The 144,179-nt window shown below is 38.9% G+C and overlaps 6 protein-coding genes across 19 annotated transcripts in view; 5 read left to right on the forward strand and 1 right to left on the reverse strand.

The window, feature by feature from the left end:
- The first annotated feature begins 7,130 nt into the window (after nt 1–7,130).
- LOC146458756 (mitochondrial basic amino acids transporter-like) lies at nt 7,131–16,603 on the forward strand. Its single transcript, XM_085090360.1, has 4 exons — nt 7,131–7,385; nt 7,517–7,560; nt 7,682–7,759; nt 12,208–16,603. Exons 1-4 carry the CDS (start codon nt 7,352–7,354, stop codon nt 12,907–12,909), a joined length of 858 nt encoding a protein of 285 aa, XP_084946486.1. The 5' UTR covers nt 7,131–7,351; the 3' UTR covers nt 12,910–16,603.
- A 5,442-nt stretch (nt 16,604–22,045) lies between these two features.
- LOC146458757 (uncharacterized) lies at nt 22,046–29,540 on the forward strand. Of its 3 annotated transcripts, none has more exons than XM_085090350.1 (6): nt 22,046–22,528; nt 22,664–22,799; nt 26,218–26,278; nt 26,793–26,885; nt 27,286–27,351; nt 29,061–29,540. In XM_085090350.1, exons 1-6 carry the CDS (start codon nt 22,090–22,092, stop codon nt 29,235–29,237), a joined length of 972 nt encoding a protein of 323 aa, XP_084946476.1. In that variant the 5' UTR covers nt 22,046–22,089; the 3' UTR covers nt 29,238–29,540. The 3 variants fall into 3 exon arrangements, with proteins under 3 accessions (XP_084946476.1, XP_084946478.1, XP_084946477.1); XM_085090352.1 differs by having other exon boundaries at nt 22,046–22,345; XM_085090351.1 differs by having other exon boundaries at nt 22,047–22,450.
- A 7,528-nt stretch (nt 29,541–37,068) lies between these two features.
- On the forward strand, nt 37,069–53,488 carry LOC146458758 (mitochondrial import inner membrane translocase subunit TIM50-like). Of its 3 annotated transcripts, none has more exons than XR_014858132.1 (11): nt 37,069–37,332; nt 39,518–39,543; nt 40,540–40,561; nt 40,667–40,725; nt 41,401–41,520; nt 42,631–42,738; nt 43,469–43,567; nt 44,639–44,795; nt 46,061–46,275; nt 50,865–53,257; nt 53,380–53,488. XR_014858132.1 is itself a non-coding variant. In XM_085090326.1 (10 exons), exons 1-10 carry the CDS (start codon nt 37,083–37,085, stop codon nt 50,883–50,885), a joined length of 1,077 nt encoding a protein of 358 aa, XP_084946452.1. In that variant the 5' UTR covers nt 37,069–37,082; the 3' UTR covers nt 50,886–53,488. The 3 variants fall into 3 exon arrangements, 1 of the variants encoding a protein (XP_084946452.1); XR_014858133.1 differs by having other exon boundaries at nt 50,865–53,071; nt 53,124–53,488; XM_085090326.1 differs by having other exon boundaries at nt 50,865–53,488.
- A 2,731-nt stretch (nt 53,489–56,219) lies between these two features.
- Nucleotides 56,220–106,427, forward strand: LOC146458759 (delta-like protein 4). 9 transcript variants are annotated; one of them, XM_085090316.1, is made up of 14 exons: nt 56,220–56,374; nt 83,906–84,121; nt 85,861–86,130; nt 88,679–88,715; nt 92,863–93,132; nt 97,075–97,138; nt 97,406–97,536; nt 98,991–99,110; nt 99,498–99,547; nt 100,160–100,472; nt 100,909–100,938; nt 101,755–102,094; nt 102,736–102,885; nt 103,817–106,427. In XM_085090316.1, exons 2-13 carry the CDS (start codon nt 84,011–84,013, stop codon nt 102,863–102,865), a joined length of 1,866 nt encoding a protein of 621 aa, XP_084946442.1. In that variant the 5' UTR covers nt 56,220–56,374; nt 83,906–84,010; the 3' UTR covers nt 102,866–102,885; nt 103,817–106,427. The 9 variants fall into 9 exon arrangements, with proteins under 9 accessions (XP_084946442.1, XP_084946444.1, XP_084946447.1 ...); XM_085090318.1 differs by lacking the exon at nt 56,220–56,374 and adding an exon at nt 62,425–62,573; XM_085090321.1 differs by lacking the exon at nt 56,220–56,374 and adding an exon at nt 65,189–65,305.
- Nucleotides 106,428–117,538: 11,111 nt separating this feature from the next.
- LOC146458760 (calcium-independent protein kinase C-like) lies at nt 117,539–142,067 on the forward strand. Its single transcript, XM_085090313.1, has 16 exons — nt 117,539–118,043; nt 118,145–118,205; nt 118,528–118,681; nt 127,557–127,591; nt 128,197–128,297; nt 130,131–130,281; nt 130,814–130,953; nt 131,515–131,694; nt 132,710–132,883; nt 133,191–133,282; nt 133,694–133,756; nt 134,756–134,894; nt 135,930–136,010; nt 136,307–136,414; nt 136,770–136,910; nt 139,223–142,067. Exons 1-16 carry the CDS (start codon nt 117,702–117,704, stop codon nt 139,379–139,381), a joined length of 2,121 nt encoding a protein of 706 aa, XP_084946439.1. The 5' UTR covers nt 117,539–117,701; the 3' UTR covers nt 139,382–142,067.
- A 1,016-nt stretch (nt 142,068–143,083) lies between these two features.
- Nucleotides 143,084–144,179, reverse strand: part of LOC146458761 (serine/threonine-protein phosphatase 2A 56 kDa regulatory subunit gamma isoform-like) — a 31,308-nt gene continuing 30,212 nt past the window's right edge. For both annotated transcript variants that reach the window (XM_085090323.1, XM_085090324.1), the window contains exon 17: nt 143,084–144,179. This exon is cut by the window's right edge and continues 1,395 nt beyond it. The gene's annotated coding sequence lies outside the window, so the exon portion shown is untranslated.

Below are 144,179 nucleotides of genomic sequence, written 5' to 3' on the forward strand. Positions count from 1 at the left end.
AATCACGTTTATATTGTGGCTCAAATTTCACTTTTATTCACTTTTATTTTTATTTTCCTTCCTTTTTGTGTATGGTAATTTATGGTTATGGGGATAAACTAAAGGAAAATTTTACTTAACCAAACAAAAATTTCAACCACAACATCTACATTAACGGCAATAACATAGCTACTTCAGGTCTGTTGTTAGACCTCATTGGAATAACAATCACTCACTGAAACCCACATCAGTTGTTTTGTAGAGACAGAGTTTGTAGCCTGTCTTTGAAATAAAAAGAACAGATAGTCAAGTATAGTGTTTGTTCGTAGAATTTTCTCTTAACTTAAGGTCGCAATGAAATGTCCGAAAGATAGTAGCTTTGGAGTGGAAATGTGGGCCGGTAAGTGGGGACATTTTCCCCTATCCTATCACATAAAAGGTGCAAAATCTTGAGACATTTCTTGTGAAATTAGACATCAGCATTACCAGTATTCATTTGCTTCTCGAGAGGCTCTCATCCAGTGACAAAGGTAAACCGCGCAATTAAATATTTACTTACGTTTCTACTCGAAAATCGAGTCGTAGACTCATCGGATTCTCTTAAATTACCATGGCACTCTTCACCTGCTCTGGTTTTTCTTCCTAAACCGGCAGATGAGCATTACTCCACAAGTACAGCTCTTGGCCGAGACCAAGAAATCTCACGTACACCCTTCTGATCTCGCGATAAACGTTTGTGTTTGTCTCCTTTCTTCCTTTCTTGTACAAACTTTAATTCCTCGGCACAAAAAAACTACGGTACAGAGATTTCTCGACAAAGATACTTTGAAAATTTTACGCTTATGTTTTCAGGCTGGTCGTAAAATTTTGAAAACTCCGCCATCATGCAGATCATCGGCCGCCATTTTGATTGGGATTGTTGTTGCTGTCCAGGCTCCGCGCGCAAGCTGAGCTACTAAGTCACGTGGTTGAATTTCAACCAATCAGACATTTTTCGCCAGTGAAACTAGCTGGCTATTCTCTCAGTAAAGCGTGCGCGTTTCAGAAATTAATCAGAGGATTATAAAATAAATAAATCAATTTCTTGGCTAAAAGATTTTCCTCAAAATTTCATCTGACGTGGTTTATTTTTCGGACAATCATTCAGCCTCAGGAATTATCATCCGGTAAACCGCAGCAAACCGGTCGTCTAGCCTTTCTCTTAGTCGTTTAAAGGGGACTTACCTGAAGGGGTTTATTTACTAAATACATACCCTTCGCGAAGCAAGCGTTTTCTTGTTTGTTTTTTTTTGTTGTTTTTTTTTTTTTTGTGCGTTTTTCGCTGTTTGACTGTGGGGAAACTGGGGCGAGAGCGAAAAAAAAAAGGGTTTTTTTCCCCTCTCGTCCCAATTTCCGCACGGTCAAACAGCGAAAATGCACAAAACCCCACAGACACGCTTGCATGCTACACATGATACTAATTACATGACATAACCGTACTCGTTTTGGGGGGCGTTACTTACGAATAGTACTAAAAGTGGAGTTGGGGAACTGGACACGACAAGTTTGTTCGAAGAGGACCCACCTTGTCTGATGTAGGGGGGGGGGACCACCTATCTTAGGTGGTCAGTATGGACATTACGGTTTAAATTTAATTGGCTTTGAAATTGAATTGATATAATTTGCATCGCACAAGTCACATGTTAATTCGTAGACAACACTCTGTTGGTTAACAATAGGAGGCTTCAATTCCGTATGTCTCAAGTCGTCAATGATCTTTTTGCTAGTAAAAATTGGCTGCAAGTTTGTTTGAAGTTTGTTCGAAGAGGACCCACCTTGTCTGATGTAGAGTGGGGGTACCACAAATCTTATGAACATTACGGATTAAATTTTATTTAGGGATTTAAAATTGAATTGATATAATTTGCATCGCACAAATCACATGTAAATTCGTACACAACACTCTGTTGATTAACAATGGGCTTCAATTCCGTAGATCTCAAGTCGTCAATGATCTTTTTGCTAGTAAGAATTGGCTGCAAATTGAATTGACACAGAAATATTCAGCTATTAAGAGTTAGCATTGCTAGATAAGCAACAAAAGTGACGTTTGAATATCATTGTCATTTTTTACTGCTGAATAGAGGGGTGGCTATACAATAGAGTGTGTGCACGGCGGCCATGTTGGAGGACTAAAACAATAGAAGATGTTTGCATAAAAATAGAATATATTTCCCAAAGGAAAATCATTGTATTGTTTTGGTCCTCCAACATGGCCGTCGTGCACACACTCTATAAAGACACCATCCTTTGAGGTTAAGGAAGGGGGTTGCAGGCACAGACCACCATCTATTTAGTTTTCTGCGCCCTGTTCGAGTATAGTAGTTTTGACCACTTCCCTTGGATAATAAAATGGGTTTCCTTGACAATTGACCTTTTCATTATCAAAAGGAAATATAGATTCGTTATCAAATCAAATGAATGCTGGTACGTGATGTGAATATTAAAAAAATTAATTGTCTGAAATAATTTAAAACAATAAAAGAATCCCAGAGACCGCCCTTAACTAAGTCCCGTTATGAAAAAAATTAATCGCTGAAAGAGACAATTTCGTCGTCAACGAGCTCACCTGAATTATTTCTTAAACTAAAAACCTTAGACGCATTAATGTGCCTATGAACAAAGCCGAGATTTTATGAAACTTTCAGTACCGAAGAGGTCCGTAAACTTGAAAAGAAATACGTGTTATTGAACAGCATGAGGTCCGTATTGGGAAAATATTGGTCGAGTTCTTTTTTTAGGCCTTCCCATTGTCATGATTGTTGCTTTCAAGTCCGCATCAAACTTGTTTATGCTCTTCCTCTGAATACTAAAATTCGTCGCCCTCGTAGTAAAACTCCGACATGACGGTTTGAACAATTCCTATTCCATAAGCTTAATTTAAAACAATTTTGAATTTTCTTTTTTTTTAATTTTTGGGTTTTTTTGTACGTTTGCGCAAGCGTCCCTCCGAGCGGTCCTTATGGGAAAATTCGGACCGCGCAGGAAGCAGAATGCTCCTTTGAATGCAGACCAGTTCAGCAATATAATAAAGAGCAACTCCAACACGGACCGAATAAGCCGAATAGTGATACAAGCGGTCACCTTCTATTAAGCGGTCCGGAAAATAACTGACCTCTTCTATAAAGCGGTCGCGGTCACCCTTAACTAAGGGCGCGTTTTTTTATTCACAATTCTGGAATGAGAACGGACAGAATGTAAAATGCGCAGTTTTTCTATTCCGCATTCCTATTCCGGAATGGACAGAATGCCATTCCCCCTAATTCTGCTCCCAGGAACAGAATGAACAGAATGTTGCGAATGAAAATCAAGTTGGCGGGCGGCGAGATGAGCGCTGCGGATTCAAGTACGTCTCTACTGGATAAGAAAAACCAGTTACACCTTTAGACAAAATGAAACATTGCTTCTAATTTTATTGTACCAAAAGTACGAGGAAAATTGCTGCGATAACGGCTGCAATGGCAGCCTCTTCGTCGGCCGCCATATTTGTTACGCAATGTTTACTCGGCCAGGACCGACGGAGGTTTTTTTATGCAGACAATACGAATTATTCCTAGCATTCCGTACCAACCATTCTTATTCCAGAATTGTGGATATAAAAACGCACCCTAAGTCCCAACGAGCTGTTTGTATTGTCTTGACCGGCCTCTTTTAAACGGTCGCTTTGTAAAACGAATACCACTCAACGCCGATATAGTAACGAATAACCTGCCAGGTAAATGTATTTCTAACGACCTTCAATACTGACTATAGTATTTATACTGTGTGCTCTTCAGTTTGTCATACCAATTTATCGTTGCACTGTTTCTTACCGAGTAAGTGATTATGTGAACGTTCTCAAGCTTGTGCATAAACTCTCATTAAGTTACCAAATATGAGATGAAACATTTGGCGTTTTTTATTGTGTTTGATGTGTGTTCTGTGCAGTCAACCTGTTCAATCTGCGGCACTTAGCAACCCCTCGAGTGTGACCGCTTAATGCAGGTTCGACTGTAATTTTAATATTAGTTTTCATATACCATCCTCAGAAAATGGTCCTGCCTTCCTACAACACAACTGCATTTCTTTTCGGTTGGTCTGTTCGATATATTTCAAAAGAACCTTTTTAAAATATCTTAATGACAGTTTTCCCTATCCTTTTCAACGTCTTAGCGCTGTGATCTTGCCAAATTTAGCCGTTTTTGGATTAACAATAACACCCCCACGCATGATTCCGTACCTAATCATGCAGACAAGAAGCGCATGAAATCTTATTGCAAAGACCTGAATGTAATAATCCTGAATAGACCCTTCTCCAAAATGGCGGCAACAGATTTGAATGAGTTAAAATTGAACTGAATGAAAAACTGATACCAGCACTGGAAAGAACACCTTTTTACTTTAGTAACCTTGCAAAGTTTCACCATATTAGCTGTTTTCTCAGCTGATATTACACCTGATATGCTGAAACTTTGCAGGGTTACTTTAAGTAAAAGTGCTCTTTCTGGTATGTTTTTAATTTTACCTTATTTGAATTTTCGGCCGCCATTTTGGAGAAGGGTCTATTATTTCCATTGCATTCTCAGGTCATAATTATCGAAATCTTGCCCCCCATATCAGATTTATAAAGGCTCAAAAAATCGCAACCATACATACTTCGAAAATGTCGATCTCACTGACACCAACTGATTGATTGCTTTTTTTTTAGATCGTAATTAACTTAAAAGGAATCTAATCAATGAGGGTTTCTTTAGTCTTCCTCGAAAAATTATTTTAAGTAGCACTTTCCAGTGTGTACTTAAAATTATGGGAAACGAAACATTCATTCATTCATTCATTCATTCGTTCGTTCATTTGTTCATTCATTCATTCATTCATTCATTCATTCATTCGTTCGTTCGTTCGTTCGTTCGTTCGTTCGTTCATTCATTTGTTAGTCCCTTCGTTCCTTCCTTCATTCATTCATTCGTTCGTTCATTTCTTCATTCGTTCGTCCATTCGTTCGTTCGTTCATTCATTCAATAGAAAAGTGTGATTTGGTCGGAAAGATCACTCAGATTGTTCGTTCACGTGTCTCAAGAAAAGACTCTTTGCTTGCACGTTTTTGTTTCTCACCAATGATGTCTGAAAGTTTTTTTTTTTTTCTTTTGGTTCGTTTTTGGGTTATCAGTTAATTTAGCCTTTCGGAAAATTACCTGAAAGGGATACAATTTCCTGTCACGAAACCGACCACACGAGCATATAATAACGGCTAACTGGAGCCTTGCCGGTTGTACATTCTTGAAACTGAAAACTTACTCAAGTTTAGAAACGTCACGTTCTCAAGCAGTTTAAGGCCTGGGTTTGAAGGGTGTTCAGAAATTATGAATGATCCCCTATATCTTCGGTTTGTCTGCCTAGAACAGGATGAAATTTTCCCTGAATATTAAACTCGATGTTTTCTTTCGCCTTAACGTATAATTTTGATCACGTGACACATCACGTGACCAAAAAATGAGAATTTCGTAAATCGGCGATATGGCGGCGAATTTTCTTTATAAAGATAACTGAATTAGTGTTTCCGAAGCAGATTTTAAATATTTAACTTTCTACGTTTGGAATGACTGTCCTTAAGTTTTTAAATTGGAGAAATTAACAATCAAAGGTTGAATTGTGGACTAAAAAATGACCTTTGCCCTGATAATTTTTTTCTGGAGAACAATGGACGATCATTCCAAACGTGAAGCAATGGAGATATTTAATCTTTATTAGAAACGCGTTTTTGTTTGATGTTTTCTCTTAAAACCGTCGCCTACCTGTCAAATCTTTGCTTTTTTCACAAAAATGATCACGTGACATGTCACGTGATCTATAGCACTACTTATTATGCTTAGAAATTTTCAGAATGATGAGATCTTTTTATCTTCCAAATTTCAGTTCAGTGCCATTGAATTTGTTAAAGTTGTCTAGAATAAACCATTTTTCCTCTTAAAAGCCCTTGACCCAGGCCTTAAACTACTTGAGTTGACTTTCATAAGTTGTGCTTGAATTGTTGATCCGGTGGGGTTAAGATGGAGGTCACATCACTTAGGTTTTCTAAAAATAAATTAAAGTAAAGTAAAAAAGTAAAAAGGCTTTATCAACAATAAAACTGTAGTCACAGCACACGTGTGACTTTACAAATGTTCATTATGATATTACAAAGCTTAAAACAGCGGAATCAGATAAATTGAAACAGGCATCTAATAATACAATTTTACTTTCGACAACTTGCATTTGTTTGGAAATATAGTCTGGTGACGTGACTACGAGTTTGCAAATTAACAACAAAGAAACCTACCCTATTTGTTCGAATAATAGCCACCCCTCGATTTAATAATTGCCCCCCTTCCGGAAGAAATATTTTAAATATTCACCTGCCTCGAACAATCGCCCCCTTTTCAGTGCGAAAAAAAAAATCGCCCTTGGCTATTGTCTGAAAAAATATGGTAATTAAGAAACACACGCGATTTTAAAACCATTCGGCACGCAAGTTGTAGTTTTGTAGTTTTCCTCTCCTTTTAAAGATCTTCAACTTTTTATCAGTATTTATACAATGAACATGAACAGCGTTAAACTCCCGTTTTGATTGGTGAAGCAGAGTTTGTGATTGGAGAAAACATAAGCACGAATAACGTCATTGAGCAAAACGTGGACAATTGACGTGTGTGGCGTGACTGATGTTCTTTTACCACGTTTTGAAGAAGTCCTAAAATAGCCGGAATGACTGCCCAACAAAGTTTTAGAAAGTGTTTTGACGAGATACCGGATAGTCGATTACAAAACTGTCATGCTTAACATTTTGCGAGTCAGAAATTCCTTCTGGAATAAAGATTAGTTTCGAAAATATTGTTCATAAAATTCTTTCGGATTATACTCTAGTTTAGAGGATTGCGTGTATGCAGTGGTCTAGAAAATTGCGTGAAACTTTTTGTTTTGGCTGAGTAAACGTGATGCTCGCTGAAATGTCTTGGATTTACTAAATTGAACAAATTGATTTCGTTTTGCCGCGCACGGCAAAATGGAATAATTGTCGCGCGCGCGCACGCAAGGTTGCTTCAACTTGTGCGCATACGCTCGCTTCTGATTGGCTCTCAATTCACGTGGCGGTGAGTGCCCGTGTCGTAAAGCCGCCTGTTTTCTGTTTCTTTTGTATATTTGCTATTGCGACGAAGATGACGGGGGACGTCTGTTGTGTGGCGAGGATGCGTGGAGTTTTAAGACATCTACTTTGTGATACAACACGGACATTTGCTTGCAGTGCCGGAAGGCGAACACCGTTAGTTCTTCATAAGGCGTTTCGCTAAAGTGGCGTTTCCGTTCGGTTCGTTTCTTCATGGCGCTTGACTTTATAGCGGGATGCCTTGGAGGTTTGATCATAAATATAAGTCTTATAGCAAAAATGAAACGTTCTCGGATGGTTCACCGCAGGAGATTTTAAATAATTTGTACCAAAACCATAATGGGGTGAAGTTTAAAGTGTCCTTTCTCTTTTATCTAGGATTGAGTGGAATTGTAGTCGGGCATCCCTTCGACACCGTGAAGGTAAGGAGTCTGATTGTTACCTAATAGCGAGCAACGTTTTGCATTGGATATATTTGTGACGTGTCGCGTCTAGTAATATTCTAATAACTGGTCATCATTTCTTTCTTTTGTAATATGTTAGGTTCGCCTTCAGACGCAAGTAACAAGGCGATACTCGGGGACAGCAAATTGTTTTGCCCAAATAATAAAGCAAGAAACGGTAAGGCGACTTGGTCACGTACAAGCTTCTTATTTTGTCGAACTATAATCATATGAAAATTCCAGGGAGGGCCGGATTGGGCTAAGCTTGAACGTAAATATTTGTGAACATACTTCTTTCGGTGGTACGAGTTCTAGGTGTAGTCTAGTCTTTTGGTCAATGAAATGGACACTCAAGTTACCGTTTTGTTGTGTTTAAAGTATTTCAAATAGAATGTTATGTTTTGAACAATAAGACTTAAGCTTACATTCAACTCTAAAGTCCGTAACAAAATTCACAGATGTTAAATTTAAATATAACTTAGATACACTGGAAAAGTTGGTTTGTATGACTCTTATCGATCGCATCTAAAGGCCACACAGTTTCTGCTTGATTAGTAAAATATTTGGCCAGTAATATTTATTCGTAAAAACGCTCGTTTGTGAATTTTTGATTGGAAATTTCTACGAGGTATTGTTGCGTGGATTAATTAAGTCATTTACTTATTCGCATTAATTTAGCAAGGCGGGCGGATAAAATATGATATTTCGAGAACAGCAGATATCACGTTATCTTACAGACATGAGAGCGGTTTTAGAATGTCTGGCACCTCTTGTCTCGCCGCTAAGACAATTCTTATTCAGTGATTGGAAAATAAGTGGCTGGGTATTTCACATTCTAACCTGGCTATGACTTGTTTCTTTCATGATTTCTTTCGTTTCTGCTTGAGCGACCAAGCAGGCATTTGTATGTCACATGCTATCGTGGGCGTGCAGGAGGTGTGTTCATTCAATAATTAACCTTGAGCCAGTTTTCATGAACACAAGAAGCTGTAACGGAATGACTTGTACGTTGTAGTTAGGTTCTAGCAAAAGGCGAGAAGCAGTTACATGATGGCAATAAGTGGTATGATATCTTAGTGTATATTGTTGGTTGAAAACGTAGGCTTATTTGATAACTGTATAGACTTTGGAAAGTTTGCTATCATGGCTCAAAAGCGTACACACACCTATCTGGAATTTCCAGTGCTGTGTGAGAATATTATCTGACTTCCCCAGTCCTAAGACCATACTACTTCATCTTGTTTGGAAAAGGTTTCCTGAAAGTAGAAGATTGTGGCTTTTTGATTTTTTAAATATGCAAATATTGCATTTCTTTTCTTTGGATTGCATAACCCTCTCACATTTAGTGAAACTATATTTAATTTAATCTAAATCTAAATTGATTGCTGTATAATTTCCCATATGGGATATGAAGATACAGGAATATGGTAAACGGTGTTAGACATAATGACTAGAGTTTAAAATCTCATTGATGTCCAGCCGAGATAGTCTGTATTGGAAGCCATATTATTGGGGTATATCTAAGACAGCTTTTCTAATTGAACAATCGTGTATTGCATAACAGCTCTATGGTATGCCAAACAAAGACAATATAAATGAGGGGGAAAATACACAAAATAAAGTGTGGGGAAAAAAATCAAAAAAAAAAAAAGATGCAAAGCATACATATGAGTAAATTTAGAACTAATAAGACAACAAGTAACTTGCCTCCCAAGTTTTGGGATATATACAATCAAACAGAATCATGTCTGGGAAATGTAAAACCAGGAAAAAAAAGGATATTTTAGCGAGAGATTTAAATTTTGATAACAATATGATGAGAAAAAACAACAGGAAAAAGATAAATTAATACAACTTTTTTAGCTATATGTTTACAGTTTTTCCAAGTCCTCAATCATTTTGATTCTAATTTTGTTGTTGCTGTCAGTGCTTGTGTTGATAAATATCAGAGTTGCCATCCATTGTCCATACTCGCCAGCCTTTAGTGGAACGCCTCTTATTGCAAACTTTCTTGAATAAAGCCGCCCTCTAGGCGGTCAGATTTCATTAATGAAAATCTTCATAGCACCCATACTTTGTACATTCAAATTATGAAGCTTTAGATGACTTCTGTACATTTCATCTTTACTGCAGTAGTACGGACGATAGTTGGCCTCTGTTTTTCCTCATCTTTATTCAGACAATGGATGATGTCAATGTTTGCTGATAAAAGTTCAACATCCAAGCATTCTGCTAGGTCAAGAACAACTTTTAATTAACATAGTCTTTATCCTTTCTCTTGGGAATGCCATGATTTCTAGATTAACTTTTCTTGTATATTGCTCCAGCTCATCATGTTGTAGAGCTTAATTCTTGTAGCTTGTTTTCCACCATAGCTAAATTTCTGCTATGCAAGGTATAGGCATCAAACGCACTCCTGTGCTTTGTGATAATTTCTCAAACCAAGCTGGATGTCCCTGGAAAAATATAAATAATATTGTTAATGTGCTGCTGGAACAAAAATTTTTCGTCGAGGTTTTTGGGCTTGAAGGCAATATTTAGGCAATATTTAATTTTAATATTTATTTATTTATAATTCAGACCATATCTGGCAATTGTATACCCTTAAAAAGGCTGCCCAAAAGTACGTTCAATGCATCCCCCATTACTCAAACAGCAACTACTTGAGCCAATAAATTTTGTACAGCGGCTTCCCTCTCATGACATCATTTGATCATCGGTAGCATCGCACAGCAAGAAAAAGCAGTCAAAGTGCTCAAGTTCTTCCCCTACTTTTACCAAATGTGGCTCTGATTCCAGTTCTAATACGAGTGGTAGTTTTGAAGACAGTGGGGATGATTCTCAGTGAAGTGAAGGGATAACATGACAGCACATTTTACTCGGCCCAAGTTACTCTCCGTGTGGTTTGCAGACATTTTTTAATTGAGTAATGGCGGCAAACCGAATGTGAAAATTATGCTTGAAATAATCAAGCTTCCCGTTGGAATTACAACTTTTAAGTTGCATGGGTAGTACTTTCCTCCTATATTTTCAAATGCTGAAGATAAAAGGAAAGGTAAAATTTTGATCACAGTCACTAGATAACAATTAATTACTGTTAGTATCTGTTTTAGTTTTTTTCTTTGATATTGTATCATGGCCCTTTTAATATATCCAGTTTAATGTCTTTTTATTTAATATAAATTATTTATTTTGTTTACAGCGTACGTGTAATTCTTTTCAAGTAATAACATTCACCAATCATCTCTGAGTTTATAATACTCAGACAGTTGAATAAAGTTCACAGATGTCAATGTTCACTGCATATTTGTCTAGTTTTCCTGCTCATGTTATAACAGGTTTTTCTCAAACGCTTACAAGTCTAATTTGCCAGGTCAGACTTAATTGTAGTACCAGCAGCTGGCAATTTGCTACCTGCAGAAAATGATTTCCCACTTAGTGCACATTTAAATTTCCCCAAGAGCCCGTCAGACTAATCTATTTATTTATTTATTTATTTATTTATTTACTTATTAATTTATTTATCTATTTATTTATTTATTTAGCTTCGCCTCTAAGAACTAAAATACAGATACAGGTCTATATGCATGAAGACATTTAAAAAAAAAAGTCTAGAGCTCTCTTGCTACTACTAAAAAACATTTTGCAAGGACTGAACTTTGAATATCATGCAATGCAATCTGTCCCCCCCCCCCCCACCCCCCCTTCCTGTCAAATTCACCCATATAAGGGGTGGCATGTAGTAAATTTGAGACTTCTACAAAAATTAATGATAAATGAGTGGTGTTTTACTCTGTGAGCATGCAATGCTAGACCGGAATTTTCAAATAAGAAGGATGTATTTGTTATTCAGTTAATGACACAGGCATACTTTGAACAAAAAAATCCAAGTGCTCCTATCAGGAGTCGAACCTAAGACCTTCCGATTATACTAGTTTGGATGCTCAATCACTGAGCTACAGGAGACTCGTGGGAGCTAAGGCCATTAAACTACATGTAGGTTCATGGGACAATCATCCTGCATACTGCTAGGATTGGAATGTCAATGTGTGGCAAATGCACAATGGAATAAATGTGATGGAATATTTTAAGCCTGGTGAATAAATGAAAATGATCAATGTATTATTCAGTAAGTGACACAGGCATACTCGAAAAGAAAAATCTGTCAAGTGCTCAGATTCTTTTTTTTTTTTTTCCAAGTATGACTGTGTCACTTACTGAATTATACATCATTCTAATTTATTCACCAGGCTTAAAATATTCCATCACATTTATTCCAATTTTCAAATAGTTTCAAAATTCTAACCTGAGAGACATCACATTGTGTAGATTGCACAATCTTCTGATAGCTTCATGAAAAGCGATTTCAGGTTCATGAAAACTAGTCTCCAAGACAGTTTTCGGAAAAAAATATAGACCCCAAGACACAGTTAACCATTCAATAAATGAAATGACAAGACTTGTGAATTTTGACTTATCTTTTGCAAGCCCTGTAAAAATTTTTTCAAAAAACCATTAATTTTGGCACTCCTCATGAAACAAGAGACAGTATGAATTTTTTTTAATTTTGCCCTATTCTGCTCTGTTTATCTCTTACCTTATTGATTTATTTTCTTGTCACAACAGGTACTTGGCCTATACAAAGGCATGTTGTCCCCCATGGCTGGAGTAGGGCTTATAAATGCTATTATTTTTGGCGTCCAAGGTAATGTTCTACGCATCCTGGAGCCGGGGCTGTCAAGCCAGTGTATTGCCGGAGGTATTGCTGGTGCAGTTCAGTCTGTTGTCTGTTGCCCCATGGAATTAGCAAAAACCCGCGTACAAGTTCAAAACTCAACAGCCAAGACTCTTAAGAAGGGGTACCATGGCTCATTTGATTGCCTGCAGAAAATCTACAAGCAAAGTGGAATTAAAGGTTGCTACAAGGGCATGGGATTGACACTTATTAGAGAAACTCCCAGCTTTGCAATTTACTTTGGGACATTTGAATTATACTGTTCTGCACTCACACCAGAAGGGAGTAGCATGGATTGTATAGGTCCTCTGGGATTGCTTTTGGCTGGAGGGATGAGTGGTATCTCTTCTTGGGTTTTTACATATCCAATTGACGTTGTAAAATCAAGATTCCAGGCAGATGGAGATGGTAAATATCATAGCGTTGTGGATTGTATTAGAAAGACCTACAGCAACGGTGGTTTGCGTGCTTTCTCACAAGGACTTACAGCGACAGTTCTAAGAGCATTTCCAACCAATGCAGCTACTTTTGCAACTGTTATGACAATTCTAAGGCTTGCCAGAAACCACGAAAAACAGCTTGAATTGGCTTAGTATTATACAAGACTTCAAACTGTATTCAGAAATAAATTTGGAGGTCTTTGCCATGAAAATGTTTGGGGCTTACCAAGTGATCTTTGCTAATATAGAATCTTGCACCACTCTCATTCGATCCAGACAAAAAGATTGCGGATACTTTTTTAAAATTATTATAATTATTTGCTTGTACATATTATAGTCAATCACATAATAATTTTACTTATGCATTAAGCTCCACTCTTGAAATAAGTTGACAGTAAATTGTTGGAAATGCAGTCTAATGGTAAAAGTGGAAAAATATTTCATTATCAGACAAATACTGTATTCGCTCATTTGCCAACTTGTGTTTTTAACTTTTCTGTGTACCACCATTTGGGGTTTCATGACATCATGTGTTGCCCAGTTGTGTCTCACATAAGAACTTCAGGAGCCAGATTCACAACTTTAGCCAGCCAGCTCCTAAGTTAAAGGGCCCTAGTCAGCCACACCTTGATTTTTGTTTATATGCGAGAGTTTGGCTATTCTATTTTATTCGGAGCATGTCGAAATGAACGAAATCACTGTGAAACTACTAAAGATAATGAAACATACTTTCAGGAACACAACTTACACTTCGGCAATAAGATTTCGCTTCACCATGCAATATCAATAATTTCAATGGCATCGAAAATGGCGAAGGCTGACTAGGGTCCTTTAAGGTCTATTTTAAGTATTTTTTCTCAACAATAGTCAGTTGTTAGTCCAACAATAGACTTTTGTCACAAAACAATGCTTTGGATACATATGAACTTAGCAGGGCTTCACGAAACTGGCGCCAGCTTTCTGAAAATAGTGACAACTGACTGACGTCATAAAATCCAAAATTGCAGAGTGTGGGAACTTAAATGCGAAAATAGGCGATAATCATTTCCAATTTTTTAGTTCACTAAATGTAATTTTGTTTTGAAGTTTTTCAACCAAACCTTAGAATTTAGACATTAGAGAGATTTAGTTTCGCGTTCATGGCTAACGCCAAACGGGAAATGTCAAGCCACTGTTTGTTCTAAAATGCATAAACTTGTGTTTCTCGTACTCACTTTTCTCTTTTTCGTGTTTGCTCGATAGCTGTCGGCGACTGGGTGGAGATAAGCTTAAACCAAAAAAGCTTCATTGTTTTCAACAAAGAGAAAATTTCAGCCTGGCATTTGCTGTTTGCAGCAAACACAAATCTCTCTATTATTTTGAACAATTTAATATCATTTTGTTGCAATAGTGGAGCTTCCCTTTAAGGGCAATGCCATAGTCTGGCCAATGCATTCACTTTTTATTTATGTTTGTATGTACTGTACATGCCTGGCAGTTAAATTAATGATGTTTTCATGAATTGAGTTTCATCATAATGAAAAGAGGAACAACATTTATGAGATAAAGGTAAATGCTAATTTTGTTTGCATGTACGCACTCAAAAGAGTAAAATATATAGATAATTCAATCTATGATCAATAATTCAATAATACGACAGGATCAAGGAACAATTTTTTCTGTAACATATAGGTAATTATCATTTTCCATAAAATTACAGTCAATTCCCGTTACGCGTGACCGGTATATTTGAAATTTGAATGGAGTTTCGAAATTTACATGTCAGTTTTGAACATTGCCAACAAGATTTCAGAGTTTCCATAGAAATTTCCCTTGATTACTGATGGTATTAAGCTATGAATTTTCCTTTACATTACTGCATAATTAAGGTATTTCAAGACAAGAATAACAGTGTTTCCAAAGTATTTTGAATCTTTCTTTTCTGTTGATGCGTCTTTTTCGGAAAGATTTCCAAAACAATGTTCAACATTCCATTCACATGTTGGACATTACGAAGAGAAATTCGAATGTTCATTTCATTCTCGGAAATACTGGTCAGGCGTGACCTGAATTGACTGTAATACAGTACTCAGATATGCTGTTGGCAGTTTTTTATGCCATGGGTACTAAAACGTGATAAGGTATTTATAGCATCAGGTACAAAGCATTGAACACTGTAAATAGTATTTTTGCAAGGATGCTTAAAGTAATGGAAAGTAGTCTCGCGACAAAACAGGTATTTAAATACTCCACAACTTAGGTGGTTTAATTTATAGCTTATTGTGCCTTTCAGTGACTAGCATCCCTCACTGATGCCTTTTTGGCTCGTCACGTTGGGGAGGAAAGATTGCGTGATGAGCCAAAAGAGCATCTGTAAGGGAGGCTAGTCGGTGACATGCAAACTGGAAAATTCAGGACCTAGCCAATGCTTATGTTTTTTACTTCTGTCAATCACCATAGTGGACATCTTAGAATACAATGAAGTTCAGGTTGGTGGGATCCACAGGTCGCATCTTTTGCATACTGTTAGAAGGGTTCAGTACTTTGACAGTTCTGTATTTTCCAGTCTCATTGAGCAAACTTAAATTACTGGCATGTTTCTGAAAGGTTTAGAAGAATAAAGTAGCAAATTACAGTCTTACTACCATTCCATGTGCAATCTTCACGGCCTCTCTCTTCCTCTCCCCTTTTCCTCTCGACCTCGACCAAATTTGAATTTCATTTTCTTTTCAGAGGCTGCATTTATTGATGGGGAATATGCACTTGTAGTATAGATTCTTTAGCTTAGCGCCACTGAGAATGGTTTTGTCAGAAATTGCCTGAAGGGCAATGGGATGGTCTTGGGGGATCGCACTTGGAACTTACTGATGCCTAGCATAAACAAAAAACAGCAATGGTAAATTAAAGGCATCTAAGGTTAAAAAGTATTTTTATTTATGCAATCACCAGGTAAGGTATCTATTCATATTTTGCAAGATGTTTACTTTTATTAATTTGCATAATATTGGATATTAATGATATTTTTGGTAAATATTATCTAGTCATTTAAGTAGCAAGTTTCCAGTCAATGCAGAAAGGAGTTAGATGTTAGATATTTAAGGCACCGAAAAGTTGCCATGTCAGTTTGATGGTAGAATTGATGAATTGAAGTGAGTAGGTGAAATTTGTGAAAATTGTCTTCCATAGGAGATGCTCTGATGTAGAAGGCGATTATGTAGAAGCTATAAGATGCATAATTTTCTAAGTAGTTTTTAAATATGGTAACTCACTATTTGGGAGCAATGCTCAAAAAAGCTTCTTAAAGGTGCTACATCATGGAGATTTCTATGTTGTGTGGAAAGTAAACTAAGAATCTAATTTTCTTTGTTCATGTATTGCTCCTAGAATGATATATCAAGTGCTTTTCTCAAATAATCTTTAATTGAAAATTTTATCCAAAATACAAGACAAAATTAATCTAAGACCTACTAGAGAAATCTGGGGCCGATTTAATTTATCTTTTACTCTCTGTTCTGTTTATTGTGTTCTCGCTTGTGTTCACACGTAAAATCAAGGGCTCAGCTTGTAAATTACAAGTGCAAATGTTTTGTTAAAGTGGCCTCTCAGGTCCATTATTTCTGGGTTTCCTTTGCATTTTAAAATAACACCAAAAAACAGGGCATGTAGTCCCAGATATGCAAGTTTTTAAAAATCACAATAATTATTAAACGGAACGAATTTGGTCTCTGTGACCGAGCATTCTTTTCACACAAATATACAAAGGAATTGTATTATAGGAATGACTATTTTAAACTTTTTGGAGAAGGGTTTTGTATGGTGGGATAAATGGAAATGGCGTTCATTAATAAAAACGTGTATTCATGAATAATTTAGTGTGTTGGACATTGCTTTAGGTGAGGCCTATCAGGATGGACCGATACCAGTGTTTCAAATCGATACGATATGGGTGCAATATTTACCGATATTCGGCATCTTTTTCGATATTGCGACGTCACCGTCCACGATTTGTATTGTGACAGATTGTGACATAAAACAGTAGCTCAAGACAGTTGGACTACAGGTACTTCTTTTCTCGTGTCGCGACAGAGGCTGTTCATGCGAAATCCTTTTTTTACTTTCAAACAGTCGTACTAATCTGACTAATATTACCGACTAGCAACATTGAACACCCATCGCCTGCTATTTGCCAATTATCGCGATTAAAGATTTAAGTATCAATAGTTTTTTTCAGGGAAACCAGTGATTCGACAAGATCGGTGGTATCGAATATTTAGCTTGGATATCGGCCAAACATTAATTCCAAAATACCATTATTTAACAAATAGATTCCATGTTTCCAGTAGATTCCAGTAATAGATCACAGATGACGTCAAAATGTGGCAAGAACAAAAAAGTGGCACACGAGGCACAGCCGAGCGTGTCACTGATTTTCTTACCATATTTTGACGTCTTTTGTGATCCATTACTTAACAGACGCCTGGCAACATGGAATCTATTTGTTTTATCAGGAGCCGTCATAAGCTCCTGGACCCGTTTTATATAATAAAGAAGCAGAAGTTGTTAATGATGACGTTATCTATGCGTCTGTTATCCAATAGATCATAAGTAAGAACCAATCAAAATGCGTGTATAATTCAGCTTATTAATCGAAGCTCTGAGCTTATAGTTCTAGCCAATCAGGGCAGACGAGACTAACGCAATGAACCAATCAGAAGTCGAAGCAAGTGCGTGTAACCGACGTAACAGAAAGCGCGGGAAAACGCGTGCGAGCACGTTTTGGTTTTGCTTTTCATTGGTTGAGAAAGTGGTGCGAGTTTTGTTAACCAATCAAAGACTTTTTGAAGGGCTGAGGAATTTATTTTGTGTTTCAGGTTGGCTGGGTTTGACAATAAAAACAGCTTGAAAATGTTGAAAGAACTACTTAAACAGCAAAAGGCCCTGCTGTAAGTAGATAAGGAAGTAGTGAAACTGAAGTAAGAAAACTTAACACCACAGTCCTTGGAGTTGTCCTTTTGACTTTCATTTCTATTTTTACCACATAAGGGATTAGGTGTGTGTGTGTGTGTTTGGGGGGTGTCTCATTTATTTTTTGTATGAATGAGGGTTCATATTTAGTTTTTCGTCTGGGGTTGGGGGGTAAAGCCCTATTTTTCACCACCTCTTTCCCATTTCTCAACCCCCACCCCCCACCCCCACCTCTCCTGCTAATTATTGCACAGTCCATTATTGTTCACCACTAAATTTTCTTCTGCACATAATAATAATAATAATAATAATAATAATAATAATAATATTTAAAGCAGGAGACTTTCTCGCCGAATTGATATGCAGAAAGGTGTCCTGAAAAAAAATGAAAAAAAGAAGAAGCTGAGACACTGACATTTCAGTTTACAGCTTACCAATTGCTTGAAATGAAAAAAATCGGATGAACAATGTACAGGAAAAATGCAATGAAACCAACCTTTTCCTTGATGAACTGGAAGAATAAATGGGAGGTTTTTCGCGGACGAGTACTCTGTCCGGGAACTTTCGCCGGATGGACACTAGCGCGCGGCGCAGCTACGGATAGTGTCTTTCCATCATGCCACGCGATCAGTTTAAACAGAAGCCTGGTTCCTGCTGTGTACATACTGGAAAGTCAGGCTACTTAAAATTGCTTTAAACCATTCAGACTTGGAGGAAATTTAGCGGTGACCTACAGGAAAGAATAGAAGTTGTTGCAATTATTGTGTACGGAAGTTATACATATTTTTTATTTTTTATTTTTTTATAATTTTTTTTTGTTAATTTGGAGTTTTAATTGTTTCTGAAGGCTCCCTGGAAGATTGAATGAAGGTACTTACCTGTAAGATCATCGTTATCAGCCTCGGACACACGATGCAAAGTTGCGCATTCACACTTGACACTTAAGCTTAAGTGCTGTGCCCTGGTGCTGGAACGGAACGGCGAGACGTTCAGACTACAGCTGCCACCCAATTTCAAGATATGTTCATATTCGGTAACTAATAATAGGGTCTTGTTGGGTCTTTAACCTACTTTAAATGTCGGATAAGTGAGGAGAACAAGATTTTTTTTGACAAGAGATTAGGGGCTCCTGAAAACTGCGTAACAAGATTGGCCCCTGCTTGCCAGCGCTTTGCCCACTTTTTTGGCACCGATATGAAGGCCCCATTAACACTTCAGTGGTAAACTGGAACGGTGTTTGGCTGCGGACACAAAGTTGCACGCAATTTTTTGTCGGTGCCCTTGTGAAAAATTCGAGCAGAGTACCCGGACATCACTTTCAAGGGTGGCTCCCTGATGCCGGGCACGGGGCGGGGCCGATTGTGTGAACACGAATTTTCGTGCTTAAATTTTATTATGCCTATCACTTGCCAGGATTAAAAGTGGCATGTCATCTATTTTAACAGTTGCCTTGACAAGTTAAACAGTAGATTTTCATAAATATAGATATCTAAAAACGATGATTCAAAATGCTAAAATGGCCATTAGGCTGGTGAAAAGAAAATGTTTGTTAATGAGTGTACCGTATTTGGTGAAGGATGGGCGGATGAAAAAGAATTAATTTGAAAACGTTGGGTCGACTTTTCCAGTTTCTCTTTTTTTTTTATTGGAATTGGTAAAAATTGATTGTGGTTTGTGCTTCTTCCTGATCGTCCCGTTGGTGGGCCTATGGTTTGAAATTTGCTAATAAGAAGTGTACTGGTGTACTAAGATACACAACAGGTCTTATCACGGTTTTCGACGCCATTTTGACGAGTAGGCAAAAAGGCTTGAAATAACAGTGTTTGTATGGAAATCCGATGTCAAATAATTCTCATCACTTCTGAAAAATTCATGAATTGGAAACTTTTGGCACTAGGAAAAGGAGTTTAAGAAAAAAATTGGAGGGATGTAGCTGTGCCAGAAAGCGTCCAGTCGTGTTTTGAACTTTCCATACATTTGTCTGTAAAGCGAAACAGCCGTGACTGCTATTAAAAATAGTTCGCGGGAAAAAAATACAGGGAAATGTATGGAAAGTTCAAAACACGACTGAACGCTTTCTGGCACAGCTACATCCCTCCAATTTTTTTCTTAAACTCCTTTTCCTAGTGCCAAAAGTTTCCAATTCATGAATTTTTCAGAAGCGATGTTTTATGAAAATTATTTGACATCGGATTTCCATACAAACACTGTTATTTCAAGCCTTTTTGCCTACTCGTCAAAATGGCGTCGAAAACCGTGATAAGGCCTATTGAAAATTTTTTTAACCAAAAACATGAAAAACCTCACGGCATTATGGCCTTTTAATACTAAAGAAGAGAAACAGTTACAAGAAAAGAAACAGTTCGGTTTTCTTCTTGATGTCTACAAAAAGAAAATGCATCTGGACAAAGTTCCATTTAACAGGTACGCTCGGGCAGTGTGACCTGGCAACGTGGAAACTATTCCGGCGCTCTTGGCTATATGTCTAGCCACAAGCAAGAATTAAGGTCTCGTTATATCACATTTAATATTGCTAATGAGACATTAAAATCAAAATACGAACACGACAGTTCGATGCAATCGACACGGGAGACAGCAGACGGTAACTTATGTTGTGATTTAACGTAAAAATTCGTCACATTTACAAATTAAATCAGTTACACAAATTATCTACTCAGTGCCTGTCCTAAGATCGAATCATGTTTCAAGTGATCTCTTACCGGAGTTTAAAAACAACACTGAGAAAATTTCAAACCATGGCATTAACTCAAAAAGTGGTCGCGGCCAGTTACGAAGGGTTTCAACTGTACTGAATTGACTGGGAATTTTCAGTATTTTGGAAAAGTGGTCGCTTACGAAAGGTGGCTGCAATGTTTTATGTTCATCACAGTGGCGGTGAAAAGTATTTTCTATTTATAATTATTCAGTGAGAAAATGTTTGTTTTTTTTTTTTTTACAAATTTACGAGAAATAAAGTGTATGTTGGGGATGGCTAATCAACCTCTTTCCACGTCTTCACCCTTGTAAATTCTTCATGGTCAGTGAATAGTTTACGTCGCCACAATTATTTCACACTCAGTACCCTCTTGTTAACCAGGCCTAGGGGCACTTTCAATTAAGCTTAAATTTTCGGTTGCAAACTTCTGGAATCTTTCTGTGTCAAATGGAAAGGCTTTTTCATTCATTTTAAACCTGCAATCTTATTGGTAGATCAAAACCGAACGTGATGACGCAAGAAGGCAACAAAATGAAAAGGGAAATTTTGTTCAAATGGAACGATAATTTCTCTTCCGACCGGTTGAAAAGCAAAGAGCCGAGTACCTTCGAAGGTCGTCGGTTTGTTCCGGCAAATTTTCGTTTGATCCGCGAGTCCATTTTGCATTACAACCGGTTGAAACGACAATTTTGGCTAAATGAAAAGCGCCCCGAGAGCCATAGCCTTAGACCTCGATTCCAATGTGGATTACTTGAATGAACTCAGTCGGAATTTGTAACAGAAAATCCAGAGTTGCTTTTTTATCTTTTAACTTTAAGCACGTCCTATCAGGCTAGTCTCCCTCGCAGCCGTTCTGTGTCTCATCACGCAACGCTCCTCCCCCACAAAATGAGCGTTGCGTGACGAGACACAGAACGGCTGCGAGGAAGACTAGTCCTATGCTAAAAAGTGCAAATAATTCCTACATATCCGTCTTGGAATATCTTTTATTAAAGATGTAAAAAGGCTATTTTGAGAAAAATGCCCTTAAAGTTCTTGATTAAGAGAATGATGTTCCATCGTTGTAAAAGCCGGATCAAGACACAAATATATGCTATGTTCGTTGCCACGGTAACGAGATACGTCTCGTATAGCTCTAGTTTTGCAAACGTTCGTTCGCATCTCAATCTCATCTCTCACGAAAATACACGTGATAGTGGCAGGCCCGCACCCAATAGTTTACCTTATCAATTCTGATGAGAATAAAACAGTATTTGAAGGCAATTTCGGCTCTCAGCTGCTCTAAATCGCAGCACAACAAAACACAACAGAAAATTTTATGAAAGTTTAGTTATCTGAAAATTTGATCAGGAGGGATTTGCTGAAGCAAAGGCATATAAAAAACCAGGAAATAAATCTTTCCTGGTTTTTTATCTGAAAATTGTTCTACAATTTGTATCTACGAATGTTAATTTATCGAAATATTTGCTTTGCGTTCCCGCCGCTTTGCAAGACTTTTTGAAGCTTCAATAACTTCTGATTGAATCTGATTGGCTATCGCACCTCCCTGTACTGACCGCTGATTGGTTTGGTAATTTCATGAACCACGTGGTCTGTTCGGCTTCGAAGTGAGGTTGATATTTCATTTCAGTTGACAGTGAGCACCCCCCGCGAAGGTAGCTTCGAGCGCCAACATGGCCGACCTAACTACTGGTGTGGCAGAAGTGGAAGTTGAGGTGGAAACCATGGTTGAACCTCAACAGGAGGTTCAAATTGAGACACAGCCTATGATAGCCCTTCAGCCTCTGACCGAGCCCGAGAATGAAGAAATCGTAGTTCAAACGACAGAGGAAGTTATCGAGGAGTCAAAGCACGCCATCGTCGAAGAAGTGTCTATTTCTACGACGCCTTCAGGAAAACAGAGAAAAAGCAGGGGAACCAGGACTAAAGGTCTGGGCAGATCGGGAAAGGGTCATGTTAACTCTACTACATCGAGTGCGTCAAACGCCTCGAACAGTGAGAGAGGGGGTGGTAATGAAGAAACTGAACGCTCAGGTACGCGCAAATGGGAACAAAAGCAAGTACAAATAAAGACTCTTGAAGGCGAATTCGCCGTCACAATGTGGGCGTCGGGTACGTTTCTGTAAATGGGCGCCCTTTCTTTTCAGATTTAGTTGGTTTTAAGATTTTAGCTCTGCTGCAAGGCTCAGGAAACTTATGTTTTTCGTTTGTGTTTCTTCCTCTGTACGTGCTATGGTGACGCTGTAGAGGAGAAAAAAGCCCAACAGGAAGAGTTGAATCAGTCTCCCGACTTCACGGAGTACATGACTGGGAAAAAGATACCTCCCGGTGGCCTCCCAGGAATTGATTTAAGCGATCCGAAACAGTTAGCGGAGTTTGCAAGGTAAGCTGACTTTTCGACCAGTTTGGCAGCCATATTGAAATCCCATGACAAACAGCAGCCTTTGTTCATAACCAAAATGGCGGACTTCATCATGGCCGCCGCTCTTTCGCTGCAAAGTGGAAATGTCGAATTTTTCGTATCACCCCACTTGTGAGATTTTTATTAAAGAGTAAATCGGTAAAGGGCACTGTCTAGGTTTTTTTACCTGTATTAATTTATTTCTTTTCGGCTTGTAGCATTTGGAAACAGAATTTCACTGTTTTTCGACAAACAAAAGGTTTGTCTTCCGCCATGAAATTACCGTTGAGCGGTTGTTGTTTGTAGAGAGTATGGATTTTCATTACAGATTTTTTTTCATCAAGCTATGGTTGTTTATTGACATGCAGTTGCAATCCCTTCATTTTGCTATTTGTACATTTTCCAAGGAAGTAAAAAAATCTTGACTTTCATAAGCTTACCAATTTCTTGAACGTGCAGCAAAGGTTAATAATTGTTGAGGCAAATTATAATCACGGCCCGTTTGAAGCAGGATTGATTTTAAGTTAACCAGATGAGCAGCAGATGTTTTCATTGTTGTACATCTTTTTTAACATAGCAGTACTTTACATTTTATACCAGTTGTCTGTAATGAGCTTGTCTTCTTTTGGTTTGGATATATTATTGTAGCTTTTTACCTCAGCTCCAAATTAGTACGAGTTGCATAGTCAGTCGCTGACACCCCAACAGCACTTACATTTGAAGCGGCCCATTATCCTATCTAGAAATGTAATTGGGTTTGTAAATTTTAGGCACGAATAATCTCTGGTCTTACACCTGTTTACGTCATTGCATACTGTTTCACAAGATTTAATAATGAATTATTGTAATTTGAATGTTGTTCTGGGAGAAAAGCATCACTATCAAGTTCTTATAAATCAAGTTTTGTAAGGAATCCTCTCATTTTAAAAGCAGGAAATGATGATATCAGTTGACTTACACAATGTTGTGTTTCAATAAGGATGCAAGTGATGTTACTTTTCTGTTGTTGAATGACCAGTCTAGGCAGAAGCTTGCTTTTTAACCATTTTGGAAGAGATTTGCATCAGGTGCACCAAAAACTTAAGTGTAAATTGACGTCTCAAATTTCATTTTAAGTTTTTACCTATTAAAGGGACACTGTCAGACTGTGTGTTTATGTTGATTTGCCATTGGGTTGTAACACGATCCAACAGCACCCAGACAGTATAGGTACTGACAGTCAGTGATTTGCCAACCTTTCAACATAAGTAATCTTCCCTCACATAATATATCCACATCGTTTGAAAGCTTTAAGAGAATGTAGATTCATTTCTGCATAATGATTCAGTGGACAAAGGATGTTTAATAGGCCAAAAATTATGCCGTGTTCCACTCCCCATTGGGAAAAATTGTAAAGAGGTCAAATGAGGAGAAAAGCCTCATTTACCATATAGATGTTCTCAGAAACGGCGAAGCAACGTCAATTGTAAGCCACAAATTCCTGCAAATTATCTGCAAATGACGATTTGGAGGTCACGAGCCATCAAATTGACTAAACATTTTGCCCTATTCCACTCAGTTACCACTGGTTGAAGTGAGATTCTCAAGTGTACCAATTATGATATAATTACAATGGTAACCTTTGAGTTGTTGTCAAATTTGTTTCCCTGAACTGGTTTTTAACCACAGTGAATCCCTTGAAGACTGGGAAGAATTGTAAAAAGGTCAAATGTGGAGCAAAGCCTCATTTACTGCATATACATTCTCAGAAACAGTGCAAGCAACGTCCATTGTCAGCCACAAATTCCTGCAAATTATCTGCTAAGAAGTGTTATACCTCAAAGCATGACTGGACATACACTTTCGTTCCTAAATATTGAGTTATGACATCTTTCCCAGCCTCGTCTTAGCTCAATCTCTTCTCTAAACCACCTTTTTCTGGCCTAGTTTCTCTAATTTCTGCTGGAGATAAGGGATCTAATATAAACATTTAACCTTCCAAGTACATCTCAGTGTAGTTTCTTGGCTCAGATCTATCAAGCAAGAACAAAAGTCATATCCATAGTAATTTTTTTCTCTAAAGAGTTTTGATCCTTGTCATTTTCTCTTCTCTTCTTCTCAATAGTTAATTAAATTAATCATAGATGGCAAAATGTAAAACCATGCATTTCCCAACATTTTGAAATCATTTGTCAACTAGATGTTTGGGTTCCCTATGATGTTTTCACAAGTAAGGAGATTGGGATGATAGGCCTAAGGAATTTGTATGTCACATTTTAATCACATCAACTATAGTTCAGATAAGAATTGAATCTTGCCGTCTCTGATTCAAACACCTCTTAACAAAGTATATTACTTGTTTGTGTAGTAATGGAGCTGGTTTTTACCAGTTTTTCAAAGGCTAATTTCCTGACGTGTCCAGTTAATAAAGCCAGTGTTCAATTCTATTTGCTCAAGTATTTTTAGATCAATTTTATTTTATTTCTTTAGCAAGAATAATTTGTTTTGATGATTACAGTTATCTGCACTTGGTTTATTTAATTACTTAATTGCAAGGCAGCTTTGTTCCTTTGTTAATTTTTGTACAATGGAAAAAACCTTTTTTGTTGCATCCTGGATCCTTTGCTTACTTGGAATTACGGAAAAGAAAATTAGTAATTCTGTCCTCTTTTGCTGTTCTGATAACTAGTTTAGTGTCTATATGGATACACAGACTTATTTCAATATTTATGTTGCATGGGGTTTCATTAAGGTTTAAAGCAGAAGGCAAAAACTGCAGAGTAGGGGGCTAAAAACAGTTCAATTCTTTGCTAGAATGCTATCAATTTCAGACAAAGGAGGTGGCAAATGTAGGTGAATTGGCTTCATGTACAGCAAATTTTGCCAGGGACCAGCTCTTATCAAAATCTCTGCTTTGCCTTGAGTAAGTTTTGTCAAAACAGTTTAATGAAATATTGAAACAAATTGAACCAAAATGTTTCAAAAGCATAAATTATTCTCTCTTGTTACTTGTTTGATTGTTACACTGAAGAGCGACTCATATTTGTGGCAGTTTCGTAGATGAGTGGTGGTTAAAAATGAATGCATTATAAGTCCATCCTCATTAAGAACCTATCTCCAGAGGTGCATTTTTTCAACATTTTACTTGAAGTGAAGTAAACCATCCTTGAAATTGGTAAAATCAACGGCATTTACTACCAAGACCAGTTTTGTGTCAATTTATACAGATCGATAATAAAAAGCAATGACAATAATTTTGATGTATCTGTTATGGAATTGTCTCATTAAGTGATTGAAAGGTGCAATTGTTGTCATCAGATCAGTTACTAGCCTTTGAACACTACTGTTCTCATTAGTATGGATGTGGGAGTAGTTGTTATTGTAGTTAAGGGAATTAATAAAAATTTCTGATCTCTTACAGGATGAGACCGAAGAAAATGAAGGAAGAAGAAGGAGCCAGAACGATAGCCTGTCCACACAAAGTGAGTTCATCAGTGATCTGTATGGAGAGCAATAATTTCAATAGTGACAATTATTGTCACGTGTTGCTTGTCAAAAACAGAAATGTTTTTAATAGTCTTGCCTGCTAAATCAAGATATTTTGACAAGGCTTCCTTAGTTTCATACTCCAAACTGAATAGATATGTGAACAAGTATTGTTTTGTTTTCATGAGTAGATTTCATGGTCCTTGTCAAGTGCCTTCAACCAGCTAAAAAAATAGCTACTTCAGAATTTTTGAGAGCCACCTACTTTGGAATTTCAGTGAAAAGGCTTTTAAAAACACTCGTTTGCTAAACCACCTACTTCAAGATACTGGCCTTCTACTCTGAAATGTAATGTGAACCCTGAGTTTTTGTCACATCGCAGTTCTTTTCCGTTCACCAAAGTATTCCAGAAAATGTTGATTGGAAGTGGCATGTGCGGAAAGCAATCTGTCCGATCACCTAGAATACTGTGAAGCAGCAAGGTTACTGGATAGTTTTGTTCTTTCACAGGGTTGTACAAAGATGTTTCGAGATAATTCTGCGATGCGAAAGCACTTACACACCCATGGACCTCGAGTGCACGTCTGTGCTGAATGTGGCAAGGTAAACATCTCATTTGTGAATAATTATTACCTTTTAGTTATCAGTGTTCATGTACGACTGATACATGCTGGGGTGATGTACTAATATATGTATTATTTGATTATGTGTAAATATTGTTTTTTCAGGTTTTTACAGTGCAACAAACTCAACCGGGGCCACCCAACATTGATCAGCCAAACATAGCTCACATTTACAACAAAGGACTCTGGCTTTGGTAATTTGTAAACCAATCAAAAACGAGAGCATTTCTTTAAATTTCAAAGCGTTGTTTTTTTCGTTGGCCCCTGTTGAGTTCGTTGCACTGTAGTAACCTTATCTAAATGTCTCTGACAAGCTGTTTTATCTCTAGTAACAATAAAAAGGAAAATTACTTTTACTATCTCATGTTTTAATCTTTTAGGCTTTTGTTGAGAGCTCAAAATTAAAGAGACATCAACTTGTTCATACGGGAGAAAAACCATTCCAGGTAAACTCTTTGTTTATTTGTGTATCATTGTACTAGAAGGGTTTTCCCTCAAATTTTCTCCGCTCTCTTACCGTAATTCAACCACCAATAATGTTTTGACTCCTGGTATTTCAAGTTGTTTAGTTTCAACTGTACTACAATTGGAGGGTTTGGGTGGGGCAAGACCAATGTAAGCGCCATATTTATCTGAAATTCAAAATTGCTCTAAATAAGCCCTTTTTTGGCACAGACTGGTTATCTTGTAAGATGTCAAGTGAGAAACCAATGCTCGAATGATTTCTTTTGTTTTCTTAACCAAGTCAAGTGAAGCATTGGTTGTGGCCAAAAGAAATCAGTCAAGAGTCGGTATCTCGTTTGCTTGTGTTTTCAAGGAAAGTAATAGGCTATCTGTTGTTTGTAAAGCATTTTGTCAAAAATTGAAGACGCAACTAAGTTTTAACTATTCTCTTTACCGAAAAAGGACTTGTTTTTTTAGCACTTACATCAGTCTTATCCAAAACCCTTCAGTTGAAGGGCTTGGTACATGTCTCACCTATAGTGCATTTTAGATTGTTTTATTGTTGTTTTAGCTCAGTTTCACTGGATTTTTTGCTTGTGGTCTTAATAATAATAATAATAATAATAATAATAATAATAATAATAATAATAATAATAATAATAATAATAATATTTAAAGACGGTGCCTACTATTGTTACTGCGCATACGTTCTGCGCATCTCGAGATACTCGGGTTTCCTATGGGTGGTGCCTGCTGATACAGGAATATTTTTGCACGGTTTTAAACTGTGCCGAGAAAGCAGAAATTAGCAAACGCTTTTGGTATCTCGAAAGAAAATTGGGGGTAACCATGCATTTTTCAGAGATAATTAAGCTTCAATTTAGGAAAAAATCCCATACATTGCTTCATATTTTGGCGCTTTTTAGAGATATTATTGCTTAATTATATCTGAAAAATGCGTGGCTACCCCCAATTTTCATTTTAGATTCCAATAGGCCTTCCTAAGATCTGCTTTTCCCGCATAGTCATAAACCGCACAAAAATACTTCGATATTAGTAGGCACCGTCCTTAATGAGGGGGTCCAACTTGCCAAGGCAGTTTTCAGTGGAGCCCTCCAAACCTACCTAAATACATGACGTAACAAAATACAAAATAAATAAAAGCAAAATATGTTCCTAATAGTCAGTTATTAAGTAAAAGGTCTTTCTAAAAAGTTTTCAGTTTTGCTTTAAAAACAGATAAAACCTCAGCTTCCTTTAGGTCAATCGGAAGGCTGTCCAGTCTTTCGCAGTTTTGAAGATAAAAGTTTGTTTACCCCAGTTAGTTTGAGGAAGAGGCAAACAAAGATTGTTGGAGCATCTTGTGTTATGGGAATGAACAGCATCATTTCTTCAATTCCTTCAGGAAATTTTGCCCTAATGTTTTTTCCATTGCTTTATGCTTCGTTTGTAATAAAAATCTATAATATTATTACGGGCAAGATTTCCATTTCCATTTTTATTTTTATCACCAAACAAAGTGCAAATCAGCTGATAAAACATTGGAGCAACGTTTCTTGAAGGAACTAAAGGCCACATGCAAAAACTCTAGTGAATCTGAGCTATAACAACAAGTGAACCAAAATGCACTGTAGGTCAGTTATACACTAAGCATTTCAATAATTCATTGTAACTTGAGTGCTAACCCCATACTTTTATGAATTCTCAACAGTGTACATTCGAAGGCTGTGGTAAGAGATTTTCGCTGGACTTTAACCTTCGCACCCATGTTCGTATTCATACTGGTGACCGGCCTTACGTCTGCCCGTTTGATTCCTGTAATAAAAGGTTTGCTCAGTCGACGAATCTCAAGTCGCATATCCTGACGCATGCAAAGGGAGGGAAGTAAAATTCCACTACCTGGACATTTACAAAATATTTGTACAGATTTTCAAGGACAACGACTTTTAGAGTCATTTTGGAATTCCAGATGACTGCTAGAATTTATAGATACAGCCTTGTACATTTTACGCCCATATCCCTTCGACGAGATGCTCCTCAGTTGTCTTACGCAATCCACAAAGGCAAAATGCCTCTCCTTCGCTCTGGTTTCCATTGCTAGAGGTCTCATTCTCTGGAGATTGGAAGATTGGAGCAAGAAGGACAGTCACCTCAAGGAATGGTTCTTAAAAGAGAATGTTTCAAAGTTAAGGTATTCCTGGAGGCTAATTTGCTCAATTTTGACACCAATTAAAAGCATTGTTTCTGAGCCAGTATTTAAGATACAGACATCATTTTAATACCACTAATTCATCAATTCATATAGATTCCAAAAAAATATTTTTTAAAAAGAAATATTTAATGGAATGTCTGGAATTTTAAGAATTTAAAGGTGCTGTCATTCACAAAAAATTTTCTGAAATCAATCAAATGCAAACGGGAATTTATAATTTTCATTTAAAATTTGGGACACGATTAAAATGCACAAAAACACATCTTTTCACCGCAGTGCGCATTGTAGTTTTGTTTTGAACTGTTTTAAGAGCGAAATTTCACAAAGTTTACCTTCATGGAAAGTAAGGTCCACTCACTCGCGTTCTAAGGCACTCTCTGTTGCGCACTGCGGTGTAAAGTTTCCTTTTCTCATGCAGTTTAAAACTGCCAAGTTTCAAACATCTACGCCATATCGTCTTGAAGAAAACATAATAAATATTCCCTAATCTCACACATCGTAAGCCTTTTCTGTGCGTAAATCGGCCATCAATTGCCCAAAATTGCTCACGTTCGATGAATTTCGGTTTATTTCAATGGCGGCCATGATTTCAGTATCCACAATTATTATTTCCAGCGGTAAAACGCAAAATAAGGCCCCCAAATATGGCTGAAAGGCCCATACATAGCATCTATTTTTCCCGCGAAACCAATCAGCGTTTAGCTTATCACCTTCACCTAGCAACGACACCTCGGTCGTCTCCTCTCAGCGTGTGTTGACACGTTCGATTTTTGATGCGATGCTTGGAAAACAATCAAATTTACGGTTCATAGAGAAATATATTACAGATTTTTTTTATTGTAAAGAGAGGTTTATTTATCGCAAAAAGAGATTTATTTATGGCAGTGAGCAATCCGAAAGGCTGGTCGAAAAGCCTTCACGATGCCCAAAGCTCTGGAAGTGGTTCGAGAACGCGTTTAGAACAATTTGAATCATTACTTCGTCGTCGGCATTTCTCTCCTGTTCTCTCCTGGCTTCAAGATTCAAGAGACTGTCTTCTCCTAATGTTTGTAGAACGAATCTAGCGCGCGATAGATCTAGCGATCGGCGAAACCGCATAATTTTATCGTCGCTTTTCGTGCATGACATGAGGGGAAGAAGTACGACAGCTCGCAGTCTAGATAATCGTTCCTTGGATTTCGCGCGACCCTTATATGTTCGGCGCTCCAGCAAACCTGAAGGGGAAATATTGGAATAGCGTGTGCTGTTAGGTAGTTGACTATAAGAGGTGAAAAGAGGAAATAGCGTTTATTCGTAAAATAATCGCGCTAAGACGTGAATTGCGGTATTACTACAAACAATATTAATGATGCAACAGACCAAAAAAAGTAATGCTGAGAAGTTCAAATTACAGGTTTTGCGGAAATTTCGCGTCAAGAGCATCCGAGTTGATCGCAAAAGATGATGTCTTTAGTGAAGAAAATAACTTTATTTCATCCATATAGAACTGACAGAACTCCAGAACAGTCTCATCTTTCACGTAAAAGAGAGCACTATTAACAGATCTGTCAACATCATGCTCTTTGGGGAATTGTACAACGAAGAAGACGCAAGGATTTTCGCAGTAGGCAGTCCGTGTTTTCCCCGCGAAAGACCCCGTAGAAACGAAACTTCTCTTGCTTATTACTCGCGAACGCTTCAGTCCTAATCTCTGAAACTTGGTGGATGGGTCTCATTTTAAGTAATCTCGCATATTTTAAAAAAAGGTGATGATCCGAAAGATTCGATTTAGCCTCCAGGAATACCTTAAAGTGTTATATTTTAACCCCATCAGCCCATTTTAGCAGGGCTTTAATTTAACCTAACCGGGTCGTTACACTCCTGTGTCATTTTAAACAATCCAACATCAATTCCTGTGGCAGGGAATGTGTTTAGACTTTGTTGTGTGAACCCTATAATATCAGTCAACCTGATATCAACGTACACATTCTCCTCACTGTTGACCATACATTTTCTTATGGTGACAATTGGGAGAATTTTTTTAAAAATCAAGATGAGATATGTCATCTTCAGTGATCACTTCCTTTATCCTCATGAGCTGTACTCTTGAGTAGAGATGTTGTAAGGAGAAACGAGATGCTGGTCACAAGGGGAACTTAACTTAAATGCGACTAACAGCTAGCAGGTCATGTAGCCTACTCTGTACTGAATTATGGGATATGATGTAAAGGATACCAAAGAAGGATTTAAGCATATCAGAAATAACAAAACGACAAAGTTTGAAGCCTATGATGTTAATGAGCTGGTTTCAGGGATAGTTGGAGTGTTTTCAAATTGTAAAGTATTTGTATGAAAATAGTTTCTGGAGAGAAGACCTTGCCATCCAGCAACTTTTTCCCTACAAATCCTCAAAAAAAATTCAAATGTTTAAACCTGCAAGGAAACCCAATTTTAAATGTCAGGGCCCTCAAACTTGGTCATTTTGCCAATTTGGTCATGCTCTTTTCATTTCTTGCATTCTTTTATGTTACTGCTCATAATATGAAACCTTTTAGTGAAATGAAGTGAGTAACCCCAGCTGAAAAGTCCGTTGTTGACAACACATTGCCAGTAATACACTTAAGCCTGAATAGTTAAACAAGGTTGACAAATCTGTGACCTCTCAAAATGCTATAGGGCATGGTTACCTTTGAGTTGATTTTCTTTTGCTTGGAATGGCACAATTTTCTTCTTTTTTTTTATGTAGACTCTTTGTCAAGATCTTACTTGTGCAGTCTTTTTGCATTATTGGCAAAAAAATAATTTGGAAGAACATTATTTTGACCAACACTGATGCAATTCCAAGTAAAAGGTTAACATAAAAATGTGCCATTTTGTCAATTTCCTCTCCTCTCACCATGCTGTGTAGTTATACAACAACACAGGGAAGCTGCAGATTTTAACCATAGCAATAAATTACTTTATCAAGCGGTTAAAATGAAAGAAACTTTCATTGAAAGGTTGCTTTGCAGGAATGTTGTCTAACCTAGTTTGACTCAACTTTGGGCTTAAACATATTCAATTTCCGTTAATGGCAGCATTTTGAGGATGTAAAAAAATGTTATCTATGTTGTCTAGTGTTTATCCAAACTCAAGCAATGTACTGACCAGGAGTTAATATAATATTTGAAACTTGAGATGGCCAGATTTGTTATCTATGAAAATCAGTGCAGCATGAAAATTCTGTTGGGCCCAATTGAAGCATTAAATATGCCATAATATACCACAAGTGCTTCCTGAAATTATGAGAGTAAGTTACCCTCTCCCCCGCATTAAGATCTCAAGTTTGATTTCAACCCCATGTGCAACTTGTTCTGAATACACTGGCATTTTTGATGAAGCAAGGCCATGCAACTGGAACCTGAAAAAATTAGCTTTATTCTGGCACTGTTAACTTTAGTTCTCTCACAGACATAGTGGTAGGGATCAAATATTTCTGAGTCATGCGCAGTGGTTGAACTGGTGATCAAATTGTTGCAGGACTCGAATACCAGTGCTGTCACTAGGAATGGTCTACAGGTCGTTTATTTGACTACATGCAACTACCAGAATTCATTTTAGTTTCCCTTTCAAATTCAATAATAATTATTATTTTTTTAGTCCCAGAGGGGAATGAATAACGATAACCTAATTGAAATAAGAAAAGAAAAAACTCAGAGATTTTGGCTGTTGAAGTCAAATGATGCCAACTATTGCAACCAGCAAATACAGTGTAAATGTGGGAATAGTGACACAAAGGCAGTAGGTTGGGAGATATGAAAGGCTGCTTTCCTTGTGAAACTGTTTGTTTTTTTGTTTGTTTGTTTGTTTGTTTGTTTGTTTTTTTACAGCTTAGAGAGCCCTGCTCTTTGCTGGTTACTACATGTTTTGTCTTGCCGCCACTACATGTTGTATGGTCTACATCATTCCGTAAGCTTCAGGTATACTTAACAATAAATATTCAGCTACTGACACCTAAGGCTGGCAAACGTGGGCACCACATGACCAGCTTAGGTTTTACTTATTACATCTGAAACAAACTGCATAGGGTAGGCTGAATTTGGGGCTGTTTAAGTTAAGTGGCCACTGATTTGGAGTAGCCTGTGTACATTTTTTGTGACCCATCTGGAGTCAGTTATCTTGGAAACCACCCTTAAGTTGTCATGTCTTGGGCATTTGAAATAAGTGTGCTGTGATACAGGGGTTTCATTAAGGGCCAGACACCAGGCAGATTGACCATCTGTGAACACAACTTTGTGTGGCTACCTTGAACAATCTCAATTGATTTTTTCCAGAAAAATAATAACATCCAAGTCAACTAACTTGCCTGGGTGCATAAATCTCTCAACTGTCTGTTCAAAAAATCTTAAGGAAATCCCTGGTGTTCAGTCCCAAGGCTCATCTAGAATTTTCCCGGACTCTGCAGATTTGCCCTTGGGTGATTTGCAAGAATTTAAGGCCAGTTGTAAATAGCAAAGTCAGGTGTCATGGCAAGAAAGTTCTATCACCACACTTTCAGTCCTGAGGCTCATCTTAAATTTGCCGCCATGATGGTAAACCTCACTGTACACTGAATATTTATTCAGGCAAGTTGGGAGAATGTAAGGTCAATGCTCTCGGTTTTTCATGAATTTGTGTTGAGAGCACCTTGCTGATTACTTGGGTAGTGTTGCATAGCTGCAGTTAAAGTGGTCTGATCTTGACCAAGTTCTTATTTAAATAAGATCCTGTACATCAGTTGATGAATGATAGTGTAGGTACAAGTATTTTACTTTTAATTCAATGGAAGATTTGTTATTCCTTGAGTGGTTTAAATGGCTGGGTGATGCTACTGAGGGCAGTGGTCTGAAGTGTGCGCTGTTGTCTAACCCAACTGTTGTTAAATCAGATTGTTTCAGATGTTGCAGCTTTGCTTATTAAACAGGGTGTGTCCCAGTGCAACATTCAGTTGGTTAACATACCTCAACTTCTATTGAATAACAAAATTAAATGTTGCACAACATTGAATTGTGTTTTATAGATTTTAATAATGCCCTCGCTAGCATTACCTGCCCAATTCACGCCCTACCTGAGTCTCGTTTACATCTCTGTAAGCAATAAATTATTCTTACATGTAAATTGGTAGATGTGTTGTTATGCTATTCTTGTCTTTTGAAGGAAGCAATATACAAATGAGTATGTATGCCCTCAGTTCCAAACAAAACCTGTGGTTAACAATGTCATCGGGTGTATAAACTAGAGACATTTCAGAAGGTTGTGATTGAAGGAGGTTTGTGTCGTGACGTGAAAACCCTTTAACCCCTAAAATCAAAGAACAAATTCTCCTAGCTCGTTCCCATACCCTTCTTATAAAAGTACTCGAGAGAAGTTATTAAAATGTCAAGAAAATTTACCTTGGGTGACCATATCCTTAATTCTCATGACCTCAGGGGTTGAATAAACATTGACATCTTAGCCAACTTGTTTGGAAAAATGCAAGGTATACAGATGTCACTGTACAGTTCCTACTTTGTCCATCTTTTGGAGTTGTTTAAAGATGTCGAAGATGAAAACATGCATCTTAGGTGATCATTCTTGTGACCAATATGTTCGATCAGCTGGAAGCAAAACTGAGCTCTAGGAATTTTCAATGGCCAAAAATATATTGAGACAGACAAATTAGGTCTATTTCTCAACAAATATGTCAAACCTTGATTTTAAGGGCCTTAGAATTCATTCTAGGCTTTGTGAAGCTGCATATGCTTTGGAAATGTACAGGAAAATTGTATACTAAGTTTTGTAATATTAGACCATCAAACAAAATATTAAGCATAATAAATTCACTTCATTCCATATATATTTTCAGTCTCTGGAGTCATTGAGGAGTAATAGCCCATTTTACAGTTGTGTGCTTAGTGACCTGGCCTTGAATTGGAAGCGAGGCTGGGGGTGACCTTGTTTTGATACAAACCTCATTGCTTTTCATATGTAAATGAAAACTAGTTAGCATAAGAACAGCGTAATTTACATGTGAAAAGCAGTGGTTTTTGTATCAAAACAAGGTCACCCCCAGCCTCGCTTCCAATCCAAGGCCAGGTCACTAAGCACACAACTGTAAAATGGCCTATTTTGGCCTCAGTTAAAGTTGTGCTTAGTGACCTGGCCTTTAAATAGAAGCGAGGCTGGAGTTGTCTAAATAGATCATTTCCGTGTTGCTTTGAACCTCATTATGACAGTGAGGCTAAGTGCAAAGTTTTTGTTATGAAAATTAGTTTTCATTCATATGCAAACAAAACTAATTTTTGCACTAAGCCTCGCTTTCATAGTGATGTTCACAGAACCTCAGAAATGGCCTTTTTTTTATACAAACCTCTCAGCTTTTCATATATATGAAAATTATGTTCTCAATGCTAACTACATGCAGCCATGAAAACCAGTGAGGTAGTATCAAAACAAGTCAGCTCCCCTTAAAGGCCAGGTTACTAAGTGGTAAGGCACTTTATTTGGGCCAATACTTCAATACCACCAGTCCTCTTTAGGGCCAGAGTTACAATGAAATAAATAACGGCTCTTAAAAGTTCAAATTTGAACGTAAACCGTAAATGGTTTATGTTTTCGTTAAAGTAAATAAATTGCCCTTCGCCGTTGGTTTATTTACACGTAAAGTGACCTCTGACACGTGCATTTCTACTACAAGAGATGCGGCAACGGAACGTATTCAGAGACAGTTTATTTGTGCATCGTGTGGTCCCCTGCATACAAGAGTTTTGTAAAATGAACTATTTATATCCTGTGTGGTTGGGGTCTGTACAGCCCCCGAAATGATCCCCAACCACGAACTAATTCCCAATGAACCCCAGTTTTTTTTTTTTTTGTTTTTTTTTTTTTTTTTCGCGCTGACCCCGAAGTGATCCCCAAGTAATTTTGGAAATTATGGGGTTTAAACAGGGGATCTCGAGGATTGTCCAAAAATAGACACAAATGACAAAATTTACAGGTATTTCTAAATTTACGGTAGACTGGGGGATACAGTGGAGCGGACCAAGGAGGACGTGCCAAAGTGTCCGTATTTAATATCTGAGTGTCCGTAAAAAGCCTCCAGACTTAGGGACTGTTCATTATATATTTATCGGACGGTGGGATGAGTGAGATACTAAAAAAAAATTAATTTTAGGATCCCAATAGTATGTTAAATTTTCCTGTATTCAAGAAATGGCAATATCAAATGAAAACATTGACAATAAATCATCCTTCTTGATTTCACCAAACGATATTGGGTAACATACACCGTATGTATAGTTTGCTTCTTTGTTTGAGGCACTGTCAGACTTAAAAATTTCAAGGCCTCCCTCAATAACTCAGCAAGTCCCAGCACTTTCTAACCCATATCCTCCCCTCCGATAAATTAAATAACGAACGGTCCCTTGCCCAAGATATTTGCCTTCCCTCACCAGTCCTCCCTCCAACGTTTCACGGACTAGATTGAGGCAACCTGGTAACTACTACTTGTTTCTCCGCTGACCGCCTGACATCTCAACTTGCATCATGGCGGTCCCGAGTCGGTGGCTCAGTTCTAGAATATGTAGCAGAAGCTGTTTAAATTCAACAGTGGTACAATTATCTTCCCTTTCGTGTACAGGAAGAATGCTTCGATCGGCAAATAGAGTGCCTTTACGATGTCCGCGTGCGTATTATTACGTGAAACCGAAAGAGAAGAAGGGTCCAAGCATGAAAGGCTGGGTTATGTTTGGAGCTGGTTGCGTAGGGGTGGCCACGGGTGCTGTAATTTACCTGGGTAAGAGATCTGTGATACACTGTTTGAATACCTGAAGGGGTTTTCTTTTTAATCCTGAGCTATCCATAATAAGGTAACTGCAGACAGGAGCCCAGTTGACACGGAGTCTCTATCTCTCATACTCATGCATCAGTCAATTCAAGCAGTGCCCATCCCCCCCCCCCCCCCCACCACGGGCATTAGTGGGGCATTTTTCAAACTGTCTATCCCTGGGGTCGGGCATTAGCCTATCCCGGAGCATTTGACGGCCTTGCATTTTAACGTCATAGCACCATCGATTCCTTTTAATGATACTAGCAAAGACATATCCTTCTGATTATCTTCATCTAAGGAGGGCATTAATGAGATGGTAGATCCACTGAACTAATGGCCACTGGAACGGTAATGAGAAATAAGACTGATTTGAGACTTAGTTTCACCTGAATTAACGTTCATTCCAATAAAGGTTTAAGCCTCCCACGCATTCGTTTATAGGGGACTCGTATTACCTCCTCCCTACAAACGCCTGCTCAACCAAGCGCCACATTCCTTTCAGCCACCAAGCCAATCATAGTGAACCTTCTAAAATCTGGAAGGTTGATCTTGACCTTAGCACGCCTCTCACGGGAATAGTGAAAAACATCACTGCGGAGACTGAACTTGACCAAGCTTACATGAGCTTTGAGCACCATGTGCTGTACATTCAAAATTTCTCATTTAAATTCCTATCAACTTACTGCAATCAAAGAATTCATGAGGGGAAATAGCAACATTTTCATCAATTTACTGACTGGTTACACAAAGTTGCTTATTTATCAAGCTTTTCCTTTAATCTTGTTGACCTTGTCAGTAAATAGGAAACCAAAATGTTACCCTATATGTCGGTAAACTTTGAAGACTTTGTAGTTGAAAGTCACTTTGTTGTTGCAATTTGTTGGGGGACATGTGCCGCATTTTCCACAAGGACCACAAGTTGATCAGATCTTTGTTGTTTAACTTTCGTTTTAATGGTCTTTAATGGACTGATAAATACTGCTTGATACCTTCTACATTTTTCTTTGCTTTCTCAAATCGAGTTAGTCTCTTGTAGCACTTCGTACAAACAAACAAATCTGCTCCAGAATTTCCGCACCCTTACATCCTCACCGACTGTCAACTCGATCAGGCAAGGAAGATCGATTACACTTTCCCGAAGATTTTGACTCTCCCAGCAGATAACAGTGTCAAAACGTCGCACAAGAAGCGCTGGTATGCACATTCGATATTTGTTTCAAAATAGCTTTTCCACCATGACCAGCCATTCCAGACGTGAAAAAAAAAAGGCACATTCCAACTTATCTCCCGCATCTCTCAAGACTGTACAAAGCTTACAGGGAATGGAAGAGGCCTTTCTAACCAGCAATTTGATTTGACATCATTAGACAATGCCTCGATGGTAATTGGCTAGGGTGCTTGGGGAGTAAAACAATGGGAAAGGAATGTGGTGCTTGGGTGAGCAGGCATTTGTGGGGAGGAGGTATTATGAGTCCCCTAAAATCGATTATGTTGGAGGCTAAATAAGGGTAAGACCAGAAACAAAGAAATCAATTTATTTTTGTTAGGTACCATGGGGCATTTTGAACAGCTCATTTGTCACATTTGTATGTTTGTTTTCAGAAAATCCTCATGCCCAGGGAGTCGGGGGGGGGGGGGGGGGACACTGATGGAATTAACTAATGCGAAAGCCTTGGAGTCAACCCATTTTCAAGTATATTTATTTTCAGAAATTATAGGTGTCAGTGGACCTTTGGAAAACCCCGCTTACTCAAACTATATTTTTGTTTCCCTTTAGAGTTTGAGTTAGTCGGGCTCTACTGTATTAGTGAAAACATGGTAGATGATAGGAGTTGCAAAAAGAAGCCTTAAAAGTCAGACTTGAATAGGATTTGAAGGAAAGATTTCTCCGCAGCCCCATATAGTAATTATACATACACTGCCGTCATACTAATGCTCTTCCAAAAAACGGCAAGCATGAATAGAGTTTGAGTTGCAAAATGTATACATAACTGAAGTATGGGTCTGTGCGGAAATCTTGCCTGATTTGAACCCATGACCCAATGAATCAAATTAACTAAATTGATTTTGACTTTGTTGGGGTATACAGTTGATCCAATCTGAGAAAGTCTGTGTAAATGACATTGGCCAACTTATCATGTTTTTTTTTTAGGTTGGCCAGAGCATGGTTCAGATAATGTAAGTACAGTTCACTCTCTATATTTACACTACAGTAGAATTCAGAAACTTGAGTCCTTACATACTCATAGTCGGTAGTCAGAATAAACACTGTTTCCCTTGAATTTTACTCTACTTATTGCAATTTGGGGATGGGATGTTAGCTCTACTATGACTACATGTACACACAAATCCTTCTAATTTTGTCTCAGTTCCAAACGTTTGGAATTGCAATAAGATGCTGATTTTTGGCAAGTAGGCATTTTTCTTCATGCTTTTTTCGAATATACTAACAAATCCCATAATTTAAAAAATTCAAATATTTTTGACGTCACACTTTAGGACTCGATTACTCAACTCCAACAACTCAAACTTTTTGATTACCCAAACATATATATGATTCTCTTGAGCACAATTTCATAGAGTCAAACTTGCTTTCTCAAATTCCGTGTATATATAAGTCATATTTTAATGGTTTGAAATGGTCCAAAATGCCTACTGAACTTGTTTGTACTCAAATTGAAGGGATGCGTGAGAGCATAGCTGTTGTCAAATTTTAGGTTGATTTTTCCTTTTTTTTTTTTGGCCTTCAACTTAAACGAACAACATTGCTCTGCGGGTTTTTTTTTGCTTCAAAGTGTTTGTTTTGAAATTCCTGCTTTTTCTTTGCTCTTATTTTTCTGACTTGATATTTTTACCTTGTTGCATTGCATTGTATCCAGAAAAAACCCATACCCACCCCATGGAAGGTTATCAGAAATTCGTAGGAGGAGGGGGGTCTTAAAAGTCAAAATTTTAGAAGCAAATTACAAAGCTAAACTGGAATTTCCTGGGGGGACGGGGGTGCAAAACAAAAATCCTTCCATGGGGGAGTATGGATATTTTCTAGAACTGCTCAATGTACTGTATTGTATTGTGCTGCGTTGTGTTGCGTTGTATTACATTGTATTGTTAACAGTGAGGGGCACCTCACAAGATAACTTAGAAATGAAACATATTTTGTTTTTCTTTTGGCAGTCAAAAGACCCATACAAAAATGGTAAGTTGATCTTTTTTCAACAGCCTGTAAAGTATTTTCATTTGCAAAATAAAAAGAAAATGAAAGAAACCTTGTAGTGAAAAACTTTATCCCCTTTATCTGCAGATCCAGTGCCTATGCAGTTTATTTATAGAACAAGAGACAAGACGTGGGATTTTTATGAGGTATCAACAGTACATGTGAATATGTTATGTATGTAATCCAAGAGTAGCTGGTGAAATTCCAAATTTGACAAAGATTTCTATTTGCTTCTTCAATTTAAAATGGTGAAGGAGTGTACTGTTAATCAGTCATGTTCTAAAGGATGTCATCCAGAGGTACAAATATTGGGGAGCTGCTAACAATGGACTAGGCAACTTTATTTTCAACTTATTTAGAATTTGGAACTCTGTTTAACAATGAAATATTAACTTTCTAAACACAGCTGGGATCACTTAGGTTGCAATTTGTATATAGACTATTTACAGTCACCTATTTTCCTTTGTGATTGTTAAGATTGTATGCTTTGATCAAACGGCCACCTTCCTTCGTTGTAATGGTGAGCACAACTTGGGGAGAACACCAAAACTACCAAGGGGGCCAAGAGTGGGGGAAGAAAGGCAGCTACCCTTCCTTCCCACACTAAACAATCTGAGGAGCGGCTCCCTCAGTAGTTTTGCCGCTCTTCCCAGCTTGTGCTCCCATTGCAAACTAAGATGGCAGCAGTTCGACCAAAGCATACAATGATCTCCATAGTCACACAGGAAAACAGTCTAATTAGAAAAGTTCCTTTCTAATATAAAAGCAAGATTTGTTTTTAAATGCTATAATTTTCCTGAACCCATCTCGTTTCATGGCAGATGTTTGCAGAGCCATCAAGCAAAATGCTGTTACCTGAACCTCTTCAGGAACCATATTACCAGCCACCTTACACACTGGTGCTGGAATTAAAAGATGTCTTAGTACATCCAGAATATGATGTAAGTAGTAATATATCAAACATAAGGAAAAGTGTTTCATACGATTTCTTAGCGAGGCATACTCCTGTAGTTCAAATTGGAACCAAAAGTAAAGGTCTTCCTACAATACAGCCTTTTGTCGCTAAATTTGGTTAAGAGTCAACTCAATAATGGGGGTGCTCAAATGTTGTCTGAAATGTTCAATTTGTGTTGTTTTGGATTTATAGTGTTTCAAGTACTTGTTTAATTAATTACCTTTGCTTTTCCCATAAGCCCAGTACCAGTTGATAGATAGTTTCAGCACATAGAGAATGAAAGATAATCCAGGTATGTTCATTGTGTCAAAAATATTTAGACAGCAAATAAGAAAAACTGAGTTGGAAAAAGTCACATTTTGGTACAAACTATACCATCATCAGACTAAAAATATGCATGCAAGGTAGATCTTGTCTACCTTGTTGACCCTGAACGCACGGACACCTTTGAACGAGCTCCTAGGGCTCTTTGTGCTTCATGGGTAAATTAATTACATTTACATTTTTTTTTTACCTTTGTATGCATATTTTTAGTCTGATGATGGTATAGCTTTTACCAAAATGTAACTCTTTTCCAACTTAGTTTTTGTTATTAATTTTATTGTTTAAATATTTTGACACAACAAACATACTTGGATTATCTTTCATTTTCCCTTAAGCTACCGATGGAAATGACTATGATTTGAAATACAAAGCTCTCAAAAAGTATTAGCTAAAACCTGTCAAAAATGGGGCCCAGTTTACGCCAAAAATGCACCAGATACAACCATAAATTTTATTTGAAGCCATTATTTTTAAGCCTTTTCTGCCTGCTACTCTTTTTATCCTGCCTACTGCTACAAAACATTTTGACAGGGCTGCTTCATGTTCTTTATTCTGATGTGTTGGGGAAAAATGGATGCCAACAGTGAGTGCACATGAAGTTTCATGTGCCAGACACCAAGCAAATGGATATTTCTGCACCAAACAGCCCCAAAGTTTAGGAAGGGGAGGGGGGGGGGATTTGTACTGCACCCCTTTGCTTGGCTGACAAGACACTCTGAGTATAAAAGAACAAAGACTGGAATTGTCATAATTTTTATGATTTGCGTTGTAGCGTAAAAGTGGCTGGCGGTTCAGGAAGAGGCCTGGAGTGGATGCTTTCCTCAACCAGCTTGGTCCCCCGTTGTTTGAGGTTGTGATCTACACACACGAAGCTGGATTTGTAAGTGTTGTGTTACAAAGTAAATGATCAATTTATTTATTTATTTTTTTGTCCAGGAGTCTTGGTTGCTTGCATAGTATCATTCTGCAGGCGACCATAGTCCTTAGAAGACTGTTATTAATAAGGGAACTGGTCATAACAAGTTTGTTCAAAGAGGATCCACCTTGTCTAGGTTAGGGGGGTTATTGAAGACACCACCTATCTCATGAACAGTACCGACAAAATTTAACTGACTTCAAAATTTGAGTTCACACAGAAATGTTCGGCTAGCAAGAGTCAGCATTGCTAGATAAACAAGAAAACTGAGGTTTCAATCTCATTGTCATATTTTACTGCTGGACAGTGGGGTGGCTATGCAATAAAGGCACCATCTTTTGAGGTTGAGGATGGGGGTTGCAGGCAGAGACCACCATCTCTTTTGTGGTTTGGACATCCCTAACTAAGAATAATGATTTAGACACCAGGAAAGTCTTACATACAAAGCAGCAAGTGTGTATTTAAAAGTGAACAATGGTGTACTCTACAAACTGAAACACATGTCCGAAATGGGAGCAGTGGAGCAGGTCTTTCCGGTTACTAGCCTGTGATGATCATTTCAGTTTGAGCTCCTGATTTGAGCTGCTATGGTGTTAGTTACTCAATTCCTTTTTTCTTTCTCACTGAGATTTTCTTTTTGTTGTTATCTTTTTTATTTTGTTAATGTTATTATTATTGACTTGCTCTAACACAGAGTGCTTCACCAGTCGTGGATGGATTAGATCCTAATGGAATGATCATGTACCGACTGTTTAGAGATGCTACACGTTACACTGATGGAGTACATGTGAAGGTCAGGCGAATAGACTTAGTCAATAGAAAGAAAATTTGTTCAAGTAAACCGTTGGATGCTTGAAAAACCTTGGACTGCCCTCGATAGCACAATGACAGAATATGGTTTGCTCGGAATTAGAGGAATTATGTTCATTTGGGAAGGTTGTCGATTTTTTGGAAGAGGTGGAATTGCATTCTTTTCATAACTGATATTCTGTTATTACTGAGCTGGGTTTAGATTAGCCAGAATTTTCCCAAAATAATGCACCCTTAGTCCCGGTTTGTAAAGAATTTTTCTTTTCTAATGGCGCGCCGTTCTAAAATAGAAACTAATATCTTACACGACCCCACAAGCTCTGAGCTTTAAACCCCATCGTGTTTAAATAAAGGATATGTTGTTGTTGTTGTTGTTAACCAATCGTCAAACCAGAGCATGCAGCAGGTGCGAAGCGCGGGAAAATCATGGAAAAGTCATGGCGCGTTTTCTGTTTGCTTCTGATTGGTTAAAAATTGTAATTTGCTCTGATTGGCTTAGCGTCTCATCACAGTGTTTTGTGTTAACCAATCACAGAGAATCACGGAGCCTCAGCAAAGAGGAAATCAAAGCAAATCTTATGAACGTGTTTCCATAATCGATCGCACTATGCGACCGCCTATTAGGCAAACTCGCAATCTGATTGGTTACGCAACGGCGATCTAAGTTTCGATACAAATGATGGACCGCGGAATTAACTCTGCAGCGTGTGTTGTAGCGCTGAGTAAGCCGATTAATTTCCCACTGGGTGTTAAGGCTAACGCTCAGTGAGAAATTCATGGGTTTACATACAGTGTAGCACTACAACATACACTGCAGAGTCAATTCTTCGATCCATCATTTGTTTCATTAGTGCTAGCGGAACAAAATTCTAAGTTTCGGTAAGCAGCCTGGGAGTGCGTGCAAGGAAAATTGCCAAACTCTCTTGGTAGAAATTGACCAGTTTGACCGAATTTCCTTGTTGAATAGATTAGTCTGGAACTTCTACTTCGGTTTCTATATTGAAACATGGAAGTGTTTTTAAATCATTCTTTGTTTTTAACTTTATCTTGGTAGGATTTGTCTGCATTAAACCGTGATCTGTCCAAAGTTATCATGGTCGACTGCGAGGAAAAAGCCCCGAGCGAAAACATAAGAAACGCTATCATACTTAAAAAGTGGGAAGGCGAACCGAGCGACCGGACGCTGTTTGATCTTATTCCTTTCCTTCAAAGTGAGTATTCTTAAAAACATATTTAAACTTCTTAGCTGGTAGACTGCGAGCCTACACGCGAGCGTAAATGTAGAAATTATGCAGTTACGATCCAACGTTTCTGTCAACTCGCAATTCGTCTTCGCGGGAAACTGAAGAGCGGGACAAAGCAATAGTATTACCCAATTTTATTTTGCAATAAAATGTCTTATCCACTTGTTCAAAAAAAGTTAGGAAGTTAGACATTGAGAATGATGTATTATTCAGTAAGTGACACAGGCATACTCGCAAAAAAAAATCCGAATGTTCCTATCAGGAGTCGAACCTAAGACCTTCCATTTACTGAATGATACATCATTCTCATTTAATCTTGTTATTTCCAATAAAGTTTTGCATTAAAAAAAAATATCATTCTCATTTATTCACCAGGTTTAAAATATTCCATCACATTTATTCCAGTTAGACATTATTTCTATCAATTTACTCTTCGATTTGCTGTGAGAGTGAACGTTCCCTTTAAAGTCTCAGGTGTGCAGTGAGTCATTGGTGTTTTCGGCCAAGAAGTGTTTCTGTTCGAGACAAATTGCGAGAAGTCCCTTGTTTTCTTAGCGGTAGTAAAGCGAGTGAAACACGCGAGCGAGCGCAAAAATGGACGCGTGTCCTCGCGAGAGGACATTTTCGCATGCTCCGGGCTAGTTTCCCGTAGGAGCAATAGGGAGCTTTATCATGCAACGACGATAGCGACGGCAACGAGAACGTCAAAAAAGCAATAGCTAGCTTAATAACCAAAACAAGAACTATTCACCTATGTTACACGTTTTGATACATTTCTTTGCCGTTACTGCACGACTAGGACGTGAAATTTCCTGATGGGACGTTTTTGAGGAAGACGTAAACACCCGACGACAAATTTTTCTTTCTCTTTCTAAACTTGGGTGCGGTCTCCAAGAATTCAACTCCAGGGCTGAGTTGCTCGAAACATGGTTAGCGCTAACCATTGGTTAAGAGGTATTAAAACTTATACGTTGTCATGGTATTTAACCTGGGTTAGCGCTAACCATGCTTCGAGCAACTGGGCCCAGGAAATTTAGCTATATTTGACATTTAAAGCGAGAATTCATTTTAATAGTGATGTTGTCGCTGCCGTCGCTGTCGCCTTTGCTAAAACTCCCTAAAGACTACTCTTAGGATAGTTCGAGACAGCGAAAGTTTGAAGACAACGATTGTTCATGATAACAGGAGTCTGCTGTAACCAACTTTCCACGCGTCTTTCTCTTTCTTCACAGCTATTGCTACTTCAAACGTAGAAGACATTCGCACAGTGTTAGACTTTTATCGAAAAGAGGACGATATGCTGGAGGCGTTCAAGCGAAACCAGGCGCGACTACGAGAAGCCGAGGAGGCCAGACTGGCTCAGTTTAATCAAAAACACGGTGGAACTTCCTCTTGGTCGGGAATGTTTGGGAGAGGGTTCAGTTTTGGACGGCCAAGCAACAAAAGCGTGAGTTGAAAGAAAATATAACTTTTATTGAGATTCTCTTCTCCTCTTCCTCCTCCTGCTTCCAGGTGAAGATTCCCGTGATTCTCTTAGGTGTCGTGTGGTCCGGAAGCCAACCTCGTTCCCAGGGTCTCTCGCTCTGGGGGACGAGAAGAGGAGAGACCCTGGGAACGAGGTTGTGCGGGCGCTACGAATAAAACGGTGAAATCTCTGGCGGCACCACAGCCGGCCTTGAATTGACCGCGGTCAAACGTCAATATAAGAAACGTCAGTTAAAGATAAGTTTTTACTTTGAGAGGCTCAAAGTTGACAATATTTCGTGAGTTTGTGAGTTCACGATGATCGATGTACTACAAAAATTTCAGGAATCATTCATTCGGTGAATGAGTTTTCCAGCTGTCGCATATTCAAACAGAAAACAAAGTCTCAGCACCGACCAGTCTCCGCATAAAAGACTTGGTAAATCGTAAAATGATTTGGTAAACTCACATTCACAAAATAGTTATCATCTTTGAGCTCTGAAAGAAAAACTTTCTCTTTATCAGACATTTCTTAGTTGTTTTTTTTTTTTTCTTAGTTTCACTGCGGTTAAAACCCTTAAAGACTTCCAGCTTGGTGCCAATACCCCAAAGGCCAGGAGGCCATTCTAACACGAATGAATAGTTCTCGAAAAGAATGACATTTGGTGGTAATTTGTGTTCAATGCATTATCACACACAGCATAAATTCACAAGTGAAACAAAAACAACAACAGCAACAATTTATTTACAAATTCAGATGATATAAGGGGTTTGTCCCACGAATAGCCACAAAGCTGGTCGAGGCGGACAAGACGAGCACGAGAACATAACGGAAATAATTACATTAAATTACAAACATGCTGGAAAACGGAAAAACTTAACTTTACATAATAACGCAGATTTAGATAGGGCTATGCATCAAAATTAAAGTAAATTATTTGTAATTTTTATTATCATTAATATTACTATAGAAAAGAGATGAAGAGGGAAAAGGAGAATGAGATTATACTAGTAAAAGTGAAGGACATGGGTGATCAGATTTTCATTTGGTCAATTATCATTTCCACTTCACTGTAGGAGTCTACAGTTCCAAGTATATCAAATAACTTTCCTTTAAGGGATTCTTTAAAAAAAAATTTTTTTTTGCACTTTTTTTAGAGTTGCAGGTATCCCGTTCCAAATTTTGACCCTAACACGCGAGAAAGCATTTCGTATGGCATTAATGCGAGATTCCTTTGTTTAAAAATAGTATAGAAACCGGTGTTATTGGCAGGCATTTTGACTTGACTTATTTTTTCCAAACTATTTGCACCGTCACTTACAAACTTGTTTTTCCTGTACTCGCACGCCCCAAGTAAAGTGCCCATTGTTGTGACTTTTCTTTCAGACGAGACCGGCTCTCTTTATTTTGTTTAAGCAGTTGCCAAGCAACAGTGGTCGAAACTATGCCCGTCGCATTCATCAATAACGATCACATCCGTTGAAATGTTGTTCAATATAAACCAATTACGTTTAAATACTTAGCAGATTCTACTTTTAATTGTCAATTTCTCGCATGGGTTAGTGAAGGATGACAACAATTTAGGGTTTACTATCGATATCAATTGTTGGTATCTTTGGTTTTCCGTTCACAGGGAAAAAAAACCCTCAAATATGCACCTGCTTAAGCCTCTCTAGAATTGTATTGTCTTAAGTGCGTGAAGCGGCGATGATATTAATTTTGCTGTGATTAAAGTGGCCCCACTTCAAGTAGTGCTTCCCAGACGGCAAACCGTCGGTATTTGTGACATAACTGTCGGTATTTATAAAGGCCATTTGAGGTTCGATGGAGCTAAGAAAAATGATGCTAAGACATGTTTTTTAGTGTAGGAACACAATTTTGTTTGAATCGATGGAAATCATAAAAGTGACCTTTGACCAGGCACCTTAATTTTCGATCGGAAGCGATTGCAATAGGGGGAGAAAGGAATCCTTTATTTTCCTATTTTGGGCAACGAAAAACGGCGCCAGGTCTCAGGCTTCTATGAAATAATATATTTACAGTGGTCAAAAAATAATATTAAATTGTTTAATATTGTAGAAAACTGGAATGCTCTGCGAACGTCAAACTTTATATTTTAAACTGAGGAAAGGGAAGGAACCCTTTCTTTAGGAAGAACAAGAGGCTTTGAACTAAGTAGAAAAAAAAACAGAGAAAATGTGAAAGTAACTGCTTACGATGGTAGAAAACGGGAAAATGCTAGAAATAAACGATGAAAGGAGTAAAATGGTTAAGATATTGAGGAAGATTGAGATCGATGACGAACGATCAACTGTTTTCAATTTGGGAAAGGGAACGAAACCGAGGCCTCTTGTAGGAAAAAGAAAATGTGAAAATAATGGCTTACGATGGTAGAAAAACGCTAGAGAGATGAACATAAACTATAAAAGAACAAGGATGGTTAGCACAAGATAAATTAGTTGAGATCAATTGCGAACAACGAACTTTCTATGCTTTCAATTTGGGAAAGGAAAGCACACCCTCCTTTTGGAAAAACGAAAACGTCACGGTGGAAATAATGATAAAGTCATCTTTATTTAGGCAGGTCGGCCTTTTCAGCACTAGGCTGATAATGGCTTACGATGGTTAAAAGAAATCAAGGTCGTGATAATGAACCTCTAAAGAGCAAGAAAGATGAGACAAACTAAAAAGAAAAAAGAAAGGTTTCGAAAGGCTTTTAGTTAAGGAAAATCAGCTAAAGAAGACCTCGTTTGGAAAAACTTGAAGAAGATCTTAAAGTAATAGCATATACTGCTGTTGAAAAACGCTACGAAATGAAAGTACAGCATGATAAGTTTTTGCATCAAGTGGAAACTCGGACAAAAATCCGAGCTGCAGTTGGAATTTGAACCCACTGAAACAGAGGAATCAGTCGCGCGCGCGAAGCGAGGGGAGCGCGGAGGAGATTGATTCCCTCGCTTCACGCGCGCGTCCGATGCACAGTTCAAAAGTTTCTTCAGATCGCTGGGAACAGTGCTTGTTGTAAGATAATGTTTTACAGACGTAGAAAAATAATGACAAAGATGACAATAATGAAAAATAACACGAGGACGGCTGGCTGAAGGATGGCCGGGTAACCGTAAAATTAGAATCGAGCCTTGGACTCTTGGCTCCTGGTCCGTCCTACTTTTGAGGCCTAAGGAATTCAAAATTCCTGATACATCCTTAAATGTTACTGATTTTTCAATTAATATAGCCATTATTAATATTTTATTACGCACTACTGGCGACAGGCGCTACTCAGAACTAAAATAATTATAAAATATTTATAATTTCGGGACCGCGAAAACAGGCATTCTTGAATGACTCAGTTATTTTGAAGATGTGCCGATGCAGTAACATTCAATGACCTACCCTCCACTCAGCTTGTAATAAAAGGCCTTGATAAGAACTATATGGTCTAGGAAACTAGATCTTCACGTCAAAAACCGAACGATTTCTTAGCAAAAGCACCAGGCCTTTTCCCTGACTACAAACAGTTAGTTTGTTGAAATTCCTTCCCTACAACACCGGCGAATATAAATAAGTTGTTTTAAATCTCGTTTGAGGACTCGCCAGCTTAAAAAAGGACCGTCTTAACCACTTTGCGATTAATCTTTTTTTTTTTTAATATAAACGGTCTTTGCAATTTGTCGCTTATCCTTTGGTCATAGCAGAAAACTGAAGTTAGTTGAAAGACGCTTACGGATTTCTTTTGTCTTAGTAAAATTAATGAGTGCTTACGGGGTGATGAACGTTGCTAAGTGGAGTTTTATTGAGTAATTAATATTTTAGCTCTTAAAGTACAAGATTTCCTTTGTTGCTATGTTTAAATTAAAACGAGTTACCACAAACTGGTTCTAATCGTCGCATTTCCCACGCAGCCAAGAATAAACTAATTACAAGCGAATATACGACTGCATTACTTACATTTTTAGCTGACATGTTGTATCGGAAATAAAACCTTGAGTCCTCGGAAAAGGAATTCGCCATTTTATTGTATCGGTGAAAACATCCTTGAAGCGAATATTATAATTGGGATCATTACAGTCGAAAAAGAAATGTTTACGTTCTTACGTTAATAAGTAAGTGCTTCAACTTGCCACCGACAGGAACTAACCACTCTTTAGAGCCCGATTGTGCCCGTACTCTTGTCGACGAAGATCAAAGAAGCGCGCGACAGAGTACTGAGTGGACATGAATGGAAATACAGCCACTTATTTGACTCTTTTGTCGACTTGCGACCGCACCGTGCGACACAGCCAGTCGCACAAATCGACTTATGAAGTAGCTTGCGAAATACAATGAAAATAAAACTTTGGTTCAGGTATTGAAAATTTCGTAATCGGTTATCGCTGAAATTGCTCGGTAGATGGTTCCATTTTAGTTTTTGACAGTTCTATTGGTTTCTTAGGCAGTTTGTTGTTACCCTCAATAAAGGGATTATTTCCGTAACGTCGGGGCATTTTAACCAAAAAGCACCTTTTTGTATAACATGTTATATGTAAGATGGCTCCATCGGCTTATCGCACGATTTTTCGTTTTTGTTGCAGGTAAATCCAGAAAATAAGTGAGGGGTCTCTTACCACAAACAACTAAACTCGCAGGAACGAAAGCGACGGCGACCTTGGCGTTGTCCAAAAAAAGATTAAAAGATTCAGTGCAGAATAGAAGGAATATTGCTTGCTTCCTCGGCTCGGCAAAAGAGAACGAGTAACAAAGGAGAACATAGTGAACGCAGAGTTTGGAATTGCTTAATCTCGGAGTCTGTGATACAGTATCTTGTGAAATCCACTGTCATTCTCGAACTGCTGTCTTGAGTTTTAAAGACGGTGCCTCCTTTGCTATTGTGCATGCGTTCTGTGCATCTCGGGATGGTCTGAGAAACACGGATTTCTTAAGGACAGACCGTGCTTAGTAACACAAAGGTATTTTGTGCTCGGTTTATGACTACACGGGAAAAGAAGATCTGGGCAAGTGGTATTGGAATCCAAAAAGAAAATTAAGAGAAACTACGCATTTTTCAAAAATAGTTAAACTTCAAGTTAAAAAAAAAATCTATATGTTGTTATGTATTTTAAAGCTATTAAGAATTATTGTTGCTTTTAAAAGTATCTCTGGAGAATTTGTGGTTACCCCTAATTTTCTTTTAGGATTCAAATAGCCCTTGCTAAGATCTACTTTTCCCACAAAGTCATAAACTGCAGAAAAATACCTCTGTATTAGTAGGCACCGTTCTTAATTTTAAGAACAAAATGTACTCACTGTACAGGGGTGGGGGTTTCACAGCCTAACCATAGGCTGCTTAGGAGGCAGAGAGAGGCAAGAGTTAATATTTCCGATGGTAGACCTTTAGGCAGTAGCAGATGAATTAGGTATAAGATGCTCAACCCGTTTCTTCCTGTCATCAATCGTTGAGTGAGATAACAACGTAGATGTTCCAATAGACCCGTACTGTTAAATAACTGTCCAGCATTTATTAAGCACAAAAAAGGTATTTTGTGATAAGCCCCCCTGTCTTCACAGCCCCTTCTAAAAGGGATTCAAAATAAATAAGTCAAACTAACTCGCCCTCATCTCCAATCCTCTCAAACACCAGCTAGGTGAATTCAATTCTTCACGGTTCATACCGCCCCCTTTAGCTGGATTGTGCTCCGCTGTTTCCTAGCGTTGTCCTTCTTCGGTTTAAACAGTGAAACGTTTGACATTTGCTCTACAACGATTTTTGTTATAAACACCTCCAATTGTTGTTCAAGTAAACTTTATAATCGCCCGGTATTTCAAAACGCCTTCTGCCCCCTCCAAAAAAATTAGTCAATAAACAGCTTGAGCGTTAATTATAGGTCATTCACGTTATGTCTCGAACAATTGAGGCCTACAATACCTTTGTCAACTCAGATTAATTCTGGTCCATTCTGGTCTGGGTTCTGTTCGGTCTTTTAAGCTTTCAAGTGGAAATTGAGCAATCAAGTGAAATGAGAGATGCACTTTGAGTTTGCCCGGTAACAGAGGTAACACCCACAGATATTTCTTTTTGTTCGCTCCCCTGAACTTTTTCACAGATTTTCCCCATTGAAGCACTAAAGAAAAAACGAATTTCCCAAGTTAAACCCTTTAAGCCCTAACAGTGATCAGCATCAAATTTCTCCTTGCAATATCAATGCTTATTCAACCTCTTAGGTCATGAGAATTAAGGATATGATCACCCAAGGTGAATGTTCTTGATTTATAAGTAAAGTATGCGGACAAGATAGGAGAATTTGTTCTTTGATATAAGGGGTTGAAGGGTTAAATCATGCAAGGAAAAGATAATCGTGCCCTTGCCGCTCTAATAGTTTTCGAAGATATTGTTGTCGAAGTATGAGTATGCCGTTGACAGACGACAATAGAAATTTTCTTCGCCTCGTGTCTTCTTCCCTCGTACAGATAAACCTCCCTTAAACACATGACCAGAAAAAAGGCCGCGGTTTGCGAGGTGCAATTATTAATACAGAAAAAAATGGTGTCCGTGTAAGCAGGTGTTTGGAAAGCCAAGTTAGACTGCATATACGTAACCCTGAATTTAAAAAAACAAATGTGTTGTGGGTGCTGTGGTGTCTCGCAAGAGATAACAATTACTCCAAAATAAGACTGGCCACCCTATGGTGTTTGCACAATGTAGTATTCTTAATTGTGATGGTCCTGACGTAGACGAGAACAGAAGCGCATTTATTAGGAAGAGAACTGAGAGAATAGAGTTCCATTTAGGCAGGGAACATCTGTTTTGGGGTTTAGCACTGATTAGGCCTAAGCACTGATTTGAAAACGGTTAGCTGTCATTTGTTGTCACGGCTAACTATATTAAATATGTTAAAAATTACTATTATAAGTTGGTCTAGTGGATATGGATAGGAGCAAATGACCCGGGATTGAGGCGTACACTATTTTGATTTGAACTTCTTTTACTGTTAGTTTTGAAATAATATTTCTTTTGTGAAAACATCACAAGGTGTCCAACCTTGGTTTGAAATATCCATTCTATAGTAACAAGCTATAACAAATAGTGAAATCACGTACAAAAATAAGCAGCAAAATTACAAAGCTTCTAATCCAAAGAAGAATAGAGTTTTATCGCTAATAACATGTTTAAAAAAAACTGAAAATAGGTTGAGTTCATCACAACCAGTTCAAAAGTTAATCGATTTGTGTTGTGGAAAGTGAAAGAATAAGGAGGAACCTGTTGTTCTCCTGTCTGAATGTTCCTCTGTCCTTGGTTTATCTTTGAGGTGTAAGGAAGGGCTGCAATGTTTTGATGTATGTATGAAAAAGAGGTACAGTTTTAATACTTGTTTGAATGTAAAAGGTTAGGTATGAAACTCCGGTCGAGAATCCATCCCTATAAGAATTGTTTCTGCCGCACACCTGTTCCCGGGTACGGGGTTGTGAGGGCAAGCTAAAGATCAATGCCTTTGCTTTGCATGGTTTCAGGCAATCAGTTTCACAATCCTCCCTGACAAAGGATTAAACGCTGCTTGGGAGGCGCTTGTTTCGTATACAGCTGTTTCGACAAAGGTTGTCCAAAAAAAAAAGCGTAAAAGCGTATGCGACAATGCCGAAAGGTAGTCTGGGAAATACCCAATACATTTCAATAAAAGCTCAGAATCCATAATGCCTCGACCGAAGAGATGCCGGGCAATATGGATTCTGAGCTGTTACTGAAAATTATTGGGTATTTCCTATCCATAATGCCTCGACCGTACAGCGAAGACTTGAGATGGCGGACAATATGGATTCTAAGCTTTTATTAAATATTATTGGTTATTTCCCAGACTACCTTTCGGCATTGTCGCGTACGCTTTGACGCATTTTTTGGACAACCTTTGTCGAAACAGCTGCATATTGATTAGTTTTCTATTGACTTTTTTTGCCCTTTACGTACAGAGAGTACCGCCTTCGCTGATCTTTCTTCCATTTCGTCGGGTTTGATTATTCTACAAAGAGGACAGAGTGTTGACCCTTGCTCTAATTCTCAGTCGGTTCTAACTCTTAGGCTTGAAGATGATGCTGTTTATTATTATTATTATGTAAGACTTTGTTCCAAGCTTTGAGTAAGTGGACGAAACCCTGAAGGGTGACCTTTCAAAGGACAGTTACTGAGCAGTACTTTACTGTGATTTTATATGATTTATATAAGCTTATGAGTAGGTGGATGAGGTTCTGAAGGATGACTATTATTATCATTATTCTCCGTCTCAACTTGAATTTCGTTCCCTCCTGTTCTGTTACTGGATAGTTCGGCCACATTGTACAAGTTGAATGAACTGGAATCATCGCAAAGTAGTATAAGTAACGCGAATTTGTATTTTCAAGCGACTTTTCGTTGGCGTTGCCGTCGTGCTTTTTTGAAGTCCCTGGAACAACGTGAATGACCAAATTCAAGGTTTTGTGGAGAACGTGAGCACATGACATAAAAATTTTCATTCTCTGTCTCAACTTGAACGCTGTTTCCAGCTGTTCTGTTACTGGGTAGCTAGCTAGCCCAAATTGTACAATCGGTGAAAGAACTGGAATAATCGTGCGAGTAACCGGCGAACTTATATTTTTAAGTGACGTTTTCGTTGGTGATGTCGTCGTGATTTCTGAGAGTTTTAGCTACGATGACGGCAAAAAAAAACGGCAGCCAAAACGTCACTATTAAAACGAATTCGCGTTTTTTTAAACGTCATCGCGATTATTATTCCAACTCGCTTTAAATGCCAAATATAGGTGAATTTTCCTGGAGTTGAATTCTTGGAGACCGCACCCAAGTTTAGAAAGAGAAAGAAAAATTTTTCGTCGGGTGTTACGCCCTCCATGAAACGTCCCATCAGGAATTTTCACGTCCTAATCGTGCAGTGACGGCAAAATAATGTACCAAAAAGTGTAATGCACGTGCAGAGTTGTTCGAAGCCCGATTAAGCTAATCCTGCATTAACGTGAACTTTGATTCGAGTTTAATTACTTATCAGTAAAGATTCTTCCAAAAGATTTTTGTCCTTCAGTATTGACTTCGATTTATGTTACCTTTAGCTCGAAATTAGCCTTTAAAACCATTTTTAACGAGCGTGGTGAAAACCTCGATTAACTTTCAATCGTGCATTAGCGTTAATCAGCTTTCGAAAAACCGGGCCTTGGTTATTAAGCCTGTTGATTTTTGACGTTTTCGTTGCTGTCGCTGTCGTCGTTGCTAAAGCTCCCTTAAATTCCCTGGAACAACGTGAAATGACCAAATTCGAGGTTTTGTGGAGAACGTGAGCACATGAGTTGATTTTTCATTCTCTGTCTCAACTCGAACGCTGTATCCAGCTGTTCTCATTTGTGGATAGTTAGCCCACATTGTATAAGTTGAACGAACTGGAATAATCGAGAAGTAGTACAAGCAACGGGAATTCGACGTTTTCGTTGGCGTTCCGTTGTGGCTTTTAAAGTCCTTTTCTGTGTAGTACGTTTCTGTGGGGCCGTGTATTATTAAGGTGGTGCTAAGATTTTAGGTCGGGATAAATCGCAACTGAGTTCAACCAAACAAAAGCTATCGTGCAGTTCTCAAGTGGAATACATCTCACACCGTACGAACTGGTTCAGCTGGCTTCAATTAAATCGCCATCAAAATAGTGGCAGCGTATTAACAGCTAATGTGCTGTCCTTGGATGAGTTGAAGACTTGTCAAATCTGCACTTGGCTAATTTGGGGGAGGCAAAGGTTAATTGGCAACCAATGTGTATAATTAAGTCCAACTAGATGTATTGAGTGGTATTGGCAATGGGAGCAAAGTCTGTTTTCATTCATGAAAGATTACATCAGGGTTATATGTGGGTTATCTCTCACTATTTTAACTTAATAGCCCTTCAATTTTTTTAGACCAAGTAGTGGGCTGTTATCTAATATTTCCTCATAATATCACCTATCACTTAAGCGTGCGGGTCACGCGAGAGTTTCACAGGGAAAGAGCATGGAAACAAATCCATCTTAGAGGTTTTAAGAAAATAATCAGCGGATTGAGACGGTAGTACAAGAGCTTGTGAAGACTTAACGTCTTAACCTGAAGGTATGTTTACATTTGGGCTTAGATAATAACCACATTCTGGATGGACGGATATGTGGTTTCTAGAAATCACTTGTCGTGACACATAAGCACCATATTATCAGCCAACGTTTTCTGATATACGTTATTCAGCGTATATTGAGTATTCCTTTGGTTGTAAACTCGTGATATAAGAGACCTGATTGACGGTAGTAGTCGTATGTACTTCCAGATTGCGGTATTTTCAAACGAACTCTCTTTAAGTTAGAAGCCTTGGTGTTTATGCCTCGTCAAGCTTCCTTTTGCATGTTATTAGGGCTCCATGCACTGTACTAAATTATAAAACTTATAGTATTATTAACAAAATAAGCAGGGCTATAGCTTAAAGGACACCAATTTTCTTTATTTCAAACTTGTTTTCTTTTTGTCTATAGCACTGCCTCTCTCCCGGAAATAAAGTCAAGTTTCGTTGTTTCCAACACCGCTATCAACGCCAAATATGAACACTCGCCTCGCCACAAAGCTTGGGGGTACTCCTGGGAATTTTTGGCGGGGGTATGCGGCTGGATTCTCCTGAAATACGTAATTTTTCAGATCCCTTTTCCAGACAAGTCCTCTAAAATTCATAGCCATTTTCAGACCTGGTTTTCAGACTTTCAGACAAAAATTGTTAAAGTCGATATTAGTACATTTCAGGCCAAAATGGCCCAAAACTCACTCTTCGCATGGCGCCGCACATGCCTATATAGCTTAAATAGCGGGGTGCATCGTTTTCATTTCGCTGGTAACTTGAAATAAAAGCGGACAAATGAGACTTTTTAGAAACTTTCTGAATTTTTCGCTGGCATAAGTGATATGATTCGAAATTTGCAATGCAAAGGATAGGTCACAAGGCCCACGGAAGAGGTCTGATTAACACCATTCATGGATTCCTGGTAATATCGCTTATCACCGAGGTATTTAGTAGTAGATCAGTTCGTGCATTCCGTGGGAAAAGGAGAGGAAAACATAAGGGAAAGCTTTTAACAACTTGTCATCGGCACGAGTAATTATTTAATCAGTATGTCTTATAGACTCTTCCCGTGAGTCCTTCTGGAAGGGCCCAGGATATTTGTTCTAGTGGGCTAAAATAAGGTATGCTTCGATGGAAATGGGTGCTCTTCGAACCCTAACAGTATGCGAAAGGGTAGTGAGATAACGAGGGGTCGCACAGATAGACTGTGAGCAGAAATAAATCGAGCCATTAGAAAGGGTAACCGATACAGAGCAGAAATTCTTAGCAGAAATTACAACGGAATAATTGCGGTTAAAAAAAAGGCTTTTGCTTATCTTTGAGTTAGAATTTTTTGTTATGTATGTAACGGTGTACTATTTCGGTAAAAGTTGGTATTTGATAAGAGAGAGCAGTGATCTAAATGGAACCTCCGGCCGGAGCCTCCTGAACGGTATTCCTCCCCCCCCCCCCCCCCCAAACTTGGGATGGCAGACATACAGCATTAAAGGGCCGTGACTCCAATTGACTTAAGACTCTCGCGTGCAAATTCGTGAGGTAAATCATGTTATCAAGCTAGCCACAAAGTAACGAGCAACTTCAAGTTTCGAAGGATGAGCTGCTTTAAAGTACTAAAGTTACCATAGTCGCTTGAGAGAAAACGACCATTTATTGTTCAGGCGTGTTCTGGACGAAAATACGCGACTGACGCATAAAATGAAGCGCGTCAAAGATGCGCCATCAAAAACAAGGGATTCACCGAAAGCGAAAGGTCAACAAAATCGTGAGAAAGCAGCTGGATGTTGCTCTTCATACCTTGATCTCATTGTGATCTTAGCCATTTGATTAATTGCCTTAGTTTTAATCTTATCTTCGAAAATTCCTCGCCAGTTGTAGTAAAGCTCTCTGTAGAACTGAATTTCATCGTTGGCGCCGTTTTGGTAGATTAAGTATTCTGTCCATGCGTTGTCCATGGGTAAAATTAACTTTCGATCAGGCTCTATTTTACTCTTCGCTTGATAAGCAATTTCCGCGCGCAGGAAGTGACTGACAACATAAGGGGAAATAAGAAAGTTGCTAAAATTGCGCCTAATCGTAGGTTAGAATTTTTTCTCATTGGCGAAACACCTGACTTGTATTGTGTAGACAGCTGAATGTATATGTCTCGGCGTAGTACAAATTGGCACAAAACCTACACAGATAGGAGCTAAAGTGCACTAGTGATGCGGTATATAAACGTAGTATGAGGATATGTTCCGCCATACTTTACTTAAACGTAACCGGCTAAGGATGTGTCAAGACGTACTATCCGGGAAAAACTTGCAAGGATCCAAGCTGTACTGGTACAAAACCTACACGGATCGAGTCAGTACCGGCACCATTCGGGATCCGCGCAAACTTTGCTCGTACAATGGGTTTAAAAAATTAAAAAGTCGATCCATGCTGATTTTGCGGTTACGGATCTAAAATGGATCCGATATAGATTAAACGTAACCGAAAAGTGGTTTTATTTCTCATCATCTCCATGGCCACCCTCGCAGTATGTTCAGGCGCGTAAAGAATATAGTTTTCTTGCCGCCTAACGGAAAGAGTGAGGTCTTGGTGTCAGCAAATCCGTTTTTGTTTGATAAATGAAAAAAAGATCTTAGATGACCTTAGATAGGTTAATCTCGAAGAAATCTTAGATTATCAGGGGATTCAAAAGGCTGGAGCCGATATCACGGTGCACTTCCACGTGTCCGGTGTATCTTTGATATTAGCGCATTCGGTGATTTCACGAAAGAGGTACTCATACCTCTGGTACATTGACGTCATTCTGAACCTGACCTTTTTCATGCCACGAAGAGCAGTTAACAGACAGCAACTTTACAACAACTTCACAATAATTGGTGTTTCTCTCTGTGCAATTTAAGCTACTGTGTACCAACAGCCAAGCCGGTAAACGAGACTGATAAGTTGCTTTAAAAAAGCAAGCTTGCTTTAATAGAGAAAAGACCAACGCAGTTCAAATGTATGATATTTCACACATTTCACATTCATGACAAACTGACGCGAAAGACTGTCTGTCGTAAATAAGGAAAGCCAAAGGCAACTAATTTAACTCGTGTAAAATTTGATATTATTAGTATTCCATTTATAATATAGCGGTGGTTAGCTCGAAAGCTAAGCTCCTCTGACCACCCTACACTTCTACCAAAGCCATTAACTTCTTTCTTTTCTCCTTTTATTTGTTATTTTATTCCTATGTTCCTATATACAATGTAAATGCTATATCCAAGTGTAAATAAACTGAAACTAAAACTAAACTTGATATCTGAATCCTTTAACGGCTTTGAAAACTTACTATGGAAAGCAATGACCCTATCATGCAAATAAAGCTATAACTGCAGATGAATCAAGACTTCACACTACCCCCTCTTACGAAAAATGAAGGAAACTCAGTACAGGCGAGATTCCTTGGATGTCATTTTTTTTCACTCTCCGCTAATCGATGCATATGTGTACGCTGTACATTTGCAAAGTTTAAGTTTGTGAAACTGCCAAAACAACAACTTTAATTGCGAAAATACAAAAACAAAAACAACCTCCGTTTTCCTCAGTACTTTCCTGTTTTTCCAAGTGACCAGACAACCAAGGGTGAAAACATCACTTGACTTCGTTGTTTCCTAGCAACGCTCGAGTAGGTCACGTTCCTTGCGGATGGATCAATGTTGGCGCCAAAACAAAAACTTGCTGACCGCTGCATAAACCGGTTTTGTTTGTTCGAACGTTGTTGAAGACAATGAGGTAAAATTGTCGCAAACGTTCCCTCAAATGAAAAATATTACCCAGGCGAACATATTTTTGGAAACTGAATTGTTATTTTTATTAAGCGGCCTTAGAGAGAGTCGATGTTAAAAAACACTCATTGAAGGGGCTTGACCTAAGCCAGTTGGACTGGTGGCAAGTTTTGATGATCTCTTGAAATCAAAAGAGCCCGCGCGCGCATAGAATTTTTGGGCAGTGAGTTGAAAAACACCGGTTTGTGCTGACTCAATAGGAATAATAAGAGGGCTTTGTTGTGAAATATTGACCTGGTTTCTGTATTGGTATTGCTTCTTTCGTCTCCTTTCCTACTTTAGATTATTTGTGAGTAAGCAAATCACAGAAAAACGCCTGGGTGGACCCTCTTCAAGATCTTCGTGTACATATAAACAAAGTGGATAACAGACAACTATTGCTTCTCTTGTTTGCCATACTCTAAGGGTTACCGTAGCTTAAGTGAAAATTTGAAAAGGTGTTTAACCTTGGAGTTATCGCAAAAACAATAACGTTCCTATCTGCACCACAAGTTTCTTCCGCCGCTCTCTGGCAAAAGACGTTGCCATCCGGATATAGTCGCGTTTTCTATTCTTGTATTAAATCTACGCTGCTTTATTACCAGTACTGCTGTGTTTGGATGAATATTAAAGCTAAGCTATTTCATTTCACCTGCTTGACTTTCATCTATGACGCACGAATCGGTGATTAAAAAGGGGCGCTCTGATCTTAGGAATTCTTAAGTCTCAGACACCATATTGGTGCAACAGATAGGTCTACATTTTCTTACTTGAAGGAAATTACGTCGTTATTTTCCCTCTTCTCTGCAAACCTAGAAATTTCTAAAAGGCGGAACAGCTTATCAAAGACGAATTCTAGTGCTGGGATTTTAGGTGGCCGTAGGTCACTGGAAAGGAATTTAGGGTTGAAATATTTAGCTGTATTGTTACCTCGGCTTAACAGAGTCGTAAACGAGCGTAAGATGTGAAGTGTCTCTTGATAAACCTCTTCTAAAAATATTTAATTGTTTGATAGATTTTTATACCGATAAGGGGAATGAAAATCAAAATTTAAACTTGTCCCTACTTCTTCCTGTCCAAATTAGTTTCTTTTCAATTTCTCCGACCACGCCTCGACTCGAGGCAATTTGGTCTCTTTTTAATGGATTTTAATGACTAGAATGGAGGTTAAATGATTGCATTTGTCAAATTCCTTTAGAGTTGTAAATGCAATATCGCCAGGCTAATATGGGATTGTAAGGAAAGAAAACGTGCCAGTAAGAACCGACAAATAACACGCGGCCCCTTGTGGTGTGTTTCATGTTTTTTCTTGTGTGTTTAATTGCGTAATTAGCGAAGGTGACTCCAGACGGAAGAGGTCTTTTGTTTGCTTAATTGATCCCTATAACTATGAAATCGATTCTGGCTATTAGAATGACTACTACTAAAGTTATAACTCACCAAGTCTCTTATCGCAGTTCAGTGAAAATTCACTGGAGCGGGCGTAAGCGGTGTTTTTCGCCAATTCAAGTGTGCAATTTTGCGGTGGCCTTGAAGGGCATTTGCCAAAACATCGCAATAAACAACTGATCGCGCTGATGATAAAAATCGATAAACGATTAAACATAAATTGAAGTTTACCTTTGTGTCTTACGCTTTGAAAGAACTTGGTTTTGTGTTTTATCTTAGCTTGCCTGCGACCGCTTAGAAATCGTTGCCATGAGGCGGTAGCATGATTCATCGTTGGTGTTCATGCTTAGCAACACGCATGTTTAACAAGCGAAGTTAGGACTGTTAAGCACGCTTCACAGACCAAGGACAAAGCTCCGAAGGGAGGTGATACTTGCCCATGAAGGTTACATTAAATGGCGGTAGTTTTGTGGGTAAAACCTAACTGGTGTTCATAGAATTTCTGAAGAGGAAACTTAGCTGAGGAGGTGTACTGATTGTTTCAGTCGAAGAAACGGAAATGAGTCATTTCCCTGATTAGACGAAATTGTATCATACAATTTATTCAAGGAAAAAGCCATTAAGAGATCTTAGAAGAAGCGTGCGCAATTCGCCTGAAAGTTTCCTTATGTTAAGCAATTTGGGCAATGTCAACAACAATTAAATTTTAACTGTTGCATCAAACAGACGAAAGTATAGACTGCCCCCGCACAAGGCCCGTGAGCCCATATTGATTCTTTTAGCTATTACTATGCTGAATATTGTCACAAATTAAGTGGCATTGTGGTTTAAATGAACGGCACCTCCCAGATGGTTCTAATTCTGCCACCTCACGGATATGGCTAGAAAAGCTTACTCATTTAGATGCGGCTAGTATTTTACCTTTGGTTTGGTGCGCGCCATTGATCACTGTAGAAACTCTTCGCTGCAAAAGACTGAGAGAGCTTGAGGAGTGTTACTTACTTTTAGAGACACACTTTCTGAGGTAAGCAAACAAACTTAAAACTAGTTTATTTATCTCTAAGCGAGAAATCGTTTCCTCGATTATGCGGTAAAGTTATTATTACTTTTCCAACGAAAAAGGTTTATTTATTTAGACCTGTTAAACTTCCTGGTGCTAAAGCTAATTCGTTTATCTTCGAAAAGGTTGCCCAAAGTCTACTAATTGTTTGCAGTTTCAATACTGGTTTTATTCGTGATGAAACCATCCTTGTCGTGTGTATGTTTAAGCGGAAAGAGAATTGAAAGGACGCAATCGATAACAACCTACACAATCGCGATAATAACTCAAACTTCGTGCGGGAACATACCAAGTCACTACATTTTTCTGAGCACCATCAGATTTACAAATAAATTCATAACATTTAGGTTATCCTTCCGATACTATGTAACAAGTCCATTGTGGTTTCCTAAAGGTGTAACTAAACACGCAGAGCTATTTTAGCCGTGAATTACGACGAGAAAGCGTTTCCGGGGTATGGGAGGTCGGTATAACAAGCGAACGTGACCTGGATTTATTGTAAAGAACCATTTAGTGTTCGGTACCAGTTTATTCTTAAAACACAGTGAGCGCTAAATTGAGAACTCTGAGACCGGATGAAAAAACCCTCGTTATCACTGTTATAATTATTACTTCTGTCTCTATAAAAAGCTTACGCTTACAAAGACAAATCCTTTGGCTGAAGTTACACTACTTAAGACCTTCTTCACAAAGTTGTGTTGACCTGTTGAACAATCCTTAAGGATTGTTAAGGATTGTTCTAGACAAACGTATGTATTGAACTAGTATTCATGATTTTCTTTGCGTGATCGCGAGTTTTACTTAACAGCCTTAATGCGTGCTCTACATTATATTAACAAAAGTCGCAATTCCCGACATCATATCGAACTAACTTTAACTGAATTTACAAGTTCATTTTCGCCGTGGTTAAGGAATTGTGAATTTTACAGTTTTGTTTTAGTTGCTATTTAGAAAATTGTAGATTCCAAACAAGTTACCGATCTCGCGTTAAATTCATTTTCCCTTGGTTAGAAACTGTCAATTGAATCATTTCCAAAGGGCCATCCAATATCGACAGTCAATATAAGATTAAAAGATTTCAATAGAAAATCAATTACTGTTGTTAATCCACTATTCACCTCTTAGTGTTGTGTTTTCTTCATTCTTATTTTTTTCACCTTTGATGACCCGTGTGGTTGAGTTTGCCTCAGAAGATTTGCACGCGCGCTGTCACTGGGTCCGGTGCTTCTGGGCGCTCCGTTTGTTTTTCAAGTCTGCCTGCTCTTACGCGCATTACGCTTGTTCGTCTATCTTGTATGTGAAACTCCCATCCGGTTTTAATCGCCGGCGTCCGGATTATGAGTAGCTGCTCTGCTAACGATAACACTTCGCCAGTCTATTGTTGTAAGCCCTATAATTATCTCATTTAATATACTGTCAGAGTCAACCAGCTAAATGACTACATAAAAAGAGCAAAACGTTGCTGAATTAAACGCCGCATAATAGTCCACGAAAATCATATCTTAAAAGTAGTCTTCTATAAGGACCCATTACTGCGCGATATCACGACAGTTTATGTAGCATACATGAATCGAGTAGGAGTATTACTACTCCCCTCAGTATGATCGGATGTAAGTCATGATCACAGGATGCTCAGCACGAAACGGTGACTTCGAGTATTGCTACTGCCCCTTGTTTCGAATGATGGTCAACCGCAACGTCTACTGGTCTCTCGGGAACATTTCTATTAAGTTTTGTAAGATTCGCTGTTAATCATTTTTCCCCTCGAAAATGTAGTCCAAAACGGAGTAAGAAAACAACACGACGATCATGACAGACCACGGCGCCTGCGCAAAGTTTAAAACCCTTGAACCCCCGTTCTATATGTGCCCTCTTTTAACCTCGCCCCCTCCCCCTTCCCCTCCCCCTCCCCCTCCTCCTCCCCCTCCCTCCTAGTCCCGATTGATCTGTCGTTTGTAGAAACGTAGAGTAATGCCCTGAGCATTTTACTGATGGCTAGGGATAATGAATGTGGAAAGTAAGATACACTAGCCTTTCTTTAAAATTTTATATGTATCTGAATACGCAGAGAGTGGGTGAGTGAGCGTGGGAGAGAGAGCCGAGAGAGAGAGGAACTGTTGTACAATGAGCGAGTTATAGGGATATCTATCTCTTTCCGTTATTTCTGCTCTCTTCCTTTGTCTTCTTTATTCAAAAATCACTTCAAAGAATCACTTCAAACAACAGTGCGTATTGTGCCTTAAGATCTTATCTTTTGCTTGCCCACAAACACCAATAACTACTCACTCAAACGCTTCTGAGTTCATATCACTGATGCAAGTGTTTTGACAGTCAAACTCTACGTCCGAGTGAGGAACTCAACATTTTATACCAATATTTAATTAACTCCAAAGTGCCTCTCTAGTGCGCTGCGCCTCTTCACTGCGCCGTGACGCAGAAAATCACTTTTTTATTGGCTCGCTTTGCCCGTAGTGACGCACCAGTCAGTTACTGTATTGACTTTGCGATATGGGCGTTTGCCAGGAACTTAATTATTTAGCTTGCGGCCAAGGTAGCGGACAAACATTGCACAACGAGCACAATTGCTTCTGGAGGAACTGCTAGCAAGTCAGCACAACGATTGCGATATTGAGCTTGTTTTTCACAAGTAGAACTGATTGTGACGAGGCAGGTGTGCTGATTGCAATATCACCAAGGTACCATTTCTCCCAAACTGTTTAGAAAGAAAAGCTAGCCAGCTAGGGATCTTCTTTACTGTGTAACGAATTGCCTAGATAGCTACAACAGCTCCCGTTTATGGTCTCTGCAGAAGTACCGCTTGTTAGTCCGGAATTAAGGCACAAAGGTTTGCTACTTGCCACTTAATTTCGTTTTAAACAGCTTATCTCTGTTTTTAAGCTTAAGTAGTAGTTGTTGCACGTGTAAGTTCTGTTTCAGTGAGTCACAAAAAAATTGTAGTTTCGTCCTTTAAATATCTGTTGGCCGTGATCCAGTGGACCGTAGATTTACAGTCAGTTACTACAAGTCTTTACACACGTGCCTTCAATCGGTTTTGGGTGTTTTTGACGTTACGGTTGTTAACACATCGTTCTATGGAACCGTTTTGTCTTTATTTAAAGGCCAAAACATTGTTTCTTCAGTTAGTTTAAACTACCGAAATCTGTCTTAAAGGGTATTCTACATTGCATCCAGAAATCTCGGCTTAATCCGTAAGGCTTAAAACATGGATGAAATATTCATCTCGGAGTCGTTTCGATTTCAGTGCAGCAGTTTTTGTCCTTATACGCAGATAACTACCGTAGCAGTGGTGTAGTCGCGTTTCAAACATAAGTAAAACAAATAAACAGACCTGAAGTAAGGCAAAGGAAGTTCAAAACGCTGTAAAACAATTATCACACATCAGGTGTTTACTCAGCAATGGCACACTATTAACAAATAGAACCACTGAACGACAGGTTGCAATGACATAAGTGTAAAATTCATATCGCTTCCAAACCAATCGAACACCTTTTTTAATTACAACGTAAGCAGATTTTTAGCGTGTTTATGCACCATTGGATTTATGTTGAATAGCCGGCTTTTATTGTCAGAAATGAGGCTGAAATAAGCGGCTGTGTTGCATAACTTGAGCTAAAACCAGAGCATCCGATGGTTGAGCTAACAACGGGTGCGAAGACTCCAGAAAGGCTGGTTTTATTATAGACATTACTGGTCGCCTTCGAGCACTTTCCGGTTGTTTAACGCAGTGCCAGCCACTGTTAAGGTCTGTCAGATTCTGCCAGAAAAGTGGGAGTTTGAAGTGATAACAAGTCAGTTATGCTCTGCAGCTTGTCTCGAGAGCTTGACAGATTCCTGAGACACAGAACCAGCTTTCTTTTAATGAAAGGTAACCCGTCATTATAAAACATAATAAGTTGCTATTAGCTGATAAATGACCTGTTACAGTGAGATCTAAACGAATTGCAATTATAAATAACCTGCTAAGGAGTGTAAATTGAGCCAACTGAAACATCACTGAGTGACTTGAAGTTATTTCATGGGAAATACGAATTTCTACAGTTCTGGCAAATTCCATAGCTATATACTCATCTGCGATTTGTCCAGGTTTCATTCTACTGTTTGAAGAAAGTTTAGTTTTGATGATAATGATCGATAGGGGTTGTTTCTCTGAGTAACAAAGAGCACCAAAAATCAACTTTGTTTTGAATTTTTACCTCGTGCGTTGCCAGGTGCAATGCAAAATAGGAAAAAAGATCCCGGATATTAGGCTTAAGTCATGCACGGCAAGATGATTTATTCAATCCCAAGATGCCGGAAAATGGCGCGTAAAAAAACTTCAATGTTTGCAGCACGTGCTTCTGTTGTGTTTCGCCTCGGTCATGCTGAGCAATGCTGAGCAGGGATATTGTTCACTTGCGTAGAAGTGTTTTTAAGAAACATTTGCTATACATTTTTGGGCGGCATATACAACCTTTTTGATTTCCACCCCTTATATTCAAACTGACGCGACTACACCTGATTTCCGCACCTTATATTCAAACTAACGCGACTTCAGCTATACAGCTGCTAATCATGGATCTTAATAAGCCAAGAACTAGGTGGAGTAAGAAAAAAATCTATTGTTCCACTGCCCGGAAAACTAACCGGGAACCTTCCAAATCTCTGGTGTAAACACCATTGCGCATTTGAGCGGCATCCTCGCTTGTTTCCCACTTACCAGTCATTCCATATGCCACGAGGGTACGCACATAACGTCTGCTCGTAGTCTAAAATAAGAACAATGTTCACAGCATGGTTCTTGTATATTCTCATACGTTTGTATTTTAACACACTTTTAATACGCAGCTAATTTAACGGATCACTTATTTTAATTAGTGAATGTTTGTTACGCATTAATTCGTCCCTTCTTCCACGCTGGGTTTTTTTAGTGTGAAATGGACTGCTCACCTGTTTTGCAATTGTACCCTCAGGGGTGCGTGACAAGTTTTTGAAACTAGAGACGACGTCAAACAATCTTCAACTTTGTAAAATACCTTAAAATAACAGCGCCGCAACTAAGTACTCTCCGTACCTTCATGTGAAAGCATGTGTTAACTGACCCAATTAAGATAATAAACCGGCACACTTCAGTATAGCATACATAAAAAGCGCAACAGGATATCAACAGGGGGTCTACATGAAAGCCGTTTTCACGCAGGTTAAAATCGGTTTAACCGAAATATCTCGTTCGCGTTTCAAGCAATACAAAAACCCTATGCTCATTACACAAATTAATGTTTTGGGGTGTTTCGTAAATTTTTGGGTGATTTTTAGGTATATTTGGGAGGAGATAGTTTTTCTCAAAAGAGTAGTAAAATTAAGAGAAATAAGAAATATTGAAGATTTAGTGAAGTTTCAAAAATTAGATTTTGTAGTTAATAATTAATAGACGGATACCAAGTTAGTCCACTAGCAACCTGGGGTGCTCTTGCGTGGGTATCAACTGTCTGTTAGTGTTCCAAAATTCATTTTCTTTCTTCTACCCCTTCCTTAAACCTCTGAAAATTCCATCCAATTTCATGTGTACCCCCCACCTTAATGTCACTTCATCAGTTGAATCAGAAGCTGAAAGCACCTTGTACAGCATTGTAAACAGCACCCAAACAGTAGCATAGAAAAGTAGTGTTCTGGCTTACTTTCACTTGAATGGTCATCACGTCTCAGGATTTCAAAAGTGACTGAACCACACTGTTCAGCATTACAAACAGTGCCGCAAAAATACTCATCAGAATCTTTCAATTGTATGATACCACTTTAATTTGGGAATTCATACACAGTCACAAAGTCAGAAAAACATGGTACATCATAACAAACACAAAGACCACAGAAAAAATTCCTGTTCAGGTAAACGGTCACACCTTAGGACGTAATCCACAGACACAAAAGCTTGAATCTCCTTGCGCAGCCGAATAAACTGTACCATAGGAACGTACTGTTCACAAGCTATCATTTAAGTGTTCACACTTCAGGATTTTATCCACAGACTTAAAAGCTTCAACCACCTTATTCAGGAGCAGCCAACGGGAAACTTTGAGACATTTTGTGGCCTTTCAAAAGGCAAATTTGTGTAACCCAACACGGTTTCATCTATTTGGATTATTCAGCTCAAAGTTTAAATTGTCGATAATTTTAAGGGAACGGAATCTTATCCCTCGAATATACAAACTGCTGTTGGCTCTACAAAAAATTCCCGTAGCAGGCCTTTTTCCGTTCTTTTAACAACGTGTTTCCCCCCTCCTCAGTTTTTCTCCCCTCTCGCTTTTTCTTCACAATTTAATCTGAATTTCTGGGGCGGGTCATGTCTTTTCGGACATATAATCACCGAAACGAACCATTGGGTTGCTCTGAATGTCAGTCAGCCACAGGAAAGAGAGTGCTGCTCAGAAACTTTCATTTTAGTGTTTACACTTTAGGGATGGTATCCAACACTCAAAAGCTAGAACCACCTCGTTTCGTTGAATAAACAGTGCCACAGGAAAGTGTTGCCTAATAGCTGTCGTTTGCGCGCTGACACTTTAGGAAGTCATCCACACTGACTACATTACGTAATATGCGTTTTGACTCCAAGAATAACATCCTGAGGTATGGTTGCAATGCAACGCAAGGCCGATCATTTGGTACTGATTGTAACTCTACAGCGCTTCCAAGCCGAGAGGTTAGATTCATCTTGGATTTGCTATAAGAAAAACGAAACTCTGATTTCTTAGAACTGAGTAAAGAAATAAACTCGCGCGATAAAAGTTTAGATGATAGAAAAATCCTAAAGTAATGCCAAGAAGCCACCTAGAATGTAACAGGTGGTCACCGCAAACAGTAGACTAATAAAGGTGGACTGAATCTCATTACCCTTGGCTTCTGTCGATACGGCAGCTTAAGGCAATTTATTATCATAATTCTTCGTAATCTCCCGTCAGCCAGACGGCAAGCTGGCAAGAATTATCACTCAATATAATTAGACGGGAAGCATCAACTAGGGGTATATTTTCTTGATGTGGCACCAAATTCTCTAGTACTTAAAATAAATGAAATGCATGGCTTTCGGTTATAAGAATTCATATTTTGAACGTGGAAAGGTAAAAGCTTTCAGTCGACCTTAGACTGGACTGGAATAAACGCGCTTGACCAAAACCATTCCTTAACTAATCTTGGAATTTTATAGTTCAGTAGATATGTTTTAATTTGCATTGGAAAATGTATTAAAATTTTTATGTATGAAATTCTACAGAAGCAAAGTGAACCGCTTGGAGTTGTGACGCAACTATGCTTAGTTTCTGACTGCCGATTAACGCATAAAACGTTGGGATTGAAGGGGATTTGAATTGATCCAAGACCTCTATGATGCGTTTGTTCCTCTAACTGTACTTTGGTAAACAGAACTACTACTCGCAATGGGATGATTTTACTTAACATCTAAGGCTCATTAGTAACTTCTTTTTTTTTTCGCCAAAACTTAAGATACTCTACCTAGGTAACCTGAAGGTCAATGTTAAATGATCGTTATCGTATATCTTTGCATGGGCCTCATTTCTTTACTTTTTATTTACTGAGCTGGGCCAAAATATTTAAATCCACATTGAACTGTGACAAAGATCTTACTTGCTTGTATCCTATAACAGGAATGTAGGGTACTAAAGCGATCTCTATGCGTTGCTTTTGTCAAATTGGACGTGTTTTTAACAGGGGGCCAGGACTTCCTGTTTTTGAATTTTCAGTTCTTTCTCTCATATTTTGAACGGATATCATCAAACAAAGAGAATAATTTAACCGTGAAAAGTTAACCGGCCAATTTTGCAGGATTTGGCGAATTCTCAGTAAACCCCCGCGAAAGTTGAAGGAGTCAGCCAGGTAGCATCACGCGCTTAACAGTAATCTCATTAAACCACAAAGCGGTATGGACCTCAGATATAATTTATCCCTTGTACCCTTTAGGGGAACAAGATTAAGATATCTCGAAAAAAAAAAAAATCAGAAACATGATTTAGACTTTAGAATAAATCACTGTACGCGGCAAAAGAAAATTTGGTCGGATTTTAACTCAGTTAAAATTATCGTCACCCGTTTTATTAGATGCTTGTTTTATCTTTTGCCACCTGTGTTAATTTCACCGCTAAACCTCTGTAGCCATAACAGGAAAACAAGTCGGCTTGGTGCGATTGTCTTTTCTTTAATTTGCCCTCTACGTAATTATCATCGCTGATGAAAATATTGCGCGCCCGCGAGCCATCTGACCGGCGAACGAAGTTCTGCGACTGGTCGACAGTGTATGTCATTTAATTATACCAGTGTAGAATATTGTCGGAAACACCGTTCCCCGGGATACACAGGGAGTTTCCTTTTAAATTAAAACTTCCACAATGGCGTAGCTAAATTGAGAAGCAACGTTTACAGGACATTTGCGCGCTGTCCAAGAGCACAATGTGGACTTTATGTTTCAAGTAAGTGAGACCTCGGTTCCTTTTCGACGGAGCTTGCTTGCATTTTCCGATGATTTCTTCCCCCGATAAAGCTGCAGACGTTTGGCAGAACAGCTAAGCTAATTTTGCAAGATGTTTGCATTATGTTTGATACGTTTGGCGAAGCCGCAAGGCAGCGTTCATGAAAATGCAAGCAACTTCGATTGTATTCATGTTTTTTTTACACGTGTGGCATCCCTATATCAACCAAAACAGTCGGTTGTGTAATCGTCTTGTTTGTCCGTTTTTTTCTCCCGAATTTTAAAATTCAGAGGAAATAAGCAAAAAATTCTGATCACGTTCACCTTCGCCAATCGAATGTATATTTTTATTTATTCTTCGACGACAGAAATCTTACATTTGTCAAGTGAAATATTTAATTCACCGTTGTGGCGGCAATTTCTTCGCTTGGATAGGCACACGTGTAGGAACTATAATTTTATCTCAGCCCAATATCCATCATTTTTTAATATTGTTTCTTTATTTTTATCGACAATATTCGTCTGACGAGTTTGAAGCAAAGTTCGATTTGTTAAACTCTGCAATATCTTCCGTTTTTTTAAACGCAACATATTCCTTCGCTGTCGTAATTCACGAGTATTCCACCTACAAATATTGAACTGGTTGTTGAGGGGAATACTGTGATTGACAAATGATATCCCTCGACAGGATAAAAGTTTTACCGGCACAGAAATCATCGGCGAACTTATCCTTAGTCTGGTATACTTTATGAACATTTAAGATATTCTCCTATTATGACAGAAAAAAAAGCGCATAGTTACAAATTTATCGCAGTGATAATGTTCGTTTTGAGAACATATGCAAATAAAACAATCGCTTTGTTTTCTACTCAGTAAAACATTTCCTTGTTCACGGCTTTCAACGCTTAACAGTGCTTCTCGTTAATTTTATTTGCTTCTTGTAAGCCCTGCTCGGCAAGCGGTACAAAAGTGAATCAATTTCATTACCTTCACAATTCACTCAAAATAAATGTATTTGCTCTAAATTTAGCTATTTTAAATGACACTACTCGATGATAGAGGGCAGCCTTAGAAAATTTCCGTCGGTTTAATACTACAAAATTAGCATAACAGCTGGTCCTGAAAAATAAAATGAATAACAACGTGGGAAAAGATAGAATACCCGCATTTATATGCGTACTTTAGGCACGTGTTTGCAGTATCGAGCCAAAGAAATGAACTACCGAAGTACGATTGAGAAATTTGAGGGAAGTTTTGATAGAGCAAAAACCTCAAATTTGCGAGAAGACAAAATGTAATAGATTTTGCAATATTTATAATGTTCGCGACACCTCTAAAAGCTAATGGATAATTCTAGAGCATTTCAACACAGCCAAGCTGATTGCCGTCGTCATTTGAGACGGCCGACCGAAGTTTCATTTAGTCTGAGGTTGTAAGATCCTGCAGTTAATAGTATAGATAATTGGCGCACTTTAATCGTTCATGTCGATCAATTTCGTTGCACTGAAAGAGATGTGTACGCCCCCTTAAATATGAGAAACTCCTTCGTGCGGGTCTTCACGGATGTATCGCCGGTGACGCTTAAGGGACCTGCTACTATTACAAAAGGGACCATGATGGACATCGGCGCTCATGCAGGATAGAACTCGACTCTAGCTGGGCAGGTGTCGGGCGCAACTTGAGGTCAACCAGGAGACCACCTCCCTTGAAGTTTAATTCACGAAAGAAAAACATCATCGAAAATCGAGACAAAACCCTTTGTAAATATAAAATGGACTCGCTAGCACAATACTATTTTGCTTGCAGAAATGGCGATCACAAAAGTACCCCATTAAACCACGGAAAAACGCTCGCACTTGCGATATACTGGACGCGAATCACTGACGTCGCTGCGAGTTAAATTGGAAATTACCACGAAGCACAGAATGGAGAGTATTTATATCAATGATGTGTTTCATAAACTATGATATTTTGTCAATTTTGGGTTGGAATACTTAAGGGCCCCCGTCCCCCCGCGGTTCCATTCTCATTTCGACTTGAAATTAGCTTTTTGCATAAACACTCGAATGCTTTTAAGTGCAAAAACATCGAAACGAAAAAACATTCGCTTGCTGTTTGTCATTTGTGAATATTGCATGCACACACACGTACAGGAATATTAAAGCGGCTAATAGCATGAGGCACCTAGGTAACGGAGTGCGGTGGGAATAGCGCCAGAGAATATGTCGCCTACATTTAAATAGCGTGTAATTTTGCTGTGATTTTGCAAATTAACAATAAGCCTGAGGAAGAGGTGAAACAAGCCATTCTCGGATTTTATCACTTGCCATTTAAGGGTGCACGGCCCGCGGTTGAACTGTCCCTCAATGGAAGAGTAACAATGAGGTAAAGAATAAGTTTTAAGGCAATTGAACATGTCAAAACATGCTTGATAACAACTCATGTTTAAATGGAATAGAGAATCTATTTACGTTCTGTATGTTTAATTGTTTGTGTTTGAGCGAAAAAGAAAAACCTTACTGGACAAAAATTACTCAATTTTTTTTCTAGTAAACGAGTTTTATGCATCGGTCACTAAAATGATTATTCAAAATGAGATCGCCCGTCGCCGGCAGATAACGTCGCTGTGCCTGTATATCTTCGGAAGACAAAAATAACTTTCGCCTTAAAAATTACGCGCATTTAATGCACTGGTTCTGCCTGAAAGTTCTCTTTTATTTTCCTAAATGAAAGAAACGATAGGTTATTGTAGTCCTGAACATTTTGTTTTGCTGCGTGAGTTAGTTTTACTTTTGAAGCAGCGTATGGAGTTGTGATGCGATATTCAGTCAGTGAGTATAAAGTAACTTGATTTTCTTTTGTTAAGTATTGTATTCAAAACACACTTTTCGCTTCATCAACTGAAACGACAACTGAAACATCGTTTTCCTGTCAAAATTAAAATATTACGTGCAGGCTATGACACTACAAAATACCGCTTGGATGCGCTTTAGGTGACAGAAACTGATGTGAGCAGCAAGAATATGTTACGAAAACAGAAATGGTTCAATTTTACTAAGTAGGTGCTGTAAATTGGAGATTGTCACCTATTGCCAATATTACAGAGCAACTTATGAATATTTTTCAGTATTTGTTCTTGTCTTTTTAAAGAAAACCAAGAAACTTTGAGAGGGTTTTACTCAGTGGACGATGTTTACCTTGATATAGAGTATAAGTGGTAGCTTTTTCCAGCGCGCTTTTTCAACCGTTTCTTTTCGTTTCTAGTTGGATAAAAACTACTTTTATGCATTGACAGTAAAGTGCACAATAATGGTCTAAAAAACAGAATTTGCTAGACAGGTCCTAGAAACAAATTATGAACTTTAATGCAGTTAACAGCTGTTGATTGGTCGATGTTTGAACATTTCATCTTGGGAAAAAAAACAGCTAAGTAGTGTTTTACCTCACGAAAAATAATAGCATATTGCTCATGTTTCTAAAGAGTGCCGGCAGGCCCGACGAACGATAATGGACGATCATTGTTGCTATAACTTTTCTCCAAAGAAACAGTGAGGTAATTAATACACTTTTCTTTTTTTCTGTAATAATGTGTAAGTGCTTATTATCACTTTTTTGTACTCAGATTTCACATATTCATATTCCGTGACCAATTTGTCGAGGCTATTCACTCCTTTTCCGGCGGTGTGTACTGATTTTCCGTTAAGTACTGGCTTGGAAGACTTCAAGTCAAAACTGGTTATTTTGAATAGAAGTTTTGTTTGTCATGTTTACTCATTATAGCCTATTTAGAACCTTTCTATTTGCTGACTGAAAGTTTTTTATAGCTGTGAAGCTCAATGCAAATTTCTTTCTTTCATTTCTTTATTTATTTGTGTTGTTTATTTATTCATTCGTTTATTTATCTATTTTAGTTATTGATGTATTTATCAGTTTTGCCATGATGCTGATCGAAAATATATTTCGTTTTATGGTCTAAATAGTGGAGTAATTAACGACCAATACGGTCATCTAATTCTAGTCTCAAGAATTACAATGAAACAGCTTGGTTCTTACGAAATGATATCCGATTTGTTCACTGTTTCTCAGTTTATTTTTTATTTTGTTGTTGTAAACGTTTTTGTTTTGTTTTGTCGCTCATCGGTTTGTCGCTGTGGGAAGCGACCGGAGCTGAAACTGTTCAGATGTAATTGGTTTACATGAACGTAGAAGCCGGTTTGGAAGAGTGCGTGTTTCATGAATGCATGAATGAATGCTTGATCGCTTGTTTCCATGAACCGACCCTATTTTGCGGTCGTAAAAATCGTGTTTTACAGTAATTTCTTCCTCTGTTAGATAAATATATGCATGATGTATTCAACGCCATAAAGACTCCTGATATCTTAGAACTGCAATCGATGCTAAGTATGCTTTGCAACTAGAAAGGAAGGAAGGAAGTGGAAAAACCCGGCTCAAACACTTTTGAACGGTCGTCGCTGCGTCTTCCGAAAAATGGGCGATAAAATATAAGCTTAATGAAATTACCTCTAACAAATTAAGTTACGCATCAAGTACCTTGTTGCGTTCACGAACGGCTGCAAATGCTTGAAGCTGCCGGAATCAGTAGAAGTAGGTACCTGAACTGAACAAGAAGCACCTTTCTGAGTTTTTTCAAAAATGATGTTTTCAACGATGTTCTCATAACTTTCAAGGCGACAACTGAAAGAAGCTGAGCACAGTAGATTTTGGCGGGAAACTGTCGCGGCTACACACAGCGTGTGGCGGGAATTTTTGAGCATGAGCAAAGCATGAGCTGACAAGCTACAGTCAGCGGACAACAAGCAAGATTTACAAGTCGTTTTCAGTTTTATTTGAATTGATCGGCGTGTTTCGAAATTGAGAGCTAGTGGATCGGTAAGTTGATCGGTTTTGTACAGTCTCACTCGTTTATTAACATATTTGATATAATAGCGTCTGATAAGTTAAGCTATCTCTTGGAGTTTTATGTTTCATACCAAATCAACAGATGAAATAGAGATTAAGTTTTTGCTTACGGCGTTTTGTGCCCTGTGGAAACGTTTTATCGGACTTTAATCACACTGAAATCTCACGGATCGGTTGAAGAATTTTTTGGCTCTATAAGTGTTCACGAACTGCAAACACTATTGTTCTAGAGATGGCCACTTTCGTTTTCAATTTCAGTTCAGATGTAGAAAAAATCTAGTAAGCGGCCGACAGCAACCGACGTTAAAACATCAAAGTTTAGAGGTTATGCACACAGTTGATATCTGGAAGTAAGCTTAAATATAAACTGTTTTTGTTATCAACTAAACAAGAAGTGGTTAGAAGAAGTGATTAGAAGTTGGCAGACACGGTTTTCAACTCATGACTAAACGAGCGCTCTATTAGTAATGGCGGATGTTGTTGTTTTGCAGAGCGTGTGGTCCCTGCTTAAACAAGGGTACGTCTCTGCAAGATTTCCGATACAAATCTAAATTTCATACAGAGTTTAATTTAAAACCCAAGGTATTGATATGAGAAAGACTGAAGAAAGAAAATAAACTAGCTTTACGGCCGTAATTCGGGAGGTTTTTACTTTCCATGAAGAGGATTTCGAGCAAGCTATTGTTCCTTCGCAAATTGAATTTGACCATGTCCGTAAGATTAAGCTTATTTACAAATTAAAACATGATGCCATCATCAATTAAGCAACCACCAAGGCAATTCATTCTGCTCATTAGTCATACCTACTTGAAAAAAAACAGAGCTTACAGTAAGTGATTTAAAACATATGTAAAGGTCAACATCAATCCCCATTGTTTTCTTGCATCACTGTGGAAAAAATGCTATTTCGCGGGAAAGTGAATTTTTTTGGATAGAAACGTCGTACTTTATAAACATTCTTTACTGCTTGGGGTTACTTTTAGAAAAGTAAAACTGTTTGTGAGTTTCTCTACGTCTTTTCAGTGTCTTTTTGAGACAGACATCTACTAACTAGTTCGAGCCCCTAGGGGTCACAGGTATACTGAGAATTCCCTTCCCCGAGATCGACTAAGGAAGTGCTAAATAATAAGCAAGAGATATATTTCCTGAATTATTCATTTAAAAACATGACAGTATCATTTAGTAACTGATGTAAAACTTCATCAGGGAGGACTGCGTGTCACGTGTTTTGTTAGTGATCACGTGACACAGCTGCAGCAGATGGTAACTCTGATCTAATAGGCACTTGTGAATTTCAAAACAATCTGTGTGTATCAGGTCAAAGCAGCGTCAGATCTCATCAAATATTAGTAGTAGCTTTTTTTTAAGCTGAAAAACTCAGACAAGCGACATAATTAGTCGATGAGACGAATCTTCTGCTCGCTAATGTTTTTTCGGCGATTGGTATGGTAGTCCGGCCAAGACCACCGTGCTCGCTCTCTCTATTCGATACCAGTTCTGGTATGGATTCACGTCATTCGCGGGCGTTTAGCGAGGCCGGAAAGTCTGTTTATCGTCAAAATTAATGATCATTAATCCAGGACCAACATTTTTGGTTGATATGTGCTGAGATAACGATCAAGAAGATATCGCGTAATCTCAGTGGAGAGACCATAATTGGATGCGAAAGGAAACCAAGGTTTTGAAATAGAGCTGTTTGGTTACAAGTTGACGCTATATTCTCCGTGGCCTCTCCTTTTAAAGCCGCGTCCTTGTATGTTCCTTCAACACCGGTTATTTGTAAAAGCACTGAAGCGCAAGCACGGCAACGAGAACCTACAAAGGCCGTTCCAGGCCAACAGGGCAGGATGTTTTAAATTCAACTTGAGCAAATTCGCGGTCAAATTTCTGTTTTAGGTCGTTTAATGGCCGACTGTTTTTCAGTTTGTTCCGGCGTGAGTTGACAGCGCCTGCGAGTGAGATTGACGGACGGGAGTAATTGTGTTTTTTTAAATTGCACAAGTGAGAACTCACACGCGACAGAAATGTCCAGCGACAAAACTGCAACAGCCCTGTAAGGTATGTCACTCAGTAGTTTGTGATTTCCTGATAGCTCCTCCGTTTTCTTACAAGCCATAAATCGTCTTTGTGGTGCTTCATTTGACCTCTGCCCACAAAGAAATCGCGCAGCGCAGATTATCCACAAAGACAGCTGCTCTAGCAGCGTTTTTCAAGAGGATATTTCGGTTTGGGGGCGTCTATTAGACTCCACTGCATTGGGGCTATCAAAATACTTTTCCTCTTGTTATTAATACACTTACTACTCATAGCGCGTGCCTTTGATGCTAATTAGTAATTTTAGCAAAAACTGGGAGTTTTCATATTTAAGATAATTGCACTAATAGGTGTTTTTTCAGAAAGCTTTGTCCGCTGTTTGTAAACAACTGCTGCTATTTGCGGCTCAATAATCCGTGGGGGCTCGGCGAAAGAAAATTGAAATTGGGGAGGGTGGTGTGAACTCCGACTCACCGCTTGTGTTTGCCATTCATTGATGTTAGTGGTCGGTCCCCAAGACCCAGAACTAGTATCATCCGTGTTTTGTAAATATTGATTGTGTTCTACAGTAGTCGCCAAGGTAAAGACAGAATATAAGGCGCCTCGTTCACAATGAAAAACAGAATTCTTTTTGTGAATATTTTCAGGTACAGTAATGAAATAATGTTTCCTATTTTATTTTGTAAAATAGACTTGACCAGGCTTTCACACTTTGGCAAAGTGTTCGACATACAATTTAAAGCGCTCACAAACAGGAAAAACATAGAATGGCAGGTCTTCCGCTTGGCCAGCTTGTCTAATCATCTCTCCCTTTATTCTGCTTGCTTTATTGTTGCTGATTAGATTATGAATGCCGTGGGTGGTGGGGGTGGTGTTGTGACTAAAGTATTGTCGGTGATGCTATTGTTGTTATGTTATCGCAACTGCTACTTTTGTTTTTGTCATAGCAATGAAATTCATTAGTTTTCTATCGCACGAGCCGATCAATTTTCGAAAAGGCAAACCTGCAGATTCCGCGAAATTCCGAATGATTCCTTCACAGACGTGTTAATTGCTCCTAATAGCCTATTAGCATGTGCAAAATTCAAAACATCCTTTTACCCCCAGAAAACCAGGCTACGCAAGCAAATTGATATGTCTGTAAACGGATAATAAAATGGTGCAAAACTGAAGCTGTGTAAACTTTAAAGATAGTCGAGATAATATACTAAGCATAAGCTTGCAATTAGTACTTTAAGTTTTTCAAACTTTTGGGAATCGCTAAAAATATAATCTAGCATGATGACTCGAGGGCAAAATTTTGGCATTGAATGATAATCGTAATCTCTTGTCGCACTTATAAATAACATAGGACCAACATCAGTAAAGAAACCAGTTATTGGTAACGTTTAACGTACAGTATAAGATCCATTAATGGACTGGCGAAAGATATACAGAAGTTCCTTAACAGGCGATTGCTCAATTATCTCGAGTGTTTGGATCAGACGAGCAATATTCGCAGCCGCGAGTATTAAGTTTACCCAGTTTTCGTGGGTATTTATATTTCTCTGAGGTCGAACTTCCTGTCGTTTTGGATCAGGGAGGCTTATTCGACGACCAAACCTCTTGCTGTCTGTTTAATCTCTTTCACATCGCTGCTCCCTGAGTTCAGTAGTCTCTAACTAATACGCTCTATTTTTTTTTTATAAGAAGCTTTTTTATAAGAACGCTGAGGCTGAGATTAACTAAAATTTAAGAACATACTAAGGCCCCGTTCAGACTAGGTGCCAGTTCCCGGTTCCCGGGCACGGGCACTAGGCTGAACAGAGCTTTTTGTCGGTGCCCGAGCAAAAATCTGGGCACCGTGCCCGGGCACGGGCACTGCCTCCAAGGGTAGTACTCGGGTACCGTTCCTGGGCACAGGCACTGGTCTGAACAGGATTTTGTCAGTTCTCACGTTTTTTCCTCATGCTTCCCTACGATACAGCAAACAAAATGGCGGGCACTTAATTGGCGAAGGAGAACACGATTGCTCCTTGGGCACCAAGGAGTCTGAACAACGTCCTTTTTAGTGCCCGGGCACAGAGCTCTGGCACGGGCACCTAGTCTGAACAGGGCCTAAGAACATAACCCACGCTGAGAGTCAGTTCAGAACATTTTTATTCCAACCAAATATTTTAAAATGAAAAGGGTAAATACGGATAAAATAATACATGAAAAAATTCAGTCTATATTGTCCAATTAACCCGAATAATACTAGATGTCTTGGTCACGTCCCCATAGATTTATTGAAATACTATAAAAGGTAACTTAAGAACATCTTAAGAACTTTTCAGGTTCAAATTGCCAAAAATAATAAGAACATTCAGCCTCGGCCTCAAAATTAGACGTTCTTATAAGAAAAAAAAGAGTGTACAAGAAAAGCAACAACAACATTTATTTGCATTCCCATATACATGAATGGTATTGCATTAAGAAAAAAGAAGAAAAAAATTGTAAAAGTACAACAGTAATCAGATACAGCAATGATGCTTGCGCACTTTGAACGCCTGGGCATTTAAAGTTCATCACAGGTGCAATCTTTTGCGCATCAAAACTGCAACGTTTGTCCACCCTTGATTATCAAAATTCAGCATTCTGCTTCGGAACTTTGGCGCAATAATTTTCTGCGCGGTTACCTGGAGAAATTTTAAAGTTGCGTACAATGCTGTGCGACCTGTCTCCTCGTTTAAGGTAGCTCTGAATTGGTCCTCTTCGGTACGAAAAATGCTATGTAGGGTACCACCAAATTCTTCTTCTTCTTCTTCTTCCTTGGTCTTTGGCCTTGTTTCAAGCAATTTGTCTCGCAGCGACTGCAAATAGTACTTTGCAGCTTGGGGAAACGTATTACACTTCGTAACGTTTGGTATAGCTTAAAAATTTCGTTGCGGTTGTGTCTGGCGAAATCGTCGCGAACAGCAGAAGTCGACAAAACTGCAACAAGTTTTTTTTTATCATTGCGCAGTGTAACATGTTTTCTTCCAATTTTCTCGCAACAAAACGAAGCAATACATGTATTTTAAATCGTTGCGGGCCATTTTGCGTAGTGTAACGTGATTCCTCCAATTTTCTCGCAACAAAACAAAGCGCTATGTTAAATCGTTGCGCGCCATTTTGAGCGACACATACGTCGTGTGACACCACCTCAACGCTATGTTCACTCTACCCACAATGCATAGCAATCGTAGTGGGCATCCATGAGAGATTGCAACACCCCCCCCCCCCCCCCCCCGGAAACCAAGGAACGCAGGGCCTGTCTCTTAACACCCAAGGCCTGTCAAGAAGGGCCAGTTTGGAAGCGCGTGGAGGCGCCACTACACCATCCCGGGTGGTCCCTCTTTGCGTCTGTTTTCAAAATTTTAACGCGACTGTCGCTCAATGGACGAATCAAAAAGGTGGCGCGGTTCAAATTGACGACACAAGTGGTGTTTTGTTTGTTTTAATTGCTCGGGATTTCCTAATTGTTCGATCAGCTCACCGAGGGATTATTTGGATTGCGAAAATATTTGTTTTGGAAGTGTATCTACCGATTTGAACCTCTCTGCTGCGGTTTCTGCAACGGCAGCCGGCAGGAAGCAGGGAAAACTCGAGTCGAAAGGTCACCCGTGTTAGTATTGTTCTAATAACAAAGTAGCCAATTGATCCCATCTGCTTATCGCGGTTTTGCGCCGTTATTAAAATCCACTTCTTCGGCATCGGTGCAGCGCGACACAAAGCGCGTTTTTAAGCAGAAAATTTTCGATTGGTGCGTTCACTGTCCAAACCACACGTACACTGGTGTGTGTCTTCTGAGAGTCGTGGCTCGCTCGCGGGTGGTCTCTCGCAAGAAAAATTCCCGAGCAGTTGATCAAGGCTCTGTAAAGAAACCGATCGGCTAACAAGACAGAAAATTGCTGCATGTCAGAGAATTACGACTAGGTCACTAGAAAGGGTGCACGAATGGTTTGGAATCCTTTGCACACTCCGCTGTTTCATCGGGCGCTCAGTGGGGTTATTGTTCTAAGAATAGCCGTGTTACCCAGCCTGTTATCTTTTGCTGACCTAGGCAAAGCAGATATGGTCCGGGGATATGGCCGACTGCACGCTCTTGTTTAATTTAACGATGACTGAAAAGCAATTGTACATATATAGCACGAGTGATTGAAGACCAGCGTTACCGTCTCCATGCCGCTGTGCTTTGATACAGAAGGTATTCATTTAGTGGTCACACATTTACCTCAATCATAATCATCGATTGTATTTATGACCTGTGACAGTGATCGAAAGATTAACTGAGCGGCTTGCGTGTAGCAACCTTGTTCTCAGCGTAATTATTAATTTCTTACGAAATATGCAATACAAAGTTCATTGTTGATTCAGCGATTTTGGGTCATGAAGTCCCCAGCGTGTTCACTGGGGTGAAACGAATGCGACTGATTTTCGCATGACATCAATGTTTTTATTAGACGAGCGCGCGACGTTGTTTAGAAAGCGAAATCTTGGTTAAGTGTACCTGATAACAATTTGCAGAATAACTACCTTTTGTGATCGCAGCCTTCCTGTGGGAATCTCTTTCTTTCGGTTTCCGATGATAACAATGGAGGTAAACAAATTGATCGTGTGAACAAGTTTTGCTTCATTGCCTCAACGGAAGAACAAATTTTCCCAGCTACGTCAAAGATCAGATATGCGAATGAAAATTACTCGTGAAAGAATTCCTGGGGAGTCCCCCGCCCTCTTATGTCATACAAATCGATGATTGTGCACATTCAGTTGCATCACCGATTCATTGAAACTAAGAGACACGAGCCATTTCTATCGGGCTGACTGTGAATGAATGGTTACTTAACTTAATGAACAACACATGGAACAGGTCGCATGCTCTTCTTGTCACCCTGGCTGCGAAAATTTGTCCGTGATCGCGCAGAAACTGTGTGATTGTTCACCGCACGATTTTTGGTGAGTGGTAGAAACATGAGTTTCTGTCAGTGTCTTTCACGTTTTGAGACAGTAACATTTGTAAGCAAACAACTGGCTTGATTTTTCTCGAGTATTCCGCCAAGGAAACAATGTTATACTAAAAGATGACTAGTTTAATTGGATCGGTTTCTGGCCTGTTAGATTTACGGTATTTCCGGATGAAATCAGTTTAGAAAACATACTAATCTACTTGATTCAGTGGTAGGCTGTTTTGTTACGTTATGTTTCCGTATTACAAGAAATAACGCAAAATCAGCGATAATTTAACCACGGCGCTGTGATAATTGCCGCAATTATCGGCGTAGAAGTGACAGTTATCGAAGAAACAGCCAGATTCCAGAGAGATTTCCTTTCTCGAGGGTAGAAATCGTGATGTGCTTCATATATTTTTTGATATCTCAGTTGGGCATGCACTGTTGCCTTGACAAGCCTCTACATGTCCGCTTTCCGAACCAACCGCGTGGGCTGTCAGTGACAAAGGACCGTGAATTTTCCACCTTACAATCTCCGGCCTTTGACTCGCTAAATGAAACCATTGTCTTCAATGACACTCAAACACATTGAAAGCCCTTTAAAAGGGTCCCGAAAGAATTCTCTGACATGATATTCCCGAAGTCAATACGATATTTAATGGACCGCAGGGATTGTCTGTGATAACACGTTGTGTATCTTTCAAATCAACGAGGCGTGAAAAACGCGACGCAGTCGGGAATGCGAACCAAAACATTGCGTTACATGCTCGAGTTCTTCAACCGACTTGCGATCCAGCTCGGCGTTTTGCAGCGGCGATTCCTTTCCGCTGTTGTAGTTACACGATGAAAATTGACAGAAAGCCAGTTAAGGAAGCTAATATTTGTGTAACCAGAATTTAATAGCTTTTATCTGTCTGCAGGCTCAGCCGTGAGAAAACTAACGCACAACGGACGCAGAACCCGCTCGAGTGGATTTTATTGCACTCTGTCAAGATTATACTTTAAATGAGGTGGGCACGAAACTAATGCATTTGAGAGACTTCACTCGGCAGTCAGTGGCCGCATTTGTGAAAGGAATTCAGCGCCTGGACATTGGATTACTCGTGCTTTTCCTTTTGGCTTCCTCGCTGCCCCACGTAAGTACATTTTCCATATTGTGAGTTATACTATTGTGGTTTGCGCGCATTCATTCGTGATAAGCGATTTTCAATCATTCTCCTCCTCCACCTCCTCGCTCGTTTCGTTTGATTGAGATTAATGGTGGTTTTGAGGTGATTCAAATCTGCTGATTTCATTTCGTGGTTAAGCGCTATTTCCTCAGTTGAATATTAGAATCTTTAGAATCGACAGATCAGAAATCCTGAGATAACCTTGTATCCTGGCATTTTTTTAATTTATCTGTAGGGACAGGTAATTAATAATTGCGCCATTATCACCAATTTGATTTTTTTCTGTCTAGATTTGTTTAGCTCAAACCCACAGAATCTTTCTCTTTTCCAGTTCGTATAATGGTATATAAAACAGCTTTACAGAAACTCTTTATACACTTCACGCAGCGAAATCCGTTTAAGTACTTGAGCAAAGAATAAAAGAGTTAAAAAGTCGCTGCTGGAGACGCGCGCGCGGGCTCCATGCGAAGTATTTTTCTTTGCGGATATTTCAATTGTATTCGGAATTTCCTGATGTTGAAGTGAAAATTTTATTCAAATGAAATCTGACGTCACTCTGGCGGACAAGCTGATATCCAGCCTCGAAACATTTTTTACTTTAAAAGAGTTTTGACACCCGAGGTCGAAACTGAAACGTTCAATTGCCCTTTAGAAAAGTTATTAGCGATTACCGATTGACGCGGCACGCAAAAAGCAAGGCCAGTCACTTTCGTTGCTCTTTCGCGAAAAATTCCTTTTAGTGTAAAAGCTTTGTGTTTTTGTTTTGTTTCTCTTCCTGTTTTTGTTTTCCATAAGGTGGCTCGCGCATTTCAATCAACGCTGTTATGATGGCGTAATAGCACGATAAAAATACTGGAACTCGAAACATTCTTTCAGAGATAAAACCCCGGCTCGAAAGCGCTCCTTCACTTTCCAACCAAATTGGTCGTTGTGTTGGAAAAATTGCCTTTTTATTTACCTTTTTGCTCTAATGAATTCGTGTATTGCAATTAACTCCATAGAAGAGTAGAATGCACCGCATTTAGCACTAAGAAAATGTACACAATACTGCCAAGTCGCTATTTGAACACGACGCTCTCCATATTTAATTGGCAACATTTGATCATCATCGATCACTATCGTTGATCGACGCTTATCGCAGTTCAAAACAGACGAAATCAGTTACTATCTAGCGCTCGGGCTTCCCGATAGTTTTTGAACCAAATTCATACCTCCTTGTTATCTATGACAGCCTTCTGAGAGGGTAAGGCGATGTTACACGAGCGCGTTTTCAACGCAACGTGGCGCGCGGACAACTTTTAACGCAACAAATTTTGCCGTAACGCGTCAGTTGCAAGTTTTTGAAAACAGATGTGTTGCCGGAACAAACTGTTTCGTCTGAAAAATTGTCCACCCGCATGTTACGCGATACCAACTTTAAACGTGTTGCGTTAAAATTGTTCCGCGGTATAACATCATTTTAATCCCCAGAGCGGGAAACGACTGCTACTAAGACTACCCCGATCCTTATCTCGTATCTTTCTTTGTCGGTCGCAGCTTACAACAGCTGGCGTAGTTATGGAATCTACGTCTTGCTCGTTCCCCATCCCAAGAGCGCAAATAACAACAACTTTATTGACGTTTCAAATTGGTGATAGCTGAGGGAAGAAACTATTTTTCATTCACTACAGTAGTCTCATTTCGTTGTTCCGTTTCTATATCCCCAGTGTCAGGGAACAGGAATGTTCGAGGTAAGGTTCCTCGACTATGCGAATCCCGGCCAAAGAGACTCCCAAAACAGATGCTGCAGCGGTCAGGAGGTACAAGGAAAGTGCTCGTCTCCCTGCAGGACGTTCTTTAGCGTTTGCCTCGGGCCCCAGACAGACTCCTGCGTCTTCGGGCAGGAGTCCTCGGACGTTTTGGGAAACGGGTCATTCACTATCCCATCCAACAGCTTACTGCAGGTACCCTGGCCTAACTCGCTGCAATCATGGCCGGTAAGTTTGACTGACGGCTTCTCTTGACCTTTTAGGAACGCCAAAGTCCAAAATTGACAAAGTTCCACTCTAAAAAATATGAAAACTAACACTGCTCAAGAGCTTTAATTTGACTAGGGACACCGGTCATGGTTTCATCCACTGACTCTCAAAGCACCTTGTACCTAATCGTAATAAACAGCACCACAGGAAAGCACTACTTAAGAATTGGAATGGTCACACATCATGACTTTCTTTCATCCACGGAATAAGCTAGAGCCTCGTTATACAGCCTAATGACAGACGCGATTCAATATTTCCTACCACTAGAGGAAACACATCAAGTCTGATTTGGTCGTACTGCTTATTTGATAGTTTCACCCTTCCGGCTCGAAATTTCGCGTAATGTCGCTATTTTAGACTGATGACTTTTCCAAGTTTTTGTTTTTACTCAAAACTGTTTAATACAACACCATATTCCTTGTTTAATTTCCGTCTGGAAAAAGCAGTTTATGGCCGGGAATTTTCGCTTTCGACCGAGCCTCGTGTTGTGTGAATAGTTTGCGCACTTTCGTAAACATGCGGTAATGACTTGATGTTCTTCGCGGAATTGCGTGGATTTAGCGCGGATGTGTCATGTGTGAGTTAATCAGTTTGCTACGAATTATGTTTGTTGTGTTTTTAACATTTTCCTTCCTGGAGTCAAGCTTCGTCTGTACAGCGAAACTGTAAAGAAAACTGGTCTAGTGAGCAGCATTTTGCTGTGGGTTTTATTGTTATACAAGTTGGATCTGCGAGCGAAATCTTCAAGTGTGACCGTTCGAGTCAGCAGTGGTTTTCCGTGGCACTGCCGGGTTACTTTTTTTCAAAAATGGTTATGGGTATTCTACGTTCAATGTTCAACCTGCGCAACCTTGGATGTATTTCCGAATGTTACTGTGCAGACACCAAACACATAATAAAGAATTGAAGGCGATGAAATGCTCCAGACGCCCAGACCACCAATTCTGCTCGTTTCTGCTACAATAACACAATATGAATCGTTTCTGCTGCCATTTAAGAATTGACAAATGACATACATGCACCCTGGCGAATCTCGACACCTTGTACACTGAACTCAAACGGAAGGATGTACAACATGTCGTCTCAATGTCGAGCAAGGAAACGGAACTTTAAAACTGGAAAAAATATAAGTGTGTGAAAAAACGCGTTTGTGTCTCAGGTCCGGTAGCTTTTTCTAGACTTGGCTTGTCTGATCCGAAGTACTCAACCATAACTGCCTTTAAGTTATTTCGACGGCGAAGTCAATATCCCGCAACGTTTTATTTTTATTTCTCTTGTTATGTTCCTCGCTGAAAGGTCACTGCGTGGGAAAATATAACGACTGCCCGTTTTCCAGAAACCGCTCATTTGGAAACGTCTAAATTTTTACGCGCCATGTTTTGACTTGCTGTGTTCAATAACAAGAATAAAAATGAGATTGTCGTGAAAAATGTCAGAGATCATTTTGAAGTTTTTAAAACGTATTTGGAAATTAAATTTCTCGAAGTGACAGAAAATTTTTATTCTAGTGGCTCAAATTTCCTAGTTTAAGGGATTTGTTGTTTTCTTAATTCGCTCACTGAGGATTAAAACACAATGGACACCCAGCTAGCCTACTATTAAACGCTACGACAAGGTTTCTTTTGACTTGTTTTTAGAAATCACTCAGTTATAATTGATGCCTTTAGCGGAGTTACTGCTGTGAGAACAAGTAAATTTTAGATTTCTCACGACCTGGCTAAAATATGTATGTTAATAAAACCAATCTCTCATGACCAATATTCTCGAGCGCTATTTTTGTATCTTCCGTTATCATGGGAAAAACGTTTAAAGTGATATGCAGATTTCCGATCCGAAAACTGGTGATATTAGCGCAGGTTTTCTTCCAAATAAGCAGATTGCAAGCGCTTAAGCAGCCACAAAGCTTCTTTTGTGAAAGTAGCACTTTTGTCGGTTTACACTTGAACCCTGTACAGACCTTGCAGACGGTAATTCTGGATTTTTGAGTCTTTGGTTGCCATGTGTATGCAAATGAAAGCTCCTGCAGTATTTTCCTGGGGCGCTGTTTATTTAGGGTTTATTATGCCCCGCAAGGCTGTGCAACAAATCCTTAAGTGCACTATTCGAATTCCTGTGGTGCCCTTTGTTTTCTTAATGGTTTAAAAAACCAAAACGGATTTTCAGTTTTGCCAAGTTGTTCATAAAAGCAAACAGATTTTTTTCTGTCGTGTTTTTGCACACGACACGCAAGAGGGGGGTGTATCGTTGATAATAGGCTAGGCACGTGCCTCTCTTTGATCCCTGATGTATTTCGATAAAATCCTGTCGGGATTTAGTACTAAGCTTATTACACTTGCTAGTATTTAGAGCTTTTTATTGAAAACTACAACTTATAATGAATTCTTACACTACTTCTTATCACCCAGCAGCAAATTCCTCGCACGCGCTTAGTTCCTAAGTGTGAAATAATTTAATGTGATGAAGTTTTCACAACATTGCTTATTATTTTCATATCTTCGCGTTTTAGGGGTCATTCTCGCTCGTGGTTGCTGCCAAACATAAAGGTGAGTTTCTCTTTCGTCATTTCGTCCTTTCAAACTCCATTTCAACCCTTATTCCATCGTTTGCTAACCTGTAGAGTACGACAGTTGAAAACGTTCACAATCCGAAACTTTAACGGCGCAGGAATTCGCCTAGATGAAGCTAATAAAAATGGGTGTCTTGTGCTACTGATCACAAGCGATAACCTTTTGTGCATGCAGATTAAAATATACTGTTGCCCCACAAGATAGGTCAAAGCGGCACGCGAGAGGTTATCTTGTGCAACCAGATTTCAGGAGCTGAACGCACATTTCATTTGCTAACAACATCGTACATGTATAACTCTACGTATCATTATTCATTTGGCAATATGATGTACCAATGACAAACAACGACTGGGCTATTAAAGTTAAAGCTTGCGGCACTATAGTTAAGATCTTGCGGACGCATTACGGATATGAAGCATTGTAAGACAAAACCTGTCTCGATTAAACTGTTCTATTCTGAATTGTTATGGATAGTTTGCGGGGGCGAATTCCTCCGCTTAAAGGTGACTATCAAGGGCTGCCTATTTATAGCTTTAACATCAGCCGAGTGGAAATGATCTTAATCACGTAGCTTAGTTTCGGTATACCAAAAAACTGTGGAATAACATTTGTTTTGCAAAAGAAACCCACAGTGATTATTTGTTTATCCAGCTTAACCACTGTTGACTCTGCTTGCATTCTAAACACGCAGTGTTTTACCCCCAGGGTGGCCTTGGTGCCTCAGTAAATACCTACTTCGCGATTCGAAGAAATTCTAACTCGTCCAAACCTTCCGGTTGTCCCAAAGTTTAATCAACATTTCCATTTTCCATTATCTCTGGCTCGTATCTCGTTTCTTTCCTCTCATTAACTCTGGCATCAATTTAACTCAATCACTTTACCTCGTTAACCCTGTTCCCTTTACGGCTCGAGTCAAGTTTTTAGGCATGTAATGTTTTTCTAGCAGTTAGAGCGATAGATGACGTCCCAAAACGCGAGCATTGATTGCCAAATTAAAACTGTTGGCGCCATCCGTATTTTGGAGTTTTCTGCAACAAGTAAAAAGTATGAGAAATTTTCGTTTTGCAGCTTTAGAATTATGGAACCCGACAGCGCATGTGGCTTTTTCGTCAGTCGCTCTTTCTTTCTTGTACATCTCCTCTTCTCTCTTTATCTTTGCAATCAGTTAATTTACTTAACCTGCACAATCACCATGTTCGTTTGATATTGCCCAGTCTTGCTAAACAACTTACTGACCAGAGAAAACAGCATCGGAATCTTGTGTGGATCCGTTAACTGATTAAGGGTCAATTGGTTGTGCTTTCTCGATAACCTTTTCGCTCTGCCGCCTTGTCAACGCATTGTCCGGCTGTCTTCCAGGGCGTGAATATGGCCGTAACGTCGCCTTGATAAAGTTAATCCCCGTGTATTGCCTCGTTATCTTATCTTCGATCAAAATATTTGGCTTACGTTTGGAAAATCGATTCACCTTGAAAAAAGAAATGAGCCAATTCATTGTTTTCTTTGTTTCCTTCTGTCGAGACACGCTAGTGATGTGTGTGTTCTTGGTCTTCATCGTCACAGAACTTTGCCAAGATAGCAATCAGAGAAACAACTTACGCCGTCACTTTTAGAGAGGAAAACTCGCGCATCCTCCGTTAAATGTTGGGGGGAAAATCTCTTCCTTAATACAAGGGGGAGCTTTTCCAAGTATCCTGCTTACAATCGGTTAAAAAGGGTCATAAAAAACCCCAAAAGTCAAGATGTTCTCACATATCCATGTCCTTTGTTTAGAATATAGCCCGACATACAGGATTGTTTTCCCTTCTTCGAAACATTAGCACTGCGTTCTATTCAATTATCACGAAAACAGTTTTATTCGACATTGTGAACTGTATGTAACTGAATCGCCGAGGTAGTAACCTTGGCTATTAGCGAGACTTAAAGCCGAAGAGAGTGTGTGAGAAGTGAATCGATACAGAGTTCACTCAATTGTGTGGTTGGTTAGAATTACTAATTCTAATCTTGAATGCCGAATAATCGGGAAATGAAGCTTAACTCGATAGCTTTAAGAACAGCTTAGCCTGAACCTTTCGTGAGCAGGAAAAGAACAATTAAGAATTAAAAGAGTTTTGATTTCTTTGGCGCCACAATGTTTCCAATTCCATCGTCTAACGTCTTGCCAACACAAAATAAACCTACTTTTAGACGCCGTCTAGAAATGATACTTTGTTGTGAGGCTCGTCCCATCCGTTATAGTCACGAAAGCAGGAACAGTGTCTACGACATTGACATTTGAGCGAAATGAACTAGACCTTGTTACACTGTTTCGTTTCTTCTTTTTCACGGCTTCTCTTTTCCGGTGGAAGTCTACTTTGCTTGAGTGTGGTCCTAAGGTGTGACCACTCTTGTGAAAGCTGCTGAACAGTGCTTCCCCGTTTTTCCCCTTTTTTTTTGCTATACGAGTTGCCTCTAACGTTTGAGTCCTTTACTGACGTAATTTTGAAGGCTAAAATCTAGTAGGTTATTGAGCAATGTTTTCCTATCTCTGATGCTATTGTTACGATCGCGCTGCGCATGTGGGCTCTATTAAACGTTTGACTCTGTGGATGAAATCCTAAATTGTGACTTTTCAAAAAAGCTACAGAGCTTTACTTTCCTGTGGTGCTGTTCATTATGCTGTACAAGGTGTTTCTAACTCTTGAGTCTGAGGAATAAAATCACAGATTGGAGTAATCAGAACTGTTGAGGAGTTTTTTTTTTTATGTATAGAGAGAGAGAGATAGTTTTTCACTGTGCTAATTGGCTTATCCTTAGTTGACGCAGGGTATCGGTTTGTTGGTCATGATCAGCCCAGGGGTTAAAAGAAAAACAGCTTGAACTAAGTAGAAATCAATTTAAATCGTTAAATAGCCATCTGATTCACCGACCAACATGTGTACACAATTTTCGACTCCCTTAGGCAGTTTGTGTAAAGCTGTTTACTCAGTCTGGATCTCACGCCCTCTGACGCGCAAAGTATGTTAGCTTTTCGTACTTTTTTTGTCGCCTGAGTCTCGTGTTTCCTCAATTCCACTGAGCACGCTTTTAATTCATTTAGGCAAATTACTTGTTTTACATGTAAATGCGATAATATGTTTTAGATTGCTGTCCTGCTGTAAAAGCTTAGTATCACCTTAGAGCACTGACTGTGCCAACACCGGCTGAAAGTTTCTTTCAGTTTTTCAATATTCTGGCATCTGGAAGAAATTAGTCCTCTATGGAAATACCATTCATTCACACCCAGCAAACACGATATAGAGCGTTGAGTTCTTAAAAAATGTCTTTGATGATACTGCATTTAGACAGCCGTCTCTCTTTTCTGGGATATGTCACGATATCTTGCGAGAACAATAAAAACTCTATACCTTAACGAAACCGTGCGACGTTACACAAACCCAAACAATCTTCCCAGTTACCTCTGGAAATTATCCGGCCTCGAGTTTTCAGTTCTATCGTTCTTGCTGCTTTGAGATCTCCAAACATTTTGATAAAGAAATCTAAGAAAAACAATAGATAGCAACAACAACATTTTATTATAGCTCGCAGTCTAGAGTTTCAGATACTGCGGGTAATTGGAAGCGATCTGCTTTACACGTCTTTGTAGCTTACTTGGTTCCAAGCTTAATCTTGACCAATCAGGAGCTGTCTGTGCATCAGTTTGTATTGATGCCGAATCCTTACGTGTCTCAAACTGAAAAAAGCTTTTCTTTTGGTGCAGCTATCGTTAGATTCCTCTCCTTCTTTTTTTCCCTTGTGTTTTCATTTCCAGTTATTGAGGAGGTTTTCAGTTAGTCATTCAGGTGCGCGTGCGCATGCGTGTTTTCCCGCGCCTGCCACAGGTTACACACTTTCCCGCCTTTTTCTTTCATGTTTGCCATAGGTTACAGGTTTCCCGCGCTTGCAACCGCCTTAAATGCGGTTCACCGCGCTTGCGAACAGCAAAAACGATATCCCGCCCCTGCTACCGGTCCCATACTTCTGTTTCGATCCCTGATTGGCTCATTCCATTATTAGCGGCCCAGTGATTGGTGTTTTAATTTCACGCCTGTTATAAGCCACCACCGTCCGATCTAATTACATAACTTTGTCGTTCATCTTGCAGGTGTAAGCTCATCAGTATTGATTGAACAAGCCATTGTCACACGGCAGTACCTTCTACCAGGCACCCAGTGGCATAACGTCAGTCACGTTGGCACGATCGCCAACATCAGCTTCTCGTACAGGGTGGTTTGCCGCCAGCATTACTATGGCAGCTCTTGCTCCAGGCAGTGTGTCCCTCGTGATGATACTCTTGGACATTACTCGTGTGACAGCCAGGGCAATAGAGTGTGTTTACCTGGATGGACTGATGTCGCCTCTTATTGCACTACAGGTAGAGTTCAGTTTCATGTTGTATGAGGCAGTGAATCGTTGTGTTACGTGGCTTGGTCAAACCATTCGATATTTTCAAGTACAAAAACTTTGAGATTGGTCGAGTTAAAATTTGCCGATTTGCTTAACATTACATATGGGAAGAAGATAACGAGAAACACCATAGGGAATTACTGTTTAGTAGCTTTTGTCGGAATGGTCACACATTGCGATTACAATACTTCACTTAGACTTAAGAAAGGACCACCTTGTACAGCATGGCCCCACGACAAAGTACTACTCAGTAGCTTTCTTTTGAATAGTTACGCTTTTTAAGGATATTATCTTCAGACTCAAGCCTTAGGACCATCTTGTACAGCATAATAAACAGCACCACAGGAAAGTACTGCTCAGTAGCTTTCATTTCGATGATTTCATCCATTGAGCTCAAAAGACGACCACTTTGTAGCATACTAAACAGACCAGAGGAAAGACCAGCTGAGTAGCGTTCAAAAGCTAACTAGTGTGCTCTATGGGTGTGCGACATCTGAGCACATTTTCATTTAGCTCTTAATCCCAAATAATGAACAAGGTTTTGATTGAGGGGTCGATGTTGTACAATTCTGTTGACCATTATCTCTATTCCGGAAGGAAACGGTAAATAATCGTCTTTTCAGTTTAGTCGAAAATGAATGAAGATAACGAAATACTTCAAAATTCACGATACGTGGTCATCGTAATCAGTCAAATGACTTCTTCTTGTCTTCTCACAAATCTAAATTTCCGGTCAGTAATAAACTTGGATTTATCATTTGACCTGAAGACAACCGTTCACCAAAGAGATCACGAAAAACAAAGAATAGAAGAATCCTCTTGTAAAGGAATCTGTAGCTTTTGCTTACTTACTCTAGTTATTACATATTTGATTTAGAGAGATTTTGAACTGAAAACGGATATCGGTGCCTTTCCACTGCAACGAATTTTTTGGGAAATTGTCTCTTAGTTTGTAAAGCTGCGGCTTGAAGGAAAGTCGTTTTGCAGAATTTGCTTAACATTGGAAAAGAGCTAGACGTTTTGCATGGTTTGCAATAGCTTGACTGAGGGGCGTTTTTGAGAGTCTGTTATAGCTTGAAGGGAAGGCGCGTTGAAGAGTTAGCTACGCTGAGGAACACGAAAAGACGTGCTCTAGACAGTTCGTTTTAGCTTGGAAGGGAGGCGTTTTTGCATTTAGTTTGCTGTACTGAAAATTCATTCATGTACCACCGTTTGAACAACACGCAAAATCACTCATCTGGAAAGCTTTTTTCTCAGTTATGCAATTATCTAAGGCTTAGCCATAGATATAGAGGTATCAAAGTGCTTCGAATAGTTTTGGTCTTTATAGAGTACAATTTTCATTTAGGTTGTCACAACGTTGACTGACTGATACTACACTTACACTATCAATCAGAAGCAGCGAGTTCCTTCCCTGATGCTCTCTCTACCCTGCTCCAGGCTTCTCTCCCTTTGGTCTTAAAGAGATGATTTTGTTGTGCGCTATAATTCCCATTCTAAATGCACGATAGCCATGTCTATTTTCTCCGGAGTTTCCCTCGGCTAACTTAAACTTTAGATCTCCGTTCCATCAGAGGAAGTATCATAACATCGGAGAGTGGAATCCCACAAGTGTGCGAGTTTACTATGAAACGACGCTAGATTAATGAAGAAAATGTTCAAGTCATTTGTTATAGGCCTCGTTATGTTGCTCCATCTAAGAAAAAGTAGAAGCATGCGTTTGATATTTGTAATTTTCGCGGATAATCTCAGCCGATGCGTTTCTTGGAAACGATTTTCGAAGCTCTGATGAACACCTCTACTTGTTTAATCCGGGCTTAATTTATGCTTTGGCCATTCAGACCGTCGAATATTCAATTTACCTTCCAGATAAGAATCGAATTGGCACTTTTCTCGGTTTTAACGCCATACGCCTCTCAAAGTAAAGTGTATCACTTGCTGTTCCTGATGTAATTCGGTAATTTACTGTAATTTCTCAGAGCTTTTGTGGGATTTGAATACCGAAATCATTGCCATACGCCTTAGTTCATTCAGAAATATGGTGTGAATTTTTCGCTCGATATGAATCTGTCCTGGTATTATTGCTTTCCCTAGCTATATTTGCCACCTTTTTTACGTTATGGAAACGTATGAATTGTCGTTTGTTTAGCGATTGTTAAGTGCTAATCTTCGTTATTTGTTGCTCTCTATCTTTACATTAATTGTTTTTCACACTCCAACAATAGCAGCTTATAACTTCGTATAAAAGTACAGCAAGAGATATCTGCAATAATTGTCTCCGTTTATACTGAAGCAAAAAATAACGTAGCAACGCCGCAAAACATACAGGTTACGTATTGACAGTCTTTTATTTAAGATTTCGGGGTCAGAACTTCAGAATTTGTGCCAGATATTCGACGAGAACGTTCAATTCCCTGAGAACTGTGATTAGTATGCGCTCTCACGTTGTTCATCCAAGTGTATCGTACCGCACCAACCTACATACCTAACCCCAACAGACCATAAAATCAACAATATTAAACAATATTCTTGCGTTCCAGCTGGCTTTGTATTGTCCTACCTCGCAGTTGATGATCTCTTAGCTGCAAGAGGGCACGACAATCTTATTGTTTGTTATTGACTGATAACTTGTCGTGCATGCTTGCGACTCGTAACGCCGTGTCTCAATGGTGGCTCCAGACCGGGTGTCTTTATCTGCCAGGGCAGGTCTCCGAAAGTGAACTCCTTTACATCGCTTTGAAACACAATGTGGCTACAAATTACTTAACCTTTTATCAGCAGGGGGGTTGAGTCTCGCACCAGTGTACACGTGGATAAAACGTGCGGCGTGTATGTATTGACTCGACAGGATTCGTCAATCTTCGACAATAATCGGCCGAGCCCGTTACGCGTTCAACCGAAATTGTAAAGATAGCGGAACTCGTGCTGGCTCGTGCGTATTTCCGGTTCTTGCATGCTATATATTTTTTTGTAAACTGTATGAAAAAACTACATTCTACATTCTAATCCGACTAAGATCAGTATGAAAAAAATCCTGGGTTTCTACAGAATTATAGAAACAAAAACAATATGTTCAGGAGAATTAGAAATTATTGTAAAAACACGAACCGTAGCCCAATTTCAAGCTTCCTCGAGTGTTTCTATTCATTCTCCAGAAAAACCAAGTTATTTGTTTCCTTTAGAAAATAACCTCGTGAAAAATTCACGGGTAAAAATTTTAAGGCTGGTTTCCATATGATCGCGGATCGCAGATCGCAATAAGGTCTGCGATCGTCTGTGATCATATGGAAACTACTTCTGCGATCGTCTGCGATCCTGCGATCGCGATCGCAGACGATCGCAGAAGATAGAGCCATGTTCGATCTAAAGGCTGGTTTCCATATGATCGCAGACGATCGCAGACCTTATTGCGATCTGCGATCCGCGATCATATGGAAACCAGCCTTTAGATGCTATAGAACACGGCTTTCGACCAATAAGAACACGCCCCTACTACCACAATGCCTTTAATTTTTTGCGAGGCTAGGAATTCGTGCAAACCGTTTCGCAGGTAAAATTTCGCGGTGTTTAATGAAGCCTGTTGAAGCCTGTAGAAAGACTGAGAAAAAAACTACAAAACTAGCCGTAAACGAATGAAAAACGCTTGCAATGAGAAATATAGGAAAGCTTCATCGATCAAGTGATATGGTCCCTTTTTTTGTCCTGCAAATGGATAACACCCTCCCATCTCGCTCTCTGGGTTAACCAGTTTTGTGGGTTTAATTTTCACGACCCATTAAGGTCATTAAGAGTGTGAGAAAAGAACGAAATTAAAAGCTGAGCGAAAATCAAACGCATAAGGGTAAAGTAAAAGCTGTTCAGTTCTAACTGAGAAATGACGTTATTTTTTTCTTTTTCTTTCATCTTTCAGAGGTGTGCAGAGTAGGATGCGATCCAACTCATGGCTCATGCCTAAACAGGCCTAACGATTGCATGTAAGTGCTTCTTCTTCAGACCGTTACAAATAGCCGAAGGAACAAACGTCGATTTATCCCAAAATTTTCGTAAAGAGTCCAGAGATCTCCAGATTCTTTTGTCCAATCAGAAAGCAGTTCAGTGGTTCCGAAGGTCAGCTAGCTACCGCCATGTACGGCGGAACTCTCCCGAAACAGAAATTAGCGGCTCGTTAACGTTCTTGCTCTCATGACAAACTGGGAACAGTTTTCAAGGCGTAATAACGTTATTTTTATTCATTTTAACAGCTGTGACAAGGGATGGCAAGGTCTAAACTGCACGGAGTGTAAAAAGCATCCCGCGTGCCATCAAGGTACATGCACGCGCCCGTGGGAATGCAACTGTAATCCTGGCTGGGGTGGAAATTACTGCGATCTTGGTAAGTATTTTCCACTTGAATATTTGGCTTCATCAACAGAGTTGATAAGGTAATTTGGCTACCGTTGTCATCTCTTAAGGACGGTGCCTACTATTGTTACAGCGCATACGTTTTGCGCATCGCAAGATACTCGGGTTTCCCATGGGTTGTGCATATTAATACAGGAATATTTTTGCGCGGTTTAAAACTTTACGGAGAAGGCATAACGTAACAAATGCTTTTGGTGTCTCAAAAGAAAATTGGGGGTAACCATACATTTTTCAGAGATAATTAAGCTTCAATTTAGGAAAAAATCCCATACATTGCTTTATATTTTGGCGCTTTTTAGGGATATTACTGCTCAATTATCTCTGAAAAATGCATGGTTACCCCCAATTTTTTTTTTCGGATTCCAATAGCCCTTACTTAGATCTGCTTTTCCCGCATAGTCATAAAACGCACAAAAATACTTCGGTATTAGTAGGCACCGTCCTTAAATCTATCGTTACAAATTGCCGAAGGAACAAACGTCGATTTATCCCAGAATTGTGTCACAATCTCTTCTCGGTTTATCAACAAACCAAACATTCGTTTCCACTCCCTACTCACGCAGCACCCCAGTTTCTTCAGAAACTAACCTCCTAGGCCCGCGGTTGTTCAAAGAGTGATTAAAGCTAATCCTGGATTAACGTGAACTTTGATTCGAATTTAATTAATAACCAATAAAGATTCTTCAAAAAGATTTTTGTTCCTCAGTTTTGACTTAGACTTTTCTTTACTATTAGCTTAAAATTAGCTTTTAAAAGCATTTTTTACTGAGTGAGATGTAAACCTCGCTTAACTTTTAATCGTGGATTTGCGTTAATCGGCTTTCGAACAACCGGGCTTGATCGACTCAACCCAAGAACGTGCCACGTTAAAATTCAAGCTGAGTTAAGCCGGCGACACACTTGGCTATTTTATACGCCGATCGCCGGGATCGCCAGGTGTACCCGGTGCAGCGATTGCGATTTTCGCCGATCGCCGCGACCGGCGTATAAAAACGCTGATACCTGGCATGTCAGATATCGGCGATTTAATTCGCCAAGTGTGCCCATTCCCGCGATTTTCTACGCTTATCGCTGCGAATCGCCAGTAAAGTCAACCGATAAGGTTGGGTGATTTTGTCACGTGACTTTTCAAAACACCCCTCGATGGAACCCGGGAACAAGGTCGAAGTGCCACGTCGCCGCGAACGGCGAAAAAACTCGCCGGGTGTGTCAGCATCAATCGGTGGAGAAAATCGCTTGCGATCAAATTCGCCGCTATCGGCGTATAAAGTCGCCCGGTGTGTCGCCGGCTTAAGTCAGTTGATTACATAGTTGATACCCTTTGTTACTTAACTTTTTACAAGTAAATAGCAAATTTTAGTTGAGGGCCACTCTCTCTAAATTTTGTTGTCTAAGAGGGTTTTTTTGTTTCCGTCTTTATTTCAGACTTAGAATACTGCGCGCGCAAGAAACCCTGCAAAAACGGAGCGTTGTGCAGAAATGTTCGAGCAGGGCAGTATGCCTGCGATTGTAAAAAGGGATATACCGGAAAGAATTGTGAAACAGGTAAGTGGACTGGATAATCTTCAGGCTGTGTTTGAAGTCGGCATTTTCAGAAATTTCGATTGTTTTCGGTTACCTCTGCTAATCTTCGGGTAATTTGCACTCAAGTAACAGCACAAGTCATTTGTGGAGCTTTTCTTAAGCAACCATAGTGTAGGAGAGTTACAATTGTACTCGAATGGTGTCTTCCTCTAAGGCGATGTTAGTCGTCGGGTTGTCGTCGAAAGCCTTCGGATATTTTTGCGTAGCCTTCGATCAATGTTAGTAAATCATCGGAGGATCTTCGGCAAGATCGAAAACATAGGGTTCATTTTGGGCTCTAATCAGTTTGTAGCTTGACGCAAATGTTTTGTTTATGTAATAATTGTTGTCGTGTTTAATATTTTTCAGAAATAAATGAATGCTCAAGTAACCCTTGCTATAACGGAGGCACCTGTACGGTAAGAAGCAAGCAAAGTTGATGTTAAATGATAAGAAACCTCTATAGTAAACTAACCCTCGGGTGTCTCTGCAGCATCTTATCTGAGATGAGGGTCAACTCCCCACCCCCCACCCCCCCCCCCCCCCCCCCCAGAATAATAAACGGCGCCATAGAAAAGTACCGGTACTGGTCAACAGCTGCCACTGGAGTCGTCACACTTTAGGATTTCATCCACTGACTCAATAGTCAGGACCACCGTTTACGGCACAGTAACAGCACCACAGAAAATTGCTGCTTGATAGACCAATTTTGATATTTTAAAATTCTAGCTTGGCTACGAAGCTTAGGGGAATAAAAATGATCATTTCGCGCGCAAAGCAAAACGCGCCATTTTTCCATCATTGAAATGGTGGGGGAGGGGTGGTCTTAATTTTTCATTTGATCTGTCCAAGATTGTAGAAGTCTTATACATTAAAATTGGTTTATTGCTTTCATTTGAAGTCCAAAAGTTGGAAACACGGCACCGGAACAGTGGCAGACTCGAGCGAGAAAACATTAACCCATTTTGTCCAGTAAATAACATCAAATTCTGTCTACTCATCTGATTCCCAGCGTTTCACTGTCCTTTCAGGATCTCATAGGAGACTTCAACTGTTCATGTCCCGAGGGATACAGCGGGAAGCAGTGCTATCCCCAATGCATGCCTGGCGCATGCAAAAACGGTGGCACGTGTGTAAATGGCATCCGGGGATTCTTCTGCTCGTGTAAAGCAGGATTCAGTGGAAGTGAGTGTGAAGAGGTGCTTCCAACTGTTCCCCCAAGTGATCCCTCGAGTCCCTCCTCGAGTCATCCCTCGAGTGACCCCTCGAGTACGCATCAAGATTCAACGAATGGTACTGTTGAGACGGCAACGACAAAACTGCCTACTAAAAACACAACGAAAGGTGGGTTGTCTAAGCCAGGCAAAAACGTTTACAGTAATACACAATAAGTAACCAAATGTGTAATAAATTTGCGGACCAGAGAAGCTCTTTAATTTGATGTTGGGATTTTGACTTATGGTGATGGGTTCTACGGTCACTTAGAGCGCTTTTTGATTGAGTGTCGTAAAAACAACGTGACCAATCACAACATAGTAAACCTGCTTAATGAACCAATCAGAATTTAGAAGCTTGTAACCGGCGTCAAGCGCGGGAAAACGCGTTCGATCGAGACATTTTTTTTTTGGCCAAATTGCGCGAATTTTGTTAACTATTTATAGAATACAGTAAAGCAAAACCGAAGCAAACGCGCAATTACTTTTGACACTCAATTAAAGGCCAAATTATCCTATAAAATGTTTCAACGTTAATCACTTTTGTTTGCCTGCTTACTTAACAGAACAATCCCCTGCGTCAGAGACAAGAACAGGTGAGAAATACCTCCTTGTTTTGCAAATAAAACCATCTTTGGTTGGTAACGTGCAAACACCGAGGCGAGAAAATACCTAAAAAGTGTTGGGTCACGAATTTGGGATCCAGCAAGTTTCGGACTATACTATCCAGACGATGTTGACACTTTTATCCAAGCTTCCATGCCATGCAAATGTTCTTATAGTTGTTTTGATGTACACCGCAACGTTCTCGTTAAAGTTTTTAACGAATGTTGTGCCGTGAAACTCCGCCATTTTGCTGGAACCTTCTACTTTAATCTACGGGTGGTTTCCATTTGTTAAAAACTGGCCAGGGTTGGGGAAACATTAGGAAAATCGTTTGCACCATTTTTCAGGGATTGTTTAGACTGTCGTATAACTAGTTGTCCTTGAAATTGGTGCAGTCTTTTCGCGGGTTGACCTCCCTTTCTGGTCCACCAGTTCTGAAAAATGAAAGCGTCCTATACCCTTTGTGAACTTTGCTGTCGGATGGAGCATTGGGGCGGCTACCGGGAAAAACGGGTGGGAAGTACACTATAAAACAGTCGATTTTACTTCGGCAATTTGCGAAGGTAGAGGCGAATCACCGAAAGGGCGAAACTCGTGAGAGGCGAAGTGCCGAATGCGTTGGTCCGCCCGTGATTTCACTCCCCAGTCTCTCTGCCTCTCTCCATTTTCTCGCTCGTTGCAGACTTATCGTTAAAAAAACCGTGCGATCTTGTTACGACCGACCATAAAATACGGACTGTTTTGCAGTCCATAAGAAGCGAAAGGTTTTTTAGCTTATTTCTTGTGTTTGTTTAATTTATTCCCAGGCATCACAAGTCGGACAACCATGATCGTGGCTATTGTGATCTCCGTTGTAGTTGTACTCGTGCTAATCGCTGCCTGCGTGGCTTGGAAATTCTGGAGGAAGCGCAGGCGTGATGCGGAACACGTGACTGCAGGAGCCGGGCAATCGGCGCAAGCGAATCCTAAACAAATAGACATTGAGGATCCTGATCCTAAACACTGCGCAGGCGCGAGATCAGGAAACCCGGAAATCATTCGAAACTTTGTCTCTTCAAGACAGCAAGAAAAGAATACGAATAAAACGCAAGAACAGCTTGGAGATGACAAGAAACTTAAAGGAACGGCACTCCAAGATAATGCCAGGTAGACAGACGTGTTTAGACTTCCCTGCCACTTGATGATCCGTGGGAGTAAATTCAGCCTTTCTCAGGAGTGCATGACCCGGAGCCTGTATCTTTCATAACAAGCCTTGGAGTCAACCCTCTCCCGGGTAGTTTTATTTTTAGAATGGCTCTCAAGGGACCTTTGAAACGCCCACAGTCCAAATACCTAATCAAAGAAAGGCAATGACAATTGAATTGTCATACGTCATATCTTTTTGGCGGGACAACCATTTCTTAAAATTAACCTACTCAGGGAGGCGTTAACTCTAGGAATTAATACAGACAGAGGCTCCCAGTCAATGGCTCCTGCCTTTGTTGACTCGTGTATTATTTCTGGGTTCTATTCATTGGTGAGGCGTTAGTTTGTTTTTTGAGTTTTTTCTTGATGGCAAAGGAGCGCTTATTCGAAGGAATTCGCCTAACGAGTGTGGGAGATCACCGTGTTTGATTTTTCAGCAGCAAATGAATGTTTTGATTTTTAGCAGTAAATGAAGGAATTGCATGGTACAATCACTCTAACACTCATTATCTCACAATAATTCCCAACGTTCATTTTAACACGCTGCTTACGTCTTCTAACGAAACGCCGCTCATGCAACGTTCGCTAATCATCTTTTGCAGGAGTTCCTTGGAATTATCCGATATAACAACAACGACGACAAGAACGCGGAGAATGAACCTGGATGAGCTCTATCTCCCTAATCGTTGTTACGATCAAGGCTTTTGGCAAGAAGTGGAATTGGAAATATAATTTAAATTATTTAACTTAAGGTAAATCCCTAGTGTCCAGTCGTGTTATGTTTAACCTCTGCTAGCTCCTTGCATGCAAACTAATCCCTATGTATTAATTTAAATCTAAAACGAAAACTTAACGAGATGTCACAGCCAGCCGAAAGCTAACAACAGTTTGTCCAATTAGTCTACGGATCGAAGATCCGTATCCAAAGTTAATGTGTTAGAATCTTCCCAAAAAATTTTAGTTTGAAGGCCCGTTTTCACATGCGGCTGTTGGCGAAACTTTTGTCGCACTACACTTAAATTTTTGTCGCTCAATGCTGCGACTTTCAAATCGCATGTGTAAACCAGATGCGTTTATAGGGCGATATCGCTGTACGTTTTCTGAGAAGTCCGTGCATCAAGTTACATTTATCCTCTGCGATATCGCGAAATCGCAAAAAAAAAAAATCACATGTGTAAACTGGCCTGGCCTGATTTTGCCTTGCCTTGTTGAAATCTATCGGGAAGAGAAAACTGATTCACATACCGTACCACTGCCAAACAACTGCGTGCTACTTGGAACAGCGTATGACAGGTGCGGTGTCTGAACTAAGCCTGAAATAAAACTGCTAGTCTGCAACCGGTGGCAAGCGCGGGAAAAACAAGTCTTAAATGTTCCCAGTCAGTCTTTCTGAAAACATTGTTTAACTTCCGAGATATAGGGCGCGAGATGGAAGATCCCAACACCTGAAAAGTTAGTGAATTATGATCAGAAAACAATTCCACAACTGTAGATCACGTATAATTGATGTTGGTAAAAGTCGTAAGGATAAGATACAGTGTGAACGTGGCCTTTACATTTTTTTTGTACGTCTGGAGCTTTTGTTTATCGGAGGAAAAGGCCAGCCTGTAGAAAGACTCTCTTATGTCATTGTCAATTATAACCGTCGATATTTGAGTTAAAATCTTCAACTTTAATTTGTAGGCTCTACGAGCTGATGAGGAACGACAAGCTGAAATCACGTGACCGGCCATGCCCAAGGAGCATTCATGATCACGTGGACAGATGCGCATGATTCACGTGAGAATCAAAGTAATCCAGTCAAAGTCGAAGCCAGTTGGTGTGTGGAAAGAGAAATCGAGACTGGAATGAGACGGTCGACATACACGAGGAAGGAAGGCTAACAGACAGGACTTCAATATCCCAGAGACATTATTGCTGGATGCTAAATAATTTATGGTGCTTCACAGTTGCAAAGGTCAAGTGATAAAAAAGCAAACATTTGATTTCGAAAATTATAAAAATATATATACAAGACGCAAACAACTAAAACGTGAGGCTCGGTAACTTGAGGCAACGAAAAACCTGAATCCTTCAGCGGTAGTATAAGGGGTTTAGTTTCTGAAGAACTTTTGCTGCTTCGTCGGTGGGCAGTGGAAACGAATATTTGATTTTATCAAAAGAGTTGGCAAGGTAATTTAGTCACCGTAAAGGGATTTGAGACCTGACGTTTCCATCGTTAAACCTTCGTCAGAGCGAATCCCTCGAAGGGATAACGCTCGAAACGACAGCTCTCGAATTTTCTTTACGGTGGGAAAATTACTTTATCAAGTCAGTTGATAACATCAAATATTCGATGCTCTAAACACCGAGGTACAGTAGAGTCGTGACAGTTGCTGATGAAACAAATGCTCTCCTTCTAAACAGTTCAAATTACAAAAAATCTTAGTCTACCTTGCAGAGTAATGTTTTGGTCCCGGGTTTTTGACTTAATGTTCCCTTGTTTCTGCCTTGTATATATATTTTCATTCTTTTAACGAACAATGTGTATATGAAAAATGAAACAATTTATCCGTAACTTGGCCTTCTGCGAGGTTATAAAGATACCGTAACTGCGTTTACCTGTTTTGCAATATTATGAACAATGCGAGCAAGACTTGCTTTTGTCCTCCAACGTGCAATGGAAATGAAATTTGCTGCGAGAAAAAATTGCAAATTATGTTTTGATGCAATAATCAGAACAGCAAGGAACTTGGACATTATGTTGGCATGGTTAATTTCGAGGTTTGTATCCGACTCCATTGCCGTTTGAAGAGCATTTGCTTTCCGCGAGTCCAGCCCAGAGTGTAAATTTTCCGACTACAGAAAAATTAATAAGGCTGTTATTTATAAACCGCATTTTACGAGAGTGGTAGGGACATAATATATAGCCAAATTTGTAAGAATTATTAATACTATGTTAGAACTTCGTAAGGAGTTAGAGTAAGAGCCTGTGGCCGACTTTTAAACTCTTCGTCGCCTTAGTTATCTTTAATTGCTTCGAACGTTTGAGCATGTTTTCATGGACTGTCGTAGGTCGTTTCTTTGTAATTCCGTATCCGTTGAAGCTGCTGATAAGCTTGTAACATTTCCACAAAGTGCCCCAACCAATGAGCGCGTTAAGTATTTGTACTCAGCCAATCAGGAGCAGTTAGTACGCGCTTAGTCCATTTTCCCGCGCGCTTGGCACCGGTTCTGTTTTCCCGCGCTGGTGACGTATTTTCTTTCGATTTTTGATTGGTTCATTGCACTATATGCGTCGATTGGTGATTGGTGCTATATTGTTTCTTTGGTTTTAATCTTGCGACAGTCCTTGTAAGGCCGCTTAAAGTTCAGTGACCGAATTTATCCCAGAGTGTAACATGTCCTTTGTCACCTTCTTTGGTATTTAATCACTCTAAGGCCAGTGTTTATTGAAAATTGTACAGCAGCAACAACTGGAACGTTATTTGAGGCAATCTTTGGCATGTTAATTTGACCGTTTTTCTTTGATTTTGCAAGGTTAGAAATGAGTTTCGTTTTGGCCTGCCTGTGACTCCTTCGCTCTAAAACTCCTTAATTCAGTATGTTTGATTTGGCGGTTTGTCTGTTAATAGCATGTACAAATCTTTTCAGCCTTTTTGGGGGTACTGCTCCTTATTTAAATAATCATTTAAGTTGTTTGAATTGATCGGAATTCGCTCAAATGTCTCCAGATTTTTTTGCCTTTGATTGTTTTTTTATATTTACCGCAGAAGGAACAAAATGTCTATCCGAAGATCTCCCGATTCTTTTTGTCCAATCAGAAAACAATTCAACCTTCCCGAGCGATGCCGGACAATTCGCCGAACAATCGGTAAAACAGGCTCGTTAACGTTTCCGGGAGAAAGTTTTTCCCTTTTCAGAATTAAGAATTAAGCAGTTCTGGCTTCTTTATTGTATTTTTTTGCCTCCTCTGGCTTTTTTTACGTGACACAGTTCAGTTGTACACCTTTTAGGAACTTAATGTAATAAGGTATTTTGCATCAGAAATTGTCCTCATTGAATAGTTCTCCTATGCTGTTTGGTTAAGTTACTTTAGAATGTCTGGTGCGTTGTAGCTTGTTTTCGCTGTAGTCATTTACGCGAAATACGTAGCATTTCAAACGGGGTAGGTTTTATAGATATATATTTTTGTAAATTTTTATATAATTCGCCAGACAGTTTTCTAGAAATCCTCAGCAGAGGCTGGAGGTCGTTTGAAGAGAAATTTAATATATAGAAACGAAAAAATAATAAATATATATTTGCACCCGGACAGGAGGGACTTGTCTTGTTAATTGCTTGTTAGACTGAGTGTCTCCTGCTTGCCGCGACGACCCGCGCGTGAAACCAAATTAGGCCATTTCCGAGTTGCTGTGAACCTCATTATAAAGGCGAGGCTAAATGTGAAGCTTTTCATATGAAAATTAGTTTTGTTTGCATATGAATGAAAACTACCGAATATGATCAAATTAGCGCCCGGGGCGCTTATTTAATTTTCTGGGTCGAGAGGGGGGCGCTTACTTGCTCTTAGAGCAAATGTCGTGTTCAAATATTGTTTAAATAAAATCTAGATAATCGAGTATTTACGGTTTGCATAATAAAAACTTTCCACTTAGCCTCGCTTTGACACTGGGGTTTAAAGCAACTTGAAAATGGCTTTTTACGGTCTTGGACATTATGGAATGATGCCTCCTAATATAGGTGTTTTGGGGCAGCTTATAACTTTGAAAGAAAAGCGGATTTTAGCAAGGGCTACTGGAATCCAAAAAAATAATTGGGGGTAACCACACATTTTTAGAGATATTTAAAGTTGCACTGTCACGGCAATTTTGCTCTATTTTGGTCAAAATTAAACTGCTAAAATATTTGACAAAGAACCCTTTTCCTTACATGAAATTGCTGTTAGAGCGCCGGGAAGAAAATATTAAGGTATTTAGCCAGGGAAGAACAAGCTATAAGCAATTTTATGCGACTTCTCCACAATACACGTACACAAGTGGCCAATTTTTTCAAGTTGTCATCCATTTCCATCCTAGCCATCCGCAGCCAAACATAATTGATACTATTTTCTGTGCATTAGTAGGGTTATTGTTAACAAAACTGAACCATTATTGGGACGATTCCATCGATTCAAGTATGTTTATCTGGCTATTCAAAATAGGTGACACTGCCCATTTTTAAGAAACAGTTATTCTAAAATGCTTTAAGGACAGTGCCTACTATTGTTACTGCGCATACGTTCTGCGCATCTCGAGATACTCGGGTTTCCTAATACAGGGATTTTTTTGCCGGCCTTAAAACTATGCGGAGAAAGCAGAACTTAGCAAGTGATTTTGGTATCCAAGAAGAAAATTGGTGGTAGCCATGCACTTTTCAGAGATAATAAAGCTTCAATTTGGAGAAAAGCGCCATACATTGCTTTTGTATTTTTCTGCTTTTTAGAATAATTGTTGCTTAGTTATCTCTAAAAAATGCGTGGTTACCCCCAATTTTCTTTTCGGATTTCAATAGCCGCAACTAAGATCTGCTTTTCCCGCATAGTGATAAACTGCGCAAAAATACTTCGCTATTAGTAGGCACCGTCCTTAAAATACATAACATTTAATTAAGTTTCCAAATTGAAGCTTAATTAACATGTGTGGTTACCCCTAATTCTCTATTTGGATTTCAATAACCCTTACTAAGAGCTGTTTTTTTCTGTATAGTCATAGACAGCGCAAAAAACATCTTTGTATAAGTAGGCATCGTCCTCAAGAAATTGGAGGTTTCTTGGACCATCCCGACATGCGCAGAACGTATGCGCAGTAGGAAAAGGAGACACGTCCCTACAATAAAGACCACCCCTCCCACACCCATTTACATGATGGAAAAATGGCGCGTTTTTGGTTTGCGCGCAAATTCATCGTTGATTGTAAGGGAGGGGATCGGTGTTGGTTAAGACAACCCCTACTCCCACTTCAATGATCAAAAAATGCCGCGTTTTCAGGTTTGCTTACGAATTCATCATTGATGTTGGAGGGGGGTTAATTTCTCATTTTATCTTTCCCCCCTCCCCCCACCAAGATTGTAAGAAAAGCTCAAATAACTGCAAGGCTGATCTGACTGCGTAGATCATAGACTGAACTTAACACGACAGCGACATGATAGAGACCAGACCGAGAATCAAAACATGCAGCCGTGGACAGTTGTTTCGAGCTGGTTGGCTCTCGTCAGCACGGTGTAGCACAGCAAAAAGTAGAACAACCAACGCGAGTCAGTTGTCCTCCGAATGCACGTGGTGATGGATGATTCCGGATGGGCCTAAATAGAGCCTAACAGATCCTGTGTATACCTGCAGTATTTTCGTTTGCGGTTCCTTGCATCTTAGTCTTTATTGAAATGGAGCCTGTTGTAGGGTTATTCGCTTCTCTTTTCAGTGAAGATTTGTTCTAATTACAAGATATCCTCGAATAGCCTAATTTTCGGCAGCCCTTCTGTTGCCTTCGTCAGAGTACGACGAGTATGAATAATTAAAGATTTTCTTAAGACTTGTTTACTATCGTGCACAAAACTCTTAAGAAAATTACCCTTCGAAGCGATTTCACTCGTAAACAAGCAAGCGACCATATGTTAACCCCCCCCCCCCTCCCCCCCTCCTTCCCCGACTCAATGTTGTTTTCTTTCGCTGCCCGCCGCTCGCTAGAAATCGTGCGCGCGGGACAGAACTTAGAAGAAGAAGAGACTGCTTGCAGTGTAAAATCATCATTCCATAAGGGAGGGGAGGGTAGAAGTAACTGTGATAGAATTAATTAGGGAGGTATGTAAAGAAGTTGTTTTGTTTTCTGTTAGTGTCCTGTTTTTTAAAGAAGTTTTGTCCACGATTTTAGGTCCCTGAGGGATGATGCAACAAAAGGCAAGTAAGCCTTAGGGAAAGGCTGGCGTTCGTTCACAGCGTTGTTGAAAAGAGTGGAATGTAAAGATGCCAAAAACAAGTGTTTTTGTCGATTGAACTCTCGACGTTCTAATATCTCCACATAGCTTGGATGAATGGCATGCCCCGTCGTCTTCCCGTGTTGTTTAATTGTGTAATTGGCGAGTCATTGTTGCTTCTAGTAGCAGGCATGTGCTCTGCCACCCCCCCCCCCCCCACCCTGCGGGAGTTGAACGACCTTTTGCTCTCTCCAATATCCCTATGTCGCCATTTTACTCTGACGAAGGAAGCCCGAAAATTTAGTTTATTTTTATACCTTTTGGAACAGATACAATTATTTTTTAAGAGTGTTATCATGAAGATTGACGGCCCAAACAGTATACAGCTGTTTCGACAAAGGTTGTCCAAAATAAGCGTAAAAGCGTACGCGACAATGCCGAAAGGCAGTCTGGGAAATACCCAATAAATACCCAAATGCAAATACATCCCCAAATACCCAATAATTTTCAATAAAAGCTCAGAATCCATATTGTCCACCATCTCAAGTCTTCCCTGTACGGTCGAGGCATTATGGATTCTGAGTTTTCATTGAAATTTATCAGGTATTTAGACTACCTTTCGGCAGTGTCGCGTACGCTTTTACGCTTTTTTTGGACAACCTTCGTCGAAACGGCTATATACAAGATAAGCTTTGATGTAAACAGGCCCTTAGGTTATGACTGGAGGACATACCATGTGAGCAGAGTCCCCTCAGTTTTCAATTCATTTCAATATTTCTCCAATCTAATGCAGTAGATTTTAAGTATCAAGTGCAAGGACAGGGGAAGGGCACACCTAGTGTGACTAATACTATCCCCTTTGCTAAATTACTAATTACAATATGTAAGACAGTTATCACTATTAAAAAAATTAAAAAGGCGATAGTTGGTGGTATATGATGATTAGTACTGCTCATTAGTAAACGGATCTTCCCAGACAAGGGAACTTTGCTCACGGGTCTGAAGGTTTTTACGTAAGGCCAAACCACTGTTACTTTTATGAAAAAAAATGTTACTTTTATGAAAACTTTTATGAAATGAATAATGATTTTCTGAATCATCATTAGTAGAAATATATGGAAATGGGTAATAATTTTGAGCAACTATTTGCACTTACTTTTCATTTTTGTTGCTAATTTGTGATTATTTGCAACACCTTTACTATTTGGCTTCCATACTTGACAAAAGAAAATACAAATGGTCGCTTCCCGTAAATAGCATTGGCTAGTCGAGACGAGAAGCAGCAGAAGCGGAGAAGGTTGTCATAACAGCCTGTCAAATTTAAACAAAATAAAAGAACATAAAACGAAAGGTAGCCATTAAGATATTAATATAACATGTAGAAAAGCAAGAAAGGTATAGATCGCTTATACAATACAAGGGTAGACATTACAGAGCAAATGCAAGAACAGTGTCGATGGTGCAATTTTAGCATAGATATAATAAAATAAGCATTTGGAAGTCATTGTGATATTCTCTGAAGGTCTGAAGGTACAAATGCATAGCATTGTTTTGTAATAGAGCGGTTTCCAATTGAGTGTCGAAAACCAAAGTAATTACTCTGGCCAATCGCAACAGATGTAAACAACACAACGAGCCAATCAGAATTCGAAGCAAATACATGCAACTGGCGCCAAGCGCGGGAAAACTCGTGTTGACACTCAATTGAAAACCGCTCTAACAAACAACAGTGATCTCCACAACATTGTTTTGTATTTTGATGTTTGTCTTACTGAAAAGGCCATATTTTCTTTTAAAAAAAAAAGAGGGACCAGGCACCCAGGGCCCCTCCTCTTGATCCAACACAATCTTTCATACAAGGTGAGGATCTGCACTATAAAGGAGGGGAGAGTATAAGGCACTGTTTACCTGGCTGTTTTACTTGTTTATTTAGTTGTTGAAGAACGTGTTATATCAAACAGATATTTAGTACTCCTGTGCGGCTGACTTCTATGACTGTAGCAAGCTCAACTTAGGCGAGAGCTTAAGATTTGTAAAACCAATTCTCCATGTCCCCTGTGAAAGAATAAAGTGAAATTCTAGCGAAATTCAGTTTCATTAGCAACCAGTATAAGGCTATTTCAATTAACGTTGTCGGATTAAGGTATAAAGCTATAAGACAAGACCTCAAGATTCTGGGGATTTTTTTATGAACAAGTTCCTCAAAATCAGCTATGCCTCGTCCGTCCAGTGAAGATATACGATAGGGAGCCAGTTTGGATGAAAGAAATGTTACGGATATCAAATGGATGAGGTGGCAGCCTCTTTAAAGGTGTCTTTAAGCTTTAAACTTTGATCCGACAACGTTAATACTAAAGTTACCAATTAAGAATCTACATAACAACGTCCAAGAAAATATGCATCTGCCGTCCTATTGTTCCCTCACACAGTAAACTTTGCGCCACATTGTCTCTCTTCGCCCAGGTGTATAAATTGGATACCGGTAACATACGTGTATTGCACCTGTTACAATGCTTTTAGCATTAATTTTCGTGAAAAAATGCGTCATTTTTTCCATGATTGATAAATTCATGCAAATAAAGATATATTCTGCTTGCTCCTTTCTCCAGTCACAGTCCGCTGCCCATAACCACGTCATCCAACGTTAACTGGTTCTTCTCGTGTTCCAAACTATCTGTTTTCACGTTTTTGTCATGCATTTGTGTCCGTCGCTGTTTTCGTCCCTCATTTGTCCTACGTCCTCGCCACTTTTCTTTGCCTGTTACATCACTGTTCTGTGTCCATTGCGTCATGCCTTCAATCGACTTTTTTAAGCTGTTTAAGATTCGTTGCAGTTGGGTGAAGCAATGCGCTCAGCTTGACACGAGGAGCGTTGAAAATACGTAGTGACGAGAGAGAAGTGAATGGAAGTTTTTCCCGTACAGGAACATTCTAAAAACTCTTTGATCAGACCGGACTTGGTACCAATAGGAGTTTATGTGGCGTCAGCACTATGGAGCGGATCCCTTTGAAAACATAACGCAGCAGATTGACGACCTTTGCAAAAAGGATTCCTGCGCTGCTCTATGATTCCTTCGTGATTCGCCCATGGAAGAAACAAAGACTGAACAAATTATGGAGCTCTGCCCGTCTACTCACGCTAGAACCTCTATTCCAAGACCGAAAGTAGAAAGCAACAGGATTCAGACCAACAAGAAGGTGAGAAAACACCTTATTTTCAAAAGTTTACATTCTTTCTGCGCAAAATTTCTTGTGTCATGAGCGCGCGCTTTGAAGACGCGGCAGGTTTTTCTTGAAGATGAGCTCAGCCAATTACTAATCATAAATGGTTATTTTCTCCAAAACGAGCACGATTACCCATCTTTTATTCGTGTTTTTTTAAAACTTAGTTATTATCCTTTTTATATTTCTAGAATTTAGTCAGGTGTCCACTATTAGTAGAGGGGACTTCTCCCCTCAGCTACATTTCTTGACACGTTAATAAAGTTATTAATATTATTATTATTATTATTATTATTATTATTATTATTATTATTATTATTATTATTATTATTATTATTAAATTAATTTTCGACAAAAAAAACCCCGGGCCATCAAAAGGAAAAACGAGCTTGCCAACCGACTCTCGGTACAGATATAGTGATACTGAGAACACGCACGCAAGAAACGTTTTGGGTCAATACAACTTCATTTTTTGCTTACCTGCCAAGAAATTTATCTTTAATTGCTGCTTATGCTTCATGCATTCTATGTATGCCACTGAGTTTTTTACGCTCTGCTTTATCTGTGTAATTCCTGTTTCCATGAGACATTTCAAGAACTGATCAAATAGACTCATATTTGAAAGTGAATACATATTCAGTTGTAAGTACTTATGAGGTAACTTGAGTGGACCGCAGCTCTTTCGCGGGTACGGTGACCTATCCTTTTCATTGCATTTTTTGAAATAATGCATATTGTAAGCAATCTGGAAAAGTTTGAGTGAATTGTATGAAAACTTTTACTTCGACGGAATCACCTTAACCACGCTTTTACAGCTCACGCAAGGGTGAGATCACTCTATTTTAAACATTTAAAAAGGCGAAACACATAAAAATCCAAAAAAAATTTCTAAAACCAAATCGGCTTTTCCGTATTTTTGACCCAAAAACTTTGGAACGTTTGGCAATCTCCCTTTGAATTTAGAAAAATAAGTTTAAAACTTCGAAACTTACAAAGCAGCAAGTTGGAAAATGTCTGAGTTGCTGACATTCGACTAAATTCGTTACCCACCGAATAAATACCACAATTCTCGAATACCACAACGCGATTGCTAGAAGATTTAACTTGTCTCTTTTCTGGCGTCGGTTGTTTAAAGATCGGATGACTGTATCCAGCAGATAAAATATACGCCAACAAGCCGTAGCTAAGGATGAACTCATCCTCTATTTACGCCAACGAATACATTTTATCTGCTGGATTGCGATATATCCGCTGGATAAAGTTATCCGCTCTTTGAACAACTGGGAAGATATGGATTTAGGTCCGTTTTTATAAGTACGGATCTTCATCGCAAAAAGCAGACAGAGGCCACGGGGAAGTGAAGCGAAAGGAATACATGATCGCGAAACGGAGGGGGTGACAGCTCGTTACACGTAGCCTTCGGAAAATTTGCGGTGATGTTTTCAAAACATTTGCTTCCTCTGTAACTGAATTTTGGTCACACCCTTCCTCGCACTGTTACATATCTTTGAATTTTTGTTGACAAAACTGATCTTTTACCTGTTATCTTAGAGCCCATTTTTTTTTTTTTTTTTTTTTTTTTTTTACTTCTTAGTTCATTTCGGAACAATTAAGGGGGGATCACCTAAATTTGAATGAAACTTGAAGAGGTTTTAAGAAGGGATAGAAGAAAGACACCAACGCAAGAGCACCCCAGGTTGCTAGTGGACTGACTTGGTGTCCGTCTACAATTAGTAACTACAAATTCTAATTTTAAAACTTCACTAAATCTTCAATATTTCTCATTTCTCTTATAATTTTACTAATCCTTCTAGAAAAGTTATCTCCTCCCAAATATACCCAAAATCACCCAAAAATTTACAAAACACCCCACAACACAGATTCACGGGATGATGATAGAGGTTTTGGATTGCTTGAAACGTGAACGAGATATTTCCATTAAAGCCATGTCAAGTGGCGGAAAAATGGCGTTTAGGTGAAATCCCCCCTTAAGTGCCGCCCACGTTGTTTTATACTAAACGTTTCTTCCTCCATATTTGGACAGGCTTCCGGCCCTCCACTCCTTCTCTTGTATGCATTCCATTACACTGACGACTCCTTCGCATCAGTTTCCGTTTAGCTTCGTTTTAAATACTTACTTTGGGAAGAACTATGAAATAAACCTATTCGAGCCTAAAAAGGCAAAAAGAAAAACCCAACCCAAAAGCACTGAGCTAATTAACCTGTTTTTGCAATTTGCAAAATCTTTGGAAACAGGAGCTAGGCCAGCCAACGGGAACATGAAAACAAAATAGTTCAAATGGTATTTCCTGCATTCCAACACCATTGCAGGGCCTTTTAAAAGTCAAATTTGTGTAAACTAACACGGTTTGACCTGTTCGGATTCTTTAGCTCAAAATTTTAAATTGCCGAACATTTTACGGAGCGTAAACTTCTTCTCCGAATTTACGAGCTGCCTTTGGCTCTCCAAAAATGCAAGCTGGCCTTTCTTCGCAGTTTTAACGACGTGTTTGCCGCTCGGAAAACAATATGGATTAGTTTTTCAGCATTGCAAAGGTTTGAGATAACCCTTTTCTAAAGAAAGTGCTAGTTTTCTTCACAACTCGGAATTTCTGAGGCGAGAACAGATATTTCATCGAAGCAAACCATTGGGGACCCCTAACGAGTTCCTGTTGAAAAAATTTGTAGTAGACCTGATAAACTAAGGCAGTGTTTACACGAACGCGGTTTCAAATCGTCACGGTTTCATGCCCTAGCTTGAAACAGCATCGAAAACGATACGGTTTCAAAGCGTTTACACGGTGCTAATATCACCGTTTTCAAGTGCTTACGTTATGCCGGTCTCATTCCCAGGCACTCATTTTTGAGGAAGAGGATCTGGGTTCTATTTTTACGCCGCCATTTTGTTTTTCAGTGTCAATATGGCAAAAAATAGCGCCTAACTCTAACCCTAATACACAAGAACTGAAAAAGGGAACTTAAGCCAGAAATTAAAGTGCTGATTCCTGGCTGATTGTATGAGTCAGCGCTGCACTCCGTGCGAGATCTTCGCGCCCAAGTGAAATTTCGCGCCAAAATAGTAACCGTGTTCAAATCGATGCGGTTTTGCCGTTTACACGACAGATAAAACCGTATCGTTTTTTAAACGCTCCACTATTGTCAGCGTTTTAAAATCGACCCGGTTTCGGTAACGGTCTCGACCGGCGCGTGTTAACGGAAGGTGTAACCACATCGAAAGTGATGCGGTTGCAAATGAAACCGCGTTCGTGTAAACGCTGCCTAAAATAGAGCAAGGCTGATTTCTCGGTCAGGGAAGTATATTCTACCAACATCTCGAAAAGCTCGGCCTTTCTTCTTTGTCTCAAACATACCCTGAAGAAGAAAGGCCGTGCCTTTCGAAACATTGGGAAAATGTGAAATCAGCCTTGCCCTTTTTTAGTTTATTTGTTTTACATTTTTTTTTATTTTTGTTTTTGCTGGTTAGATCCCTTACTACAGGATCCGGTACTTTTATTTTGTCGCGAGGTTCCTTGTAAACACAGTCAATTACCGGTTGTTACTGCAGTACACCTGCACCTTTCAAAAGCTCTATTTTCACTTGACCCTGTCGATTTTTTAGGGCTGGGAACATTTTTCTGTTGTTCGCTCATATTCACTCTCGACCAACCATGCAAGACGTTGCAAAAAATTTGAAAAGCCAAACTATAGCACCGCTAACCATCCTTTCTCTTGAGTCTTGAGTGAACGAAACACGGATTCTTATCCTAAAGAAATGCTTTGTCATTGGGCGGCTTCTCGGCCTTTTAAGGATTGCGTGACAACTCTACAGGACTTTGCGTGGTCGGAGTAAGCATGCGTGGGCATGTGATGTTTGGAAAGTGAGAACAAAACAGGAAAAAAAGTTCGAACTTCCTTCACTTGATAAACCCACTTCTCAAGCCGAGTCACGGAACACTTTTCTCTTAAAATATTTTTAATGCGAAAGAAGTCAAAAACAGACCATTTGAGAGAGCCGACCGAGGCGACTCGAAACAAACCAGATCGCAGAACGCCGATTGGTGCAGGGAACAAGTACGGTTTATTACCACCCATCGATTTCACAAATCAGACAAATCAAATTTTACGGAAGCTGTTGTTTAAAGACATTGTATTCAGTACTATCCTCACCTGTCTCTAAAGCGGAATAATATGTCTAATTTTACGTTGCTTCCTTGTTTTGCTTGGTCTTAGAACTTCCCGGGATTGCGCGCCAAACCGCTTAATTAATCAATGTCTTAAATTCATTTCCTCGATAAACTGGTTACTCCTCTCACAAATGTATTTCAACCCAGTTCAGTCTCCAGTTGTATTATTTTTTCAGTACTTTGCAAAATCAAAATACATGTAGCTAAATTGAGGTCACCTGATGGGTGATCTTGTGGCTCATGTTCGCTGTGGCGGCTAATTTCATTAATCTCCTAATTATCGCTTTATATAGTACTGAAACATGAACTGAGAAAATCGTTACAATCCTGAATCCAAAAATTACTACAACATCCTGTCGATATCTTCTGTTCAAAATCTTTGTTAAACAACCGTCTGTTCCTTACCCACTAATTCTTTGTTGATCGCTCTAAAACTTAAAAAAAACTTGTTACAATTCCGACTCGAAGAAAACGTTGTTGAAAAATCCTGCCTAAAAATTTCCCTCGATTGACCAGCTGCCCATCAAGTATTAATTAAACTCTGTGCTGTCTGTTCAAAACCAACCGTAAGCCCCAACAGGTTAGATCTGTTTTGGTGTTAAATAGAGAAGCTTCGAACCTTACTGCTTCACGCCTGAAATGTGTTTCTTTTATTCATCGATGAATGTGTTTACCACAAATGGATCGAATGGAATTTGAAAACCAATCAAATACAGCGGTAATTATTGTTTTTCCCTTTAATCCCATGTTTTTAATGCAGTAATCCAATTTTCCATCAAAAGCGAAATATCTTAAGTTCTTTCTTTTTTTAAAAAAAATTTTTGATGCGTAGCCCGACTTATCGCTTAAAATCCACTCCTCCGTTATTTTTACTATTGTGACCAGTTTGAAGCAATATGTTCCGTCGTAAATTTCCAGCAAGCCTTTAGCTGTTTTTACCGAGCAGAAAACTTGCCGCGCCCAGGCAAAAGGAGCCTCGTAAGTTGCCGAAAATAACCGAATATTTTCCGGAAAGTTCTCGTAGATTTCCGACACTAAAAAAGGAGACTGTGAATGCTGGGAAATTCTTGCCTTCTTCCGCTGCTGTATGAGAATATTGTTGTCATTCACTAACCTGAGTAGAATATTGGTTGATTCGGTTTTTGTGGCCGAACTGGGCAATGCCGAGCTTTCCGTAGATTGTAGAAGTGTTTTTGCACCTTTGTAAGAGCGGAACGTGGTTGAAGGGCAACATGGTGGGTTTTACGGGCTCTGTGAAGCTGAAGGTGATCGCAGCCACTGATCTGAAGCCTGCGATCTTGGCTCAAAGAAGAACGTTTGGTGGACTTAAATCGATCGACCCCTACGTATCGGTGAACGTAGACGATAGGCATATAGCACAGACAACGTCCAAGCAAAAGACATCAACGCCAATTTGGAACGAAGAGTTTGAAAGCGAGATAGAAAATGGAGAAACTCTTGGAATAACCGTATTTCACAATGCTATTATGCCGCCCGATCCATTCGTAGCAAATAAATCGGTGCCTTTCGAGGAAATCATGAACTGGGGTGTAAAAGGAGTCTCCGATATCTGGGTAGAGACGGAAAAGACAATTTATTTGAATTTCTCTTTCATTAAAGGGACTTAATTAGTCTCAAGGTTGGCTTTTCTAATGCCATTTTCTGATATCTGCAGATACCTCTTGAACCCGAAGGAAAATTACACCTCTACATAGAACTCAAACCAGCCATACAAGGTGAGCTACAGTAGTCGAGTCTCGAACCGATTGCCGCTAGATAAAGATTTATTTAATAGGTTTTCTGTTGCTTTCCCGTCGACAGGTGACCTGAAGTTTTACTTTATTGTAGATTGCTCGCTATTTGCAAATGGAAACGGTATTAAGTTCGAGGAAACGTCGTACGCGGCGACAACTTCGCGTGTGCTCCACTCATGCAGAAGCTGTGAAATTGTCACAGATCGGAAAAGTGTCGAATCTAGGGGTGATAATGGACATAAATTTAAGCAATTCTCGTTTTGGGTCAAGTGCAGTTACAGTGTCTTTTGTTGTTAACCTACAGATAGGGAAAGGAGAGTTTTTAAGGAAAGGGAGAGCGGGATTAAGGGAAGGCGAGGGGCCATGCGACGTCGAGTCCACCAGATAAGCGGGCATAAATTTATGGCGGTTTGGCTCAGACAACCAACATACTGCTGCCACTGCAGGGATTTTATTTGGTGAGTAAATTTTTTTTGGTGTTTCGTTTGTTGCACTATATTTCTTTGTGTCTGGCTTTGCGTAAAAATGATTTTACGCTGTTTGGTTGTGTGACTAGCTACACAAGCCCATCGTATTTTACAACTACAGTATTTATGCAAAGCTAATGCAACTCGACAATTTTCATTTCAGCTGGTTTGGCGTCGATTAATCGCGTTTTGCATTTTAAATATTTTCTGCAGGGCATCTTTTGCGAACAAGTATGTCCTAAAAAGTTCTTTTACCCAAAGTAAGCTTACTTAACGTAAAACTGCTGACTACAATATGGTGTTTGAGTGACAAGCCATCGTGAGTCACCATGTAGGCACGTTTGACATTTCTTCTCTAGCCTTCGAGTGTATTTGTTTACCTAGCAATATCGTAACACCTTTTTTGTGGTGTATTAATCATTTCTTGTCCATACGTTTTGTCGTTGTGCTTTCGATCGTTTAGCGCTAGGACCGAAACTGGCCAGGTGACTTTTTTTTGTAAGTTCCGACACGCGAATTCTCACATTGTCGTCGTGACAAAATTATGGGCTTTGAACCAAACATCACAGCTCAAAGAAAAGAATGGAACATCGGCAATAAATCGAATGGGATTAAACATATTAAATATTAATAAATAACAACCCAGTTTTACGTTTAAAATTCGTGTTGATATTCTAGCGTCGTGACACTTCAGAGCTGTTTTCAGTGATTGAACTCGCTTCTAATTTTTGTAGTTGGAAAAGAACTTTGTTTTGAAAATGTTGAAATCATGTGTTTATTTGTGTTTTGCCAATCGCTTCCACAGCGACTGCCCACAAACATGAACTTATTCTTTGAGATCAGCTTTCAGTTTTTGTACACGTTGGTCTAAGGCCTCTTTTCTTGTGAACTTCATAACAAAAAATACAAAAGCATGGTATTGAAATAAAGAACAATTAAAAATGCACAGCTCTATTTCATTCTATTTCAGTGTTTTGACGTGAGGTTAGATAGAGTATGAATATGTATTTACTCTAGACATAGCACTTTTTTGAATTCACTAAAAAATGAGATAGGGAACAACAAATGTGTGTGTTGGATGCCGTGGTGATTTCAATAACGCAAAGAAAATTGAAAAAAAATTAATCCTGCTTTAATTTAGTGTGCCTACATTTGCAGCAAACAAAAGAAATTTAAATAACCAATTTTCTGTAATTTTTTTTTTCATTTTTGCTCTAATGGATGTGGTATTGTTGAAAAGGGGGTTGGTTTATTTGTTAATCGACAACGCATGCAATCTCTTTTTCACGCAAAATGACATACTGCATTAATAAAAGCCCAATGCATTTTCAATAATATTTAAATCTTTCATGAAGTTCCTTTCCTTGTAAGTTAAGGCACCAGCTTTTGAAGAAGAAATGCCTTAACTGCCAAGTGGATTTTACAATTTTTTTGCAGCGGACTTTTGTTAAATGTACATTCATTGAAATGTGAAGCATAATTTGAAAACACAAAACCTCTCCCAATTATTTCTGTTTTATTATTCAATGTACATAGATTTCTCTTGGAATGTTCTGGGTTTTACAAAAGTAGCCAACTTCCTCATTTGTGGAAGTAAACAATGTAAGAGCGGTTTTATTTCAAGTCTTTTTGTCATGCACTTATAATGTTGGCTAAAGTTTTATGCTGTACTCAGAGCTGTTAAAGGCTGTAATTATGTTTCACACTTGAAAATAATACTATAATTTTACAGGTCTTTGCGTTCCTTGTCATTTTCCTGTTTTTACTGCTTTTTGTTCAGATTTGTTCATTAAACGGGGTGTGTAGCAGTTTAAGATCAGTTCAAGCTTTCTCTGAAACTTTCACCTCGTGTTGTAAATTAAAGTATAGACAATTGATTATTGTCTACTTTTTCGGGATTATCTGGCATTAAAATTTTATGCTTATGGAGACCTAAGAAGGATGTCGCATGACATTCAGGAAGTTGGTCTAACTTGCTTTTTAAGGTTTTTGTCAGGTTCTCTTATCCCCCAGTGAGAGCCAAATACTAATTCAATGTAGATTACAGAGGACTTTCACACTAGGCTGATGTTTATTGTGGAAAGGATTATAAATTCAGCTGTCAGTCTTCTGGTAGTTTAAAGTGGTTAAAAGCTTTGTACTCTTGTAACTGGTTGGTTCTTTAACAGTATACACTATGATTTATATGCTAAATAGATTACTGTCTCAGTTAAGTTGCTAGTATACAGGTGGCAATTTTCAAACTGTCATTGCACAATTTTCTTGTCTACATTACGATCCTGATTTTCATCATTCCTTTTTTTTCGCTAGACATAACTATTTTCATTTTAAATGTACGATGAAAAAATCATGGCAGTTATCCTGGAGGCTGTTGATTTTGCTTCCAGGCTAACACAATAAATTATTATTAATTAATGTACATTGTAAGACAAGCAGTGCCTTATGATGCATAGACTCCTTAAACACCCTTTGGGTGAGGGTGTGCTGTTTTACCGTGGCTGTTTGATGGATTTTATGGTTTTTTGACAGCTTTTGTATTCTTGAACTTCCTTATTGATCAAAATGGAACAGCCATCAGAGAGTTTCCAAAGACATGAAATATTTATCAAAAATTGACCAAAATATTATCAATAGGCCATATTAATATAAGGACAAGGTGTGCATACCATATTAGTAAGGCAGGATTGGAACTTATAACTTTTTCTACCAGTAGGTTTATAGACAGTAAAATGGTAATTTCCACAAACCAAAGGGATCCTTCAGTTAGGCATAAATGGTTTAGCTCCATATTTACTGTACCCCTATCAGTTTTGGGCAACTACAGCTGTCAGGTTACATGTATTTAAAATTTTCAAGAACGAATGTGGAATATGAATGCCTCATTTTTCAGAACCACCTATAATAATGATTACTTGGGTCAGTAGGCAATGAGTCAAGGATTGCCTTCATGTTTTGTTATTATGTTCATGTCATGATTATGCATGCATGTGCTATGGAAGAAGGGTTTGAACCCTACTTGAGCCCACAACACTTGAAATTCCTTTAATGATATGCTGTTTTAACAAAATGCTCAAAGTGATGGACCTTGAGGCAGACTAAGGGTGCATTCGATTGGCCCTATTCCAGAATAGGAAAACATGCAATGATTTCTAGAAATCCCTCATGATAGGTTTTTGTATCTCAGAAAGGTTGTAGAAACGTCTTCCCAAATGTACCTAAAAAGAGAGAAATGTAACAGCTCTTCCGCTTATGCTTATTCCGGAATATGGTCGATTGAAAGCGATCTAAATTCTGTCACAGTAAAGTTAGATGTTTCTAATATTGCTTAGCAACAAAAGCGGTAAATAGTTTTTGCAAAACTGTTCAGCTGCTATATAAGCTGTAAGTTTGAAATTCATGGGTGAGACAAATCACCAGTTTTCTCTACACATTATTAATTGCTGCCTGCTCATGGCAGCCATCCTTATTCTGTCCTGAGACTTGACTTTGAGATTTCTTCTTGGAGGTACGACGTTTGTTAGCAGTACCCAGGCCTCTTTACTTTACAAGTGTTGGATTTGTCTGATTGATAAGAATGATAACTTGAGCCTTTTTCAAATATGTAACAATACTGAACAGTACAGAAAGAATTACTCAGTATTCTCGTAGAGCAATCTTTAGCTTTGTTTTAAGTGTAGAATTTTTGCAATGCATTACTTTTTAGCAGAGAGAGGAATTTTCAACACAATAAGTACTTTTTGTGCATTGCTGCACTTGTAAACATGACTCAAAGCCACAAAATTGAGCTGTTTCACCCTAAATTAATAGCGCTTTAATTAATTTAAAGAGAAAGCAAAATACTTGTCAAACACTCTAGAATTTTAATTCTCCATGTGTTTTTATTCCTAGATATTAGCCAGGGAAAATGAATCGTCTGAAAAATGAGTAATTAAGACAACATGGTGGTGCAAATTTGATGATTTTTTGGCAGCCTTTACCATTCTTATTCAATTGTAAAAAAATTACGGGCTTATTCTTGAAATTTAAACTTCAAAAATGAAGATGTAACATAAATAGAACTGTGCTTCACATCTGATGATTAATATACGAAACTATAGGACTTATTTAGAGCAATAATTATTTGAATATGAAAAAGAAATTCCTACTTTGCATAGCTGGTTTTGGACCAAGTGCTTCAATAATAATTATAATAATAATTAAAATTTTTATAACACAAATTACATGCACATGATCAGATGCGCTTTACAAAGATAAAAAGAAATGAATTAAAATGGTACTTAAATTTATGCAAAATTTACAAGCATAGTAAAAATAAACTTAGATAGTGAAATTAAAAGCATGTCTACAAAGGTATTTCTTAGATTGCACTTGAATCTACATGTAGGTAGAGAATCGAGGCAGCTTGTTTCAGAGATTTGGAGCAGCGGAAGAGAATGGCCTCACTTATTCGTCCTTCCAAATTGCAAGGATCCACTGACGACAACTCAAATTAGCAAGAAAATATTAAAATATTGTTTCAATAATTTTGACTTCACCTCCAATATAATGCTTGGACAGTTGCAAATTAATTAAAACTTGTAATTAAGTGTCAATGCCAATTCTTTGTTTCCATAGAATTAATAATTTTTTTCAAAAAAATATGTAGGATTGGGAAATAATTTTGCATATTTATAATCAAGTTGCTTTAATTTGTTTATTGTTTATGAGGTAAATTCCTTTTTTTAAATGTATGGTACGGAACTATTAATGGTTGGGAATTAGCTCTAGAAAGTGTGTGTTTGTTTTGTACATCATTCTACAGAATCTGAGAGTATTCATAGAGGAGATAAGATGCTGAACTGTTCAGCAGCCGTAGATATCACCATTAATAGAATAGTTGTTGCCAATATTTCTGACAAGCAATTTTTATTCTTATTACAAACCATTTGAATAATATTTAATTATTTAAAATGTTGTTGTCATGAAATAAATCACTCAGAAACGACATCCGTGTGTTACAGCCTCACAGGATTTAATAAGATATTGCTAATAAATTTATATTAATGTTTGGTATTTTATTTTAAATAATTTCTGCAACAACAGTGTAAATAAATAGAAATAAATGTATTAGTTTACCAGCTATTTTTGCATAAATTATATGAAAATTTGTTGCGTGGTACATGTAATCCTGGAGTGAATAAGGAAAAGTCTTTCTATTTTATTTAAATTCTTACTTTTGCATTTGAATTTAATTTTTTTTTGTTTCTTCACTATTACACCTTATACTGATTACAAGGTAATTTACACTTTCTTGTGCTGGGAAAATAATTACTGAATGGATGTCTTGGGTTTCATTTTGCATCTCATTACTGGCCAAAATTTCAAAGAAAGCTGCACAATCCAAAAGAGCTGACTGGGTTTAGTAATGAGCCTACACAACCACTAATGCCTTGCTTGACTTTGTTCAGCAAGCATCAATGTCTCTTTCTTGTAAGTCTCTAGCATTTTCTAGGAAAGAAGTAAAGTATCTGTTGTTTAGTTAACATTTTGCTCAAAGATTAAAAACGTAACTAAGTTTTCCTTGCATAACAACCTTATTTGGAGCAATTTTGATTTTAAGGTAAAAAAGTTGTTTATGCGTCCCTTGCCTAAACCCCTTCAATTGAATGGCATTTTGCGTCTGAAATCTTTCAACTGACAATTAAAACGGTAACAAGCTTTCTTGCAATACTGAGTGAACACAACGTGCTTTCACTAAACCTCAATGGCATGGATAGAAAAAAAATTCTATACAGTCATCAGATTATGAAAACCCAAATAAATTTTGTGGTGTACAAGTCATTGCCAAAGAGGAGATAAATTTGCATTATAATTTCTGTTGCATTTGCCTACCTGACAAATTACATCATTCAAAATTAAGGTCTGAAAAGGCTAATCCCAAATATAGGTCCATATGGACTTATATTCAGGGGGAGCTTATTATGGTAAGGATGTTTACGTGTAAGATTTCTGGTCTTAATACATTTTGTGGGGGGCTTATATATGGAAGTTTACAGAACTTCAAATGTCATTTAGATATAATCTTCAAATATAGCAAAAAAATTTTAACTGCAGTAGACTTCCACCATCTTTTACACTCACTGCCTTGGACAGAAACTTCTCCCCTATATATGGATACTGTTTACATTAATTTGTTTAGAATTACTAATGGCTATCTCTACTCCCACTTTCTCAAACATACTTTTGATTCTTATGACTATCTTTTTTTCAAACTAGGGTGAGACTATACTGTAGACTGAACAGTGGCTTCTACTTAATCCCACTCCAATGTTGTGTTAGTTTTTGCTTTTGACAGCTGATTGAAATTTGCTCTGTAAAACAGTTGTTTAAATATGTTTGTATGGTCTTCTTCCTGAGGCTAGACAAGAGTATGATAGCACAGGACATCCAAGGACTTGTTGTGGGTGCATAATGTAATGTTTGTCCACAAAATATTTGATGTGAGATCTTAGTACCATAGCTCTGAGCTGCTTGGAAATTTTCTTTAGTATCTGGCTTGACTTTGTTTAGACTCTAGTTTAACTATTTTAAAAATGAAATTTCTGTTGCTTCCATTTGGCTTTTACCTATATACACGGATGCTTTACACTGCTATCTCTAATTACAAAGTGAATATTGCAATTTGTTAGGTAAACAGCTGTGTAAATATAGTTTTATCAAGTTAATTGATTATAAATTAATTTTATGGAATGACTGAGTCGTTTCAGTCTAATAACCTTTTTTAAGCCCTGAATGTGATCAGCAGCTAATTTCTTGTAACACTGTATTCATTAGTTTCTTGAAAATGCCAAGACCAAGCTTATATTTTCACAGGTTTTGTTTACCCGGTTTGTCGTGTGTACTAATGAGGTTGAGACCTCCAAATCACTATTCATGACAAATTGAAAACTAATTTCTTTTATTTTACAGAATGATAATACAGATAGGAAATTTTTAGTGTGTAGATCACAAATGAGAAAATAAACTATTATAATAGCAAGTTATGGTTCATAAGAATATTCTTTACCACCACAAAACAGAGATTGAAGCAGTGTCCACTTACAGTTATTAATGTTGAATGTCTATGAGCAGAGGTGTTCTTTACAAATGTTTACAGTAGTCTGGTGGTTGACAAGTGCACAATTCCCACCACAATTTTAGAAGCCAGATACAGACTAATAAACATGGAATTTTTCACCCTAGGTGTAAAAAAAAGGTTCTTAAAACATAAAACTCACATATAAGTTATTAATGTCAAGTAGATATTGGGGTGTATGTAGCCATCTGCCACCAATTTAATTGACAAAAATTTGGTTGCTCCAGTATTTCAAAGTCCCAGTTTATTCACCCCATAAGTTAGAATTACAAATTAAAAAAAAAATGTGAAATAGAATTTTGTGCAGAGGTATGAAAAGAGACTAAAAGGATTATGGAATTAGGTTTGAATGTTCCAGTCAAGTTGGGATGACAATATCAGTAAAATTTATGAAACTACAATGACTATTAGCATGATGGATGCTTGAAGCAATCATAAATGGATATAGTAGTTTTACCAGATATGTTGTTTAAGCTTTGTAGAGAGATTGCGTAATTGAGTATTTTGTGTTGTTTTCATACCAAATTCTTGCTTTTAAAGGTTTGCATTGATCAATGCAAGTTCAAAGACTTTAGAAACTGGATTTATTTATAATAAGAACTTAGGATTCTGTGTTTGACCATTGTGAAGTGATAAAGAGGTTACTTGACATGCAGTTCTCAATACATGCTGATATAAAAATTAAATTGTATGTCAAAAGGATGCATCACCCATGCTGTGAAATGTTGCTTTTATCGGTTCAGAGTTAATGAATAAGCATTCTCAAGTCAAACTAAACTAAAAAGAAAAAAATTCTGAGTCCTTCCAGCAAGAGTCGAACTGATGACCTTCCGAGTGCTTGTTGGATACTCTACCACTGAGCTGCCGTATGGGTGACTTGTGATAAGCTAGGCTATGTATTACTAACTAGGTTTAACAACTGCATCGCTAAGTACAAGTTGGGTGCCATGGATGTCCAGGGGCTTACAATCTGGCTGACAAAGCTCCAGAATGTCTGCTACAATGTGACTGCATGACCCACATGACAATGCACCAATGACATCGATCACTGACCACTAACTGTTCCTTGTTGTTAACTTAGTTAAACTGCATTTAACTCCATTTACAGTCAATTCAGGTCACATGTGACTGGTATTTTTGAAATTTGAACAGAGTTTTGAAATTTACATGTCAGTTTTGAACATCGCCAATGAGATTTCAGAGTTCCTGTAGAAATTTGCCTAGTTTATTGATGGTATAAGGCTATGAATTTTTCTTTACATGACAGCATTAAGTATTTCAAGATAAAAAAATTGTTTCCCAAGTATTTTGAATGTTTTTTTTTTTCTGTTAATGTGTCCTTTTCGGAAAGATTTCCAGAGAAATGTTTAACATTTTATTCACATGTCGGACATTTAATACAAAGAGAAATTTGAATGTTCATTTCATTCTCAGAAATACAGGTCACGCATGACGTGAATTGACTGTAAATGTGTGACACATGTCCTGCTGAACAGCGAGACTCAAATCTGTCAACATTGAAGTGAAAAAAGTGAGTTGAGGACTTAGACAAATGAACCAATGAATAAGCATTCTCAAGTCAAAATAAACTCATCTGGTGATGAGCAAGGCCATATAACATTCATTGATTGATCCATCCAAGTTGTTTTCTTACTTATCCTTAACTCATACAGGTTCCACAGCAAAAACGATTGATCCAATGTTTCATTTATATATGGCATGGTAACTGACTCTTTTATTTTATTTTGTTAGGGGTGTATTTAACAAACAAGGATACCAATGCCAAGGTGAGTCAGACAATAACAGTATTTTTATATTGTTCCAAGAAATCTAGTCATACACTCAGCAATATCTAACCTTGGCAAAGATTTTCAGATATTTAACCCAGACAGTCAACTGACATCATAATGCAACCAGTTTTTGTTTCTCCCGACTTTTTCGAGTTATCATCATTCATGTGCCGTCCACCAGTAGAACGACAAAGTAGAGTTATGCTTATTGTTCACATCTAGTGTCCAGGGTCTGACAGCTATATAGAACTTAACTTCAGGCAAAAACTATTTTCATTAGCAGTTAATCCCAGTATCAATTTTTGTGTATTTGTGGGTGGTTGATCCAGAATGTTTTGTAAGCTGACACCATCAGGACCTCCTCCATGTAAGACGACAATCCACACAGGCTTATAAAAGGAAAGAACAACAAAATAGGTTGAAATCCGACGATTACATGTAGCTCTGTTGATTCCCACTTTAGGAGATTGATAGCTACATAAAAGGCAATAGTGGATTGTATTATTGCGAACCAACAAGGAGGCTGACTTTACGCATGAAGAATGAGCCAGTTGGTTTTGTCATGATCAATGATTATTTTGCCTTTTTTATTCTATCTGCAGTATGCACCTGTGTCGTTCACAAACGGTGTCATTTAGAAGTGGTCTCTCAGTGCCCGGGAGTAAAGCAAGAGATCCCAGAAGCTTTTCCTAATGATGAAAAGGTATTTTGACATATGTCACAAAATATGCCGTGGATCTCTTTGAATCCAGCAATAATGGACCATGGAAAATTGGCCAATTATTAATGGGATGATTGCCGCTCTTGGCTTAGTGTCTAGATATGACCCAACCAAAATGAGGCCAATAAGGGAGCTGGTTATAGCAAGTTTGTTTGAAGAGGACTCACCTTGTCTGGGGTAGGGGGGTTGTTGAAGACACCACTTTCCTATCTAACAAACTTTTTTGGCTTTAAAATTTGAGTTGAAACAGAAATATTCAGCTTGCAAAAATCAGCATTGCTCAATAAACAAGAAAAGTGAGGTTTGAATCTCATGGTCATTTTTTACTTAACAATTAGATTATGAGCTCGAAATTCTATCGCATGATAGTTTATGAGGGCAAAGCCCTAATCAGCTATCACGCATAGAAGTCAAGAGCGAATAATCTAATTGTTTTAGTATAAATCTAGTTTTCGTTGAAAACTTAACAACAAGATAGGTTCCATTAATGTTATAAATAGGTCACGCCACACGCTACTTGCTCTACTCACTATCTACTTAACAATTAGATTATGAGCTCGAGATTTCTATCGCGTGATAGCTGATGAGGGCGCAGCCCGAATCAGCTATCATGCATAGAAATCGAGAGCGAATAATCTAATTGTTTTAGTATAAATCTACTAGTCGTTCAAAACTAAACAAGTAAATTATCTATATCTTCATCGCAGGCACTTCGAAAACGCAACGAAGCGGCCGCCATTTTGTTGAAAACCGCTACTCACTATCTATCACAGAATAGATAGCGAGTAGCGTAGCCAATCAGAGAACGGCATTCGTGATAGAACACTAGTAGATTTATACTAAAACAGAATAGCTAGTAGTGTAGCCAATAATAGAACAGCATTCCTGATAGAACGCTAGCACATTTATACTAATACTGGATAGAGAGGCTACATAATGTTTAAAAGACGAGGGTTTTAGACGTGACAAAACATGTGCTGCTATTTTTTGAATGGCTTCAAAAACATTCCTGGAAAAGCGTGTGTCAAGAGAGTTCATAACAATGATGGTTTTGTGAACGTTGGAAATTAGCATACAAGAAAAACACTGCATTCTACAGTGTAGTAAGAAGGAGGTTTTATCGGGTTGTAAAACCATTGCACATGATATTTTATTGACCATTTGATAGGTCAATGGGCTTATGAATTGTTAATGAGTTTTTGAATATACAATAAAGACACCACCTTTTGAGTTTGAGCAAGGGGAGTGTAGGCAGAGACCACCATCTGCTTCTTGGTTTGGTGGGTCCTATTCGAATATAGTAATTTTGACCACTTCCCTAAGTCTTGGGATAACAACCACTTTTGGGTCAGTTCATACCCACATGTAGATACAAGTGTAGCTATAATTATACCAACCAAAACAAGCTAAAGGTCGTTCCCGTAAGTCACAAGAAAATGGCCATATTTAGTTTGGTATATGTTTGGTTTTGTAAAATATAAATCTGTGGATAAAAGAGGTCATCATATGTAATTGCATTCAATGTAGAAAGAATGCACTCCTTATTGGGTTTGGAGGCGAGATTGTATGGGACAATCAATCGATCAATGAATGAATTAATGGGTCGTGGGATGTGTATCTGCAGCGGCAGATGACATCGTCACCAACTTGGCAAAGGAGAAAGAGAGAGCATGGGATCGAGATCATCGAACGCACTCCCTAATTTTTGATTATTACTAGTATTACAAATGATGGAAACAGCCCCAAATCTCGCTCCTTTGGCATCACTGAGTCTGAGTCCTTCCCTTCACCATTTCATTTTTTTGTGAATTTCAGAGTGCATTTGGAAGATCAAGCACAGGCTCATTGCGTTTCAAACTCAACATGCCACACAGATTTACAGAACACAATTACAAGAGACCAACATTCTGCGACCACTGTGGTTCTCTTCTCTATGGTCTTTTCCGCCAAGGAATGCAGTGTTCAGGTAGGTCAATCTGGGAGTGGAAAAATCACAAAATTGACAAAATGAGATGTGTTTTCTAGAATTTCTGTTTTATAAAATTCGAAGAACATACATGGGCAAGGTACAGAATATAGTTAACGGTAAGAAGCTTTCATGCAAACTTTCTTTTTTTTGGGGGGGGGGGGCAAGTTTATATATTTATTTTTAATATCATATTATTTTTTATTTTGTACAATTAACATACTAATGATCAATTGCACATAACAGCTATTATAAGAAGAGACAATAAATTACTTATTAGCTATGGTTCTGCTAAAAAAAAATTATGAGTAACAATGTAACTGCTGTACATAACTGTTTGTCTTTAGAAGTTAAAAATGGTTAATGTTTTCACTCCTTTTATAAACCTGAAATCCATTGACAACATATTAAAGAGACAGTTTAAAGTTTCAGCAACAAAATTGGCATCTTCCTGCTACCTGTCTTCACAAGCAGAAAATTATTTTTATTAACATACTCAAATAAAATGTTGTCTTGTTGTTTTCTGCGTCAGCATGCAAAATGAATGTCCATATCAGATGTCACAGGAATGTAGCCAACAACTGTGGTGTGAACGCCAAAGAGATGGCGCTCATTCTAAAGGACATGGGTCTCACAGGAAACAAGTTGACAGAATCAATGAGAGTCAAAAAGGTTGGTAAACGCAGTTCTCTTAGGCCCTGTTAAGACTAGTGCCCGTGTGCAGTTCTCAACCATGGGGAATAGTCTGAACATTAACTTTTTGTCGGTGCTTGAGCAATAATCTGGGCACCGTGTCCAGGCACGGCACTATCTCCAAGGGTAGTACTCAAACACCGTTCCTGTACACAGGTACTGGTATGAACGGGATTTTGTCAGTTCCTGCGCTTTTTCCTCATGCCTCCCTATGAAACAGTGAACAAAATGGCAGGTGCTAAATTGACAAACGAGAACATCATTGCTCCTTGGGCACCAAGGAGTCTGAACAACGTCCTTTTCAGTACCCAGGCACAGGGCCCTTGCACAAGGACCTAGTCTGAACAGGGCCTTAATGTTTTGTTTTGGGTCCTCTGTTTTCCCTCCTCCTCAAAAACTTGCATTTCCAAATTCCAGGAAACAGTGGATGAAGATCCTTTCCATTGACATGCTTACAGAAATGAGAACCTATTTATTTTTATTTTTAAGACAACAGTAACTAAAAATGTTCTTTTTGTTGTTGTTGTTGTTATTTCACAGCCATCAATTCAATATAACGGATCCAACATGACAATTGAAAAGAAAGCCAACTGCCTTGACCCACTGCCAATCACACCGGGTAATTTGGAAACTTCACCTGGAGTGCGACGGCGACAGAAGAAGTTTGGCCTGTCTGATTTTAACTTTATCAAAGTGCTAGGAAAAGGAAGCTTTGGCAAGGTCAGTGAACGTTTTTGAGTCCAAATACAGTAACATTGAACCCCCTGTAAGCAACCACCCAAGGTTTGGTGGTCACTTGCAGGGAGTGGTTGCGTACAAGAGGTCAGACCACGGGGGTCTAATGTTGGATTCATTGGTCTGTGGTAGTTTTAGGGGCACAGATAGTTATATCATCCAAACCTTAGTGCAGAATTATTCCGGAAGTCCCAAAAACAATTTAAACTTGCCAACATTACACAGCTTAGCTGAACAATTTCCAGTATGATTGCTGAACCGAAAACAGTTTGCCTTGTAATTTGCCTATCGTAAGTAAAACAACATATGCAACATTTTTGACGATACAATCAAAGCTCTTGACCACCTATTTGACACAGTTTATAATGTCCTCACTATATTATTGAAATGCAGCTGTATCTGTATTAAAGAGGTGAATTTTATGTGAACTTTAGTCTCTAGAGGTTTTCCGTAAAAAGAGAGGTTCAACTGTAACTGCAATTCTGTGGTCTGTCTGTACCTACAATTCTTTGCCTCAATGAAATTGACACTAGTTGACAAAGCAAACAAGAGAGTTTTGTTACTACTTCATTCAACTTTCAGCAACTGTTTTATAATTGAGAATGAAAGCTGACTGCCCGGGGGTTTCTTGAGGTCTCCTCGCCACTTCTTACTTCTTTTACTATTTTTATTTACTCTAAACTTATGTACTTGTAATCCTAGTCTATTATTCATTGTAACTTTCTATGTTTGTATGTCGTGGTGAATAAATAAATAAATAAATAAATAAATAAATAAATAAATAAAACCAGTCAAACAAGCAAAAACTCAACAAATGATAACTGGTGACAGTGAATGACAATGTCAATTCTGTCAATTATTGACAAAAGTGCATGGAAGCTTCAGCTCAAATGAATTTGAGAGTTCCAAAGAACTCAAGCTTGTGTATTCTTTTAAAAATTGTGGCTTCCTTTGACTTTTACCTCACTTTTGCACAAATCATTGTTCTGTTCTTCACTAGGTCCTGCTAGCAGAGAGAAAAGGGTCTGATGAAATTTATGCAGTTAAAATCTTAAAGAAGGAGACAGTTCTTCAGGATGATGATGTAGAATGCACACTGATCGAAAGACGAGTGTTAACTATATCAGCCGGTCACCCTTATCTTACAGCACTTTATTGCAGCTTCCAAACAGAGGTAAACTAATTAAAATCATACATGTTTTTGATACCAGATCAACACCAGAAGATAGAAGGATTGTCGGACTGACTGACTGATAGACAGACTGGTGGACTGACTGATAGATGGATTGATGGACTGACGGACGGATTGTCAGTCTGACTGACTTGATAAATGGACTGACTGATAGACGGATTGATGGAATGACTGACTGACTGATAGATGGATTGATGGACTGACTGACTGACTGATTTATTCATAAAAACGTTGTAATGTGTAATTTATTAAGGGTCTTAACATGTGCATGCCTTTTTTTTCTCTTCAGGATCGCCTTTTTCTTGTGATGGAATACGTTAATGGAGGAGACTTGATGTTCCAGATTCAAAAAGCAAGAAAATTTAATGAAGAGAGATCTAGGTGCATAACATTAATGATATCTCTTTTCTCTCTTTTTCTGACCATGGGAGGTGGAAGTCTTTTTTTACAGACCAAACTTCAGAGTGTGGACCACTTTTAACCTTCCAGCAATGAACCAGTTCATCAATAGCTTATTTGCTCCATCTACTGCCAAAACAAACAAGCTACACAATATCTAGAGCCAAATTTCATTTAAAAAGTGTTAAATTATATATTGTTCATCATTCTTTCATCCACAACCTACGTTGTATCCAAACAAGCCATATGTGTGGTTTCAAAAGTGGCCCTGCATTCTAGAGTGTCTCGAGTTTTAATGCTTTGTTATTGAAATTTTAGGTTTTATGCCACAGTCCGTTTCCTTGCACTTTTGTTACATCATGTTTATAATAAAGTTCTTCCTTTTATTTTTAGGTTTTATGCTGCAGAGGTTGTGCTTGCACTTCAGTACCTCCATCGGCATGGTGTTATTTATAGGTAAGGAATATTTATTTAATATCCTCATTCTTTTTTCTATATTAATCAGAGGAAGATGGTAATTGATTGATTGAACATTATTTTGATATCTCTATTGTACTGCAATCATTGTTAGTTGTGCGTTAAGTTACAGTCGATGTGAATTTATAAGACTGACTGATTGGCTGACAATATTTCATTGTCTTTAAAAGGTTAGCTCTTTGCTAAAGTTCGATGCTATAATTCTAGTTTAATATTACAAATGTTTGGTTTATCAACAGAGTTGATAGCTAAAGATAAATTGGGTACTGTAAAGAGATTCATAGTTGCTCTGATGAAGAGCGTCAGTACTCAAATCTCTTTACCAACCAAACATTTGTTTCTACTCCTTACCAATGCAGCACCGTAGTTTCTTTAGAAATTTATTAACCTCCTTATCCATTAGTCTAATTTCAGTTTAGTTTTACAAAACATTTGTGAGGTTGGGCTTACATGACATCAGTGTATTTTTCATTCTGGTATAAGATGAATCTTTTAGGCCACAGTTGAATAAATGAGTTTTATGTCAGGATGCTTGAATCTCTGAAACTGAAAGAATTGTGGGACAAACAGTTACTTGTATAGAGTCCTAAAGTGTGACATCACAAAAACTAAATTTGTATGGAGTCATCAGGGCATAACAGTGCTAATATCTCGCCCACAAATTGCAATAAGATGCTGGTTTTTGGCAAGTAGGCATTTTTCATCATGTTCTTTCCGAATATACTAACAAATCTTGTAATTTAAAAAATTTAGTTTTTGTGAGTCATCACTTTAGGACTCTATACTGCATTTACATGCTGCTGTGGCCAGTCGAATAAAACTTTTACACTAACTTATGAACTGCTTCCATGAACTGCTTGGTATTTTTGTTTTAAAAGGATGAACACTGTTGCTTGTTTTCTCAGAAAAACAGGAATTTTTTTTCTATCAAGTTCAATTCCATCTAAAGATCTACCTACATTCTGATTATTTCAACAGGGATTTAAAATTGGATAATGTACTCTTAGACAAAGATGGTCACATCAAGCTGGCAGACTTTGGAATGTGCAAAGAAGGAATGACTCCTGGAGGATACACAAACACATTCTGTGGAACACCAGACTACATTGCACCTGAGGTGAGTTTGCAGAATTAACCATACGTCAAAATGATGGAAAAAAAAAAAAATACTTCCATTGATTTTGTCATCCACGAGAAAACGTGGCACACAAAATCCAATTTAGAAAGATTTAGTAAGGGAACTGGTCATAACAAGTTTGTTCAAAGAGGATCCACCTTGTCTGGGGTAGGGCAGTTATTGAAGACACCTATCTCATGAACATTACCGACAAAATTTTGTCTTCAAAATTTGAGTTGACACAGAAATGTTGGGCTAGCAAGAGTCAGCATTGCTAGATAAACAAGAAAACTGAGGTTTCAATCTCATTGTCATCTTTAACTGCTGCACAGAGGGGTGGCTTTGCAATAAAGACACCATCTTTTGAGGTTGAAGAAGGGGGCTGCAGGTAGAAACCACCATCTATTTTGTGGTTTGGTGGGACCTGCTCAAATATAGTAGTTTTGACCACTTCCCTAACAGAAAATATTATTTAGTCACCATCAACTTTAAGAGAAAGTTCAACAGAGCTTTAGGAACCCATCCAAGTTCCTTTTCAATGATACAGTCTCTGATGTGCAGCCTCATTTTGGTGATGAGGGTGCAAGATCACTCTTTAGATTGGAAGCAGGTGGTAACCCTGTAGCCTCATCACCAAAATGAGGCCATACATCAGTGACTGCAAAAGCTCTGTTGAACTTGCTCTTAAATTTGTTGGTGCCCAACAAAAGGAACCTTCACAATGTTATAGGAAGATTTATTCAGCATCACATGTGACTAAGAAAAATCTGTGTATTCAGCACAGCCTTCAGCTGGTTACTGTAATCACTGAGCCACAGGGGAAACTTGTAACAAGCTGTGTAATTTTTTACATTTGTATCGTATACACTTAACATTGCAGAGAATTTTCGATGAGTTCTCCAGTTGTGAACCTATTTTTCCTATTCTTGTGTTTGACAAATTTATGTTTTTCTGGCACTTGAGGGTCATATAAAGCTGACCAGGTAAAGCCGTTTCTGTCCATCAAGTTGTAAACCTTTTTTTCACTTTATTTAGATTCTTCAAGAAAAACCTTATGGCTTCTCTGTGGACTGGTGGGCTCTGGGAGTTCTCATGTACGAAATGATGGCGGGACAGGTCAGTAGAAACAGGCTTTATTTTTACTGTCTACAGTTGAACGTCTTAAAGGGAAAGTATCATGGGGTTTTGGTATCTTTTGTTAAAAATGACCTTCAATCAGCTGCAAATAATTCCAGAGTAACAAGAGGAAAGAAATCAACTCAATTCTTTAAAGGAACGTGTCATCATTGCGTTCACGTTACCTGTGCAGTGCTCTAGCGACTGAGCATTCAAGCCGGGGGAGTTCATATGGTAAATAAATGGACAATCACATATGCGAACTGCATATTAAATATCTTTATTTCTTTTAATAGCCTCCATTTGAAGCCGATAATGAAGATGACTTGTTTGAATCCATTAAGCACGATGATGTGTTGTACCCAGTCTGGCTGTCCAAGGAAGCTGTTTCAATATTAAAAGGGGTAAGAATCATGATAAGATATCCTAACACATCTTTATCTCATTTTTCACTTTTATAATTAACAATTTATTTGACGAGCGCGCGTTGGATATGAGATGATAGATAGCCAACGAGGCGTGTAGCGCGTGAGTGGAATAATTGTTTTATTAAAAACAATCAAGAAATATTGCTATATCTCGCTGATTTTGCTTTTGCAAGAACAACCAGAAGACAATTTAATGGTCGCTATTTCTCGGGCATGGTATAGTGGCTCATATCCCGTGGCCACTAAGCCAATCAAATCCCTGGAATTGTATTGTACATAATGATGCAGTTTTTAATAACTTTCAATGTAACTCTGCTCCATCTCTTTGCAGTTTATGACGAAAAATTGCACGAAAAGGCTCGGCTGTACAACCAGTGGAGAGCAAAGCATTTTGGATCATCCGTTTTTTAGGGAAATGGACTGGACTAAGTTAGAAGCGAGGCAGATTGTGCCGCCATTCAAACCAACAATAGTAAGTGGAAGATATCGTTTTCACTTCCTTGATCAGGAAAACGTCTAAACCCCGAACTGTGCTTGGAGGTACCTCGGTTCTCTTTCTTAGATGAAGAAAATGCTGAAAGTAATCTTAAGAAATGGTTTTAATTATCACTGACAAGCTAAATGAGCTGTCAGCAGACACACGTAAAGGTAGTGACACCCTCCCCCCCCCCCCCCCCCACAAAAAAAAAGTTAAAAATTAATGCTGTTAGTTAGTCCTTCCTTTTTTAGGGTTTGATCCGAAAAAAATTTATATTCCGAGGCAGCCACTGTTTTCACTGCAGTGAAGCAGAGAAATTTGATTTCGAACATCATTTGCCAAGGATCCAGTAGTTTTTTTCTCTAATTTTGTTTGTGGTACCACATCAAATTTAATCTACTATTGTGCGTGAAAAGTTGGAACATGTGTGGCCCCCTTCATGAACAGAGGCCCTCTGACAGCTACAACTGGGTCCCCCTGGCTCAGAAGCCATAAGCCGTTGTATACAACAACAAACCCTGTAATTGTGTCATTGCGTTATGCGCGCCTTATCAGCAGGAAAACGTACTGTTGATTCTGGCGGAAAGCTAAAACGTTGAAGAGTTTACCAGGAACACGTTGAGCTAGTTTGCACGAAAAACTACCACCGGTCGATAGAAAACGGAGTTGAAAAATGCTTTCCAAGCGCGAAAACTCTGCGTGAGTTTTGGGAAACGGGCTTCAGGACGCTTGTCAAGTCACGTACGTCCAGGCTCCCTCGGTCTTACTGTCATGCGCGCGCAGTTCGTAAACGCAGGATTTGAGAACACTGAGTATTAAAAAGACCAGGGATTAATTTATCATTAGTCTCGGTTTGGTTTACAGTGGTATCTTATGCTGCCTTTTAATTGTTTACTTTCCTGAGTACGTAAGTTCGGCTTGTACACAGCGATGACCGGTGGGTTAAAATTTGATATGCAAACATGACTGAAAACTAAACTAACGGAAAGTCAAATTATCGAATTCGTCATGTATCCTCTTTTTCATTTTTACTATTCGCGATTTGTCCTCCATCTTGGTTCATCTTTGTTTGCGCAGAGTTTTCATTCCCTTTAGAAATGTTAGTCATAGATTCCATCCCGTGGTTGGTGCTGTCGATTTCTTGAGAGAAGCTTGCATACTCCATAGCTGTGCTTATATACTGGTCGTTTTTCTCACCCTCTGTGCTCACAACTTTCTCCATTTCCTGTTGTACCCTTATCATGGCTTCGGTCGACGAACGCGCAGATTTGAGTGCCTCGAAGCTCTGATCCAAAATCAAGCATCTGTGTGAGGGGACTCCCTCCAGATCTTGCGGGTTTAATGGAGTGCCGTCCAGTGAACTGAACCGCCTGTTCATCGGATTGCTGTCTATGATACTGTATCTTTTGTTTCTGTTCATTTTAACCGGCTGTTGAGTTTAACGTACCTCTTTGTTTCTGTGGTTGCCTCGCGAGGAACTGAGAGAAATTTTATGCGCACGAAATAAATTGACTGTTGCGTCACAGAGCAATTGGTCATGGGAAGAATTCTAGACATAGGTCTCGGCGAAAACGTCATCATGTTTTCATAGAAGGTATAACGATGTTGCTACGCAGCAGTCGTGAAGTTGGAACACTTGTGTGTCGAAAGACATTTGCCGACGAAGACCGCGTTTCGAGACGGAAAACGCTGCCCCTGATAATGGAGTATAACAGCGAAAACGAGAGTTGACTTCAAGTCTTTAGCGAAGTAATAAGAAGAGATAAATCCTAGTTGTTATTTAAGCCCTTTCGTGATTCCAAACAGACGACATCACCTACGTTTTCGAGGACTTGTTTTCGCCACGACGCCGTTGTTACACAAACTGGTAGTGAAATGACGGCGGCTATCTCGTTTTCCCGCCAAAATGACACTGGTTCACGCGCGCGCGCACTCTTTCTCCATCCAAACCCTCGGACTGGAATGTAAAGTTCTCGAACTACGAGTGTCCGGTCTCGATTTTATCCATCCCATGCCCTCCGCCCCCCGCCCCTCCCATGCGTAGCCTATCAATTGGGGAGTTTGCAGAGAATTTACTCTGCAGTGTATGTTAAAGTGAATCTTTGAATTTCCCTCTCAGCGTTAGTCCTAGTAAGGAAATGGGAGATCGCACGAAGAAAAAAATCTTTGACTTCGGCGGGAATTGAAGCCGCGACCTTCGGATTTGATCGTCAGTGACTAGCTAATGCTAAATAAGACTTAATACGTCAAATTTTTTTTCGTTTTTATAAACGGTCTTTTTTTTCTTTTAATTTTTTTTTTCACAGCGTTCAAAAACAGATGTTAGAAACTTCGACACGGATTTCACAAAGGAAGAAGCGAAACTAACTCCGACAGACAAGAACGTCATCGCGAACATAAACCAGGATGAATTCAAGGACTTCAGTTTCGTCAATGCACAATTTGTGAGCGATAACCTAGTTTAATGGCTGCTTAACTTTACACTGTACATAGTTGAACAAAAAACGAGAAGAGCTGAAGAAAATTTTATTCCAAAATGAAAATTTTATCTTTTTAGAACGTGATCAACCGTGTATTTTTTAGATTTTAAATAGTCGTGATCGTAACGCGCCAAAAATAGCTATTGTCAAGTGTTTTTAGCCTTGCTTGTTGTGTTGAGCTTAATCGTGACTGTCACAAACGGGGTATTATATGGCTGTCACGCAACGTGACTGATCCCTCACTTCCGAAAATATGGGGAGAGAGGCTGGCACGAGTGATGGATTGTGGGATCGTTTGGGTGGACGATTGCTGCGGACATACCCTCCCTTCCTACATCTTATCCCGGGGGGGTGGGGAAGACGCCTGATCTCATGGTAGGGTAGGCAGAATGCTATCTCAACGACAAACACTGCATTTTTAGGTGTTTTCACGGCCTGCATCGTAGCTCGTGTTAAATCTGCTTTATCTAAAACTTTTCCTTCACAAAAGACTACCACTGCCATTTACAACAGTTCCATGTTCAACCCATCACTCGTGCCAGTCTCCTCACACTTTCTGGAGAAGGGAACACGTGACAGCCTGGATGACGGCCTCGTAGGATACTGTCACAAACGCGGGGGAAAAAACAGATTAATACAAATGTGTGCTTTGTAAGTAAAAAGCGAAGTCAGACTTCAATCAAAAGTAAATAATATTTGATTTTGAAAAGAAAAAAAAGAAGAAATGAATTGAACGTTTCAGAAATGCATTAATTTTGCAGATTCTTTCTTTTTGAACGCAGCTGATCATCCACGCATTTTTTTTAATGGAAGTCGAGCTTACGCCTAAGTGATCTCTAGAATTTTAAATTTTATTTCAATGTTCAGTTTTATTGCCTTTTATGCCTGCCTCGCTTAGGAAGTCGAACCGTGTAAACGCAACATTCGAAATTGAGCTGAAAATACTGTGTGCTAGTTACGAATAGTAAAAACAAAAAAATCAAATCAATTTAAAATTTAACAAATTGCTTTCCAAACACACAAAAGTGAGAAAGATTTCAGAAAATGACGTCACAATGCGAAGAATGCGTGGCTTTTTGGATTTTTCTCTTATCATGTGACTAAAAATATAACTCGTTTGACTGGCCGAACCTGTATTTAACTGAGTGCATCTTGTTTAAGTCTCCAAATTGTTTGTACCCAGTTTTTTAATAGTGTGAAGTAATCGTGAAACTAGAAATTCTTTGAAATAAGTATTCTCCAAAAGGCTCGTCAAATTTTGAGAAAACGTTCAATTGCGGCCGTCTTCTTACGATTACTAGCATAAATTGACAGATAAAATAATCCAGATAATTATTTTATGTTAATTTTCGTTTTTGACACCCTTCATAGAATTATTTTTAAGGAAAATTATTGTCAGATTCTTATTTGCAAACTTGCGTTTGCGTGGATCGACTTAAAAGTTTTTCAGGCGGATTTTTAAGACGGCGAGATGCTGTGTTATCTGAACAAAGAGTTGTTCAGGTTTTCTTTTCGCTAGCCATCAATTTACGGTTATTTATTACACGTAATTCTAAGAAGCGTATGTCGGTTGCATTTACTACTTTCGTCTATATGGCAATTCTTAAAAGGATCCTCTTTGTAAGTCGTTTTTGTTGGTTAAATTATTGTGACCATGGAGTTCTTGGAATACATACTCGACTCAAATATCATTGAATAGTATAATTTTAGATTAATTTCTTTATATCTTTATACTCGAATTTTTAGCAGTAACGTAAAAACGATTAACACAATATTCAATTGATCACAGCGGTTTTCTAACGGCTGGTCGAAAAATGCGCCTTGCGTTTAAACTTTGTAACTGGTGGAAAAAAATCTCGTTTAACCGGTTTAAGTGACTTTCTTCAACCAATCACAGAACAATTACGTGGAAGGTACCAGTCTTTTCCCCTCATTTTCTATCGGTTGTATGTTTTCCCGCGCTCAGTATCGTTTACGTGTTTTACCGCGTTTGGCGTTTTGTTATGTATTTCCCGCGCTTTCCACGGGTTAACGGGCGCGCATGGCGCTGATTGGTTGACTGCGTCTGCTGTGATTTTACGGTGCTGGTTTTACGGGAGTCGTAAGAAAACCGCTCTATCAGTATAAACTTTCCTTTCAAAAAAATACAATGATATTATTATTATACCCTGGTATAACGAACGTTTCTGACTCACATTCCCAACAGGGAGAAACATTAACCTCGAATTCCCTAGACGGGAATAGTAATCAGCGAATTTTCTTGATAGGAAAAAGTGCGTACATCTAGGAATCTAACAAAATAATTTTCCTGAAACAATCTTTGAAAATAACTCGGCGGCGTGGAATCCCGCCAACAAAATCACAGTATCGACAACATTCGTTATTCCAGGAGTTGTTTTGTTCGGCATTCACCTTTTTTTTTTTTCTTTCGTTGTTTTTATTTTACGTGGTTAATTTCTTGCTCAGCTGGTAAACAAACTGTTAGAAGTTTGATTAGGAGCCGAGTATCAACACGAAGTTGTAGTTTTTCTTGATATAACATTGTCTCTACGCGCTGTTTGGTCCAATTTCTATTTCTTTCGGTTAGTCATTCGTTGTTCTTTTAACTTTCGTTAAACCATAGCCAAATATTCAGTGCTCCCGTAAGGAAATAAAAGTACGTCCAGGATAATTTGGCTTGTGTTGGAATATAACGTAAGGATATGTTTCCCTTGTTTAAAAGAAATTCCCTGCGCTTTTTGCGCCTATTAATTCGAAACTTTAACATCTCCCCCGGTTTTGGGGCGAGCGGAGCCGGGGGGGGGGGGGGGGTTGGTGGGGGCATTTGAACTTTTGAAATTCGCGCCTCTTGGGTCCAAAAACCCGTTCAAATGCGCATGTCCTACCCTTCAGTGCTCCAAAGCCTCTCCTTGACTTCAATCCATCACTGCAGTGATATATTATTGAAACCTTCAAAAACTATTTTGCAGCCGTTTTGAGTGAGCTTTTCGCTCACAAAGGCAAAATCCTGCCCTGGAAAAACTCCTCAAAATCTCCCAAAACCAGGTAAAACCCACTCACGGATTTCGCTAGACCAAAAGAAAAACCCGGTCCAAATTCCCCACTCCCAGGATGTTGAAGGTTTGAATTGATCGGCTTCAGATTAAGCCTTGAAAGCCCGAGTAGTGACGAGCATCTACTTTTAGTATCACTACTCGTTGACACAGGTTATGAGAAAAAAAAAAGGAAATGATCGCTCGAAATGTCCTGATAGTTAACCCTTTAACCCCTGATGTCAAAGAGCAAATTCTCCTTTTTTGTCCCCATGCTTTTCTTATAAAGGTATTGGGGAGAAGTTGTTAAAATGTCAAGAAAATGTACCTTGCATGATCATATCCTTAATTCTCATGACCTCAACGGTTGAATAAGCATTGATATTACAAGGAGAAATTTAATGCTGATCACTGTTAGGGATTAAAGAATTTCTCCCAACGAGAAATACATAGAAGATTACACATGTTCATACTTTCCCTTTTCTCCTGGATCCGGTTGTGAACTCCAGTGGATAAATCGCTATCCAGCGGATCAAATGTACTCCAAGGGCATTCTATCCGCTGGAGCGTGATTTTTGCCAGTTTCAACGAATGGAACTCTCATCCTGCAAACATTATCGATCAAACTTCACTGTAGGCATTCAATACACCCATCACAAACCACTTCTTATGTTTATTTCTTTATCACGAACACTTGCTCAATTCACAGCACCTTCACAAACGTGGTGATCAAGTCTAGTCCAGTTCAGCTGGTGACGTCACATTCTGGTAGCTTTGATAGGGCTTCGGTGATTTATGAAACAAATACGACCCGAGTCATTAATAACACGAAGAGAATGATTTACTCTTAAGAAGAATCCGAGATATTTATTACCGAATAAATATACAGATCACTGAAAGAAGAGAGTATTTCCGTTTCCCCCAGGAATCGCCCCCCCCCCCCCCACCTCCCCTAAGCAAACCGGACCCTTGGTATCCAATATTTAGCGTGTATACACCTCATCAATTGGCCACCCTAGTACCCGAGGGATTCCCTGATTTCACATCACCTTACTACAAGAAGATACCACAAAGTTTGTGAAGGCAACAGATTAAGCGCTTCAGAACCGCGAAAAAGAATTCGTGAAACAAAGCCATTTAGATTAGCCATATTTTTTACAACCAAGATTTTGTGGGCTATAAATCCCAAAAACCTATTTGCAGATATTACAGCCATTTTTGATCGACGACAAAGTGTGATTGCTTTCCTTTTGCTGATTGGTTGTAAAATAAAAACCCTCTATCGACTCAAACCAGTTTCCTAACCAATCACAGCAGCAGTGCTCGGTCCTTCTCAGCCAATCAGGAGAAAAGGTCAAACCAATTGTATCCTCGTTTACGCGCGTCTTCCCGTCCTGCCCCGGTAAGTCTTTTTGTATATTCTACTACATTCATTAGAAACGTTACCCTACAGGTACCAAACAATAATTTATTCTGTGTCTCACCAACACTTCAAATAATAATAATAAAAAAATTAAATAATAGAAACTTAATAGAAAACTTTGTACCGTCTTCGTCCGTCGCAACCCTGGGATGTTTGTATGCCCCTAACAACCTTTCCCCACCTTTATGCATCAGTCAATTCCTGATCAATCCCCAGGACAGATGGAAAGACATGGCGGCTGTAGATTTTACCACAGTACCTTGCGAACCTAACACAGCCAATAGGCACATAGAAAACCATGTCTCCAGAAGTTCGTCCCTGTACTAAC

The sequence above is a fragment of the Pavona decussata genome, unplaced genomic scaffold, assembly GCF_977016875.1.
Source record: "Pavona decussata unplaced genomic scaffold, jaPavDecu1.1 SCAFFOLD_229, whole genome shotgun sequence".
In the NCBI taxonomy this organism is placed as follows: domain Eukaryota; kingdom Metazoa; phylum Cnidaria; class Anthozoa; order Scleractinia; family Agariciidae; genus Pavona; species Pavona decussata.

Bases quoted from the DNA above. Each gene is read 5' to 3' on its own strand.
- LOC146458756 (XM_085090360.1), top strand. From the start codon at position 7,352: ATGGCGCTTGACTTTATAGCGGGATGCCTTGGAG. The intron at 7,386-7,516 runs GTTTGATCATAA...TCTTTTATCTAG, and splicing joins TATAGCGGGATGCCTTGGAG to GATTGAGTGGAATTGTAGTC. The intron at 7,561-7,681 runs GTAAGGAGTCTG...GTAATATGTTAG, and splicing joins ATCCCTTCGACACCGTGAAG to GTTCGCCTTCAGACGCAAGT.
- LOC146458757 (XM_085090350.1), top strand. From the start codon at position 22,090: ATGGCCGACCTAACTACTGGTGTGGCAGAAGTGGAAGTTGAGGTGGAA. The intron at 26,279-26,792 runs GTGAGTTCATCA...GTTCTTTCACAG, and splicing joins CGATAGCCTGTCCACACAAA to GGTTGTACAAAGATGTTTCG. The intron at 27,352-29,060 runs GTAAACTCTTTG...AATTCTCAACAG, and splicing joins CGGGAGAAAAACCATTCCAG to TGTACATTCGAAGGCTGTGG.
- LOC146458758 (XM_085090326.1), top strand. From the start codon at position 37,083: ATGGCGGTCCCGAGTCGGTGGCTCAGTTCTAGAATATGTAGCAGAAGC. The intron at 40,726-41,400 runs GTATCAACAGTA...GTTTCATGGCAG, and splicing joins AGACGTGGGATTTTTATGAG to ATGTTTGCAGAGCCATCAAG. The intron at 44,796-46,060 runs GTGAGTATTCTT...CTTTCTTCACAG, and splicing joins TCTTATTCCTTTCCTTCAAA to CTATTGCTACTTCAAACGTA.
- LOC146458759 (XM_085090316.1), top strand. From the start codon at position 84,011: ATGCATTTGAGAGACTTCACTCGGCAGTCAGTGGCCGCATTTGTGAAA. The intron at 88,716-92,862 runs GTGAGTTTCTCT...TTCATCTTGCAG, and splicing joins GGTTGCTGCCAAACATAAAG to GTGTAAGCTCATCAGTATTG. The intron at 97,139-97,405 runs GTAAGTGCTTCT...TCATTTTAACAG, and splicing joins AACAGGCCTAACGATTGCAT to CTGTGACAAGGGATGGCAAG.
- LOC146458760 (XM_085090313.1), top strand. From the start codon at position 117,702: ATGGTGGGTTTTACGGGCTCTGTGAAGCTGAAGGTGATCGCAGCCACT. The intron at 128,298-130,130 runs GTATTTTGACAT...TGTGAATTTCAG, and splicing joins CTTTTCCTAATGATGAAAAG to AGTGCATTTGGAAGATCAAG. The intron at 130,954-131,514 runs GTTGGTAAACGC...GTTATTTCACAG, and splicing joins AATCAATGAGAGTCAAAAAG to CCATCAATTCAATATAACGG.